We start from the raw sequence: 144,179 nt of genomic DNA on the forward strand, positions 1-144,179 counted from the left end.
GGAGCCCAAGTAACATGAAGGGGACCTTTTCCCCCCATTTTTTTCTTTTTATGATGAGAGCGGTGAGGCTCTGCCTCCCCTGCCTCCACTGACCGCACGTCACTGGCCCTGAGCTATTGCAAGATAGACCTCTGACTAATGTAAGGGTTTCTCTTTAAATGGCCACAATAAGCTGAAGGGTGGGGCAGAAGATTACACAGAAGTTGGTACTTTCTGAAGACATACTGTATATATTTTTCCTTTCTACATTATGGGAATCTTGGTTTTGAACTGAGACCACCCCAAACAGATTATATCTCAGGTTACTAGAGAAAATTTGTCATTTCTGAAGCAATAAAGCCAATCCTCAAAATACATTGGGCAGTCTTAGCATATTGGTAGCTTTTACTAACTGCTCTTCCTCTATAGGAATTCAAGAATTCATCACATATACCATGCTTTATCTGAGATTCTAACAATTCTGTAAAACAGGGGTCTTACCTTATATAGCATTTATGAACAAGTAGAACTTAAGATTGAAAAGAAAGTAAAATACTTTGGTATAACTATGACAAATACAAATTATAGGTTATTTCAAAATAACTATTTTAAAATATGGAATGAATTTTTTTTAAAAAAAGATGTCAAGATGGGACAAATTACAATTGTCGCCATTGGGCAGAATTTCTGTGATGAAGATGAATGTTTTACCTGGATTGTTATTTTTGTTTCAGACAATGCCTGTTTTGACAACTGACGTATCATTTAAACAATGGCAGAAGGATACATCTAAATTTTTATGGCAGAGGAAAAAAATATGAGTTAAATATATGGTACCATAAGCTGAAAAGGAAAGTGGAGGATTGGGTCTACCAGATTTGAAATTATATTCCGCTGTCTGCTGTTTAATTTGATGAAAGAATGGGTATTGTTGAGAAATAGATGGCTATTGGAAGTAAAAGGACATGAACTGAAATTTGGGTGACATGGATAGTTATGGCTGGCTAAAGCTATGTGTAAAGTAGATTTAAAAAATCAACATGTCCGGTGGGCTGTTCTTAGTGTATGGAATAAATATAAACATAGGTTTTGACTTAAAACCTATTTGTGTATTTCAACACAGTAAGCATTTTATAAACTAGAAATGATCAATGGCTAACTTACCATGGTATATTACATTTTTCTCAGGAAGAGAGAAGATTTGTCATAGAAAGATATATTTTATTTATATCCTGCCTTTATTATTTTTATACATAATTCAAGTTGGCAAACATGTCTAATACTCCTTCCCCCTCCTATTTTTGTCAAATCAACAATGAAGTGGGTTCATCTGTGAGAAAGAAAGTGGCCCAAAGTCACCCAGCTGGTTTTCTTGCCTAAGGCAATACTAGAACTCATAGTCTCCAAATTTTAGCTCAATGTCCTAACCACTAGACCAAACTATGAAATCTCAGCATTCTGATTGATCAGTGGTTTTCTTATCATAGAGGATAGGAGTATTTTTAAAAGTGAAGAGTTGGGATCAGCTTTAGATTAGACTGATATATTTGTAAATATATAAACATGCATATAAATGTATGTATAGACACTTAAGGTAAAGGATCCCCTGGTACATATGTGCTAGTCGTTCCCGACTCTAGGGGGTGGTGTTCATCTCTGCTTCAAAGCTGAAGACCCAATGCTGTCCAAAGATGTCTCTGTGGTCATGTGGCCGGAATGACTAAACGCTGAAGGTGCACGTAACATTGTTGCCTTCCCACCAAAGGTGGTTCCTATTTTTTCTACTTGCATTTTTTACATGCTTTCGAACTGGGGTGGGAAATATGAAAAACTGGCCATTCAAGGTATTGCCAGGTTGTTCACCACTATCCCCAAGAAATAGATGGAACCCTCCCTCCATACACCAGTTTTGATTGACCCACTGAAAATGTAGATGAGCAGTTGATGCTTTCTCCTGATAAGTAAGTCAGAATCCTAAAGGAGAAAACTGGACTCCCTCATACTTCATGTCCCAGCCCAATTTCCTGCACAAAATCCAAATATTAGAAAATTGTGGGAATTGCAATCCCAATGCAATTCTAAAAATCATCAATTTGGGCAGGCTACTGTGGAATTATAGCCCTTTTATATTTTAAAACACTTTTCTGAGAAAGGTTTGTTGAGGTTACATGATGCACACAATTTCTGTTTGATCAAGTATCTCTTTTACGTGCATGGTTATGAGAACCTACGGTAGTTTTTCCTCACAAGAATGTCTAAAGTAGTCCTGAGACTTAACTGTGCCAGAAAGTTTTGTTTTGCTTATTCTAACATGCTGTTCTTTGTTTTCCAAGCACAGCATGTTTTGCAAATTTTAAGTATGTAGCCTTGCTTATAGTATATATAACCTCACTGCTCTCTTGATTACTAGGCCGTTCTTTGAAAATGGAAGACAACTGGACTTATCCATCTCCAAGATAAAAGCTGTAGTAATTCTGTTGTTCTAGAGCAAAATATATTGTGCTACAATTTCTCTGTCTCTCTCTCTCTCTCTCTCTCTCTCTGTCTCTCAGCCTCTCTCTCTCTCTCCCTCCTCCCTCTCTGCTATAGTTTTTCGATGCCATAGTTTCTTGAATGAGCTAAAGAAATAAGTGAGTAAAAATCCTATCCGGAATAGCAAAAAATCACATCGAAAAGGAAAGATGATAATTTCATAAATTAAAATTTGAAACAAGTCCTACACAATTTTGTGTTCTGAACACTGTGTGTCGTGTGACACATTAAGGCATAAAATTGTTTATTTGGTTTTGTCTTAATGTGAATATTGTCACTGTGATTGTAAGTAAAGAGTTTGTGCAAATCCACTCTATGTTGGGTTATTTTATAAACCATGGCTTTTACTGCAATACACAAATCTAGATCAGGATATTTTAACCAAAGAGCAGAGTCAGTCAGTCAGTCAGTCAGTCAGTCACTCTCTCTCTCTCTCTCTCTCTCTCTCTCTCTCTCTCTCTCTCTCTCTCTCTCTCTCTCTCTCTCTCTCTCTCTCTCTCTCTCTCTCTCTCTGCTTTTGCTTTATAGCAGTGGTTCTCAACCTATGGGTCGGGACCCCTTTGGGGGTCCGAATGACCCTTTCATAGGGGTCCCCTAAGACCATTGGAAAACACATATTTTCAAAAAAATATGGAAAGCATAAAATAATTTTATGGTTGGGGGGTCACCACAACATGAGGAACTAAATTAAACGGTCACGGCATTAGGAAAGTTGAAACTCACTGCTCTTTAGGAATACAGAGCTCTATTGGAATACAGATTTATAAAAGTACGATACAGCTTTCACCCAAATAGAATTTTCAGAGATTTACTTACAGAAGAATGTAAAGTGAGATATTCCATTAGACTTGGGTTGAGATGGCGATGCAGAAGGTTGCGTGTGTATGAACTCCATCTGCTAATTTTAAATTTTTATTTTATAAATATTGAATACGCTTTTTAATTGGATTTTAATTGAAGCACACAGCATCAGGAACAGCTGTGGTTTGTCTGTGACAAGCTAAGTTTACTGCAAGAAGTATGGTATGTTGACAAGAATGTAAACTGAAGGTGGAATTCCAAACGTTTTATCTTCCAAATAATACAAAAGTTTTAAAAAAACAAAAAGACTAAATAACAACCCTCCCCCCCCCAAAAGGCCCCTAATCCTTAAAAATTAAAGAAAATATGTTTCATATATTGATGTGTTTCAGAGTTAGGTCCCGTCCAACTCCCCACAACATATATGTTATGTCTTTCTGATCATTCAAATACATTTAAATATAAATATAATTTATAAATAAATAAATGGAAAGCAAACTTCCTATGAAGCAAATCTCTAGTTTTAAGCATAATCTCTGCTTTGAAGTATGGCTAATGATCATTCTTGAACATAAAATGGTGGGTGGTGACAGCCCAGAAATTGAATGCAAAGCGGAGGAGTGGGTAAAAAAATGTATCAGTAGGTCTTCTTGGTAAGAAATGAGACTGGTTATTCCTAGTAGGGCAGCCATTTTATGAAAGTTATGCACAAGTCTGTATGGTGAGGTCCTTGGAGTTTTCTTAATTTGGCTGTTTCCTTGCAGACCTTTTGTTATCCAACTAGGTAACAAAATCAGTACAAGCATACTAACTCCACAGTTGAACCCTGAGCTACAGATATATTCTTCTATTAAAAGCCTATGGTATAGTAAGATTTCAAAATTCCAGCTATACCCACTGTTTTCCAAAAGTTGAAAAGTTTTGTCTTACATTTACTGTTAATCCCTAAATGCTTTGGAATGTGATTTTTTTTTCTTGCTTTTGAAAGAACTTTAGAATCATATGCCTTTCCAATACAAACCTATTTCTGATCTTTATTATATTCCGACGACATATTGTTTGTTATACTTGGAGCCCACTGCAGCTGCAGTTATCAAAGAAGGGATAAAATGCAGATGGAACAAATCTGGCTGTCAGAAAAGTTGAGAAAAGACAAAAGTGAAAAACCAGACAGCTATATTCTTCCGAAAAATCTTGCTAATAGCCACAAGCTAAAATCAAGTATTTGCTTATTTATTTGTATAATTGACTATTGATTATTAAAAGCAGGAGTGATAGTGGGAGTTCTAATTTTAACATATGGTGATACTCATTGGTTTTCCACCATACTACCGTGTTTTCCTGAAAGTAAGACAGGGTCTTATTTTCTTTTGATACCCCCCCCCCCAAAATAAGCACTTGGCTTTATTTTCATGGAGGTTTTATTATTTTTGAGGTGCAGGAGGCGGCGAGCATGGCTGCTGCTGTGTAGCAATATTTTCAGGGAGGGCTTATTTTCAGGGAGGGCTTATTTTTCAGGGGAGGGCTTATTTTCAGGGGAGGGCTTATTTTTAGCGCATGCACTCAAAAGCCCGATTGGACTTATTATCCGGGGAGGTCCTATTTTCAGGGAAACAGGGTACCTCCACAGTTCTTCATGTTAGGGCTCTTCTCCATAACGTGTCAGTTCTAAAAACTATCTTACTTATAAAAGGGCATGTTCAGACTGCAAGGTTGTTTCTGGCATCCCCTTGTTATTTATTTTAATTCCATGCACTGGTAATACATGATCTGGAACTACTCAGTCATCCAGTAGCTATGCTAGCAGTTTTTACAGCCTTGTAAAAGGAAGTCTTTTCCTTCTCATTGACTATTGTTCTTTTCCACTGGAGCAGAAGAAGAGAAACATTTGATGGCACAATTGTGATCAGTGCCACCTTGTTTACTTCTGGGAAGTCCTACTCATTTCTACCCCTTTACATCTCCCTGAGAAACTATAAAGGGATGGAATCATAGACAGCCACTAAATGCCTAGAGAATCTCTATTTTGTCCCCTCTAAGATGTTGTTTCAACTGTCTGAGATGGTGACATTAACTCTGAACATACCCCAGCTACTTAAATTAAATATAGTTTACTAAAGATTGACGGATGGGTCCATTGACTTACTTTTTATGTTCATATTATCTCTTCCCATTTTACAGTTATATGTCATACAGAAAGGCTAAAGGATCCAAAAAATGCCAGACCTACAAGAACAGAGAAATTTATTTATCATTAAAACAATGTACACAGTGAAGTGCGGGGGGAAGCAAACAAGCAATTCTTTTTCCTGTGTGCAATTAATTTAATATTAAAATTCGGCTTTATTAAGGTCTTTGTTTTACAAGGGTAAATGCTATATGAGCAACAAATCAGCTTACATATACACAGTGACCGTGGTGGATACAGATTATAGGACAAGGTAAGAAGACTGATTGATTTCACAACTTGTATTAAATTTTGATAGGGGTTGCTTGAAAAACTTGTTGTGTGATTCCCGCCAACTATTGCTTATTCAACCAACTATGTTTAAAACAATTTATGGTTTAGCAGGACCTACAGGATTAAAGGGACACGGTGGCTCAATGGCTAAGACACTGAATTTATCAATCAGGAAGGTCGGCAGTTTGGCAGTTCCAATCCCTAGCGCCGTGTAACGGAGTGAGCTCCCATTACTTGTCCCAGCTTCTGCCAACCAAGCAGTTCAAAAGCATGTAAAAATGCAAGTAGAAAAATAGGAACCATCTTTGGTGGGAAGGTAACAGCGTTCCATGCGCCTTCAGCATTTAGTTATGCCGGCCACATGACCACAGAGACATCTTCGGACAGTGCTGTCTCTTCAGCTTTGAAACAGAGATGAGCACTGACCCCTAGAGTCGGGAACAACTAGCACATATGTGCAAGTGAAATCTTTAACTTTACCTTACAGGATTAAAAAGGTCTTTGACTACCAACGTCTCTACCCCAAAATATTAGCATTTCTTGGTTCGCCCAGAAAGTCTGTCTGTCCAATTGCTGCCTGGATGAGTTATGGCCCACACAGAAATTGCTGAAGCTGAACAGCCAATCCTATTCCCAAAACTTTCACTTGATGCATGTAATATTTTATACTGCAAACAAAGCCAATGTTTAGAACTGTTAGAACAGAAAAGCCCCTCTGCTTGTTTCCTTTTCATCACAAGCATTTCTCCCATGTTTCGGTGTGCCTCTTGGCTCAGCTGGCTAAGTGGACTTTTGCTCTGGATTCCCCTTCCACTGGGTTCCTTTGCATTTGAAATCACATTTTAATCAGCGTTTATTTTCCGTTTGCATTTTTTTTTGCTTCTAGTTATCATTGCCTCAGAGGTCCTTCTCAGACCCATTTATCATTTTCCATTATCCTGTTGCAGCAATCTATAAGCTGTCTTGGTGTCGATTCACACTGAGAGCCTGACTGTCCTACAAATTGTTCAGGGCTCAAAGGCCACTGTAGTTTTTCTTGGTTGCTAGCATCACAATGGCTAGGGGAGGAGTCAGGGTTCTTTGTTGTTTCTATGGATTATAATCAATAAGGCCCATTAGTGAGACAACTACATACATCACTAAACTTTGACCTATGCTCCCTAGAGCAGTCTCAAGGTGCTCATTCAAACACTGGCGACATCCAGGCTGCAATATTGCAAACTCAATAGGAAAGAGATCACAGATTTGCATTAGAGTGCCTTTACCATCTGCACACTCACTCAGTCTAAATAGTGGATCCAGCTCTGGCTTGTGCGTTCCATAATTTAATGCTATGAATCCTTACAATGGAAATACTGGTTGAATCACGCCTAATTATTATCTACTTATTTATAGTATTAAAAGACAGCAATTAGCTCCCTGAATTAAGCCAACACCCATCCTCCACAATAATCTGTACTGAAGAATGGTAGCCTCTGCGCATGCAAAAGCTGCAATGACAGGGATGGTTTTTATCCTGCCTTAAGGCTACAGGATCCAAGTTGTTAAAATCAGGAGAGCTGTAGAGAAAAGCAAAGACATAGAAAATAATTCTTGCTGCTATCAAGTAGTTGTCCAAAGTTTGGCAACCCAGATAGTTTGACAATAAGGCATCCTATGCCTGGACACAAAATTCTTCTGGCTAATAACCCTTGAAAGATCCTTTCTCCATGAGCTTGAAAAATAATCTAACCTTCTACGTGTGAATGGGTTATTGTTCCCATGATATTTAACAACTGCATAAAACTGCCAGATGGATATTTGGAGTGGGTCAAGTGTGTTGAACTGGTTTAACAATGGAGAAGATGCTTAAGTGAGCTTTCTTCATCCTGGAGCTTTCTGAGTAGCAGCTGTCAGTATGTTCCCTGGGAACAGAGGTGGGATTTGGCTGAACTGGTAGTAACTTGGCAGCCTGGGTCGCTGGAATTGGCAGCAACCTGGGCCTGCCACAACCCCGAACCTGTTCTCCTCTGGCGGCGCCATTTTGATTTTTGGTTCTGCTCAAAAAAAATTGTGCGCCGAACCGGCAGTAATGCCCCTGCCTGTGAGGCTGCTAGCTGTAGTACCATTATTTTTGATTGGAGAAGTCTGACAAATATTGAGTGTCACACACTTTTAATAGCAACATTTAATTTCACTTAAATACAGACTGCAATGTGTATCCATAATTGCTTTTAGGTTAAATAAGACTGTAAGTGACATTGCTGAAGCATTGGTAAAGTTTTGTATTTAAAAGATATAATATTACTCTGTTGGTAAAACTAAATTAATGAATATGGATGAATGTCAACACACTCACAAATGCACTTCTAATGATTTAGATCTACCAAACCAGAGCAATAACACACTAAAAAGACAGTGTAGTTTATGGAAAAAATTATTTCAAAGTTACGTTAAAAATGTATATGAGTGTCATAAATACTGAGATATTGACATGTTTTAAAATCTTTTATAACTCAGCTGTTATTGTTTATAATAGTTTCCATTTCTGAAGATAGGAACAAAGCCTGGGATTTTAAAAAAAGGCTGCCAAGAAAAAAATTATTCTAGACAGTTAGAAAATGTTTTACATTCAATAAAATGGCCCTCTAAATAGATGGTTGAGTGATATGTAAATAGATATCTGAGTACATATTACTGGGCTACTGGACTGAATAAAGAGGAACACCCAAGCAATAAGGAAGTCATGAACTGTTCTGCAATTCCACAAATAATAGCTTATATTTCTTACTAATAAAGGAGAATATTTGTAGCTCAGGTTTGAAATGAAGGGTCCTTGTACTCTCTGAGCTTGCTTGTTTTCTTGCAAATGTTTTATTACCCAAACTAGGTAACATCATGAATCCTAGTCCTATGATGACTAACACTGATGATGTTACCTAGTTTTAGGATAATGAAACATTTGCAAGAAAACAAGCAAGCTCAGAGATCACCAGGGATCCCTATATTTCTTACTATTTGTGCAAACATGGTGGTTTATTTCTCCTTATTTCTAAGTTGGTTCTCTCCTTGATTAGCTTCCATCTGTTGCTTCTTGTCCTGCCTTCAGGTGCTTTGGGGAATAGCTTGACCCCATCTTTTTTGTGGCAGCCCCTTAGAAGTTGGAAGGCTGCTCTCAGGTCACCTCTAATCCTTCTTTTCATTAAACTGGACATACCCAATTCCTTCAACTGCTGTTTATATGTTTTAGCCACTAGTCCCCTAATGATCTCTGTTGCTTTTTTTTCCTGCACTCTGTCTAGAATCTCAAGACCTTTTTTTATATTGTGGTGACCAAAACTGGATGCAATGTTCCAAATGTGGTCTTACCAAGGCATTATTAAAGTGATATTAACACTCCACGTGATCCAGAGGTGGGTTCTGGCAGGCACTACTGCTGGTTTGCTTGTGTGCATGCTTTGCGCACTTGCACCATTGATGCGCACTGCGCACACACACGCACTGCAATTAAAATTGTTCTGCGCATGTGCAGAACTGAAAAACAATATGGCAGCGCTGCCGGCGCCACCTGAGGAACCGGTTCAGGGGCGTTGCAGACTTGGGTCACTGCCGGTTCGAGACCCAGGCCGCCAAACCACTATCAGTTTAGCTGAACCGGTCCGAACCTGTAGGAACCCACCACTGATGTGATAATGATTTTATCCTTCTATTAGAGCAGCCTGTGTTGGCTTTTTGGCAGCTGCAGCACACTGCTGGCTCACATGTATGTGATTGTCCACTAGGACTCCAAGATCCCTCTCACAGTTACTACTATTGAGCAAGGTGCCACCTGTTCTATACCTGTGCATTTGGTTTTTCTTGCCTAAATATAGAACTTTACTTTTCTCATTATTGGATTTCATTTTGTTAGATAGGGCCCAGTGTTCAGGTCTGTCACATTCCTGCTTTGTCTTAAGTCTATCTTCTGGAGTGTTGGTTATTCCTGGGGATGTATGGGGATTGTATTGGCTCTTCCTGGGGGTGGGTGAAGGAATGCATCCTGTTAGATCTCTCAGCAGTCTTCTGTACCAGCAACCATGGTATTCCTATGAAATGAGTGCAGTTGGGGATATCATTTTGTGGTAGTTCTGCTACTGCGTCTATGAGCACTTCTAGTCAGTGGTCATGATGAGTAGTGTTCAAACCCTTCGGAACTCCATCCAGGGTGGGTTCCTCAGAATTTTTAGGCATTCCCCTTTATTATTTAACATTTACATTAAACTGCTGGGAATGGTCATTTGCTGGTACAGGGTAAGATTCATTACATATTGATGACATCTAATTAAGCCTTGCCACTCCAATGACATTGATGCATTAAAGTCTGAACTAGTCTTTGTAAGAACCTGGATGTGACAAAACAAATTCAGATTAAATCCTGCTGAGACAGAACTACTTGTCTTCAACAGATATCATGGCAATCTTGTAACATCTGTAGTTATTCTGGATGGTGTAATATTCCCATCAAATTCATTTAAAATTTGGGAGTTCTCCTGGATTTATAGCTCCAGCAAGTAGAAGTATGGCCAGGGAATCCTTCGCTCAACTTTAACTAGTATACCACTGAATCTCTGTGGACCAAGACCTCTAGCAACAGTAACTCAGATTATGACCATCACCCTAATGTAAAGCTTGTTGAAGAATAAGAAGATAACATTAATAATCAACATACACAATAAGAACTATAAAGAGAAAATAAAGGAAAGCATAGCCCTGAGAAAGAGGAAGGCATGAGAAATAAGTTCAGAAATATTCTGCCTTATTGCCATTTGGCATACATCAGTAAAGTAGCATTCCTGAAATTTTTGCTCTGTCAGTTTTCCTAACTGGCCTGACTCTGGGGGCTGACATTTACTCTTGATGCATTAATCTTGTTTGAGAGGGTAACATTTTTTTTAAGTTGCTGAATTGGTTGCCATTAGGCTACTGGACCCAATTCAAAATGCTCACTATCACTTTTAAAGCCCTTTATAGTACAGCACCAGTATATATCAGATGAAATCTTGACAAACTCAGATCTTCCCATCCACCCTGGACATTTGGAGATGACCTGTTGTGGGTTTTCTCCTCATGAGGTTTGTGAGTTGAAGGGCAAGCAACAGGCCTTCACAGTGGTAATGCTACTTAATGAAACACTCTCCTCCCAGAGAAAAGATGGCCTCAACTTTACAACTATTTTTACAATAGGTGAAGGTGGGCTTTTGGCTCTTAGATTATTTACATGAGTTTTTAGTGCATGAGGCAGGAGGTTTTATAGTAACCAGCCCAGAAGCCATTAGCATTGGTGTCAGTGGTGGGTTCCGGATCCCGTTGCAACTAGTACAGTGCAACGGGGTCGGGCATCCACCCATGCATGTGTGCAGCATGCATGCAGGGCACGCATGCATACTTACTGCCTGTGATGCTCCAGCTGCTCAGCAGAGCATCACACAGGCGCTGTACACTCCGTGCACGTATGCAGAAGCCCCGATTGGCTCAAATACCTGTAAGGAGGAGGGGTGGGAGGGTGGGCCCTCCGGAGCACCATACTGGGACAGTACCCAGGGCGTACCGGTCGTATCACACCATTGATTGGGATGTGCTATAAACATTGAATGAATGATGAATGAGTAAACAAAAACATACCCTTTTCTTTAGAAAAGTTTAGTTTAATTCTGAAAAACTCTCTTCTCTTGAGGGACAGTGATTTCCAGAAATAAGGGGTGCAACCTGAAGAGCCATAGAATTTACACCAGATATCTCTGAGCATAAGGGTTATCACCAACAGGCTGTGTTTTCATGATGTTTACTCATAATTTATTGAATTATTACAGCTCTTGGGTTTGTACAACCTGTAGTACAGTAATCATGTCCTAGATCTGAGAGAGGTCAATTTGACTCACCTTGATGAAATGTGTTGCCTCTTCCAACTGTTTGAAGTACCAGAGGATACACTAGAAGAGGCAGCAGAAGAGATCAAAGCAGGACAAAGCAAGGTGATATGGGTGCTTTATTTCACTTTTTGGAGAAAGTAGGTCCTATTGCTTTATAAGAGGGTGCACAATATGTGGTCCAAGCGATGTTGTTTACACAAAAGTAATTCCTATTGTATATTATTCACATTTATTCTCAGATAGATATGCATATGATTCAACCTTAAAATCTATTTCTATTAATAGATCCAATCTTAACGTTTTCTCAGATGTAAATCCCTTTGAATGTATTGATAAACCTGCATGCCTGGATTTTATTATTAATTTCAATCAATTTCTGTTGGGTGGGCTAATATCTCATACACAACCATGTTTTGCTTTAAACCAAAATTGTTAAATAATCCATCAGATCTTAATCATCATTTACAAACCAAAATGGCTAGATTCAGATGTCCTACTAAGTCAGTTCCAAAGGGACCACAGTTAATAGCATTTAATAAATCAGATGTCTATCTTTTTCTATTCAGACAAGGCATAAAGAATGTTCACAACAAAATGGCTGAACATCTTGGATGAGTAAAAGTACTTTTGATTCCTAGAGACTACATGGACAAAGCTGTGCCATTTTCTTGGCAATGGAATGAAAAAAACCCTTACTATTAGCTGCTAACTAGTGGCTGCCTGGATTTTGCAGCCTGGGTATGGTAGCCATAGGCTAATGTGTGAGCTTTCTTGATTGATTGCAATTCAAGTATTAGTTAGTCCCTAGTTAGATCTAGCTGCTAAGCTCAGAGAAGGTCAGCCAGATGCTACTTACCATCTGTTTAAATTAAAGAAAGGGGGAAGGACGTAATCTTGTTCCAGAAGTAATGTATTGCACAGCCTGAAAGCTGTTTAGTCCTCCATATTTCAGATAAAGAAGTATTTGAAATAAGGAGGCATCTTCAGAGTGTTTCCTATTGTGGTTTTTAAATCAATCAAGTTCATTATCTTTCCTTTGAGAAGCTCAGTTAACACAAAATATTCTATCTCTCAATGTATCCTTACAAAAGCTCTATATGACAGACAACATTGAGAGACAAGTGTGTTAATACATATCCATGATATCCAGGCCTTTCAGGTTCAGTATTGCACCCATTGCTACTATAGCTGCTTACTTGTGGTCATATTCTTTCCCAGACTCAGAGCTTTCAGTAGAGTGTTGGGCTTTGCATAATGTGGCCACAGTAGGATAATTTGAGCCTGGTGATTTGTGCTGTTAAGTGAGAACTCTGAATTGGTTTATTTGATGATCCATTTTGTTTGTTTTCTTGGCTCCCTCTGGTATACTCAGGACTCTTCTTCTACACCAAAAGCCTCTATTGCTTCTTCAAAGTCAACTTTTCCTTCCATAGAATGTCACAGGGAAGATATTTATAGATACATTTGCCACGGACCTGCAAACATTTGGTAGGCTAGTTTGTGGTGCATTTTTTACTCAAGTGCCTTTTCAGTGACCAGTCCAAGGAGTTCCATAGTTTGTGTGTGGAACTGAACTTAGATTTCCTTGAATCAAGTCTGCTAGGCTGATCATTGAACTACTCTATGGTGGCTCTTCAGTGATAAAGAAAAACATGTTCTTTGTTATGTCCTCAAATTTCATTTATTTTTGAGAATATTCACTCATCAAATCACATTTCAACAGATAGATGGCATTTCTAAGAACCCAAACCAATTAAAGGCAAACTTCAAGACTGGACTAAGTACATTAAATATCCTACTGTGGCCATATTGGTTAGTGAAGTAATGAGTTAACATTTATAGTTAGTATTAATTTTATACAAAAATGCTGGCATAGATTTATAATATTTCATAGCAGTTTAAGAAACTTTGTTCTGGCAGTACTGGTTAATAAACCTGGGATCTCATCAGCTCTATGCTAGTGAGAATCCAGATATAACAGAAACAATCCGATTAGAGGTTGCTTTAATGGTGGTATACTTTGAAAGCAAGAAAAAAACCCTTGCCAGCTGAATTTGTATTTGTATTTGCATAAGGTAGACATGACACATCTACTTAGAAAAAGCAAAAGAAAATACATTAGCTACCCTTAATAAATGAATGAAAATGGAAACCACGTCCATTCAGGATTCAAAATTTACAGCTGTGGGAAGACATTTTTACCAATTCCTGTTCCTTTTGTCATCAAAAGGGTTATCTTCTATGGCAGGGATTGGTAATGTATGCCCTTGGACACTTTTTTAACAGATTAACAGAGTTGGAAATGTCCTTGTAGGTCATCTAGTCCAACCTGCCGTTTATATGTGACTATGGCAGATTATACTCGTACAAAAAAACCACCCCAATCTTGTAAGGTCACCAGTTAGCATCAATACACACTTAAACATGCCTTATTTCCAATCAATCCATTTGAATTTGTTTATCAAATTTATATAGCTGCCCAAACACATGAATGTGACTCTGGGTGGCATAACTGGCATATACTAAAAAAAAATACCGTAAATAAACACTTAAAATTCCCAAGGTATAGGTGTTGCTGTTCTCTCCAGGTAAAATTTTCCCTTCTGGGCTAAGCTGCTACCATATGTTCTTAAATACAGATGTGTCCTTCCTAGGAATCTGGATGACGCAGAATAGGAAATCCACAGGACTAGACATAATAAATTGTTCCAGTTTTATTTTTTAAGTAGGGGTTAGCAAGCCCAAGCAAGGGCCTCTGACACAAATTCAGCACTTTATTTTTTTTAAAAAAATAAAGGTAAGAAATAAGAATTTGAAAAATAGATTATCAGGCATTAGACTTAGATCTGCATACCAAAGTAAGCAATCATTAACTGACAACTAGCAAGCAAAACAAAGAAGGAGAGGGACAGAGAAAGGACACAATGATAAAGCTACCCAGCTAAGCAAAGCACCACTGAAAAAGGATAAAAGAACTCAGATGTTTCTATCCATACATATTTGCTAATTTTACCTTGCCAGATTCTCCAGGGGTTTGGGCAGAGGGTTTGAATCCCATATCCAATAGAGAAAAACTGTTTCAAAAATCCTTTGCTGATTTATTAATCTATACTTGATATTGATTGAAGACAATGAAATGCCCTGAATCCCAGCACCCATCTCTCACTGAAAGAGAACAAGGGCTTTACAGGTATAGAATACTTACAAGTACTAGTCCATAGACCCTTCTTTTAAAGCTCTCATAGACGGATCGCAAAAATTCAGGCAAACATTAGACAGCAGGAAAAGAAAAATCAACCAAAAAAGTCTAACGAACATCAGGAATTTTGCAACTCAGATATCATAGTCCCACTGTCACTCCACTATAGTGCTATGTGAAAAGTGAGTTACTATACACATTACATTAGCCCACACAATTATTGTATAAAGGTTTATTGAATAAAACATAATTGAATGAGAATACAGATGCGCTAAGCAAAACCCAAATAACTATGGTGAACCTAATCATCTTTCTCTCCTTTTGCAGACAAGATTACCCCTCAGCAGGTAAGGAAAAGCACTTGCGTGAACTTTGGCAGAATTGAGAGATGGATTTAAAATGTCAGCATAAATCAACAGGAATGGCAGCACTTTATACTATCCTATGAAAGCCATTGATGCAGAAGTATGACCTTTGATAATAGCCACATGAGATCACAGTCATTCCTACTTTATATTAATCTAAGAATTGTTCTCTGATCTCTGGAATCAAAACTGAAATCTCTTGACGGACTTAAAGTTGCACAATCAAGTTCTTAGATAAAAACACAACACTCAAAACTGGGTCCAAAAATTACATGTTAAGAGCGTATTTCATGAACAGAATAATTACCTTGTGTCACATATGTTATAAATCAATGAAATTACACTCTCGTAAGAAGGGCTGGCAGGCTTTCAGTGTCTAATGTTATAATATTTGCTAAGAAACAAAAAAGACTGAATAACTACATAATTAATCTTTTGCTATGAAAGCTCAATGTTGTAATGAAAAAGCCCACAACTTTTCAAATAATAAATTATTGTTCTTGTAGTCTGCCCAGGCATTCTAGTTCATCTCACAGTTATTCTGCATTTGTATGGAATGAAGTTTAACATAAAGGAGGGTATGAATTGGCATTTTTTGTTATTTGAATGGCCTTGTCTAAATCTCTTCCTGGACACAATTTCTCATTACTATAGTATTTCTTCAGAAGGTTTGTATCATGGGGAAAACAAATAATCTTATCAGTATTATCCAGAGTTCTAGTTTCTTTGTGAAATGTTTTATTTACAGTTTTACAAGATGCCATCTGCAAAGAAGAGCAAAATAAACTCTAAATTTAGAGTCCAAGGTCAGTTTCTTATAGTGACTGTTTGACCACCCAAACAACTCTGAAAGATTCACCAGCTGGACAACTGGGGAACTTGCCATTTGCCAAAAGCACATGAAAGCATTCCTCTTCTGAATGCACACTGAATCTTTCAAACAACTCTGCCATGCTTGAATTTATCTGATTTTAAAACATGTGGATCTTCACTATTTATTTCCGACAATTGCCGAAATTGCCATGAGTTCCTGTTTTTTCCTCTTCCAGATAACTAGTTATTGGTTCTTATATATAGCCTTTCATTTTATCTTTCAGGAAAGTACAAATGTGGTATATTTATCAAAGTTCAGCTTATCTATGCTATTTCTCTTTTTTTCGCTATCCCTTCATTTAAAAAGGGCGTTGGTACTTACCTGATACGCCTCTTCTCATAGTGGGGGAGGAGTATCCAGACTGGGTTAACCTTGACCTCTCATTGATTGGACTGAGTCAGATAAGCTCTTTGGGCAGTGATGGGTTCCTGCCGGATCGCACCGGATCGCACGCTCCCTTTCGGCGCTGAACCCGGAAGTACGTTCTTGCCCTGCCCCTGGCGATGGGACGACGCTTGCCTGCGCTCCACCAGCTCGGCTGGGACAGGAGACGTTTCCTCAGTGGAGCGGAGCGCCTGAAAGGGACGCAGGCTCAGCCTGCCAGGCTGCCACCGCTCCACTGCAGACATTGCTGAGCTGGTGGAGCGCAGGCAAGCGTCGTCCCGTCGCCAGGGGCGGGGCAAGAACGTACTTCCGGGTTCAGCGCCGAAAGGGAGCACGCGATCCGGTGCGATCTGGCAGGAACCCACCACTGTCTTTGGGACACGCCCCTGGTCACCTGGTACTACCCAGTTATCGGCGAAGAACTCTATCCGACTCGTTGCACCATTCACTCCAGACTCTTATTCCAGTTATTAGCTTTTATTGGTTTAAACACCAACATAACCTTCTTTAAACAACCAACATAACGCTTAGCAACTTAACACTGTCAGGAAGGGGCTGGATACTCTTCCCCCACTATGAGCAGAGGCGTATCAGGTAAGTACCAATGCCCTTTCTCCATAGTGTGGGGGAGGAGTATCCAGACTGAGACGTACCAAAGCCTACACGTCCCTAGGGAGGGAAACCCCTTGCAGTTCGGTCCGCAACCACCTGCCTATGGTGGTGGAAGTTACCTTGTTTCCCAGAGACCCTGGCTGGAAGGGGACAAACAGGGCTTCGGATTTCCTGTTTGGCCTGGTTCTCCTGAGGTAGATCAGGAGAACCAGGAGCTCTCCTTATGTCCAGAGTGTGCCACTTCTTCTCTAACGGGTGAGAAGGATCTGGACAGAAGTTGGGCAAGATGAGCCTGTGCTTGATAGAAGCAGGTGCACACCTTGGGGATGAAGGACGGATCCAACTGTAACACTACTCTGTCTTGGTGGAACACAGAGAGATCCTCCCTGGTGGACAGCGCTTGCTGTTCGGTCTGCAACCACCTGCATATGGTGGTGGAAGTTACCTTGTTTCCCAGAGACCCTGGCTGGAAGGAGACAAACAAGGCTTCAGATTTCCTGTTTGGCCTGGTTCTCCTGAGGTAGATCCTCAGAGCCCTCCTTATGTCCAGAGTGTGCCACTTCTTCTCTAATGGGTGAGAAGGGTCTGGACAGAAGTTGGGCAAGATCAGTTCCTGTGCTTGATGGAAGCAGGTGCACACCTTGAGGATGAAGGACGGATCCAACTGTATCACTACTCTGTCTTGGTGGACAGCGCTTGCAGTTTGGATATCCACCTGGCGGAGGTGATGGCCACTAGGAAAGCCACCTTAAGAGTCAGGAACTTAAGAGAAACCATTCGTAAAGGCTCAAACGGAGCACCTGTCAGAACATCCAATACCCTGTGCAAGTCCCAGGACAGGTATCTGTGAACCGTGGGCGGTTTGAGGAATTGCCTGACCATCAGGTGGTGGGTCAAACTCTGGTTCCTGCCACACAGGAGAACTGATGAGATGGCTGACACCTGTCTCCTAATCGTGTTGGGAGCCAATGTCCTGTCCAGGCCCGCCTGGAGAAAGTCCAGAACTTGAGGCATGGTGACCTGGATCGGATCGTGTTCCCGGGAGTTACACCATGTGGAAAACGCATGCCATGTAGTGCCGTAAATGCGCTCCGTGGAGGGTCTGTGTGTGGCCTGGATGGTCTGTATCATCTTGGGGAAGAAGAGGTCTTTCCTCAGGATGCTCCGCTCAAGCGCCAAGTGGTCAACTGGAGTCATTGAGGGTCTGGGTGCTCCAGCGACCCCTGGCTGAGGGATATCCTCTCCTAGGGGATTCTCCAGGGCCACTCCACCGAAAGTGACTGGAGATCTGCAAACCACGGCCTCCGGGCCCAGTGAGGAGCCAACAGAACCACTTCTTCCCCCTCCCGAAGGATTTTCCATATGACCCTGGGGATCAGGGGTAAGGGTGGGAAGGCATACAGAAGACTCCTGGGCCAGGGGCTTCGGAGAGTGTCTGCCCCTTCTGCCCCCCATGTCTGGTACCTGGAGAAGAACCTTGGGAGCTGAGTGTTGAGAGGAGTGGCAAATAGGTCGACCTCCAGGTGTCTGAAGCACTCCTCCACCTCCTTGGAGATCGCTGACTGCAGCCTCCACTCCGAGTTGTCCACCTCGGCCCGGCTGAGCCAGTCGGCTTTGGTGTTGTCTGCCCCCGCTATGTGCTCTGCCCTCAATGACAGGAGGTTGCTGTCTTGGCTGCTGTCTTGGCCTTGAAGAGCAGTGATTTGAATAAGGAGGGCTGGAACAACCCAGTAAATGTCAGTTTAGGAGGCAGCATTCCTTTGTCCTCAGACAGCTTGTTCTCTCTGATCTCCCTCTCCTCACTTTCCAGGTTGTTGTCCTCTTGGGATGAGGCTGAGGAGCTGGGAAGGTCTTCCTCCTGGGCTTCCAGGTATTCAGGAACTCTGGGGGGGGGGAGGCCCCTGTGTCTGTGGCTGTTGGAATGCCGCTTCCATGCATTGCTGGAAGGCCCTCATCATCAGTTCTTGAAAATTGGGTGCTCCTGTGGGGGGAAGCTGGCTGGAGCCCATGCTTCCCTGTGCAGGTGGAACGCCCAAGCATGGTAGTCCTGTGGGCAGGGCTGCTTCCACTGCAGAGTGGGGGGGATTACCCCCCCCCCGAGCAGAGCCCCAAGGGCCTGAGGTGTCTATAGGGATCCTAGCTTGCATGGCTGGGTTCTCCTCTATGGCTCCACAGGGAGAGGGGGTCCCTGGAGTCTTCCCCTCTGTGTCCAGGCCTGGGGTATTCTTTTTACTGCTTGCCTTCTTACAGAGCCTTTGACTCTCATACTTAGAAGGGGGCTTGGAAGGCTTGTGACCCTCCCATCTCTGGATCTGCCCTGGAGGAGAGGTGCTTCCTTTTGGATCTAGCCTCCCCCCCCCCTTCAGCAGTCTCTGGGAAGGCCACTGACCTGGGTGGGTGCTCCTCTGCCCCTCCGGTGGGGATGCATGCCGGATTTGCAGCTGCCTGGATCCTCTCTTCCTCGGAGCTGCTGGGTGCTGCCATCTTGGATCACGTGGATCCTCCCGGCTTCAAAATGGTGCCGCACGGCTAGAAAGAAAGGGCACGACTTTTAAAAGTGCTCACCAAGTGGCGTGTGCTCCAAGGATCTGCCGTGCACCCTTGATGCTGGATTCCTCGCCTCCTGCCTCCTTCTGACGCTGCTGTGGCCAGGGAATTCCTTTCTGGCTTCTCTGCGGTCTTCTGGCCACGTGGAGGCAGCGCGGGTGCTCCGCGACGCTTGGGGAAGCCGCGGTTCGCCCCTCAACCCCTGATGGGAGCAGCGGAGCGCTCCTGCGCCTGTAGAGCCTCCGCAGCAGGGCTTGCCTCCAGGAGGCTTGTGCCCTCTTTCCTGCTTGCCCGGCAAAGGTCCTCACTGAGTGACTTCGGTCTCACTCAGTGGCCAGGGCAGCATGCCGCTCCAGAGGGCTTGTGGCAGTCCTTTCCCAGTGAGAGGAAGCTGCAAGACGGTGCTGGGAGGTAAATTGCGCGGTCCAAGTCTCTTTTCTTTAATTTTGTGCAATTTGCTGGAGATTCAGAATGGTCAACTGTCCAGTGAGTGGACTGAGTCGATAACTGAGTAGTACCTGGTGACCAGGGGCGTGTCTCAAAGAGCTTATCTGACTCAGTCCAATCAATGAAAGGACAAGGTTAACCCAGTCTAGATACTCCTCCCCCGCACTATGGAGAAAAAAAGTTTTGAGTTTTTATTTATTTGTCGAATTCATATAGCCATCCATATCACAAAACAAGTAACTCTCGACATCATATAACAAAGCTCAAAACAATTAGGCAGATGATAAAAATCTCAAGTAATTAGTACTATTTGTTGTTACAAATATTTTTAAAACTATAAAAACAAACGGAGCGGCCTCACTAATTCACCAGTCCCCTGGGGTCCCTAGACCTGATAGAAAAACCAGGTTTAGTTAATAAAAAATAAAGCAGTTTCTGCTTTAGTTCTGCTCTTGCCTTCCATTCACCTGCTTTTCAATCTCTTCTCCTTCTCAAATTGCCTTTTTCTGTTATATTCATCATGGTTTGCAGGTAGTATATAGTCTAGTTGGTTATGCAGCTTGCAAGACTTTAATCCACATGCATGTCTCTTCTATACATAGGGCCGATATGATTGTACAGCATTTCTTTTTCCTTTGGACAGATGAATATGTAAGCAAGGCAGCAGGCACTGGTGCTCTTTATTTTCACTTTTTAGCTACCTGTCCGCCTCTTCTTTGCTGCCTGTCTGCTTGTTATGGAGAAGGTAATCACACAGAAGAACTGAATCAAGACAAACAGCATCCAGAATTTGCTCTCAAAATAAAATTAGAAGTTGTCAGCTGTTGTCCATATTTATTTAATTAATACTTGAATCGTATTTTTACAGAAACCAACAGGCACTATTATTATTAATTTTCACACAGTCAGCCAGATGCTCAGACTGGATTTGGCATTTTTGTCTATCTATCGAGGCTTACCAAGGACCCAGGGTAGGTTGATGTGGATTTTTGATGGTGTTACAGATATTGTCACAGGATGGAAGCAGTTCTCAGTAAAGCTGCCTTTTGCAATTGACCGATGCTGAATTTGTTAATGCTAATGGCGTTCAAGCAATGATCCAATTGTTGCTGTTATTGTTGTTGAAGTTATTAAATCTATATGCTACCCAGCTCACTGTCCAGTAACTCTAAATGTCTTACAAGTAATAAAAATAGCAATATAGAAACTAATTATAAATGAGAACAATTACAATTATAAAGTATTAAATATAGGCTAAAAACACATTCAAGTGGGAAGTGGGTGCTTCACCTATACCAACCACTTCCAGCCTAAAACTGAGTCTACATTGGGACTCAAATCTTAAGGCACTTGGGTCTTCCTTTTGATGGATCATATTACCAGAGGTTCCAGTGGGTCATGAAAAGATTCTTTTTCAAAAAAATCATTGAGATCATGCTAATTAAGAATCTTCACAAAATCCTTAGGTTCCAACCTATAAATGCCTATTTGAGATTAAGCCCTATTTTAGTTATGTATAGAACTGAGATACATGTAGACCTTTGAATATGTATAGTTCTATTACATTTTTGCATGCTTCATTAGTCATTTAAGTTTATGAAAATAATATTCTTTTTGGTAAGTAATAAACATTTGGTTTACACAAACATGTGATGGAGAATTACATATCAGTTGCACAGACCTGCAACTAAATTCTACTTGAAGTTTGTTTAGTTGTTCTTTTAACCATAGAAAAAGCAGACTGAAATCTGGATTAAGCATTAAAATTAAAAGGCTCTTCTGGTCTATTTTTATAATATACGCCACAAGTGGATGCATAAAAGTCACCTCTATTTGGCACCATGAGGTAGCATAATTATACTGGCACAAGAGTGTTTAGTTGTGGTTGATATTGGCAAATCTCTTAAACCTCTGAAACACATTAGAATCTGTCAATTTTTGGTACACTTGGTGGTGTAACTAGATTCTGTAAATGTCCATATGGCAAGTTTTAATTAATTTTTTCTTCCTTTTTTTTAATTGTAGATTTTGTGTCACACTTGGTCTTTTGAGTTTGTGACAGTGAATATTCAGAGAGTATACTACATATTTTATCTCCAGAATACTTTTCTTCTTCTAGAGAAGATTAATAAATCTGATTGATATTTGAGAATGAAAACAGTCCAAAGACACTGTTGAACTCAGAGGAGCATCACAGGATACTTCTGGAGACTACATTTTTCCTCTGCTGGTAAATCATGCTGGTTTTTTTTGAAGATGGAAATCTAGACAATGACTGATTTCTGCTAAAATCAGAATCATGTTACACATAAAGAAATCTCTAGCAGCAACAAATACTGTTTTATATTCCACTTTATTTCATAAAGTAAAAGCAAGAATAAAGAGAAATTTAAATTACCCGAGAATTATACATTTTAATGACAAAAAAGAAGACAACTTTTAAATTAGCTTTAATAATTGACCTGTTATGTGATAGTGAGATATTTCATTTTCAGGTAAATTTGGGGGATTTTCTGGAAGTTACACTCCAAAATTACATGTTACAAAATCTTACATCGAGAGGAAAAAATACTCATGGATGCTTCTCTCATCCTTTAGATATCAGACTGATAGGAAATAAACAATAAATAAATGTATGTATAACTTAGTTGGCAATAAACAGATATATGCAAGAGATACACTTTCTGAGGGAAACCGAGAAGCTCTTTGAGATTCTAGTTTGGTGGCATATTCTTTCTCCTCTGTGATTTGTGGATTCAGTCTTCATGGTCTTGATGACAAAGTTTTCAGACTTTGTTCACAAGCAAACATGGGATAAATGTATCTGCCATAAATCAGAAGGGTTTGCATTTTAATAATATGTGTAAGTCAAAAAAGGTGGCAAGTTAACCCCCCCCCCTGGGCTTTTTTCAGCTAGGCTGACATGGCCCTCCTGTTATGACCTCTTAATAGATCACTGACAATTTAATCCTGAGACAGCAGAAATTTAAAATTTTGCTGCATTTTAACCACCTGAATTGGTTAAAAGCTTTCCACGATTGACAATTTGAAATTCGACATGCGTGATGCAATTCCATGGCAGGCGTGCACCCAGTGTATCGAGGACTGCTTGCAGAGTAACCTTGAATAATGCAGGGGGGCAGGTAATGACACAGGAAGAGCAAATGTTGACACATTTCTCAATTCCCAGAAAACGCAACTGAAAAGAAACCTCTACAGCAGTGGTTCCCAACTTTTTTTGGGCCATGCTCCACCTAAGCATCCTTAAAATGCCCCCCCCCCCCACATAATTCTTACTTTACTCAAAAAGTGAACTGTACTCACGGGGAGGAAGCCTAAAAGGCCATTAACTTGGTTTAAACAAGGTTCAAATTGCGCCCATTAAAAATCAAATTGCCCCCCTGTGGGGCGTGGGTCCCCACGTTGGGAACCACTGTTGTAGAGGCTGTGGTACTTGTGGCTAAACCAAGTGTATGTGAGTGTTGGCACGCACTCCCCCACCCTTACTTTTTTTTTGGGGGGTGTGTGTAGTTTCCAGAGGAAGCCGAGTAATCACACAGTCCGGAGGATGAAGGTGTGGTGGGCACGTCTTCTCTCCAATTTATGTTCCAGCGGAGCTAAAGAGAGAGGGAGGGGGGAGGGGGGCTTGCTTCCTCCTTCTCTAACGTTAACCCGTCGGCCGGACCGCCCCCCCCCCCGCCTTTGCTTGGCGTCAGGGAGGGCAGCCGACACGGCGCGAGCCAGGTTGACACGCTTTAAAGGGAAAAATCCGGGGTTAGACGACGCGGGCGTTGACAGGCGGGCGACAGTTTGAAAGCCCCTTCGCGCGAAGGGGCCAGCAACTTCAGAGACGCGGTGGGCTCCTCCGCGTCCTCTTGCGACCGACTCCTCACACTTGCTTCTCTCCCTCCCCGCTCTCCTTTTGAGGCGCAGGCACACTAACAGAGGGGAAGGCGAAGCGAACGCCTCTCCCTTCCCCTCTCAGTACTCCACCCCCACCACTCACACTCCCTCCCCGCCCCACTTTCGCCAGGGGGACGGATCCGACCCGCACACCGGCCACCCTGTCGGCTCCCAGCGGCAGGCGGCTGAACCGAGGCGGGGTCACATGCTGGCCTTGTGGATGGCCAGGCGCCGCCCAAACGACGACGACGACGACGACACGCTCTTCTCGGTTCTCGCACGAAATCGGGGCGACCTCCGTTCGTCGCCGAGGGAGCCGTTGGCCCGCTGCCGCCGCCGCCGCGACTGACGGGCTTTGAAGGGGGTGCGCGTGTGTGAGGTGGAAGGGGGGGGGGTGCTGCACGTTCCCCTTCCCTCGCGCCAGCGGTAGCCGAAGGCCGAGCTGCCCGGATTGGCCGGGGAGGGCCGCGAGCTCCGCCCGCTGTAGCCGTGCTTGCCTAGCTTGGAGAGAGAGAGAGGGAGGGGAAGAAGAGCGGGGCTGCGCTCCCTGCGCTGCCTAGTCTGGAGCGGGAGCCTGGCAGCGGCAGGAGCGGCGGCGGCGGCGGCTGCTGAAGAGCCGCCGGAGCCTGCTGGTCGGAGGAGTCAGCCCCGTTGCCTTCCGCTCCGGGTGCGCGAGGAGGCGAGGAGAGGGGGCCCCGTCTCCACCGATCCATGACCATGGGCGACAAGAAGAGCCCGACCAGGTGAGAAAGAGGGAAAGAAGTCGGGGCGCTTTGGAGTAGCGGGCTTTAAAAAAAAGAGAGAAAGAGAGAGAGGGCTTCTCCTAAGATGGAGGGAGTGTGGAAAGGGAATAGAAAGGAGTATGCGCGGGTGCCAGCTAGAGCACCCACCTCCGCCTTATGCTCTGGGGAGGCGCTGCGTGTGGGGACTAGGCCACAGAGTGGTAGTAGTGGTGGTGGTGGTAGTAGTGGTGGTGGTAGTAGAGGAGGGGGCTTTTAAGATGGAGGAAGTGGGTAAGGAAGAGAGCCTTATTTGTTTGCTTGATTGCCTCCTTCCCAGCCAGGTACGGGAAAACTCCTTTTTTTTTCAATGGTGTTGGGTGGAGAGGAGGGGAAGCTGGAAGCTCCTTGTGTGGCAAGAGTAAGGGGGTGGGGGGAGGCTGCATTCGGTGCCCAGGGTGGCTCTTAAGATGGAGGGAGTGTAAAAGCAAAGCAGAGAGCAAATGTTTGTGTCCCTCTTGTGTGTGTGTATATGTGTGTGTGTATGTGTGTCGGTGCCAGAGCTAATCTGGTGTTAGAGCAGCTATGGCGGCTCCTCACTCTCTTTTCACACACATACATCTCCTCACACTGACTTCTTCCAGACAAAGGGAGATTTAACAAGGTAAAAGAGAGAGACAGACAGACAGACAGAGGGGGCGCATGGAGGGACACGCCTACAATCCTTTAAAGTACAATTAAGCTCCCCCTCCCCACCAAAAAAGAGGGAGGGTTTCAAGCCCTCTCAGATGCCTTTCACCATCCTTTCCCCTTCCCTTCTAGATTCACTGGTACTCCGTGTTGAGTGAAAATCGATTGTCTTGGGATTGAAGATTGAGAGGAAATGTTATCCTTTCCTCTCTCACTCAGGAATATAGTAATGGGGGAAAGCAGAATATGTATCTGGTGAGAGTGAGCACAGTGTGGTTCAGGTTTATAAATGTTTTGCATCTCTTCCTGCTCCTCCTCCCTTTTACCTCTTTCCAAAAAATGTGATTACTTTTTTAGCCAGAGGAAAAGAAAAACAGGCCAGCAGAATGTAACGTGAAATAGCCTTGTTTTATTATCCTGTTTCTAACACATTTTATTTCTTTTTTCCTTCTTTACCCTTCTTCATATATGCACTTCTCAAGACCCAAAAGGCAAGCTAAACCTGTAGCTGATGAAGGTTTTTGGGATTGTAGTGTCTGCACCTTTAGAAACAGCGCTGAAGCCTTCAAATGCAGCATATGTGATGTCAGGAAAGGCACCTCTACAAGGTACATAGTCATATTGAAATATCTCCATTCTTTATTGTAATAAAGTTGACTTGTTGGTTTACCATAGTGGTAGCAGCATAAAAAAACTGGAAGAGAAAGGTGTTTAAATTTGGTATTTTGTGTTGTGACCTTTTAATAAAATTGAATATTTGTAAAGATATAATATTTGATATTGTTAATAATATGGCCTATTTATAAGTCAAAAGTTACTGAGTATTTCTTGGGACATTTAGATATAATTGGAAGCTTGGTTTTTTATGTATCATTTTGGTTTCAGGAACACTGCTGAATAAAATTAGAGATGATAAGAGAAAGGGGCAGTAACATCTTCAATTTATCAATATATTTGGATGTGGAATTGTATGGTACAGTAAGAAGAATATAAACATACAGATTTGTGTTGTGTATTTTAAGGATAGTGGATGTTCTATGTGAAATACAGCTTAGTAGAAAGCCTGTGTTTTTCAGAATAGTATAAAGTATAAATACTAGATTTAAAAGTATATGATATTTACAGCAGTGCTGTAGAAATGATAGATTTATGAGAACTTGGGGTATCCTTTCTCTTTTTCTGATTGTTATCTAGATTGCTGGAAATTCTTTCAAAAGGCTAAAGTTGTTACTGATATTTCTTTCAGATAATTAAGTTAGAAGTTACCTATTCTGTATCCTCACAGGTTTTTTTTATGATGAAAGTATTGGCATATGTTGCTGCACACTTTTTATGTTAATTATTTCTATAGAAATAGTTATTTGTGTGAAATTTAAACTTTTAGGGAGCAGATTATTTGGGGAATTAAGTGACTTGGAACAGTTCAGAATGTGTTCACAATATTTGGATATTTATTTAATCATACAAAATCCTTCTACAAGAGTGAAAACTTTATGTGACGTGAAGCCTTTTTTGGCATCTGAATAATTTCTGTAGATAATGCCTTTATCTTTGCAAGTCTTATACTTTTGTAAACATAACTGATTTAACCTTGTGAAAGTAAGTATTGTAAAAAAGCAATACTTGTCTGAATCCACCTGTAGCTCTTGTTTTCAAACCTGTTGATATTCATTTGTTCCTTTAGTAAAATATTTTTAAGATTAGCATTTTAGTTTGCATTTATTGGGGATAGACAACCAGCTTTTGGATAGATATAGTATGTGTTTGTGTTTATACTGTGCATAATTGAGACCTCTCTTCCAATCAAGAAAATCACCTTTGTATGCTGGTACCACATGTCACAAGTTGTGTGGATCTATCTTTTAGTTTTAGCTGCTACAAAGGAGGCTGGAAGGCTATTACTTCCAATTATTTTCTTATTCTTTACTCCCACCCTGCTTTGGAGTATTGTTTCAGTTGTGATATGATATTACTTGGTTCTGCTTCATGGTAGACTATTATCTACCATCACCTTTTTCTGTCTCTTTCACACATTCCTTGCAGGGTTGTGTAAGAGCCCATTGAGGAGATGGACAGGAGTTTTCATAAGTTCTGTCTGGTTGGGTTTGTCTCAGGAATAAGAAAGATCAACTAATTGCCCAGTAATAGAGGGTTGCTGAGTTGTTGTTTTTTTTGATACACAAAACAATTGACTAGGGAATGAATATGTATTTTTTTAAAAAATAAATCTACCGTATATAACTGCCCATTTCACAACAGAGGATTCTGGATGACATACAACAATAAAATAAAACTATATAAAAGCAATCATTATTAAAATATGATTCTTAAAAATCATTCTTGAAAATGCAAACAATCATATATAGGAAATATTATAAATGAAGAAAAGAGCCATCTAAAAATATCCCCAGTCCCCTGGGACCTCCAGCCTAATGACAAAGGCTGGTCTTGACAGATTTAGGGAACATTAATTGGGTGAAACTAACCTCACTTTGGGAGGGGGGGCAGAAGATTTCAGAGGCAGACCCTACAACAGAGAGGACCCACCTCATGGGACCACCAAATGTAACTCCCTAGCAGATGGTATACAAAGTATGCCCTCTCTGCCAAACCTAGCGGCACATGCAGATATAATTGTGGAGAGTCAGTTCCTCAGGTAACCTGGGTAAATATAACTCAGATAAATATAGTCCATAATAAGATTGTGTCTGTTAGGGGCAATATCTAACACCCTTTGGGTTAGTTAAATGAGTCATTTGTACAGGTTAGAGAATTCATATGAAGTACTTACCCCCTCATTCCATGACCTATTTTCAGTGTGCTTCGCATATAGGACTGCTGTCTAAACTTTCTCATAGTTTTTTTTCTTTTTTTGGAATATTATAAGTACTGTCTTGTATTTGATTTATTTTATTTTGGTAATTAATTGTGATTTCTCTGTATATTAAATATACAGTGTTTGATATCAATAATTGTAAGCCCTTTCTATAGGGCTGGCAGACTATATTATGGAGATTTCATTCTCATAAACAATTACATTTATAAAATAAAACAAACTTCAAGCCCTCTCATATTACAGCTGTCGAAATGTTTCCTTGTGAGATACAGAAGCTGATCACCACATCTGTATAACTAAATTCCAAGACCTCTATGTGTCTTTATTGGTATAATGCATTTAATAAGTTTTTTTTGAAATAAAGCAATTTTGAGGTAACAATTATTTACAATGATACTCATGACGTTTTATATAATTTTAGCTATCATAGAGTGAAACTGAATATGGCAAACATTTTAAATAACAGTATGTATCTGAACTTTAGATATGAGTTTTTGGTTGTGGCTTGGAATTATGAGTTACTGTATATGACGCAAGTTGTTTTCTAGGGGAATTTTTAATTTTTTTTAAATAGATACTTAGAAGTACAAAAATGCCACACTAGTTGACTATTACTCAGAATATTTACATCTAATGCAACAGTTGGTTTGCATGTTTTCATACAGAAAAGTTGCCTGTTAAGATAATTTAAAATCTAATTCAGCCACTTTGTATTAATATAAATCTTTAACAAATTGAGTGATATTACTGAGAGGAGATTTAGAACTGTGAAATTGGATTGATGCAGATAGACTTTTCTATCCCTTTCCTCCAAATTATACAGAGAAGTTAATGTGACTATGTATTTGATTAGTGACCTGCCTTTCTTACAGGTGCCTCAAATAGTATGGATAGAATTCCATTCTTGCACCTGTGCCTCCCCCACCCCCACCTGTTGATTATGCTGGAATTTTAAAAATCCCTGAAGATTTTTGGGTAGTGATATTGTCCATTAATTGAGCTATTTAGAGAAGATGCCTTGTATAGTGTTGTGTAATCCATGTGTAGCATTTAGAAGAAGAGGGGTACAGGGATATGTTGTGAATAAGGGGTGCACAAATGATGTGTAAATCTGAATTGAAGTTAGACTTACTGTTTGTATTAGGTAATGACAGCAGCTACAGGATGTATGAATTAGAGCAATCTACTTCTTACCCAGTGTAATATTTTCTTGTGTTTTTCATACTCCTTTAACAATAAGGGAGAATTAATGCAAGCCACATATTGTAGACCAGATCAGTTAAGTATTGGTTTACTATAGTTTACTATAGTTTTGTATGTTTGTTTATAGATTTTGAACTGAGTTATGAGAGATGTTGTGTATTGATACTCTAACTTTAGCTTTCTCTAATATATTTTTGATATGCTGATGGGTTGGCATTTATGACTAAAAGTGAAAGCATTGCTTGTTTTCTTTAACTTAGGAAATTCTGCAGTGTTCTAATAAGCATAAAATAAGGATTAAAATAAGGATTTGTTGTATTGATATGAGAAGGAAATATAATCATACAAGAAATATCTCTATACAAATTTCTGATCATCTTACGCATTTAAAATATCAGAATCATATTTAAATACTTCCATTCAAATATGTAAACATGTTATTCAAATATGTAAACATATTGATCTAAAATCAAAGATAAATTTTACATTTATAAATTATTTTTAAAATATACAGTACAACAGTATAGGGTTTCCTGCCTAAGCAGGGGGTTGGACTAGAAGACCTCCAAGGTCCCTTCCAACTCTACTATTGTATTGTATTGTATTGTATAACAGTGATATATTAAAATGATAGTGATTGTCTTTATGAGAATAATTGCGAATGGAATTTCTATCACTAAGTGGTGCAGTGATAAAGCATGTCACATGACTGCATCACTTAGTGATGGCAATCCCAGACTCCCTCTTGTTGTTATTAAGCAAATTCTTTCAGTTGTTAGTTGAGGATCCACCTCAATATAAGCCATTTTGAGATTTGTTCCCCCCTAGTCCCAAGTCTTGATAGGTAAGGGGCTGCCTCCCCTTCAACTCCCCTACCCACCTATCAGCTCCCCATTTCTGTCTGGCCATCCTGCACTCTGCCTTGTGCCACAGCAAAGCCACACACTCTCCTGGAAGCCTCAGCTACCCTAGCCCACCCCAGCCACATGGCACGAAGCCCTAGCTGCCCCAACACTCCAGTGTAAAGCAATATCTTGGGAAGCTCCAGCAGTACAATACAAAGCCACTGCATCCTGGGAAGCTCCCACAGCACGGTGCAAACCTGCAACACCCTGGGATGCCCCAATAGCATAGTGCAAATGCCCTGGGAAACCCTAGCCCGGTACTAACTGCAGTTGCCCTTGCCACCCTGAACACCAAGGTCTCTACTGCCCTGGGCTTCACTGCCCCAACTGACCTTCAATATCTTCTTACTCCTTTAACTTGACCAGGCCTGCTTTCCCTGACCCTTTGCAAGGGCCATCTTCTCAGGGTCTTGCAAAGAAACCACCACGCTCAATCTTAAGAAAGCCTCATATGAAGAGGTACTTCTTTCATGCACCTTCCTTCTTTCATGCTAGCAACATGGGTCCTTCTTTTATGTACCTGCTTTTTTTAGGGAAGGTGCATGAAAGAAAGACCCTTACCTATGCCAGTGCCAAACAAAGATTCTTCTAGCCAGGCCCTTCTTTCGCAATGGGGCAGCTGGGGCCTTCTTTTGTGCACCTGCTTTCCAAAACCTCAGAAAAAGGTACATGCAATTTAAATACGGCCACTTGCAATTTAGAAAAGGGCGAGGCACAGTCTTGGGTGAAGGCCTGGGAAGCCAGCAGCTGGTTCACAAAGAGGCAGGCTGGGCATGTCTTGTCAGCAGTGACAGGAAGAAAATGGTAAAGGACAACTGGGAGCAGCAAGGGCTGCAGAGCCCATGAATGCAGAACATGCAGGCTTCCAGGATCAGCAAGCACAGGGCTGCCAATGGGGCATATATGTGGGGAGAGATAGGTAGGTGGGAAGAGCTGAAGTACCCTTGTCCCAAATTTTCAGCACATGATCTTAGGGGCCCTACAATAGCTATAACTTCAGGGACCTACTGCAAATTCCTCTTTTCAGAGCCACCATAACTTCAAATAGTCATTGAATGAATGGGCGTAAGTGGAGGATTACCTGTTAACAAGAGGAAAAAGGAAAGCAGCCTTGTTTCATAACTATTCTAAGTAATATTGCAATAGAAGTTACTTTATTAACATTGTAGTGTATTAGGTTTCACAATCAAGACTATAAAAAAAATCAGAGCAAGTTAGAAATTGAAAGAGGTAATGAAAACACAAGAGTTGAAAAGCATTGGAGACATGGTGCTTATCACTTTAGACTTTCATCTTGTTTTTTGGAGCTTGAAAATATAAGATTGTAAAAATACTTGAAATTTCTGAAGTTTCTGAAGTTAGCCATGTTTATAAGTTAGGAACTACATTGGATTTTGAAACTTTCAGCAACAATGGTTAAAGCTTTTTTTTATTTATTAAAAAACTCTAATACTGAATGATCTAGGTCAGCGATGGCGAACCTTTTTTGGCTCGCGTGCCACAAGTGGGGGGAGCGCGAGGGGGTTATGTGCGGGCGTGCTGCACCCATAATGCAACGCGTGATCCCCCAGTGTGCATGCGCGTACAACGCGCGCCCCCCATTTTTACATGCTTTTTTCGCCCTCCCCAGGCTCCAAAGGCTTTATAGGAGCCTGGGGAGGGCGAAAAGAGCCTCCCCCCCGGAGGCCCTCCGGAGGCTTCAGGGACCGTCCGGAGGCTTCCCTGAAGCCTTCGGAAAGCTTAAAACCACCCTCCGAGCAAACCGGAAGTGACTTCCGGGTTGCTCGGAGGGTCGTTTTAAGCGCTCCGAAGGCGTCAGGGAAGCCTCCGGACGGTCCCTGAAGCCTTCGGAACGCTTAAAACGACCCTCTGAGCAACCCGGAAGTCACTTCTGGTTTGCTCGGAGGGTGGTTTTAAGCGTTCCGAAGGCTTCAGGGAAGCCTCCGGACGGTCCCTGAAGCCTCCGGGGGGGGGGGGGAGGCTCTGGAGCCTGGGGAAGGCGAAAAATAGCTTTTAAAAACGTGAACTCAGCTGGCCAGCGCGTGCATGCGCGCTGGCCAGCTGATATGGCTATCGCCTCGCGTGCCCTGACAAATGGCTCCGCGTGCCACTTGTGGCACACGTGCCATAGGTTCGCCATCACTGATCTAGGTTCATATGTTTGAATGCTAGGAACAAAGAATGTGGTATGTGCAAGGAACAGCTTTTAGTTTTGACTTTTAGATAAATAGTACTTCTGCTCTTAATATTGTTTGGCACATGAATGGATAAGAGTAACATTTTTATTATGAAAACTGGTCTTTTGTTTATCTCTTTCAACAGTTTGTATCTTTCGGTGTTCTTAACTAATTTCAACTACATCTAGAGAGATAAGAGTGCTTGGAGGATGAGGAGAGCTGACTAACAATAAATAAGTGACCAGTCAGCTGGGAAAAATAGGAGGGAAACAAAGTTTGTATACATTTCCCCTATGACTTCATATACTTTCTGGATTCCTCTTCCATCTGGTGAACTATATTGTACTGCTAGACATTTATCCTTGAAAATTAACATTGAATTAACAATACTTGTATTTATGTTAGCTGGCTTTAGTTATTGTTTATAAATAATATTGGCTGCATGCTGCTACAACTAGGAAATATTTTTCTGTGTGCTTATGTATTTGTTTATACAGACGCACACAAAACTGAATAGCTGTTTTGAATAAATTGATTTAAAGTAGTATTTTTATACTTGTATTATGCTTTGAAAATGGTAACCTTGAGCATAAGCAGTATAATATAGTGAGGGAATTAAGATCATTATTAGCACTGATTATAGTATACCTAGAGATATGTGTGTAAAGTGTATAGTATTGAATAGTATTTTGACAAGTCCCATATGCTGGTTTCAAAGTACAAGATAAAATTAATAATCCTGCTCATTTAGATGGTTTTATCATTATGTAGTGTAAGAAACAATGTGGACGCTTCTCCAGAACCTTAGAGGACAAATTCATTAATTGAGATCAGGCTAGAAACAAAAGGAGACACTGAATGGCTATTTGTTAGTCATATACTTCCTTCTTGTTCTCTGAATCTTGAAGGCAGAGTGCTTCCCAACAGATGCTTTAACTTCAGGAGTTAAGAAACTATCCACATGAAGCCATGCAGCCAATCTCCACTGATAACTCAGAAAGCAGCAGCTGATGGCATTGTTCAAAATTGAAACATCAACTCAGTATGTGTCACAGAATTGCTGTATAATTATCTAAAATTTATTATAGAGGAGAACAATTTATTTTAAGGCAAGTTTATTTTACAGGTGGAGGATAAATTAAGTAGTGGTGTTTGTGTATAGGTAAAAAATAAAAGCTTGGGAAAGATGGAAGATATAATTTAGTAGTATATAAATAGGAGTTTTTCCATATTGGCACAATTCAGTTTTTTGATTTGGGGTCTTCAATTTATTATACAAAAATCTGTATGTCCTTGACCCCAAAGAAACTTTCATGTTCTTTATTTAAATGGACTTATTACTTTTGGATTTATTTATAGATAACTAAGTATCTATATTTAGTGTAGCAATCATGAAAATAAAAGTTCAGTGGAATTAAGATTAGCATAATGGAGAAGCATGTGAATTAAAATAAAAAGCTTTTGCATTTTTAAAGAAATAAACTTTAGTCAAGACTTTGTCAGGCACAAAGGATTATACAAGTCAAGTTGCAGTTCAAAATATTTATTGCTTAATCCTATACACAAGAATCTAGTCAAGTAAAGTTCAGTACTAAATTGGCTCCAGGTAAGGGCCAGTAGAATTCAAGAGGTTGAACATGGTCCATTTGCGGTAATATAACAATTCTAAACTGATGGTGTGCTTAATTCCTCCCCCAGCTCTGCCTGCTCTTCTACAAATTAAGTCTATTTATGTTGCATTCTTTGTAGATTTAATTTTTAATCTTTTTAAAAAACAACTAAACTAAAGTGTAAGCATATTTTCTTCATGTTTCTTTCACCTGAGAGCATGTTTCCACACCCTAAATAAAACAGACATGTATCCCCCATCTCCTGGATGCTATCTTTATGTCTTAATCATAAAGTGCTTTTTATATAAGAAATATTTTTCCCAACTATTTATCAGAGTTTGTTATTGGAATATTTTGGAAGAGGAAGAAAACATACAATTTTTTTTTCAAATGTTTATAACATCTAAAAGTACTGCACCGCTGTCCCCTAAAGATTAATAGGTTAGCTGAATTAAAAACTACACCTCTTAATAGTATAAAGTGTTTTGAAAATGACCCGTTTAGATAACACTAAAAGTATTTCAAAATGTTCCCTGGAGTTATTCTCTTCTATGTTTATATTTATTATGAATTTATGCATAGGTACATATCTATTACACCATTCCTTTTTCGAATAAGCAGTATTATATAAGATGGAGAAGAGTGATAACTAATGAGAAAAGCAAATTAAAGGCAGAAAATAACAGAAAAGGGAATACAATTAAATTTAGTTTATACTTCCCAATATCTTTTCATTCTTGCTTCTACCACATCATACCGAGTTGGTGTCTTTTATTCTTGAAACTTCTCTCTTTCTCTCTCTCTCTCTCTTTCTCCGTCCCTCCCTCTCCCTCTCCCCCCTCTCTCTCCCCGCCCTCTCTCTGAGGATGTAATTAATTTCATCCAACTATACCTTTTTCAATCTTCCCCTCTTTTTCTCAATCCACTCCCCCCCCCCCCCAGTTTTTGGTATATAAATGTTTATCTATACATTACTGTATCTTTGGAGAATGTAAATAGAATTTCAAGTGATTTCTTTATAGGAAGAAGAAACCAGCCGAGTGACCTGAAAGCAGTTGTCTTAAACTGGGTCATTTGATTGGCAAACTATTTGTTTTTATTTAGGCTTAGTTGTTGTAGATCTTTTTTTTCCAGTTTACAAATGAGGAACCTCAACAATCTACTTCATGAGCTTATATAGTGGCTCTATATGTCATTGGATCTCTTGAAAAATACAAGTCATTTGGAAAAGTGTCTATTTCTTCCATAACAAGGAACTTTTGATCTATGGTTGAATGTCATAGGTTAGGTATGCAGGTTCTACTCACCTACACTAGACAACAGTTTTGCAATATACAATAAATAAAAACCATTTCATTTTAAAAATAAGGTATATTTTAGAAAACAATTGGTCTGAATTTTTCTGAATAATAACCAAAATATCAATTTAATGTTTACCAGAATAACAGAGAAAAAATTGATGGGGCTGTAAGATTGTAATATAGAAACTTTATTATATGATTGTGTGCTTGCTATATCATCTCAAACCCATTTAGCAAATACATTCATATATAATCTGTGATATTTCAAAGCAGGTTTCTTAGAATAAAATCAAAAATTCTGATATGAATCAACAAAGTCTCCCTCCTAGAAAGTTGTTCAGAAAACATTCTTTTGAATATTACAAAACAGTTCATTAGTGCAAATATTTTTTCTTATATAAAGCACCTTGAGTTGTCTGGAGTTCAACATTTTAAACCAGGGGTGGGTTCTGACTGGATTTACTGCTGGTTTACTCACACACTTTACGTACACGCGCACTATGAATGCATGCTGGATGTGCATGCATGGTGCAATTAAAATTGTTCTGCGCATGCGCAGAACTAAAAAACAAGATGACAGTGGTGACGAGGGAACCAGTTTGGGGGCGTGGCAGGCCTGGGTCTCTGCCAGTTCCAGCGACCCAGGCCGCCATAACACTACCGATTCAGCCAAACCAGGCCGAACTGGTAGGAATCTACTACTGTTCTAAACCAATAAGGCCCTCACCTGCCTATCCAGCAATAACCATGAGTCCAGGAAGATATTTGCTGCCTCAGGAAAAATGCTAGCTACTCCTTCAAGAACCAACGAGACCTCAGTGTACAAATAACAATTTGATCTTGCTTGGGTTCAGTTTCAGCCTGTTTCTTTGCAACCATACCCCAAAAGTCTTCACACCTGGTACAAGGTTTTGACTGTATTTCTTGTGCCCTGGGGTCATAATGCAGCATTTTCACGATGCTGTACCCTGAACCTACAGATGTTTTAATATAGAGGGAAGAGAATTGGAATTATGGAGAAACATATTGGAGGCCATTGTACTACCTGTCCTGTCCTGTAATTATTTCCACCAACTGAAAGAGGAGTGAAACCTCTGAAGCACAGTGCCCCAATCCCCAACTTCTATAAGTGGCATAGAAGAATTCCATGTTTGGTAATAACAAAGACAACAAAGGGTTCTGAAAGAATAAAAGGGCATATTTCTCCCCTCCTCATCTTAACAAACACAGTATTATCATGATGCTGCATCTTGTGTTTTATGCACAAACCTGAACGCTGATTAAAAAGTATCCAGATAACCATCTTCTCTAGGATACTTTTTAATTGTCTTCCGTCCTCAGTACAGGTATCCTTGACTTACAATCACTCATTTAACAACGGTTTGAATGAAAATGTGCTTATCTGACCATTACAGTATGTTACACACACATCCCTAACAGTCATGTTATTGTGATCGAGGTGCTTGTTCATACTTTTGACCAATTGCCAAGTGTCCTTCAAGGTTCCAGGGTGCTTCCACTTGCTGAGGGGACTCCTCCTTAGTTCTGTTCCTGTTTGCATGGAACTGAACTCCTTCATGCCTAATTGCACAGAACTGGAATCCTTTGGCAGGGAGCTCTTTCAGCCAGCCTTCAGAGGCCAGAGTGATTCCCTCTTGGATTTTGTCAGGAAGAATTTTCAGCTCCTGAGAGTAGAGGCAGTATAGTAAGGCAAAGGATATGGAATGCCTTTGCAGGCAGCATGTGAGTATCACTTTGTTCAGTGGTTAAAAATCTGCAGGGAGGATTTTCAGCTCCTGAGGAGAAAGGTGATATCGTGCAGCTTGTGCCAGGCCTCCCAGGGTTTTCCATACCCCACTAAGGCACTCCATGCTATTTACCTGGGATTTTATCTGCTTAACAACCTGTAAGATCACTTACCAACCACAACTGCGAGTTCCAAAATTGCCATCATATGATGTCTTGCCAGTGACTGTTCCACTCACGACCAGAATTTGGGTCCCAACCTTGATTGTAAGTCAAGGAATATTTGTGTTTCTTAAAAAGGGAAGGTAGTTGACAGGATAATATTTGTCTAACACAGCAGGGTCCAGGAATGTCTTTTAAGGAGTAGACATAATACAACCTCTTTCAGAGTAGCACCCCCACTCACAATAACACATTGATTATTTCCTCAGTCCCGCTGACTGTACCACCCACAGTTTTCCACAAGTGAGAGGAACATAGATATTGTTCACGAGTGCTGGAAGACAGAGCAGCAAGCTCCCTATTGCTTCATGAGTCTGCTGGTCAGAAGGAATTGCATATGACATAACAAAACATAGCCCCATTTTCCTGTGGAGAGTCCAAGCAATGGGTTAATTCAGCCTGGTTGCCCTGGGACTGAGGAAATTTTTTCCTGACCACACCTCCTGGTGTGGCCACTCCCAGAATTTTTCCTCAGTCTGCCCAGTTTGGATTGTTTCTCTGTGAGCTCCAGCTGATTTTCTCCCTTTGGCTTGGACTCTCCTAATATTTCCTTCTTTTTTCCTATAATCTACTCCCTTCCTATTTCTCCTTGGTTTTCTTTACCTAGCTGTTTATTTCTCCAGCTGCTTTGTACCTATAGAAGGCCAGAAGGTAAGCTTGATGGTGGTGGTGGTGCTCCATAGCCGCGCCGTTTGGCCGGCTTTGGAGGCCTGCCGCTTGCTTTTTAAAGAGCGCGGCAACAGTGGCGAGGCTTCGGCTTCCAGCGTTTTCCCAGTCGGCCCGTTTGTTGTTTTGTGTCGAGTTTTTTTCGTTTCCCCAGCCAGTTCTCAACCTCAGCCGCCGCGGAGGAGCATGCGACCGCCGATTGCACATGCGGTCACCGCTTTTGTCACCTCCTACCCCACGCTGTTGCGGCAGCCATTTTTAGATGCGTATTTTTGCACCTTTTGGCAACAGCCATACCGCTCAGCCAAGCTTCGCCAGGAGGCCGCTGGGTGGTCAGGGGCCTTGTCCGGGACCACCCGGCTGGTCCTTGGCCACCTACATCACGTTCTAGGTGGTGCCAGTGCCTGGGTCACTTGTGGCCATTGCACCGGCACAGGGAGGACGTTCCTTGCCATGCAGGCCCCCCCTTTTTTCGATTCATGGCCTGGTCCTCCCTGCTCTCCTGCGGGCCTTGCAGCCTCGGCTGCAGGCCGCTTTTCCATCTCCTGAGAATATGACTGGTGACTACTGTTCATTCCCTTGTTATGTCAGTGTCAATTTGTCATTGCCTTTTGTTTTCAGCTTCCTTCCTAATGAACCGTTTTCTTCTGTGTTTTTTTCCTACCAGCATAGCCAGTCAGAGCCTCCGGCCTCCCAACCATCTGCCAGTGCCTTTTGCATTCAATCTTGTGCGGTCATTGGCCATGGAGCTGCCCGGCCCATCAGGTTCCTTAGATGCTAGGCCAGGTCCTTCCCAGACCCCTAGCAAGGGATCTCCCTCAACTAGGGATGGTGGGGCTGGCAGGGGCAGTGCGGGTGCCACAGGCAAACATCCTCCCAGGCCCCATCCGGGGCCGAGGTCAAGGACGCTGAGCAGCGCCAACATCATCCTACCCATGAAGAGTCGGATACTGATGAATCTCAGTGACTTTTTCATCAAAGGTCTGTTGAAAATGGTTGGAGCTGCCAGGGAGAAAATCTACCAATAACCCTGTCCCACATAAGCAGGTTATAACTCTAAGCAAGCTAATCAACAGCTTTCTGGTGCAATAAGGGAGAAAATGTAAGAGCACTTCACTTTTTTACTGGCACGAGGTAGGCTGAAATGTATGTTTATATACGTGCTAGTACCTGCTTGCTTCAAGTTTTCCTCTAGTAGTGATCCAGGCATCACTTTTGCCACCTCACAAAGTTCTCAGAGAATTAAGGGTTAAACTGGGATCGATGAACAGTGAAAGCCAGGATGTAGGACGACAAGGTGATTTGTAAAAAAAAAAGAAAGTTATTGTATATTCCAAGGGGCTAGACTTAAAATTTTTAGGATGCATACATTATCAGGACTGAGCTGTGCTTCTCTCTGAGTAATAGATTCCCAACTTGTTGGTGCTAGTTTGTTTTGTGCTCTGGCTGGTGTCAGCTTTGATGGTGTCCAGCCACTGTGTTCTTTAGTGGCCTGGTTTCCTTTTATCACTAACTCTTCCAAGCTTAATTGCTTTCTCCAGTGAATTCCCCTATAAGATATGGCCAAAGTAAGTGAGACTCAGTTTCATGATTTTGCCATTTAGTGACATGTCTGGTGTTATGTGCTCCAGTACTTGCTTTTTAGTCACTTTCACATCCAAGGAATACACAGGAGCCTTCTGTAGCACTACAGCTCAAATAAATTGATTTTTTTCCTGTCTTGCTTTTTAAAGATCCAACATTCACAATCATAGGTAGCTATGGGGAACTCTAAGACTGGACTAACCTACATTAGGTTGCCAGGCTGATGTCCTTGCTTTTCCATATTTGGTTCATGTTTATCATTGCTGTGCGACTCGGTACAATGTGACATTTTATTTCTGAGCTGCATTCACTGCTTTGAGGGATCTGCAATCCTAGGAAAGTCATTCTCTCTTCTTCTATTTTTTCCCCTCACATAAACTTATGAGATAGTTTTGAGTTGAAAGAGAGAGAAAACCATTGTATTAAGTCACGTAGTATTGAAGGTAGACTAGAACTTTTCTGCTATTAATTGGTTCTGCTATTAATCAATGCTTTACTACAGGGGTCCCCAACTCCCAGTCCATGCAAACTGGGCTCTATCCGCGGGATGCAGGCAGCATGTGAGACCTCTCCGGTCCATGGAAAAACCTCTCCATGAAACTGATCTCTGATGGCCAAAAGGTTGGGGGCCACTACTTTACTATAGTATACAAGAACTTTGTCTATTTTATTTGTAATCTTAGCATTTTGTGGGCAAGAAAACCAATTCTGTTCTTTCTGTTAAGGGCTAAACCTAGAACAGTTTGCCATTGAAGTTGAAGCCGTATGTCTCAAATAATAGTTTAAGGAAAGTTAGACAGTTATTCTTACTCAAGCTATTTATAATTTTTTAAAAAGTGTTTGAAATCTCTTAATTGGGCTTTAATAGCTTGTTACTTGTATCAATATTTGTAAGTCATTCAGAATGATAAAGGTAGGTGTCATGTATAATTTTAAATGAATAAATGACACAGCAAGAAAGCTTCAGGCTAGACGTGATCATGTTCCATATCTTAAAAGTCACTTTCCTGAATAGGTAAATACAAGATTTGGTCTGCCCAAAGCAATTTTTAACATAATTGTGTTCTGAGGCTATCAAGCTTAATGATTTTATTAAAATAATCTATTGCTTATTTTGAAGGGCATCTATATATGTCACAGTGCTTAATTTAACATGTAGCATTATGTAAACTGATTAATGTCTCTTGAATGTTGTGTAAATAGGGAGCCCAATACTGATGGAAGTATTGTCCCCAGGCCTTATTTGGAAATATGTTTGAATGTAGTGAGAATTTAATTTTCATGGCTTTGTCTTTAGAATAGGGATTTGATTCTTGTTAGATAGAAATGTCCAAAGTAGCTTGTAGTCTCGTATGAATATAAAGATCTAAGTGGCTACTTCAGCATTACAAATGCCATGTTTCAATCATTTATTTTGTGATTTCTTACTGTTGTTGCTGCTGTTTGTATGATTATACCCAGTTCAAATGTGTTTTTTGATTGTCTTCTTTCTGAATTATCCTTCTTCCTTGTTTGATCTCATTCCAATATCTGGAATGAACATTTAGATTGATTCTTTGGCAATGGGTATCTCATACTTTTCAAAGTTTAATTGGATACAAGAAGGCATATTGTACAGTTAGAATGAAATTGTCTTTTTGTTTTTTAAAAAAAGAATCCTATCAGTTCCCTTGAGTAAGGTATAACTGAAGTAAATATATGTAGGGTTTGCAGATTAATTAGCAATTGGAACATATACAGAATGTGTTGCTTTTTAGAAATGCCAAGAGAGCAACTACCTTTTTGTCAATTATTCCCAAAATGGCAAGGACTTAATTATATAAGTTTTATTGTTAAATGTAAACATATTGCTGTATAAATTAAGTTGTGTTCTAGTATTTCTAAAAAAAAAAAGGTACATTCCCAAGGGGAAAGATTTTGTTCTTAACTGAATGTGTGTGCTTTCTGCACATAGCTACCAAAGGCATGTATATTCTCTGTGATTATTTTGGTTGCTTAACTTGACTAGAGTGCAATGTAACACTTTTGAGAAACTGATCTCCATGTGAGTACTTTCTCTTCCAGAGGTTCCAGAGGTTTCAATAGAATAGGCAATACTTTGACATGCAGAAACCTGTGTTGGGAGTCCATCAACACATTCATTTGCCTTGATGGAATACTTAGAGCACATCACTAGCAGAAAAGGGAAACACTTTCCTCTGGAAATGCTAATCTGGTATATTAGCTTTCTTGTTCTTGTATTATTACTGAGCCATTTTAACTCACATTGGGAGAAACAGAGAAAAATATGTAAATATTTTTGTAGCACATATTATTTTGACAATACTGCTTTGTTGTACATTAACAACCCTAAAATAAATTGCTACTTCATCCTTGTAAAGCAGAATAAAATGAAAAAGACTTAATTCTAATAAGCCATGCTGAATCACCATGTCCACAATTCTCAATTAGATGCCAATGAGACATGATGATATTAATATTTACCACCAATTGATATAAAAAGATAAGCGCTTCAGTTATTTAAGGTAATATATAATTGTGATTATAGTAGTAGCCATTACTAGTCTTATCGTTAATGAATTTGTCTCACTCCTTTTTAAAGGTGCTTATAGCAATAGCACTTCATAGTGCTTTTACAGCCTTCTCTATTCTTCTAAGCAGTTTACAGAGTCAGCATATTGCCCCCAACAATCTGGATTCTCATTTTACCCAAGGATGAGTCAGTCTTGAGCCGGTGAGATTTGAACTGCTGAACTGCAGTTAACAGTCAGCTGAAGTAGCCTGCAGTACTGCACTCTAACCACTGCACCACCTCGGCTCTTATGTAGCAAACCTCACTACATCTTGTGATAGTTAATTCAACAATTGAAGTTTGAAGACCCGGACAACTCTTTGTTTATAAAATATGTCAAAATTTGTAATAATAATTAAAAAAAACAATTGACGTTTGTGTAATGTGAATAATTGTTTTCTTCCATACTCTCTTGAATATGCTACTATTTAGTTTTCCTGTAAATATGGTAGGAGGGGCTACAGCTGGGTTTAGTCACAGCCTGATTGGTCCAGAGACTGAGGGAATTTTCTTTAACCTTCCTTCCCTATTGGCTCCCAGTTTCCTTTCAGTCTCTTGGTCCAAGTACTACTTTTGCTCCTTGAGGTATTGAGTTTGTTCAATTATTGGAATTATCTATTGGATTCGGTTAATTGGATATTCTAAATTCTTTAAAATTCGGACTGTGGCATTGAGGTATTGAATTTGTTCAATTATTGGAATTATCTATTGGATTCAGTTAATTGGATATTCTAAATTCTTTAAAATTCAGACTGCTGGCCATAGAGTCTGCCTTGTCAGATCTCATAAAGGGGTAGGAGGGACCTGGCCTCCTACCTCTGGGCCTGGGGGTGCTCTGCCCAATCCCTGAGGGCACAGGGGTGACAGGCTCCCGTTCACAGCCGAAAGAGAGAGAGAGAGAATTGGAGGCTTCAGGTAGGCATTCGTTTTTCTTCAATGCCTACCTACAGAACGCCACAGCTTTAACAGCCTTGCTGCGGCTTCAAAAGCCTTGCCACAACTACTACGGCTTCACAGCTCCCCGCGGCTCCTAACAAGCTTGCCGCAACTTCAAAGTCTTGCTGTGGCCTCAAGAGTCTCGCCGCGGCCTCGAAATCCTCGCCATGGCTTCAAAGCTCTGCCGCGGCTTCAGAACTTTGCCGCAGTGACGGGAGTCACATAATTAATTGAGGCAGCAGCCGCAGCTCAGAGATAACACGCTGCGGCTTGAGAGGGCAGCTGTGGATTTAAAAAGACATAAAAACAGAGAGCAGGGAACTTGGCTCCCCGGGAGGCAATTGCCTCAGAGCCAACTTTCCAGGCAACATCTTCTTGCCACGAGGCGTGGTGGCCATTTTGGGGCAACCTCGTGGAAGTGGCCATTTTCTGCAGCAGAGGCCTGCATCACGGCATTAATCGAGACTGGCAGGCAGCTATCTGGTGCCTTGAGTCCGCAACACAGCCATTAATCGAGGCCAGCAGTCCACTGAACAGTCTACCACCAGGATTGAGGCACGTGAGTGAGGCATGGCCTCCACAATTCCGGGAGTCAGTGCAGTCCCCAGTGGGGACCCATAATGAGGTGGCAGAGGAAGGCCAGGGCAGAATGAGAACCAGGGCAGCGGCTATAAGACCATCTGCTGACCACCGCCCCTCTAGAGCTGCTGTGAGGGATGAGCTAAGACGACAGAGGGCCTTGGAGAAACAAGTGGCCAGGGCCGAAAGGCAAGCTCAGGCTACCAGGCCCGATTCCCCTGGCAGATCCAGATCCCCAGTAAGGCCCAGTTCTCTCCACTCTGCCTCACCTCCTGGAGGCTTCAGCCCTTCCTCTCCTTCTGTCTCCCATGCTAGGCCTCGCAGACAGATGACCTCGCCTCCCCCACATCTCTCCGAGAGCGTATAGGGAAGGGGGTAGGGATCCATTGGAAGGGAGGTCTAGAGATTATCTCCCAACCTTTCACCTGGCACCCCAAAGCCCTGCTGCCCTTGGGCCCTCGGAGGAGGATTTGGAAGATCTAGAGCTCCTGCCTGAAAGTATCAGGGGACTCATTTCCTCAGCAATCTTCAAGGGCATTGCCTCAGGCATTTCCCAGAGAGAGCGTTCTTCACAAGGGGTGGCAAGACCTCATTCTGATTCCAGGTGTCCTAGGTCTCCTTCCTCCGCCCATGGTCAGGGTCCACTGCCCCTTCTCCATCAGTGGTCAGCGAGGATTCAGTATTAGGGGAGGGGGCACATCCAGACTTGGGGTTTTCTGAGGACGAGGACACCGTCCCTCGTGATCCCCAGCCTTTCCTGGTCTCTTTGCGCCCCCGGCATTTAAGCCTCTTCTGCATAAGGCGAAGAAGACTACTCAGTTTGGTACTGGGGCTCCACCTGTTTCCCAACATAGGGATCCCAACCTGGCTATGTTTATCAATCCCAATACAGATAAGGAGGAGGTTCCAGTCCCTCCTCTCTTTCTGGAAGTGGTTAAGAACCAGTGGGCTCGACCTTCCTCTTTGCCCAATCCTGGAAGTCACGACTGCCGTTCCTATAATATGGAGCAGGCTATCTCCCGGGCTCTCCAATTGCCAACAGTGGACGCCCCCATTGCCCTTCTCGCTAACACTTCTACTGTGGTCTCAGGTGATGTGGCTGACAAATTAAAGCCTGAGGACAAGTGTGCAGAACTTACTTTATGTAAGAACTTCAACACCTCCGCCTGGGCTATTAAATCAGCCGCTGCAGCGTCCTATTTTAATCGCACCACGATTATGTGGCTGCATCAATTACAGGACTGCATCCCTATTCAGGATGAGCATCTCCACCAAGACCTCACCAAAATTATTTCAGCTACAGTTTTCAGCTGATGCCACTTTAGACTCTATCAAATTTGCTTCCTGGGCTTTGTCCACCTCAGTAATATCGCGGCACCTTTTATGGCTTCGCAACTGGCAAATGGACAAGAAGTCCAAATGGAATTTGGCAGCGGCCCCTTACTCTGGCTCCAATCTCTTCGGGGAATCGCTTGACCCGATTCTCGTGGAGAATAAAGACAAGAAAAAGATCCTACCCTCTAGCACCAAGAAGCAGGACTCCCGTCCGACTCCATACTGTAGGCCTTCTTCTTACCGTCCTCCTGAACCGGACTATCGACATCAGCGGTACACCCCTTATAGGTCTGACAGGCAGGGCCACAGGGGGAGGTACCAAGGTCAGTCCAAGCAGCCCTTTCGCAGAGGGAAATGACTCCAATCCGAGTCAGCCCATCAGCGGCCGCCTAGCATCCTTCGGGGATCAGTGGGACCAAATAATGTCCGATGCTTGGGTCAGATCCACCATCAGGGACGGCCTTCGGTTGGAATTTCTCTCCCTCCCCCGACTCTCTTCAGGATCTTTTCCCCATCTCGGGATCCAGATCGACGCCGTCTAATGAGTCTAGCCATCTATAGATATCCGGGCTGTGGAACCGGTCCCAGAGGAAGAGTACGGGCTGGGCCTATACTCTAACCTCTTCGTGGTCCCGAAGAGCTCGGGGGGATGGAGGGCAATCCTGGACCTGAAGCCCCTAAACTCTTACCTGATATATCGGCACTTCAAAATGTCCTCCCTCAGGTCCGTCCTCCTGGGGATCCGACAGGTGACTTTATGGCCTCAATAGACCTGACGGAAGGGTATCTGCATATCCCAATACTGTCAGCCCATCGCAGATTTCTTCGCTTTTCCCACAAGGGAATATCGGACCCTTCTCCAATATCAGGCCTTCCCATTCGGTCTAGCCTCTGCCCCTTGCACGTTCACAAAGGTCCTGGCTGCCTTGGCGGCTCACCTGCGATCTCACCCAGTGAGACTCCATTGCTACCTAGACGACATGCTCGTCCTGGCCCTGTCCCGCACTCAAGCAATTCACGACTTGAATCTAACCATCCAGACGTTACAGTCGCTGGGGTTTTCTATCAACTTCCCCAAGAGCCATTTCTCGCCCTCAACGGGAATCCTGCATCTGGGCACGGTGATAGACTCCATGGCGGGACTTGTTCAACTTTCCCCAGAATGTGCAACAAACGTTTGAGCCTTAGGATGACACGTCCGTGCAAGTCGGTCAGTTTCCATCCTGACCTTGGCCCGCTTGCTGGGCAAGATGGTCTCGTGCATAGAAATAGTACCCTGGGCCCGTCTACACTCCCGAACACTTCAGTGGACATTCATTCCTTACCAGCGCCAACACATGAGCAACTCCCTACGCCCGGTCTTCCTGTCCCCGGTCCTCTGTTGGTCCCTGAGGTGGTGGCTGTCTCCGGCCCTGAGTCGCGGATCCGAACTTTGGGAACCAGATCGCATCACAATAACCACGGACGCAAGCCTCTATGGCTGGGGGCCTTGATGGACTCCCGACTGGCGCAGGGTCGATGGACAGAGTCAGACCTGCGTCACGATATAAATTGGCTGGAGCTGAAGGCAGCTTGCCTGGCCCTCCCTCAATTTCGGGACTCGATAACCAATCACCATGTGCTCATTCTGATGGACAATGTGGCCACGAAGGCACACATAAATCATCAAGGGGGGACTCATTCCAAGTGTCTCTGGCTGGAAGCTCAGAAGCTCGGTCTCTAGGCGGAGAAGAACCTGGCCTCTATAACATCAGAACACATTTTGGGCATGCCAACCATCAGGCCGACTGGTTGAGTCGGGCGACAGTCAACCACAGCGAGTGGCAGCTCTTCCGCAGAATTTGCCACCGCTTCGGCAACCCGCTGGTGGACTTGTTCATGAGCCCGACCAATGCCCAGCTGAACCAGTTCTTTTCCCACTTCCCAGTGCGCAATGCCGAAGGGACAGACGTACACAGAAGTCCATGGCCCCCGGGCCTCCTTTATGCCTTCCCCCCTCTCCCTCTGATCCAGGGAACCCTGAGAAAGGTAGTGATAGAGAGGGCACACATCATCCTGGTAGCCCCATATTGGTCGAGATGGCCTTGGTTTGCAGACCTTGTCCAACTATCCCTATCTCCCCCGTGGAGGATTCCTCAGGAGAAGATTGCCTTGTGCCAGGGGGTATTCCTCCACCTGGAGCCCCAGTGGCTTCAGCTGACCGCCTGGCACTTGAGCGGCGCCTCCACAGGGACACTAATCTGTCAGCCAAGGTCATATCCACCATCGAATCTTCCAGGCGCCCGTCAACAACTTGAATCTATAACTCTATGTGGTTGACTTTCATTTCTTGGTGCGGAAGATTCAATCTATCTCCGGTCAGCGCCTTGGTGCTCAAGTCCTTGAGTTCCTTCAACATGGCCTAGACCAGGGACTTTCCCATAATACCTCAAGGAGACAAGTGGTGGCTCTCTCCTCAGTCCTGGCGGGGGACAGCCGTTTCCCCTTGTCTCAGGTTCCATTGGTCAAACAATTCCTTAAGAGGGCGGCAAACCTATGCACTCCTCCAGTCCATCAGTTCCCAACGTGGGATCTGGGCCTGGTTCTTAGAACTCTCACGGGGCCTCCCTTTGAACCGCTGAGGACAATTCACCTCAGATTTTTGTCCCTAAAAGTGATCTTTCTGGTCACCGTTCCCTTGGCTCGCCGTATCTCTGAGTTGGGGGCATTATCTTCCAAGGAGGACCTATGCCAGTTCCACCAGGATAGGGTCATCCTTAGACTAGATCCAATCTTTCTTCCGAAGGTCAATTCCCTCTTCCACAGGTCGCAGGAAGTCATCCTCCCTAACTTCTGTCCCTCTTGCTCACATGAGAGGGAACACCTTTGGCACCGTTTAGATGTCGGCCGCGCTCTGCGTATTTCTCTCAAATGAACACTGCCCTTTCGTAGGTCAGAGGCTCTCTTTCTATCCTTTCAGCCTAGTACCCTGGGGGCTAGGGTTTCTTCTGCTACTTTAGGCAGGTGGTTAAGACAGGCCATCACGGAAGCTTATGTAGTCTCAGGTTGGGATCCTCCTCAAGGGATCACGACCCATTCCACTTGAAGTGCCTTTACGATGGCCACGTGGGCCACGAGGGCTCCTCTAGAGGACATCTGTAGGGCGGCCACCTGGGCCTCCCCAACGCCCTTTATCCGACACTATCGACTGGATCGTTTCGCTTCGGCGGAAGCATCTGTTAGTCGTCGGATTCTCCAACAGGTGGCGACCTCCCCCCCCGGGGGTCTATTTCCCACCCTGGGACTTAGCTTGGGTATGTCCCAGCTGTAGCCACTCCTACCGTATCTACAGGAAAAAGAACGTTGGTCCTTACCTGAATGTTTCTTTTCTGTAGATGAGGCAGGAGGGGCTACATCCTGCACTAGTCATTATAGTTAGGCGGGTTGAGGGGCGGTAGGGGTGCTCGTTTGTTGTTGCCTGTATTATATTTTCCAAGCTTTTCCATTCGACCTCAAGGAAGCTGGGAGCCAATAGGGAAGGAAGGTTACCTTAAGAAAATTCCCTCAGTCTCTGGACCAATCAGGCTGTGACTAAACCCAGCTGTAGCCCCTCCCACTTCATCTACAGAAAAGAAACATTCAGGTAAGGACCAATGTTCTTTTCATTCAATAATTATGGGATCTAAAACTAAAACATAAAACTATCAACATTTTTGCCTAATTTTTACACTTGTATAATCACCTTTTCCACTTAGGTGTCCTAAACATCATTTTTTTCTTAGGTGAGTGTTATAGCTCTCTCACATTGTTTTGAATCTCTTTTTCATTTTTCATTTTTAAAATTATTATTATTATTATTATTGAAAAAACAGCATAACTGTTTTCATGGAGTTAATATACTCAGTCAGAGTATTCAACTTTTAAAGCTTACATGGTACAGAGCTAATTTATTTGTGGGACTACCTCTTCCAGATTATATCTACCATCCCACCAGATCACAGAAACACATATATTCTCCAAGATTGGTGGAGACAGCATCCATGCATGGGTAATATTCGTACACTAACCAATAGGACTGAGTGATATCTTTAAGACACGCCTTCTCCTGCAACTCTACCCAGCTTTGTGACTCAGGAAACACATTCATGATCCTTACCATTTACTCTTATAATCCAAGTTATAGTCTGACATATAATATGATTATAAATAGATGGGCCTATGGATATTAGTCTTACCAACCCTCATAGATTTGTCAACCAAGGATTTCAAAATCACTAATGCTTTTAGTAAGAGAAGAAAAAGAGCTGAATATTTTGCCTTCCTTGGTCACAGTAGTAGAGATCTTCATTCCCTCTAACAGTCAGTACGGAGTACAATACTGTTTTGGCACATGATACCCAGCATGACTCCAGAATACAGTGCAACTGAAATTCAACTTTGTTCAAGATCCCGTGCAGGAGTATCTATCATTCTTTTTTCTGTATTAAATATTAATATCCCATTAATATATGGTGTACAGATACACTCAAGATATGTTTAAAAACATTATGCTATATCCTGTAAAGTAGGTGTTTAAAAAAGCTTTTGTGATATACAGTAATGTTTTTGTCATCTGCGATCTATCTGGATATATTTATAACAAGGTAGTTCTAACAAGGGAGCAGCATTGTTTGAAATTCTTTATCTATAGAGTCTTAGACCCTTAGACCCCTTTGTTATACTGGTATGTGTTACTTTCAAGTTGCAAAGATGCTTCCTGTTCCAAGAAGAAGAAAAAAGAATTGTACACTCAACTTGAATGCAAACCTTTTTGTATTTTATGCTGAATAAATAAGCCAAGGGTCTACAAAATTCTTGCTATCCTAAATGTGAGAATTAGTGTTAATAATTTCAAAATAAATGTTAAGAGAGACAGGAAATCTACAGAAATTAGAGATTCAGGTCTTTAGGCCCTCTTTAAGAATGATTTCACCAGCTAGTCCACCCATGATACTCTTCAATAAAATTCTCTTTAGTTAGGAAAGCTTTCTTCTATAGAAGTTCTTTTAGCCATATACAACAAAGCCATCTGCCACCAGCAGTCATTCTCCCACAGTCTTGGAACAGGCTATTATTCGTTACTAAAATCAATAGAATTGATTTGTATGTAAGCATGACTTGCATCCACTGAAATATTTTTATTTTTATTTTAGACACAAACACAAAGATTGTTATAATGCAACTACATAAAAATTATGAATTAAAAAGGACTTAAAATAAAAAGAAAAAAGAAAAGATGTAATGTACTGTAATAACAATTATATTGTATTCATATGCATACAGTTATACATATAACTATATATGTATGCATGTGTTTGTGTGTGTGTATACACACACACACACAGTTAAATACCTAAGGTAAATATTCAAGTACATATTAATTTGTAAAACTATAATTCTTTTTATCTACTGTATTTTATGTAAATAAATGCATATTTCACTATACTTCTCCATATAAAACCAATGAATGAGGACTCAAGCCTCTGCTTGCAGCCTGACGCCGCTGACGATGGCCCAAAGGAGACTGATTAAATTATTACTGAGGCTGTCCCTGATGCATGGGCGATCCTCCCTCAACGTGGATTTTTGAGGGAAGTTCCCTCCAGCATGAGGCGGCTCCATCCGTCTCTACATGGCTGTTGGTGCTATTTGAGGCTTGTCGGAGTGGCACCACGGTGCTCCTGGGCTAGCAGATGGCCAGCAATGAATGTCCACCTCTTGTAGATGTAAAGATAGCCTTCCTAATCTGTTTGTTGGAGGGTCCAATAATGGAAATAGTCCTGAGCCAAGAAAAAAATGATCTCTCTTGGGTCAGACTGAGTCGAAACTGGAGCCAAGGAGAGAGTCAAGGAGACATGGCTACAATTTGAGACTCAATCTCTGGGCAGATAAGGACATGATAATCCAATTGTTGGACCCTCCCGTAACCCCATTGGAGAATTCTACAACATGGCCCTTATATATCTCGCTAAGGCACTCCAGGTGCCAGTGGTAGATCCTGTGGTGACCTTGGCATTCTTCTTTGTCATGGCTAATGAACTAGAGCAGTGATGTCAAACCTTTTTTGGCTGCCATGCCAAAAGTGGGGGAGCACAGGGGGATTGTGCACTGGCATGCCACACCCATAATGCTATGTGCGTGCGTGCGCGCGCGCGATCAGCAATAAACACCCCTCCCCTGCTTTTTCTGCGGTTTTTTCACCTCCCCCAGGCTCCAGAGCAAAACCGCCTCTATGAGCAAACTGGAAGTGACTTACGGGTTTCCTGTAGGGTCAATTTTCAACCTCCGGAGCCTTCAGGGGCCTTCTCTAAAGGCTCCGGAGGACAAAAAAACGGCCCTACAAGCAAACAGGAAGTGACTTCCGGTTTGTCCATAGGGCCAATTTTTGCCTTCGGGAGACTTCAGGAGGCTTCCCTGAAGGCTCCGGAGGGCAAAAAACGGTCCTATGAGCAAACCAGAAATGTGTTCCTGGACTTCCGGTTTGCCCATATGGCTGGTTTTTCGCACTTTGCAAGCTTCAGGGAAGCCTCCGGAGGGCGAAAAATGGTCTCAAAAGAAAGCTGAAGTAAGTCAGCATGCGGACTGGCCAGCTGACAGGGCATCAGCTCGCGTGTCCTGACAAATGGCTCTGCGTGCCACAGGTTCGCCATCACGGAACTAGAGGATGCCCTAAAGGCGGAAGACAAGGACAGAACAGACACTTTGGAAGACTCATCAGACGGCGGCCTGGGCTGTAAACGCATCTACAATTGCTGCCTCCTTTACCAGGACCTCCTTGCTCTGGCTTCAGCAGATGCAACAGAGGATTCCGGCTGGGGCTATCTGGACTCACCAGGATATCAACAAGCTTGTGGTGACAGCTGAATTCTCTGCTGATGCCACACTTACAATACAATACAATACAATACAATAGTAGAGTTGGAAGGGACCTTGGAGGTCTTCTAGTCCAACCCCCTGCCTAGGCAGGAAACCCTGTACCGTTTCAGACAAATAGCTATCCAACATCTTCTTAAAGACTTCCAGTGTTGGGGCATTCACAACTTCTGGAGGCAAGCTGTTCCACTGATTAATAATAATAATAATAATAATAATAATAATAATAATAATAATAATAATAATAATAATAATAATAATAATAATAATAATAATAATAATAATAATAATAATAATAATAATAATAATAATAATAATAATAATAATAATAATAATAATAATAATAATAATAATAAATTTAAATTTATTAGCCGCTCCCTTTCCAGACAGGACTCGGGGCGGCGTACAATGGAGCATATAAAACATATACAACACATAAACATACATATATACAGGACATACATGCACGGAGGAGGTAACAAATTACATCACATTGGACAATTAAAAATCACCATTAAAAATACCCCAATTGTAAAACACAATTTAAAATTTAAAATTTTTAAAATTTAAAAGAACTGTCAGGAGGAGTAAGAAAAATTTACGGTTGAGCCAGGCCAGATAATTGAAAGAGGTGGGTCTTCAGCTGTACACGGAAGGAGCGGAGATCGGAAGTAGTCCTGATGTCACGGGGGAGGTCATTCCACAGGGCTGGGCCCATCACAGAGAAGGCTCTGCTCCTGGGTGTCGCCCCCCGACACTGTTTGGTGGACGGCACCCGAAGAAGTCCCTCTCTGTGTGAGCGGATTGGTCGTAGGGATGTATGGGGCAGGATGCGATCCTGCATGTAACTAGGCCCTGTGCCATGAAGCGCTTTAAAGATCATAATCAAAACCTTGAAACGCACTCGGTAGACTACAGGAAGCCAGTGCAGCTCGCGCAGGAGAGGTGTTACAGGGGAGTATCTAGTCCTCCCCATAATCACCCGCGCGGCCGCGTTCTGGACCAACTGCAGTCTCCGAGTGCATCTCAAGGGAAGCCCCATGTAGAGAGCATTGCAGTAGTCCAGGCGAGACGTCACTAGCGCATGGGAGACTGTGCATAGGGCATCCCGGTCCAATAAGGGGCGCAATTGGCGCATCAGGCGAACCTGATGGAACGCCCCCCTTGCCACGGCTGTTACATGGTCATCCATGGACAGCCGGGCATCTAGGAGGACGCCCAAATTGCGCACCTGTTCCATGGGGGCCAGTTGCACGCCCCCGATGGCCAGAGATGGAAGCAACTGGTTGAACCGGGAGGCCGGAAGCCACAGCCACTCCGTCTTGGAAGGGTTGAGTTTTAGTCGGTTGTCATCCATCCAGACCCGTACGGCCTCCAAACACCGGGACATCATTTCGACGGCCTCATTGGGGTGGTTCGGGGTGGAAATGTATAGCTGAGTATCATCAGCATACAGATGATATCCCACCCCAAAGCCACGGATGATCTCGCCCAGCGGTTTCATGTATGTGTTGAACAGGAGAGGCGAGAGCACCGACCCCTGAGGCACCCCACATGTGAGTGACCTCCGGGTCGATCTCTGCTCCCCTGCCAACACACGTTGCGTCCGGTCAGAGAGGTAGGAGCCAAACCACCGTAAAACGGTGCCCCTGACTCCCAGCCCCTCTAGCCGGTGCAACAGGATACCATGGTCGATGGTATCAAACGCCGCCGAGAGATCTAATAGGACCAGGATAGAGGAACAGCCCCTATCTCTGGCCCTCCAGAGATCATCAAGCAATGCGACCAAGGCCGTCTCCGTGCTGTGCCCGGGTCGGAAGCCGGACTGGCACGGGTCTAGATAATCATTCTCCTCCAGGTGACATGGGAACTGTTGTGCTACCACACTCTCTACAACCTTCGCTAAAAAAGGAAGGTTGGAGACTGGACGATAATTGACTAGGTCCATTGGGTCCAGGGAAGGCTTCTTGAGCAGGGGCCTCACCACCGCCTCTTTCAAGGCGGTCGGTAGGAGCCCCTCACCCAACGAAGCGTTCACTAGGCCCAGGAGCCAGTCGCGTGTAACCTCCCAGGATGCCAGTACAAGCCAGGAGGGACACGGGTCCAATAAACATGTGGTAGGTCGCAGACGTCCACGCAACCTGTCCAAATCCTTGATGGCAACCGAGTCAAACTCCTCCCAAAGCGGTCCCTCAAGACTCGCCGCGGGCGTCTCAGATGGACCACTGAAAGGGGCCCATCCCATCCGGATTTGAGCGACTTTGTCCTGTAGATATTTCCCAAACTCCTCTGCTCTGCCCTGTAAAGGGGCTTCCCGCGGTCTCTCAAACAAGAGGGAGCGAGTCACCCGAAACAGGGCGGCAGGGCGGTTATCTGCGGACACAATAAGAGCGGCACAATATTGACGTTTGGCCGCTCTTAATGCCACAAGGTACGTCCTCAAATAGGCTCGTGCCTGTGCTCGGTCAAATTCGGAACGGGAGGATCTCCAATGACTCTCTAGGCGTCTCTTGTGGCGTTTCATCACCCTTAGCCCCTCGGTGAACCAAGGGGCCAGGGTGGTTCGTCGCCGCAGGAGAGGCCGCAAAGGCGCCACCCGGTCTAGGGCCCCGGTAGTCGCACTATTCCATGCATCTACCAGGTCCTCTACTCGGGGGCGGGTCAGGTCCACAGGAGGTGGCCCAAGCTCCGTCTGGAACCTATCTGGTTCCATCAGGCGCTTGGGGCGGAACCATCTAATACCTTCCGGCTCCGCCTCCCCGCAGCGGGGTGTAGCACCAGGGAAGTCAAGCCGGAGAAGTGAGTGATCTGACCATGACAGGGGAATAATAGTTGGATCCCCTATTCCCAGATCACTCGTCCACTGGCCAGAGACAAAGACAAGGTCCAACGTGTGGCCTCCCTCGTGAGTAGGGCCCTGAATTAACTGGGTCAGGTCCATGGCTGTCATGGAAGCCATGAACTCCCGAACCCCCTCAGATGCTTCTCCCATCGACGGCAGATTAAAATCCCCCATCACTACAAGTTTGGGGGTCTCAACCACCACCGATGAGATCAGCTCGAGGAGTTCAGGCAGGGCCGCTGATGTATAGCGAGGAGCCAGGTATACTATCAGCAGGCCCAACTGCCTCCCTGGGCCCCATCTCACGACGAGGGACTCACACCCGGATGTCTGTGGCACAGTGAACTGTTAATTGTTCTAACTGTCAGGAAGTTTCTCCTCAGTTCTAAGTTGCTTCTCTTCTTGATTAGTTTCCACCCATTGCTTCTTGTTCTACCCTCAGGTGCTTTTGAGAATAGTTTGACTCCCTCTTCTTTGTGGCAACCCCTGAGATATTGGAACAACACTTAATGCTGCCAGGTTTGCTTCCAGAGCCATTGCATCATCAGTGGCAGTCCGTTGCCTGCTCTGGCTTCGGCACTGTTAGGTGGACAAAATATTATTCTTTTCAGACCTAGAAAACAGACTGCTTTAAAAACAGGCTTACGTGTGTCATGAACAGAAGATGTGGTTTGCTAAGTTGCTACCTGTTTTATGAGAAAATAGGATGCTAGGAGGAGAAAAAAAAATCATTATTTCTACCTTCCATTACAGTAGCTTTTCCTAAACTCTTGATCTCATATTTTCTTCTGATTGATGGGAAGTATACATTGACTATTAAGGTACAGGATCCTGATTGAATCTGTATTGACGTGGGGGATAGTATTTTAAATGGTAGTCCATTAGTTGTCATTCATGCTGGTGATTATCAATATATCTAAGCCATTTTTGAGTCTGCCTCAATCTACCCCAGTTACTGCATATAAGCAAGCTGAATATCTGTGTATTGCCAAATCAGTTTGAATACAGTCTCCTTACAACAAGATGACATCAAATATAGTTAGGAAACATGAAATTCTTATCTCTGCATTCTGACAACCAACTATATTCTAACAATTTTAGGTACCTTTGTTATGGTGGGCCTTGTGTCAGTTCTCTGTTAAGTGGTATAGCTCTGAGCAGAACCCTTTATATAGGAGATGCATCAGGAGGATTCTAGCTCGCTTAAGGATTGTCTGACATACACTCTGTTTGAAATACACTGGACTGCTTCCATTTTTATAATGCAGTGCTTGTGGTTCCCTCTCTTCCAGGTCATATGGTTGTATACTTGAAGAGCCTTCCTCATGATTTCAGCAACTTTGGCCAATTCTGTGGCTCCAGTGCATAGGTTGGTAGGAAAGGCTAGATTGTTTTCAGTTCTTTTTCCAACAAAATAAAATTTGGGATAGTCTATGGCAGTGATGGCAAACCTTTTTTGGCTGCCGTGCCAAAAGCGGGGGAGCACAGGGGGATTGTGCACCGGCGTGCCATACCCATAATGCTATGTGCACGCGATCAGCAACAAACACCCCTTCCCTGCTTTTTCTGCAGTTTTTTCACCTTCCCCAGGCTCCAGAGGCTTGCTGGAGGACAACAACCGCCCTATGAGCAAACTGGAAGTGACTTACAGGTTCCCCATAGGGCCAATTTTCAACCTCCGGAGCCTTCAGGGGCCTTTTGGAGTTTTCCCTGAAGGCTCCGGAGGATAAAAACCGGCCATCCATAGGGCCGATTTTCGCCTTCAGGAGTCTTCGCGAGGCTTCCCTGAAGGCTCCGGAGGGCAAAAAACGGTCCTATGAGCAAACCAGAAATTTGTTCCTGAACGTCTGGTTTGCCCATAGGGCCGTTTTTTGTACTTTGCAAGCTCCAGGGAAGCCTCCGGAGGGCGAAAAACGGTCTCAACAGAAAGCTGAAGTCAGCATGCGGGCTGGCCAGCTGACAGGGCATCGGCTCGCGTGCCCTGACAAATGGCCCTGCGTGCCACAGTTCGCCATCACGGGTCTATGGAGTGATTTAGTAGATTTCCTCTAAATACTGTTGGTAGGGTAATATTTCATTATTATTTAACAAATTCATTTTTATATCAGAGTCTGTTGAGATGAGACAAGTTTTTGCCTTTGAGGAATATATCACTTTAATGCTTGACCTCTTGGCAGAAGGCAATAGCCTTAATCAATTGAAAAGAGTGAGGCTGAATCAAAGGCTGGTTCAGGATTCTTTAAAAATTCTAGAAGGAAAAGTCCCATATTTTTATCAGAGTTTTTTTTTCCATCCTAAAGCTTATGTGGCTTCTTGGGGGGGGGGGGGAGATTTCAAACCTTATATATCTAGGCAAAAAGTAATATGTATCCAAATCTTTATGTTTTGGATGATACTTTAGGATCTCATATAGCAGATTTATTACAGCTTTCTGATGTGTAAGATTGCTAGCACACAGTCTATTTAAAGGGATAGCAGAGCTTAGTTCTTTTGAAGCACTCTAGCTATAAACATACTGATTTCTAATAGAAGCCCTTGCTTTGTTAGATGTTGTGGGATGGCAACTTCTAATACCAAGGGTTGTTTGAGCTTGACTAAGCTTATCAAATTTAGACTAGATGCCATTTAGAAAAATAAAGATGGGCACATCATGGCATCTGGAAGTAGATAATTCTTTCCTAATGTTTTTATAATGATCTCAGAGGAGTAATTCTTCTTGGCCTTTCCTATCTAATTCTGTTCATTATTTTGTGGCTGAAGGAAACTAGAAGTACAACAAATGTTGTTGAATGGCAAGGAGGTTGGTAAGTGTTGTCTTTCCTGAACTTTAGGCAGTGGAATAGTTTGCCTCCTGGAGTTGTGGGTACCTTCATTTGAGTTTTTCAGGAAATAATTGGTGAACGATTTGAGATGGTATGAGGACTCCTGCTTTAATCAGGTGGTTGGACTAGAACGGGGGTGGGGAACTATGGTCCTATTATGACTTGTGGACTTCAACTCCCAAAATTCCTGACCCAGCCATGATGGACTAGAAGATTCAACCCTATGATTCTATGAACCTGCTTTGGAAAAGAAATAGAGTCTTCTTTCTTTAGGTAGCAAGCTTATTACTAAATAAAGGAATTGTTTGAGAATTGTAGTATGATATGAAAGACATTTTTTGTTGTTGTTTCCCTACCTTATTTTGTTGCCACATTTTCCCTCACAATTGAATACTGTCTAGGTTATTTCTCAGTCATTGCTAAAATACTCTATCTACCTCTTTGACTTGATGTAGCTTTTTCTTCCTTTACAGTGTGATATCACTACTGTTGGTAAGCGAAATAGGTACAGTATCACTATGGTAGCATAAAGATCAGAACTGACAGAATTCTGCATTTTTAAAACTTTCGATAAAAGTATTGTATTCTGTGAACACTCATTGCCTTTCAGATATGATATGAGTTTGACTTCCAAAATACTTAGTTTGAATGATTTTGGGAGTTGACTCGGTGTATTGAATAGCTGCAGTAACTTTTCCCAATTGTAATGCTTTCAAAGCAAACCACAGTTTCCCTCTTTCCAGTTATGAGCCTGTGTAGATTATTTGAGTTATACATACCTTACATGTCAGGAGTGTAGCAGGATAAGGAGGGCTACCTTTATTGTGCTATAAAAGCACAATGATGATTTTGGGATTTTTGCAGCCTTGCCAGTAAGTCCAGTAAGTCTGTGGCTTTGTTCACGCTTATTTCAGTACAAGTCTCAATGGAACTTTTGAATAAATCTGATGTATTTGCCACCTCCCCTTCACTCAAAAAAAAAAAAAAAAGCTTTTCAAGCTAATCACATATTGCCTGCCATGTGAGATTCTTTTGTAGACGTTCCCTGCTTTTCTCCAATGTGCTGAGCAGAGAATCCAAAAAATGGGTTAATTCCGCATTTCTTCCCAGAGACTGAGTCCTTTTAAACTTTGTAGCTATGCCTCTCTTGACTGTGCCCCAGATTTCGACTCAGTCTTAGCCCAATAAAGTCTTTTTTAAGAAGAGCTTCTCAGAGCCAAAATGAAGAGTTAAATTCTTTGGATTCTCAGCAGTGTTTTGGCAACAACAAGGTTTTTTGGAAAGCATGGTTTTTGAGTGAGCTACGGCAGATTCAGCAATCAGGAGAACAGTACTATTATCAGGCGAATGTTACAGCCGCTTAAGCAATCAGCTGTTTGGTGGGAGATTGGAACAACTTCCGTCAGCTGTTTTTCAGCGAATGGCTTGGTTTTCGAATGAGCGATACTGCCTCTGCAGCGATCAACTGCTTTTTTTGCAAAACAAACTACCCCAACGATTCAGCTGGCTACCCTGGTCTGATAGGCACTGCCGCTGCAACCTTCTGGCTGGCTTCCCTGTTTGATTGGCACAGTCACCGCAACAATTAAGCTCAAACCAGCATAGTCAATAGAGCAACATGGCTGGCATCTTTGTTCCGCCCAGCGCCATCATCATTTTGCAGCTCATTCAAAGAGAGCCTGACATTTGGCATGCTTTTCAGCAGCAGACGCCCTGGCACCTCCTCATCAGGGGACTAGAAAGTATCCAATACAGCAAGAGAAATAAAGGATGGAAGATACTCCGCCTCAGAGAACCATGAGGTAGCTCATGTTAGTGGAGAAGAGGGGGGGCAATATAGCCCCATATTAAAAAGAAAGATCCCTCTGCATTAAGAGTGGGAGGAAAGAGATGCCCAGAGACGTCAAAAAGCTCTGGAGAGAGAGATAGATCTCAAAGGCAGAGAGGCAAGCAGAACAACAGAGACAACTAGATCTTCCTGGGAGAAATTCCATCACCCCTCCCCCCCATTCATTGCCTGATCCAACCAGGAAATAGGAGACTCTGAGCTCCAATACTCAGTCACCAGAGAGCACCAGAGAATAATATCCACAGCTACTTTTTATAAAAGGCAGCAAGGAGGATCCCTTTGTGCCACAGTCAAACAGATTGCCAGCAGAGAACCATTGGGAGCCTAGCTTTAAAAAGAGGCAATCTATGTGGCCTCTACATTTAGCCCCACAGCGGTGGGGCTCCGCCCAGGGGATAATCAAGGACCAGAGATTTCTGAGCAAATAAAACTCCTAATCTCCATAACACGGGGGATCGCTGCAGTATTGCAGCAAGGAAACTAAGTTGATTTTGTGGCATCAGACTTATCCCTAGAGCAGAGACAACACCTGACATCTCGGGTTCATGCAGACTTGGCAAACCTTAGGGAACCTTACTTTCACACTTCATCCCTACAGAGAAAGGATTGGCTTTCAGGAGAGGAAGACCAGAGAGAGCTATACTGTCAGAGAATGAAGGATCTCCCCAGCTTTCACAGGGCTTTTTCGCCCAGCCCTCTTTAAATCCCTCCTGTTTAAAGCCAAAACCACGGCCCACATGAGAGGTGAGCCAAGTACATCAGAGCCTGCATTGGGATTACCAGACTTAAATGAGCTCCTTTTCACAGAGCCAACAACAGAGAGAGAGAGAGGAGATCCCTTCAACCCAACTGTTCAGGGACGTGGTCCGGAGGCAACGGGTTCATCCAGGAACTATGCCAGTCCAAGTGGGAATGACAAGAAATTTTACAATATAGCTTCAGAATTCGCTGAGGAGCTACAATTACCAACGGTAGACAGATTGATGGTAGCCTTAAAATCCTCTGCTTTCCTGTCTCAGTACACGGCAGATGCTCTGAAAACAGGATAGAAAGGCCAAACTGACCCTTGGCAGGTCTCATCAGGCGGCAGCCTGCGCAGTAAAAGCAACAAATACCGCTTCCTTCTTCAATAGAGTCTCTTTATTCTGGCCTTGTTAGATACAACAAGAGCTTCACCTGATGACCAATGCCTCCAACAGGACATCAACAAATTGATAGCAGCAATTGAATTTTCAGCTGATGCCACCTTGGATGCAGCCAAATTTGCTTCCAGGACCATTACATGGTCAGTAACACCCCGCCATCTGTTGTGGCTTCATCACTGGCAAGAGGACATAAAATACAAATGGAGGCTAGCCTCTGAACCTTTCAAGGGTGGTAAGCTGTTTGGAGAGGCCACGGAGCCCAACTTGGTGGAAATCAAGGACAGGAGAAAGATCCTGCCCTCCCTATACAGGCGAGCGGAATGATGCCCCTCACCTTATTTTTGCAGGCCTTCCTTTCGAACAACAGACACAGGATTGGGCTACTACCAGAGGACGTACCCCCCACATAGCTGATTGCCAGACGGAGAGAACCGGATTTTGAGATAGAAACAGACAACAATTCCAGACTATTTTGTGGCTCTGGAGGTAGACCCTTCCGTTACTACAAAGTGACCCCAGGTCCAACCCTCCCATTGGTGGCCACCTAGGACTATCTGCAAATCAATGGGAGGAAACCATGACAGACACCTGGGTCCTAAACACAGTGAGACTAGGTCTCATGCTTGAATTTATCTCCACACCCCTGAGATTCTTCATACGTTGTCCCATATCAAGAAACAAAACAAAAAGGGGTCTCATGGAGGCAGCAGCCCAACACCTATTGGACATTCAGGCTACTCAGCCAGACCAACAGGGGCAGGGATTCTACTCCATCCTATTTGTACACTCAAAGTCCTCAGGGGTGGGGGGTGGAGAGTGATTCTGGACCTAAAAAGGTTAAACTATCATCTGATCTACAAGAGATTCAAGATGCAGTCTCTCCATCCTGGAGAGCATCCAGGAAAGCAACCTCTTAACATCCATAAATCTAACGGAGGCATATCTCCATATGCCTATACTACCATCCCCACCGCTGGTTCCTCCGATTCTACTATGCAGGATGGCACTATCAGTACACAGCCCTCTCCATAAGGGGTGACCTGTGCGTATTCCATTCAAACAGGGTGGTTCTGCAGTTGGATCCCTCTCCAAGGCTAATTCCTTGTTCCACAGGCACAGGAAATCATTTTGCCAGACTTCTGTTCGGGCTCAACTCATGCCCTGGAAAAGAAGTGGCATACCTTGGATGTCAGGAGGACCCTCCGCATCTACATCAAAAGAACATCTCCTTTCAGGAAAATAGAGTCTCTATTCATGTCATTCCAACCTTCTACACTGGGTAACAAAGTCACAGCATCAACAGTGGATCGGTGGATAAGAGCTTCATGCTCTTCTGTTGCCCTGGCAAGTGACAGCCCACTCTACCAGGACCGTGGCCACTACGGCGGCATGAGCAACACAGGCCTCCCTTGAGGAAGTCTGTAGGACAGTGACTTAGTCCTCACCGTCCCCGTTCATTAGACATTACAAGATGGACACCTTTGCTTTGGCTGAAGTGGCGTTTGGCAGACGGGTTCTCCAAAAGGTACACTAGACCTGGAGACTCAGGACCACTCAGGACCGCAGCCCACCCTTAGGATAAGCCGGCTTTGTTTATTTTGTTTGTTTGTTTGTTTTATTGGATTTATATGCCGCCCTTCTCCCAAAGGACTCAGGGCGGCGTACAGCATTAAAAAGCACATATTACAAAAATTAAAAGGAAATTAGAAACAATCCAAAAAACAAACCCAATTAATATAACACTAACTTTTAAAAAAATAGATAAAATTAACAGGCCAGGCCGGCTTGCTGGAAAAGCCAGCTTTTTAGGGCGCGTCGGAAGGACTGGAGGTCAGGGATTATGCGAAGCTCCGGGGGCAGCTCATTCCAGAGGGAAGGCGCTCCCACAGAGAAGGCTCTCCCCCTGGGGGTTGCTAGCCAACACTGTTTGGCCGACGGCACCCTGAGGAGGCCAACTCTGTGGGATCGCACTGGACGGTGGGAGGCTACTGGTGGCAGTAGGTGGTCTCGCAGGTACCCTGGGCCTAAGCCATGGAGCGCTTTAAAGGTCATAATTAGTACCATGAATCGCACCCGGAAAACAACCGGCAACCAGTGCAGGGGTGTAACATGGGAGTCTAAAAGGGGTGTAACATGGGAGCACCTAGGTACCCCCATGATAACCCGCGCGGCTGCATTCTGGACCAGCTGAAGCCTCCGGGGGCTCTTCAAGGGCAGCCCCATGTAGAGAGCATTGCAGTAGTCCAGGCGAGAAAGGACGAGGACATGAGTGACTGTGCATAGAGCATCCCGATCCAGGAAGGGGCGCAACTGACGTAGCAGGTGAACCTGGTAAAAGCCCCCCCTGGTCACGGCCGTCAGGTGATCTTTGAAACTAAGTCGTGTGTCCAGGAGGACTCCCAGATTGCGGGCCCCCTCCGAGGGGGCTAAAATTTCTCCCCCTATCATCAAAGATGGAACAAGATGTACAAATCGGGATGACGGAAACCACAGCCACTCAGTCTTGGAGGGATTGAACTTGAGCCTGTTCCTCCCCACCCAGATCCGCACAGCCTCCAGGCATTGGGACATCACATCGAGGGCATCATTTGGATGGTTTGGGGTAGAGATGAAAAGTTGGGTATCATCAGCATATTGATGATACCGTATCCCACAACCACGGATGATCTCGCCCAGCGGTTTCATATATATGTTGAACAGGAGGGGTGAGAGAACCGACCCCTGGGGCACCCCACAAGTGACACGCCTCGGGGTCGATCCCTGCCCTCCAGTCAACATGAACTGCGACCGATCTGACAGGTGCGAGGAGAACCACCGTAAAACGGTGCCCCCACTCCCAACCCCCCGAGTTGTCGCAGTAAGATACCATGGTTGATGGTATCGAAAGCCGCTGAGAGGTCTAATAGGACCAGGACAGAGGAGCAGCCCCTGTCCTGGGCCCGCCAGTGATCATCGACCAACGCGACCAATGCTGTCTCCGTGCTGCACCCGGGCCTGAAACCCGACTGAAATGGATCCAGGTAGACAGCTTCATACAGGTCCTGGGGAAGCTGACGTGCTACCACACTCTCGACAACCTTTGCTACAAAGCGAAGATTGGAGATCGGACGATAGTTGGCTAAAGAAGCTGGGTCCAGAGAAGGCTTATTGAGGAGGGGCCTCTCCACCGCCTCCTTCAAGGTGGTGGGAAAGAACCCCTCTCTCAGTGAAGCGTTGGTAATCGCCTGGAGCTAGTCTCGTGTCACCTCCCCGGAAGCCGAAACTAACCAAGAGGGACACGGGTCCAGCACACAAGTGGCAGCACTGAGTCTCCCCATAATCCTGTCCATGCCCTTGGGGGTCACAGGGTCAAACTCATCCCAGATTGTCTCCACAACATTCATCCCCGTCGACTTGCCTGAATCTACCCAGTCAGAGTCCAAGCCTGTCCGGATCTGAGCGATTTTATCCTGCAGATACTGAACAAATTCTTCAGCCCTACCCTGCAAGGGGTCTTTCCCAGTTCCTTGGTTAAGTAAGGAACGGGTCACCCTAAACAGGGCGGCTGGGCAGTTATCTGCGGACGCGATAAGAGTGGGAAAATGTTGCCATTTTGCCTCTTTTATCGCCACTAGGTAGGATTTAATATGAATTCTTACTAGTGTTCGATCCGATTCGGACCGGCTGGCCCTCCAACCACTCTCTAGGCTTTGGTATGTCCCATTCTTTGGATTCTCTGCTCAGCACACTGGAGAAGGGGTGTTGGTCTTACCAGCTACACTCCTTAGTGTGCTGAGAGAGAATCTAACCCCACCCTGGTGACTGTCTGGTCCAGAGTCCAGGAGTGGATAACAGGATCAGTAATGCATCAAGTCAACACTAAGCCTTCATCAAAATCAGGGGCACAGTCAAGAGAGGCATGACTATAAAGTTTAAAAGGACTCAGTCTCTGGGCAGAAAGGCAGAATTTACCCATTCTTTGGATTCTCTGTCAGCACACTGAGAAGGAGCGTAAGACCAACATCCCTTTTGCTAGCAAGCGGTTTGATCAGATCTTTTAATTTCTTTAATCCTTTGAAGAGTAATGTAAGAAACCTGCCTGTTATCTATGTAAGATGGGCAGGCATAGAGTTGTTTGAGATTGAATATTGAAATGTGTTCTAGATGAATTTTTTTTTGGCAAGCTTAAAAGAAATTGCAATTCTTCCCTTCAGTGAAAGAAAAAAAAAGAGGAAAAATACAGAGGTCAAACGGCGTAAAAAGGGCAAAACTGTTATTCTATGGGTCACATACAGTGGGGCAAAAAAGTATTTAGTCAACTACTAATTGTGCAAGTTCTCCCACTTAAAAAGATGAGAGAGGCCTGTAATTGGCATCATAGGTAGACCTCAACTATGAGAGACAAAATGTAAAAAAAAGACCAAGCAATCACATTGGCTGATTTGGAAAGAATTTATTTGCAAATTATGGTGGAAAATAAGTATTTGGTCACCTACAAACAAGCAAGATTTCTGGCTCTCAGAGACCTGTACCTTCTTCTTTAGGAGGCTCCTCTGTCCTGCACTCATTACCTGTATCAATGGCACCTGTTTGAACTTGTTATCAGTATAAAAGACACCTGTCCACAACCTCAAACAGTCACACTCCAAACTCCACTATGGTGAAGACCAAAGAGCTGTCAAAGGACACCAGAAACAAAATTGTAGACCTGCACCAGGCTGGGAAGACTGAATCTGCAATAGGCAAGCAGCTTGGTGTGAACAAATCAACTGTGGGAGCAATAATTAGAAAATGGAAGGCATACAAGACCACTGATAATCTCCCTCGATCTGGGGCTCCACGCAAGATCTCACCCCGTGGGGTCAAAATGATCCCAAGAACGGTGAGCAAAAATCCCAGGATCACACGGGGGACCTAGTGAATGACCTGCAGAGAGCTGGGACCAACGTAACAAAGGCTACCATCAGTAACACACTACGCCACCAGGGACTCAGATCCTGCAGTGCCAGACGTGCCCCCCTGCTTAAGCCAGTACATGTCCAGGCGTATCTGAAGTTTGCTAGAGAGCATTTGGATGATCAGGAAGAGGATTGGGAGAATGTCATATGATCAGATGAAACCAAAATAGAACTGTTTGGTAGAAACACAACTTGTCGTGTTTGGAGGAGAGAGAATGCTGAGTTGCATCCAAAGAACACCATACCTACTGTGAAGCACAGGGGTGGCAACATCATGCTTTGGGGCTGTTTCTCTGCAAAGGGACTAGGACGACTGATCTGTGTACAGGACAGAATGAATGGGGCCATGTATCGTGAGATTTTGAGTGCAAACCTCCTTCCATCAGCAAGGGCATTGAAGATGAAACGTGGCTGGGTCTTTCAACATGACAATGATCCCAAACATACTGCCCAGGCAGCGAAGGAGTGGCTTCGTAAGAAGCATTTCAAGGTCCTGGAGTGGCCTAGCCAGTCTCCAGATCTCAACCCCATAGAAAACCTTTGGAGGGAGTTGAAAGTCCGTGTTGCCCAGCGACAACCCCAAAACATCACTGCTCTAGAGGAGATCTGCATGGAGGAATGGGCCAACATACCAGCAACAGTGTGTGCCAACCTTGTGAAGACTTACAGAAAATGTTTGACCTCTGTCATTGCCAACAAAGGATATATAACAAAGTATTGAAATGAACTTTTGATATTGACCAAATACTTATTTTCCACCATAATTTGCAAATAAATTATTTCCAAATCAGCCAATGTGATTGTTTGGTTTTTGTTTTTTTTTTACATTTTGTCTCTCATAGTTGAGGTCTACCTATGATGCCAATTACAGGCCTCTCTCATCTTTTTAAGTGGGAGAACTTGCACAATTGGTCGCTGACTAAATACTTTTTTGCCCCACTGTATAAGTGCTTTGTACAATTATTAATTTTTCATTAATTCATCAAATTATTGAGCTGTCCAGTTTCAGGATGACTCAAGATGCTTTCCAATTAAAAATAGGTAGAAAATGGTAGATAGAAACAGAGTAAAGAAGAGCAGTCTCCAAGAGACTGGAGACCAAAATTTTAGGACTTTGGAATCAACTCCCTATCCTCCATGGACACTGAATAGAACCAGCTGCAGAGAAAGAAGAAGCATATTTCCCAAGCCCTATTCCCTATAGTTCTCTAGGACAATGATGGCGAACCTTTTAGACACCAAGTGCCCAAACCGTGTGTGCACGCATGGCCAAACATGGACATGCGCACACACATATGTGGACTTGTGCATGTGCAGACATGCATGCATGCTCAGCAGATATCCGAAGAGCAGCTGGCCAGCGGGAGGCGGGGCATCCCAACATCGGCAGCACAGCAAGAGGTAAGATTTTTTGCTTTCATGAGCTTCTGTTTCATTGTTTGCAGGGAAACAGAAGCTCACAAAAGAAATGCCACAGAGATCTGACCTGGGGAGACGGTGTGTGTGCCAGCAGAGAGGGCTCTGCATGCCACCTCTGGCATGCATGCCATAGGTTCGCTATCATGGCTCTAGGAAGATTATCAGATTGAATCAAAAGCTGCTGAGAAATCAAGAAAAACTGAGACAATTGTACTACATCCATCCCAGCTCTACCATACAGTAGATCATCAGGCACAATCAATACAGTCTCAGTACTAATTTCTGTGCTTGTCCTCTGTTGAAGATAGACAAGCACTACAAGCTGTTAGATCTCTTCTAAAAATACAGTTTACAAGCTATACAATTTATAAGGGTAAATATGCTCAGAATGACTACAGATTACATTAGAGGAGTTGTAAGCTTTCTGTGTCTTTTTTAACAGTACCTGATCAGGTTACAAAAATGTTGCTCAAAGAAACCTTGAGTTAGAAGCTCAAAAAGATACTAATACTCTCAGCAAGACTGGTACCCTAAAATGGATGAATTACTATAAATGTAATTTAAAATTTTTAAAAACTATTTCATTACTAAAATTTCCAAGATTTTAGGGGGGAGGTTGTTTACTCATGGGATATATTAGCAATTAGGTAGTGTTAAAAAATAGTAGACGAACAGACATATATCTCTGGTGAACCAGAGATTGAGAACATAGAATGTATCATTTAAGTGCCAGTGATAGAGCACAGAAAGAGATCCTTATCTTGAACCATATAGAAGATGAATGGCTCATGGGGACCCACATCTCAGAACAATTTATGTGTGTCAAAACTCAAGCATCATATATAAAACAGCCTCATTTTTGAATAAAACATTACAGTTGAGAGCCACATAAATAGATCTAATTAGCGTAAATTGTAAGGCTGATAAGAATATACTTTGTAAGCTGAATATTTGCTTTGAGTTATTGTCTTGTGGTTGGTTTTGTTAACCTCTTGTATTATGACATGGGCTTATAACTAATCAATAAAACACTATTGCTACTGGTCAGTAGTGGAATGTAGTGGATGCAGTATGTAATGATTAAATCAGTTTGATACACACAACCTATACATATACATAGAGAGTAAAGCCATTCAACTAAATACAAATTTAGTTGAATGGCTTTAAACAATAAAACATTATTTTATCATTATATCCCTATAAAACTAGCAATAGTTAATGAATTGAATTTTGAAAGGACTTTCAAAGTTTAATCCAATGTGTTTCTAAAGCTGAAGGGAGATTATTGTTGTATATCATTATATTCATTTTTGAACAATAACTGATCAAATTTATTCTATTTATATGTTGCACCATTTTATTTAGCTCTTAGTAATAATATACTACCAGCTTTAAAATAATTTCACCCCACCTCCTTACTCTTAGTGAACGTGTGTGGGATTTTCTAACTTTTTTCTGATTTTTTTCTCCTTTTCCTCTTTCCTGCTTACTTTACTTGAAATGCTCCAGAGCAGCATCCAGACACTATTCTTATAACATTCAAGAGCTGCACTTCTATTTATTCCATTGTATCATCTGTTACATGCATGTGATTACAAGTATGCACAAATCAGATTTTTGAATGTATTATATTGTGGCACACCTTTCAGCTGGTCTGACATGCATCCATTTCCCACTTTTCCCCAGTGACTTAGTTTTGGCTTTATATCAGCAGGAAGAGCTTCACTTGATGTTATAGGACAGAAGTTTCTTTTTGACCAGCCAATAACATTTTGTGTTCAACATTTTTCCTTAAATGTTTCATTTAAGTCCCATAAAATTACCTCAGGTGCTTAAATTGCACATTTCTAAATTTGTTTAGAGTACAGTGGTTGAAGATGGCAAGGGAGAAATTCAAAACTACACTGGGGGTTGCTTTTTTATTTTCAACCATATGTAAGATGAATGGCTATGATTGATCCAGCTATGTTTATATAGGAAACATATCCTGTTTCTTTATCTAGAAACTTATTAATTTTACCAAATTATCAGTTTATTAAATATTTTACTGAAAAATAACTACTGTGTATCCCCGAAAATAAGACAGGGTTTTATTTTCTTTTGACCCCCTGAAATAAACACTTGGCCTTATTTTCAGGGAGGCCTTATTATTTTTGAGGTGCAGGAGGTGGTGAGTGTGATCACCTCATTGCTGCTGCTGTGTTACAATATTTTTAGGGAGGGCTTATTTTACCACATGCGCTCAAAAGCCTGATTGGGCTTATTATCTGGTGAGGTCTTATTTTCAGGGAAACAGGGTACACAAGAATTTAATTATTAAATCCCTTTTTAAAAAAGAAGTAAACAAAGATTCAGCTTCAGTCTGCTTTACTTCGGCTTTTTAAAGATGGGAAAAGAAACAATGACTGTTAAAAATTTGAAAGCAGACCAAGAAATGGATGATGGAAGAAAGAGAGGAATATCAGCGTCTTCTCTTATTTTCTTTCCAACTACAATATAACAACATGCAGGTAAAATAATGGATATTTGTTCCAGGGAAACGTAAGTTCATTCTACACAGTTTCTGAAAAAATGACACTAAAAAGAAGAAAAGAGTTTGGGAGAATTAACATATTTCAGAAGAATAGTGGGCATTGTAGATAGTAGATTGGTTCTGAAAAATTAAATTTCCAGGTGGAGCCAGGAACAATGACTTCTTATACTTTCAACATTCTCTTTAAGAAGATGCAATACTGTTAAGTCTTTTGTTAGAAATGTTTAAAAAATTTTTAACATATACGGAGCTTAGGATATCCCATGTTTTCTGAATAGGTAGCAGTGGTGGGTTTTTACCGGTCTACACTGGTCCGCCCGTACTGTTAGCAGAAATCAGGCGTACGTTTGAGGACCGAGCTGGAGGGCCCGTACCGATACAGTCTCTCCCCTGGCCTGCCCCTGCTCGCTCCACCCAGTCGCCTCTCTCTCTCTCCCCCTCCCTCCCTCCCTCTCTCCCCGCCTGTCCGTACCATGCTTCCCTCGCCCACCCACTTGCCGGCGTGGAGGACTTGGCGATTGGAAGAAGCCTGCGCTTCCTTCTCTTTGTTAGCCGCCTCATTTGCAATGGGGTGGTGGGAGAAATACATGCATTAGAGGGAGGAAAGGCCATCCCTAGCAGAAGCTCGGCCTTCTCCCCCGTCTAACCCATGGATTTCTCCCCACCCCATTGCAAACGAGACGACTGTCAAAGAGAAGTGTGGGCTTCTTCCAACAACCGAGGAACGAATAGGAGCGGAGGACTCGGTGGTTGGAAGAAGCCTGTGCTTCCTTCTCTTTGACAAGTGGCTTGCAAAACGGGGTGCTTCTCAAAGAGAAGGAAGCGGGGGGTTACTTCTTCAGACAAGCCCAGGCTGGATCGGGCTTCAATGCTGCTTCGGCCTGGGCTCCTCTGAAGAAGGCCTCCCCCGCCGCTTCGTTCTCTTTGAAAAGCGGCTTGCAAAACAGGGACTTTGCAAACTGCTTGTCAAAGGGAAGGAAGCTGGGGTGGGGGGAGGAGAGACTTATTCTGATGAGCCCAGGCTGGATCAGGCTTCAATGCTGCTCTGGCCTAGGCTATTTTATTCTATGGTGTTATCTTATTTTATTTATTATTATATCCCACTTTTATTCTTTTTACAAATAACTAGGTAGTGATATACCTGACATATCCAATATACTTCCTCCTTCTAATTTCCAGACACAAAAAACAACAAGCTTGAACCAGTCACTCTCTCTCAGCCAATTGGGTTGAGAGAGAGTGACTGGTTCAAGCTCACCAAGATGGCTTTCATGGCTTTTTAAACGGAAAACTACAATTTATAGGATAATTAACATGATTTACAGTTGTTGTTGTAGCATGGCAGAAGAACTATATAGGGACACTTCAACTTGGTTTCTTTCCCCCAAATTGGGTTTGCTTTAGAGTGTACATATTATTGGGAAGATGAAAATCAAACTATGTTACAGGAACTTCAGTAAATGTTGGCAAATGAATAATAGTAGGTAAATATGTAAAGTTCTTTAGCTTTGTAATTAGAAGATAAACAGAAATGGAGAACAACTTTGTGCTGCTTGTTATAATGAAATGAAGGATTTTCGTTTTTATATGGGTTATGTTATACATTATGCTTTAAAAAAACATGTAATATAACAGAAAAAAGTAAAAAAAATCCAATGTCTGAAGCACAAGCATTTATTTGGATATCAGTTTGTTAGGCCTTGTCATAATTTGCAAACAGTAGAAAAAAACTTTGCTATATTTAGAGAGAGAGATGGACTTTTAGCAGAGTGTAAACATTTTAAATAAAATAACTTTGAGCATTCAGAAATCATTCTTCATAACAGGAATATAAGGGAGAGATTAAATAGTCATAAAGAGTTGACCATAAAGAGGAAGATGTAGAATTTCTATGGTTGCCCTCCATGACTGATGTTGGAAGGGCATTTAAACACCTTTATGTAATAGGGCAGATAGGTGGAGGCATTAAAGGAAGTATAGGGTCCTTGACTAAGGATGGTTGATCCTGGCCTAATGACAGCAACCAGGACTACCAAAACTGCCCTAAACAGTGAGGTCATGTTAGGTTTTGCCTGACAATTATTTTGCTTAATGACAGAAATTCCAGTGTCAATTAGGATTGTTAAGCAAACTAAAATTAGGGTCATTAAGCAAACTTCTTTACTAAAAGATAAAATGGATGTCATACTTTACTTCAGTGGTTCTCAAATAGTGGGGCGCGCCCCCCAGGGGGGGCGCAAGGCTCCGTAAAGGGGGGCGCAAAGGCTCCCTTTCCATCTGGGTGCAGCGGCGGCGGCTGCAGCGGCGGCGGCAACGGCGGCTGCAGCGGCGGCGGCAACGGCGGCGGACTGGAGTTTCCCACCAAGGTTGCCTGTCCGACCAGCCCCCGCTGGCTCCTGGCTGAGGGAGGAGCTGCCGCTCCGCCTTCTCCGAGCGGGATCCACGTCCTGCAACTGGCCGCAAGGGGAAGCGGAAGCAAAAGCCCCAGGAGGCACAAAAAATGGGCCCCTTTTCACCCCCCCCCCACCTTCAGAAGATGATAGAGAAAGAGAGAGCTAGTGAGGGGGGGGAGGGAGAAGTGAGACAGAAAGAGATAGACAGAGAGAGAGAGAGACAGAAGGAGAAAGAGAGTGAGACACAGAGAGACAGAAAGAGACAGAGAGAGTGAGAGAGAGACAGAGAAAGAGAGAGGGAAACAGAAAGACAGACAGAAATAGAAGGAGAGACAGAAAGAGAAAGGCAGAGAGAGAGAGAGAGAGAGGGAGAGAGATGAGGGAGAGAGAGAGAGACAGAGGGAGAGACCACTTGGACAGTCTTCGCATCTGGGATGCGTGGGTCTTTCCCACTGAGACGAGCAGGTGTTGTTTCTAGAAATCACTGCGTGCAGGAAATATGTGTGTGTTTGTGTGTGTATACATGCACATACAAGTGTCATTTCTTCAGTGTTATCACAGAAGTGAGTACACCCCTTAACATTTTGTAAATATTTAAGTATACTTAAATATTTACAAAATGTTAAGGGGTGTACTCACTTCTGTGATACTCTATATATAAATATATGTATGTATATGTTCTAGCTGTGCTCCTTTAAATCTTTTCTGCTACAGTTAATAAAGCTATTCTTTGTTGTAAATTGATCCACATTTTTCTTTTTTTATTCTCTTATAAGTTAATAAGGATACAGTGTTATGCAGAGGTGTACTTATAACAATTTTATAGACAAATGATACTATTTACAGTCGCGCGGGGGGCGCGAAATGTTTTCTTCTTCCTAAGGGGGGCATGACAGAAAATAATTGAGAAGCACTGCTTTACTTGGAGAAAATGGGCCTTAGGGCCAGGTGTGTAAGAATAGAAATGGCAATATGACCCTGGTGGAAAAAGTTCAAATGTATACATGGAAATGTTTGGGGGTGGGTAGCAACCAGTGCACTTTTAAAGTATATGTGACTGACTCTGAATATAACATTAAGCTTAAAGCAGTCATTTTGAACCTTAAATTTTTCTTATAAAAATGAAGAATGAATCTGATTAGTTAGTTGTTTAGAAGACATGATCACATATATTCCAGGTACATGTTTTAAAAGGGATAAGTTATAAAAGGAAGGCAGTTTAGGATATGGATTCATGAAGATTTTGTCCAAGTTATGGTTTTTGCTTAAACAGTTAGACTAATAAAGGCTAAGACTGGTCCATATGCATTCTGGGCCATTCTTTCCCCTGCTCACCTAACCTTTGGCAACACTGAAATAAAATATTTTTATTGCAGTTCAAATTAAGAGTATGTACCAATTGAACCATAATCCCTTACTGCCTTCTTAATATAGACCTTCAAAAGTTACTTGTGCAGGGTTCTCTTATGTTCCTATTATTTATTTATTAAGTGAGTTTGGTATAGTGATTTAAGGCACAAGCTCTAAAAAGTGGAAAACATCTGCCTTAGGTTCAAATCGAGCTGGGTGACTTTGGGCCAGTTACTCCAGGAAGAAAGCAGTGGCAAACCACTGAAAATCTTGCCAAGAAAACTGCAAGCATTAGTCTAGGCAGATACTAATTGTCAAGACTGACTTGAAGCTTCTGACAACTCCGCCATCAGTAAGCATTTCTATGAGAAAGACATTCAAAGTACTGTTCGTCAGAATAATGAATTTGAGGAACAAAAAGTTAAGTAAGAGAAGTGCCTTCTTTAACAGATATCATCTTGTTACGTCTTGTTCTAGATGGCAATATTCTGGTTTTTTCTTTTCTTTCTTGTTTTTTATGCTTATACTGCCCTAGATCTCAAACAGTCACTTCCTGTACTGTTGCAGAGAACTGGCAGTGTTTGTGTCGGTGGTAGTTTGGGCAGGGTTGCCTGTGTTGTGATGACTGTGATGAATGCTGAGGGAGCAGAGGGAAGAAGCTTGGCAGGCTGCTGTCAGAGCCTGCTGTGCACATGCAAGATTGGCTGTATTAAAGCAGCTGTGAATTCATGGAGAGAAGCCAGACGGCTCAGAAACAGCTATTCACCACTTAACCCATAGCCATGGGAGTTAATTTAGAGAAATGATAAATAAGACAAGATGCTACTATCCCTGAACCCACACCCCTCCTTCCTGCTTCAAACTTTCTTCCTGGCCACTCTAGGTCCTTCATAGCCTCTTAGAATACAGGGTCATACTGTTGAAGAAACTGTAGGTACCATATTCTAATTTGTAAATGGGAATTCTTTGGCTAAAGATTTTTTAAACAAAACTCCAGAACCTGTAAGATCATGAATACACAATCCTGTAGCTCTTATAACTCTTTATCTTTTAAGTTGAATTTTTAAGCTTGAAACAGAGCAGTTCCAGAAAGTATTCTAATATCATGTACAGAAATAATTTCAGAAAAAATGATTTTGGAACAAAAATGTTAAGGAACTTATAAGCATGCATATAAGATGATTTACACCAGAATTATGTAACTTTTATAAGGGCTAAAGAGAAGCTCCCAACACGACTGCAATAGTAGTAGTAAAAGTTTAAATAAGTTGGAAAAATGACACCAAGGAAACTTTTTTTATTTTGGGGTGGAAATATATCAACTTTTTCAGATAAAAATTAACATAAACTGATATTTAAAAATCCTATCAGCTTTACGAGGAAAAGTAAATATTAAAATGAATATCATTTCCAGATTGATGTATTGACTTAAAGGATTCATATGATAATATCTGTAAGTTATTTTTAGCAGCTTGCTATTTTTTTAAAAATGTGATAAAGTACACTCTAGGCTTTCTTCTTCCAAATTCTGTAACTTTCTCACTTTCAGTTTTCAATCAATCAATCAAATCAAACTTTTATTTATAAACCGCGCCCTTTCCTAAACAGGACTCGGGGCGGTGTACAGTCATTATTAAAAACCATATAAATATCAAAATAGAATACATATACATAAACATAGACATAGATGGAGGAGGTAGAAAATATACTGTACCATATTTAATTAAAATACAAAAGATTAAAATTCCCTTAAAAATTCCACAATAAGATGTTTGCCAGGAGGTGAAAGATGGAGCTATAAATCGGCTAAGCCAGCTAATTGGAACAGGTGGGTCTTAAGCTTCTGTCGGAAGGAGCGGAGGTCGTTAATAGTTCTAATATCGGGGGGGAGGTCATTCCAGAGGGTTGGGCCCATCACAGAGAAGGCTCTACTCCTAGGCGCCACTCGTTGGCACTGCTTGGCGGATGGCACCTTTTATCACTAACGTGTATTTTGACTTCAATTCTTTATTGAACACAAGAAACCAAGTAATAAATCACTAGGAGAAGAATTACAATAATACAATAGCAGAGTTGGAAGGGACCTTGGAGGTCTTCTAGTCCAACCCCCTGCCTAGGCAGGAAACCCTATACCGTTTCAGACAAATGGCTATCCAACATCTTCTTAAAAACTTACAGTGTTGGGGCATTCACAACTTCTGGATGCAAGCTGTTCCACTGATTAATTGTTCTGTCAGGAAATTTCTGCTCAGTTCTAAGTTGCTTCTGTCCTTGATTAGTTTCCACCCATTGCTTCTTGTTCTACCCTCAGGTGCCTTGGAGAATAGTTTGACTCCCTCTTCTTTATGGCAACCCCTGAGATATTGGAACATTGCTATCATATCTCCCCTAGTCCTTCTTTCTATTAAACTAGACATACCCAGTTCCTGCAACCATTCTTCATATGTTTTAGCCTCCAGTCCCCTAATCATCTTTGTTGTTCTTCTCTGCACTCTTTCTAGCGTTTCCACATCTTTAATTACTGCTTAAGACATAATGGTAGGAGCATGGTTTCAGTTTTACTAGTAGTTCTCTTGAATTTACTTCAAAAAAGGCTGCATATGATATTTGGAGCTATTAGGATGAAAGTATAATTTCATTTATTATTAATATGAGTTACACCTTGGGATAATTTCATATTTGAAAATTGCAGTAAACCTTTCTGATTGATTGTAGTCAAAGGCAGATTGACATATTAAAATATTAGATCAGTCTAATTGCCAAGCATTTAGTTATTACAAGAGGAATTTAGATTGCCTAAAATTGCAATAGGGCAGTGTATTCATTAAAATATATCTTGGTTTTACAGTTTGGGCCAGGTGTCTAAATTATTTTAGTTTTAAAATGAGATTTGAATTTTTCCAACTATAGTGTATTTTTAATAAAGCAAAGTATTATTTATTTACTAAACCTATAAGCCGCCCATGTCACCTACAGGTGATTTGACTCGTAAGTGGCTTATATTTGTTAAGATATATATTAGTTATTTGCAAAACCTGTGAATTAAAAAATTACAATATCCCACATTGAATAGCATAAGAGCAGCATCATGATACGAGCCCCCCCATCCCTCTTATGTATGACATGCATTCATATCCTTCTAGGTATTCATATAACATTCTGCAGATGCCTACATTGTATGATTTTTTTATGAAGATGAAGCTTGCTCAACTAAAAGTGTCCCCCCCCCCCAATTTATTGGGCATACAAGAGAATATTTAAAAAAGAGTTTGTAGTCATTTTTTCTTTGTTGGAAATTTAAAATAGGTAACATATAGACTTCTAAAGATCATCTCACACACTTGTCACTTTATCAAGGCATCTACAGTGAAAAACACAAGCTATAGAATAGCATGCATGACTAAGACAACCACCCATTTCATATCTGTGCAATGTATGTGACGTGTTAAAAGGGATGGGCTTATTGCCTAGTTGCACAATCCATGTTGATGCCACTACTTTAGATGCACCTTTACCTGTTTTTTCATTTTTCATTTCATGTTTGCTGTTTGATTGTTTGTCTGAGCAAACCCCAACTTCCTTCTAGCATTAGTGATGTTACCTAATTGGGCAATAAAGTTCTGCAACAACCAAAATCCCCATGGTTTAATTATGTATTAAAAAGTGTTCTATATTTTTTAAAACACAGAAATATAAAGAGGTTTTCATTTTTTCTGTTTCAAATTTCTGTTACTTTTTCTTTTGTATATTGAAGCAATAAAAGTTTTTAAAAATCTTGTACTTTCATGCTTATGATATTATGTCATGTACATTTTCTTTCTTTTAATTCAGATAGCATTCTTAATTGTATTCGTTCAGTTAAAACTGTGACTGATATTTTGAATATAAATACAACAATACTGCAATATATATCTAATTCTTAGCCTATAATTGCACAAATTGTGAAGTTCTGTTGAAGACATCTGTATTTTATTGACTTGAAGTATGAAGTCTTTGGTAATAATTGATGAGTAGCATAAAAGCACAAAATGTTTATTTGCTCAGCATATGAAACAATTAGCAGTTTAGCTTTTCTGAAGGAAAATAAAGTTGTTACTTTGTTCTACCAATGTGATTTAATTCAAGACAAAGATCCTGATTGTTCTAAAATAATGGGATAAAAAGCCCATTTAATTGAGGGAAATTAAATGAAATGTGGAATAGGCAATAGATTGAAGAAGGTATTTGGAAGCATCAGAAGAGAACAAATGTGTTTTCTCAACAATACCTCATCAATTTAAGGCAAAGTAAGAATTTAAAAAAGTACCTTAAAAAGTGAAAAGTGTCATTTCCTCTGCTTAGTTAGGAATTCAATTTAAAACAATAACTATATTTATTTAAATTTATGATTAGTCAGGTGCCATCAGCATAACATCAATGTGGAGTGGGCAACACCTGGGCTCTGCTTGGGAAGTTAATAGATAACCCATAGACTAAGCCTGAGTTTTTGAATTACTGCTCTCACATACACAGTTCTTTATTGTAATTAATTATTTGTTGTAGTTAACCTCACAACCATGAGGTTGCTGTGGACACTGCTATCAGTATGAAGTAGTTTGAAAGTAAAAGCAAAGATTATACTACAGTGATTTATATCAGGCTCCTGAAGTAGATTGTATCTGTTCCCCACATTGCTTTCAATCCCTTAGGAAAAGTACTTTCGCTCGAAAGACATCTTCTCCATGAAACAGATCCGCCAGGCATCTGCTGTTACTAACTTTTTACTCTTAAAACTTTTATCCTTGAAATGACTGTTGGCGGTACAGTTTATATAACAGGTAGAAAATGTGAAGAAAACATTTTGAATATTGGTTGATTTTTATCCCCCAGTTAATAATTGCAAATACCTGTCTGTACAGTTATAAATAGCCTTTGAGTTCCCACTGTAATGGAGTCTCTCCATCATGGTCATAAAGTGGATTGGTCATATGTCTAACCCAGTTTTATGACCTTTTTGTGGCACTCATTAAGCAAACTGATAGTTTGCTATTGGTGCAGTTTTGCCAAAAACTGGAAGCAAATGCAATTTTTTAAGAAAACCATCATAAAACATGATCATATGGCTACGGGGTGCTAAAAATGGCCATAAATGCTGCCTGGTTGCTGAGTGCTCAAAGTGTGATCATATCATAAGCAACAATCATTGGAAGTTTGCTTCCAGGTTGTAAGTACTACTCCATGTAGCCCTGTCATAACTTCAAATGTTCACTAAGTGATTGGTTGTATGTTGAAGACTATCTGTAGTTGGTTAATAAATCTTTGCTTCATTTTACAAAAACCTGTCCGTGTAAGGAATTCTTTTGAATATGAATCGGGATTTCTGTTAGCAATCAGCTAGCTCTTCTACAAGATATATTCTGGTTTGATAGTAAACATGAGTTCTGTGCACCTCAGTGTATAGTCATGCTGGCCACATGACCACGGAAATGTCTTTAGACAATGCTGTTTCCCCAGGCTAAGAAACAGGAGATGAGCACCGCCCCCCTCCCCAGGTCTGACACAACTGGACAGGGGAACCTTAATCTTTATGAAAAGTATATGAGTACCCTTGTAAGCCACAAATTAAACAAGTCAGTAGTCTAATGCAGTTGTTAAAGGGCAAATATTATTTTGGGATGCAACAAGATAATAGCAATAGGGCATAAGGTCCAGATCACAGAAAGTAATTGTTCCATTGTACCCTGTCCTGGTTAGATTCTGTTTGAAATAGTGTGTTCAATTGTGGTCACCACACAATAACATTGAGCAAATTCAGAGCAGTACTAATGTAGACACTAAGAAGGATAATGTTGCAGAGATAAGCTGACTGTTGGCAAGGCAGTGGGGCTATTTTTAGTCCAGAATTTCCAGATAATATTTGGAAGCAGCTCAGACAGATATTTCTCTAATTCATTGAATTATAAAAAGAAAATGCTGAAAGTATAGCAAAATTAAACTTGCAAGACTCTGTTATAGCCAATCTCAAATAAAAGTTGCTGTAGACATCCTGTGGGGTTGATTTCATGGTCTGGTATATCTAGTGGAACTGAAAACTAATAAGATAGTGAAAGGTTTGAAACCTAGTTCTTTGAGGAATGATGAAAAGATCTAGTATTTTTAGCCCACAGAAGTGAAAGTTGATACTCTTAAAATATCTGAAGAGCTGTCACAGAGGAGAGGAAATTAACTTATTCCCTATTGTTCCAGAGGGCAATGGATTGGGTTAAAACTAAAGGAAGGAACTTCTGGGTTGATATCAGGAGAAGCGTCCTGTACAAACTGCCAACCAGGGGAACAAGCTGTTACATGATTTGGCAAGTTCTCCTTCACTACAAGTCTTCAAGAAGTCATGTGTGATTGTATATACTTCAGTAATATCTGCTGTCAAATCTTTTCCCAAACTAAAAATTTCCAAACAGTATTTTCATGAAAGAAAGATTTTTGAGCCCAGTTATTTTAATAGAACACTTCTTAACATTTCCAGTTCTGTTATATCCTTAAAAATCTGGTGATCAGAATGTAGACAAGAAAGAAACCATGACCTGAATCAAAGACTTTATGAATTTCATTTTCTTACTCTTGAATTATAGGTATTTATCTGCCACATAGCAGCTTACTTCTTATAGTGATGATGACTGGCCAATGTTATGTCTTTTGTTTGCAGAAATTCTTTAAAAGCTTTCCAAATTGTAGTTTTCTAGTTGCTCTCAGCTTTAAGTGTCATTATATTATAATAATTATAGAAAATTACAGAAAGTAGCATTCAGAATCAGTACCAGTTGGAGGCTGGTAGAGACATGACTTCTAATTATGACACTCTGAATGTATTGTTTGTCTTAACTTTGCTCTGATTGACAGACTCTCAGCTTTTAAATTTAAGGAAGAAGGATTTATTCTGATTGATTATAGTTAAATGAGACATTACTAATCTATTCTTGGTTGTTCAACAAAATAGCTGTGTCCATGTAATGAAATAATGAAATAACTGAAAACATCATGGTGTACAGAGTTTGAATTAGCCCACAGAGTACATCTTCATATCTCCGTATTTTAAATGAAATTATTCCATTCATATATTTTTGAGAAATGTATGAGTGTTCTTCAAAACAAGCATGGGCTAGAATTCTATTTTAAATATGAGGGATGTTCAATATTTTGGTGAATATAGTGTTTAAAATTTTTAGACATTACATTTTTGCTAATTAAAATTAAGCATTGCTTACTTTGATAAAACACTTCTTTTATTGATATTTTTTTCACCAGTTGCCCATTTGTTTTAATTAAGCCACTGACAATTAATATTCCTTTTCTATTTCCTCCCATCCTATAGGAAACCTAGGATAAATTCTCAGCTTGTAGCACAACAAGTTGCTCAGCAATATGCTACTCCACCACCTCCTAAAAAGGAGAAGAAAGAAAAGGTGGAAAAGCAAGAAGAGAAAAAAACAGACAAAGAAAAAGAAGTTAGTCAAAGTGTTATAAAGAAGAATACCAACAAGAAGACTAAGTATGTTTCTGGATCACCCATTAAAAGTTATGCTGACAAACTAATTTGTAACTGTAACTCTTATGCATGTGCATATCTGTTTTCCCAGTCTTGAAATTCCAGACAGCTTGATATTTTTTGAAGAATTCTTAATCCTAATTTGCAATGGTTTCTAAATTGTGATCCCACAGTAATTCTCTCCTTCCCTATGTCAACTCTATTACTTAATTACAAATTTACCTGCTTTTTTTCCTGGATGCTGCCCTCATAGTTACATGCCATGTTAAATTTTCCCACAATAGAAAGAAATACAGTTCTTGTTAAAAACATTAGCATGACTTTATTTTATTTTCTTCTCCACATGACTTTATTGAACTACTCTCATTGATTTCATAGATGAATAAGGCATAAAACCTGCATTAATTATATAATGATGTATCTGTTTTTGTGTGTATGTATACACACACGCATACATATGTATATATGTATGTATATATGTAGATGTATATGTGTGTTTATGTGTATATACAGAGATACACACACACATACATACATACATATGAAGATTTACCTTTAGGTTACCAATTATCCCAGTTTCAGGAATGATATTCTCAGAATACCAGTATATTTATAATGTATTGTTAACTTTTCTTCTTCAGGCCAAAGTCAGATATCGTGAAAGATCCTCCTAGTGAAGCAAACAGTATACAATCTGGAAATACAACAAAGACCAGTGACTCAAATCACACCTCAAGGTAACTTTTTAATATAAAGAATTGCCTGATTTTAAGGTTATGGAAGTACAGGAACTTTTCTTTAGTTTTTTTCCCCTGCAGCCCATCCTTTAATTTACCATTTTGAGGCTTGTGATAATTTGTGATAATACTTCAAATCTTATTTGAAGTGTTTCTGTTTCATTCTATTTCTTTCATTCATTCACACTTAGAATATATAATAAATTAAAATGTGAAATATTAACTTGTGCTAAATAATAAGTGAGCATTTTGTAAATATTGCATAATCATCAGGGATGACCTGAACTTTCAATTGCAATAAACCAGATTACCTTTTAGAGCGTTAATTGGATAACCTGTCCAAGTCTACATTGTTGATCCACATCAAAGTCTAAGTTAATACCTAATTTGTAGTTCCTGGGATTTAGAGATTGCTAGCCAGATTAATAATGATTTTGTTATTACAAGATCAACCATCCTATAAATTTTGATGAGTTCTTTGATACATATCCCATTGGATATTATTGGTTTCTTAGCATAATGAGAAAAGGTAGTCCCAATTTTTTAAATGTGGGTTGAATGCCTATGTATAAACATGGTATGTAAAGTTCATATATTTATTTGATTCCATTCCTTCTTTAGTAACTTAGAGTAGAAGCTAATCCACTGTAGGCTGAGGTGGCTAAAGACTCTTAGTCTAGTATTACATCCTTGATAAGGAAACAAAATCCATTATTCACTGTAATACCGGTAGTCCTCAATTTACAGCAGTTCATTTAGTGATTGTTCAAAGTTATAACAGCACTGAAAACTGTTTTTCACACTTATGGCATTGCAGCATCCCACATTGCAGCATCCCCATAGTCACATGATCAAAATTCAGATACTTGGCAACTGACACTTATTTATGATGGTTGCGCTTGGTCATGTGATCACCTTTTCTGAGTTTCTGACAAGCAAAAATAGGGAAGCCAAATTCACTTAACAACCATGTTATTAATTTAACAATTGCAATATTCACTTTAACAACTGTGTCAAGAAAGGTGAGGAAAACTCACTTAACAAATAGCTCGCTTAACAACAGATTTTTTTTTCAATTGTAAGTCGATATATATATATATATAAAACATTACTTTTGCTTACTACAAAAAAGAATAGTGCAATCATTTTCTTATTTGTTCTTATTTGGAAACTAGAGAAAGAAAATAAAGGCAATTGTATCATAATTTAATTTGGAAGAGAAGCTACAAACTACGTGTTACAAAGATTTTGTATAAAATAGCTATTAGTGTCATTTAAATATCTAAATTCATTATGAAACAAGTATATAGTATGCTGATCAAAATGGTAACATCTTACGTAATTTAAAGGCTTATTTCAGTTGATAAACTAAATTTCCAGTACCTAATCTCTTCAGAAGGAACTGCCATTGCAGTTTGCCTTTAGGGAAAACCCTGTGCTAACAATTGTACAGTCACAGAATGAAAATATTTTAGCATTATGCAGGACTGGATGTTCCTTTTGTTTATAATCTTTTAATTCAGTTCTGTGCAACTCATCAAGTACTGCAAATCTTTATTCAATTTAAGGAGAGGTGGAATAGTCTTTGCATTCTTTCTCTGTCATTTTTTTGCCTTTGTGACACAATTTTTAGATATTCTATCTACTTAAGATATAACAGGCCTGCAGTAAATGCACCCCTCCTTTAGCTCTCCCTGTTGGCTTAAGGATTGCTGCTAAACTACCTAGTCAGTTTAGAGGCTGATACTGAGCTATTCAAGCCCTGGCTTGAAATTCTATCTCACCCATAAAATGAAAGCAGACTTTCTTCAGCCAGCATTTCCATCAGGTCTAAATTTCTCAAAATCAGAACAAATAAGGTACAGCTATTTGGATTTTCTGAAGCATCACAACTAGATTGAAACTGTCTGTTGTAAAGACTCTGAAAACAAAGATGGATGATAGAAGATTTGAGAATACAAAATCCATAAGTGTTTTGGCAAGAATAAGAGAAATAGGCAAGCAAGGTTTAGAACAATACAAGCAGAATTGTTTTCTTTGCTGCCATTTTGTTACCTTTAAAAGTTACTAGCCAACCTCCTTGTGGAAATCTGATAGGGAGTAGATTTTAGGGAAGTTTAGGGAAGGGAACGAGAAAGTGCAAGAGTGGCTGGAAAACTATCCCAGAATGTTGCAAATGAAGATCAGGTGACCACAAGTGCAGTTAGTGGTGTATTAACCATTAAGCAGACTAAGTATGTGCTTAGGGCACCAGGACCAAGGGGGCACCACAAAGTTGAGAAAGAAAAAAACCAATGAAGATTTGTACAGTGTGTACAAAGGATGGGGGCACCACGATTTGTCGGCGGCAGCAGCGGTGGCAAATGTATGAATGCCAGTAAAATTTGGCATCTTTCCCAACTGCTGGAATGCATAGGAGAAAAACCCCACATGACCTTCTAAAAATGGCTTATAGAGTCTTTTCTGAATGCACTGCTGAATACAAGCTACGGAATACAAACATTGCCCAACAGAACTGCATAATTTTTTAAAAAAGGCATTAGAATAGTGTAAGTCTTACTATAATCTTAGATTTGTGCTGGGATGTAAAGCAGCAGCGGCGCTCCGACTATTGCCGCCGCTGCTGCCGCCGAACGCTGGCAACAGGCGCGCACAGGCTGCCCACCAGGCGGGTGAAGCTCCCCCCGCTTCTTTTGGTGCCTTTTCGGGCTTTTCCTTTCCGCCTCCTTGCAAGGCTCTCCTCGGCATCAGGGCTGCCTTTTTCATCGCGACGAGCCCCGCTGCTTTCTGGGGGGTGAGGGGAGCTGTTGCCTTCCTTACTCCGAGGAAGCCTGCAGAGCCTCGCAAGGATCTCTTTCGGCTTCACTTCTATGCTGGACCTTCTGTAGGTAGAACAAGCGACGATTCCTTGGTTTAAACGGCGGCAGCAGCAGCGGGGAGACAAAGGAGGGGAAAGGCGGCAGGCAGTTGAGTTGCGGCTATTGAGCACGGCGCGGCGCCGCCTGAGGCCGGGATTGAGGCTGCAGTTCGGAAATTTACAATTTACAATTCGCCACTGCCACCCCAGCCCAGCCCTCGTTTATAACGCGCACCCAAACTTTGACTTCTTTTTTGGGTATAAAATTTTGCGCGTTATACTCGAATAAATACGGTAATCTCCTTTTCAGTGTCCATGTATTCCCTGAGAAATCATATTTCTCTAGTTTGTTGAAATTAGCTGTCTGAAATCTACATTGCACAAACAGCTGTCTCCCATTTTCTCTTTCTATAGTATCTTAAACCTTAAGATGTTGCCATGACTTCTTCTCAAACTGCTTTTATCTCTTCAACCAGCTCTTCCCTATTGATTACAAACAGGAGTAGAGAATCTAGGATTACAAACAGGACTAGGAAAACAGGCAGCAAGATACAGAGTAATTTCAAGATCTTCCTCTTCTTGGCACAGTTGTTTTTCTAACATATTATTTGATAGTTGAAATTTCCCATTATTATTGTATGTCTCCTTTTGAGATTCTGTAACTCGTCCATGTTTGCATAATCCTGATGTTCCTCCTTGATAGTCTGTAGCACACCATCACAACAATACCTTTTGTTTCCCTTTCCTTCGGTTCTTACCCAAATGCTTTTGTCAGGAACCTTGTGCTACAATTTCTGGCTCTCAGTATATGTGTGCATTTCTTTCGTATGCAATGTCACTCCTAGTCTGCTTTTGTTTGGCCCATTCCTGTTGAGTTAGTTTTATTTCTACTTATGAGTATTATCCCAGTTTCATAATTCTTGTTTCCCCCTGAATTATGCTACTAGATTATTGCTTCATCTTCCTAGACAGTTTATCACAGTGCCTTGGAGGTGCTCTTGATCTTTGCAAATAGTTTGGAATAGGCACTTAACAGGAGAGAGTTTATTCAGTGGGTTCAGAAAGGCATAGACTCATTAAACATCATGTTAATAGACCTCTGCTTAAGTGGTGAATGCCTCCCTATACTGTCTTAGTAATATTTCTAAATTATAATATCCCTTGTGCATTAATATTGAAATTGACTACTATGAATTTGTGTTTGGGTCTCTTCTTTTGCTATAAGAATGGAACTGCATTAGTTCACAGTGGCCTCTGAATCACACTTTGTTTTTAAGCACTTTTCTTTCTGGTGAGATTCAGGTTATATGACAGAATATAGATTGAAGGCTGATTTTTAACAATGAAACAGCCTGTTTAACGTCTGTCAAGAGCGGCACTGTAGGACTTTGATTTCTTTGATTATCTTTGCTTTCAGCAGCATGGAGAATTCTCAGAATTAATTTTCATTAAATCATTGGTGAATGTTTTGCCATGGGTTGGGTTAAGCTTGCCCTGAAATAAATGCCTCATGGTTCTGTGTGCTCCCTAGATTTACCTTTGTTGCTTTATTGATTTTGGCTGTATTGGACTAATACTCAATATAGACCCTGCACCAAGTTTTTTGAACCGCAATTTGAAATGTTACCATGCATATTTGATGACAGCAGCATATAAATTGTATATCAAAATGCACTCAGCAGTTTATTATATAATTATATAACTTAATTGTTCAACTGGTTGCCAGTTTCTTTTAAACATGTGTTTACTTGTTTAACTCGTAACCTTTGAATATTTCTAAGTACAGTAACATTTTCTCTGGAAAAAAAAATAAAACATGGTGATTGGCCTGTGCAACTAACATGCGGTGGACTCAGTATAGAAAAACAACTTTTCTTCTAAGTTTTCCATTCATCCCATTTGTTATGTTATAAACTAGCAGAAATATCAAAGTTCATCTGATAGTTGACGGTGCTAATTTCAGTGCCACCAAATTATTTCAGGTGGTACTTCATTAATGTGGATAATGAGAACTAATGTCCACATTCCTTACTTCCTGGCAAAAGAATATTGAGCTTGACCTTTTGCTAGCTCAAGTGGTTCATGAGTTGTATCTCATTCTGTCAACTCTGTAAAACTATCTGAATAAATAATAGTTGCTTTGAGCATTTTAATTTTTAAAGCTTTGTTTCTGAAATAAGCCTTTACTGTCTCTTATTTTGGTTGTTAAAAGAAGCCATTCATATTTGCTCAAAACCTTCCTTGTTTTTTTCCCCTTTCTGACATGATAATGGAGAGTTTGTTTAATTTCCCAAATAATGAACAATATCACTTAGTATTTTTATTAAAGTTGTGAACTGAATATTTTACCATATGTGAATGTGAGCCAATGCTTTATTAATTGGTTTAATTGCTTTACATCCCAGCACAAATCTAAGATTATAGTAAGACTTACACTATTCTAATGCCTTTTTAAAAAAAATGTGCAGTTCTGTTGGGCAATATTTGTATTCCGTAGCTTGTATTCAGCAGTGCATTCAGAAAAGACTCTATAAGCCATTTTTAGAAGGTCATGTGGGGTTTTTCTCCTATGCATTCCAGCAGTTGGGAAAATGCCAAATTTTACTAGCATTCATACATTTGCAACAATTTAGATCCTGACCCTTTACATTGCCATGTGCAGATGCTTTTTTTGTCCTACAAAATTGCACTTTCAGGGGCGTAAGAGGTTGAAGAATTGCAAGCACAGAATTTTTTGTATTCCAAAAGGGACTCTCAAAAGCTTCCTTGATACCTTTGTATCTTTAGCATATTACTATACTTCTGGCTGAATGCAACAGAGAATAATTTCCTACTACTCCAGAGCTCAAAAATTGATTCCCAAAGTACATTTACCCATTGGAAATTGAAAATGCTGCTATTATAGACTTTTTAGACTAAGCGTTTAAAGACAGCAAAAGATCAGATGTTGCAGGGACTGGGAGGGGTAAACAGTGTTTCTTTTTTTAATGTAGAACATCTGCAGTTTTTAGAATTCTTACGTATAAGCTGAATAAAAGTGTCTTGGCAGAAGGCTCATCTATTATTTATATTCCAAGTTGCTTCTATTGTTATCATTGTTGCTGCTGCTATTACTACTCTTTTGTTGTTGTTGTTGTAGACCCAGACTGAAAAATGTGGACAGAAGTACCGCTCAGCAGCTGGCAGTCACAGTAGGGAATGTCACAGTAATTATCACAGACTTTAAAGAAAAGACTCGTTCTTCCTCCACATCTTCATCCACAGTGACCTCCAGTGCTGGATCTGAACAGCAAAATCAGAGTAGTTCAGGCTCCGAGAGCACAGACAAGGGCTCATCCCGCTCTTCAACGCCAAAAGGCGACATTTCGGCAGTCAACGATGAATCTTTCTAAGAATTGCACATGGAATTGTGGGAAACTTATGAAATCAGGGTATGAAATTCAAATATTCCACCTGTCCACCAGGACAACCTGAGAAAGCTGCCAGTGCCACCTCCTCTTTCTTTTCTCCTTGTGCTTCAACATGCTTTTTGGATATCCTTCCCTTAATTGATGACACCTGGACGCTTTGGTCTGACTGTGGGCATTTGGCTACCAAGGAATTTCGCACCCTGAGAATTACTTTCTGATGTTTATGTATTCCATTGTTTTATATGATTTTCCTAACAATCATTTATAATTGGATGTGCTCCTGACTCTACTTTTTTATAACTCTGCTGTGCACAGTTTTTCCATGAATCTTACCACCAATTTTATTTTTGTCTTGGGTGAGGGAATGTGATGTATGCGTAAGGGCGGGCTTATAGGAGGGTTTTTATTTATTGTATTCACAAACTTCATTCTCTCTTGTTTTTTCAGCATATTTTTTGAGTTCAAATCTCCCTCTTCCAGTTATACTGTGTACTATCAGTTTTGATATAAATTATATATATATATATAAATATATAAATATATATATAAATAAAGTATATATAGGGTTATTTGAAACCAATACATGGAAACGCTGGTGCTTGAAACACTGTGAAGCTAAGCAATTTAAGATCTGGGACAGCGAGTGCCGTTTGGCAAGTGCTGAAACCCAACCGGAACCAGTCTTAGATCAACAAAGTGTTCCCAGAGGTCCTAACAGAAACAGGACTTGGTTTTTCTCTTGTGCTTTGGCTGAAGAGTACTGGACAAAAATAGATATCTATTTTCTTATTTTCTGTTCTTTTTGAAATCCAAAAGGTGCTCCAAGTCATTGCATTTCCAGTTAAAGTATCGGAAAACAATAAATTTCTAGCCCTTTCCTACCACAGTGTACAACTTTTAAAAACAATGAACAACTCCAATTTCAAAATGCTTAGTATTAATGTCCCTGATGACTGCACATTAACACTGCCTATTTTGAATAACAAATCTCATTCTCTTCTTGTCCAGATTTATATTGGTGATGGGAAAAGATTTTTGAATATCAGTGGGGAAATGTCAGACAGCTTTTATAATAGAAGGCAGTCCAAGGCCTTAATAATAAGTGCTCCCCTTATAATAACATGAACCGAGATCTATTGTCATATGAATTGTTTTCAGTTCAAATCTTCTATATGTGACTCTGCTTTTTTGTTAGTAATTTAATTCATTTAATTCCATTTCCTTAGGATTATCAGTGCTTAGACATGTCTCTCTACCATGACTTGGTCTGAGAGCAAAAGATGTAAAGACATTTTTATACTAATAAGGGAGCATCAGAATGGCAAATAACTTCAATTTTTGCTTCGAAAACTATTCTGAGATTGTTTACTTACAGATCCAAACTCTATTGCAGTTTTATCTAGCCGGTATGTTTTTCTGCTTAAAACACTAGAAAGAAGATGGAACACTTAAAAAAAAAAATCTTCAAACTCTTATTGTGTGCTTTTTAGGTGACCCAGAGTGCTTTGCTATAATTTCAGAAACCATTTTTTTAGTTTTATCACAATGATTTCCATCTAGGTTTTCTCAAGGGCCACTCAGCAGAACTTGGTGCTAGACAATTACTGTACTCATTTCTTGTTTGAATAATATAAATTATTTCTGTTCTAGAAAGGCATGAAATGGTTGTGTTTTATCAGTTTAAAGCCACAAACACAAACTTCTTTTATATCAGTCTGAAAATTTTGACCTATGCTTAACTGAATAAAGTAATTCTGCTCAAACAGGTAGAGTAGCAGAGCAGTGCCTTTGCAGCTGCATCTATTTTGATGGGTTTCTCATTCAGTTGTTCTTATATCTATTCTTTTTTTTTGAAAACTTATTTTTAAAGTATTTATTGAAAAATAAAAAAGAACCAAAGGAAAAACAGATGTTTCTTAAGCTCTGATAATACAATATTATCGTAGTTTTTAATAGTCCACATCAATTCACATTTTAACATTGGTAAACATTCCTTTTACAAGTTTGACTATTCCTTTAAAGGATCTCAGGGAGGGTAAATTGGTCAGCCATAATTTATTTTTGGAGAAAAAAAATAATTTTTAGAGATGTTTTCAACTTAGTCCCAGATGTGTGTGATTTGCACAGATTTTTTAAAAAAGAAACTTACATCTAAATTAATTAGGCTTGTATGCATTTAGCTCCTTCCCAGCAAAGACCCAATCTCTGAGCGTGTCTGCTGGAAGTTCACCAGTATATACAAATGTGTATTCCCTCTGTGGCTTGCTAGAATACGGCCTTGGTTGAAGTTGGGGGAAGAGCAGTGTGCGTGTTTAAGAAAACCACTTACAGCAGATACCACCCTCCAATCATTGCTGCTCCATTCATTTCCAAGGTGGCTTCTTGTGGGCTGTCATTCCAGTGGGTAAGCAGCAGGGGTTAATGGGTTCTTCCTTATGAAACCTGTCCCTTAGGTTAGGGAATAAAAGCTTTAACCGTAATGAGCTGCTCATTGGCTTACCAATTCAATGAAATCCTCTTTGGGTTTTCTTTTTCCTTTTTTCCCCTATGTGTGCCTCTGTGCTATATTATCTTGTTAGAATAAAGTATGCAAATCCATCTTTGGCGCAAGTGGAGTGATTGAAACTGCATTTGGCTGAAATTGTCAGCTAAGCATTCAAACTTTCTTGGGCCGCATTTTTTACCATTGTGTTGTAACTAAAAAAAAAACACACCTTTTTTTTTAAAAAAAAAGCATGACATTTAAAAATTGGATTATCTTAACTTCCTGCATTTCATTTAACTATTCAGTAGTTGGAGAGCATGCTTTAAAATATTAGTGTATAAGAAGGGCCAGAAACGCTTCGTAGCCAGTGGCACAGAAAGCAGGTAAGGAAAAAGCACAGTGTTACATTTTCAAAGTTAAATTTTTACACACACATGCACACCAATTACACATCCATACACACAACAGGTTGCTTGACTTCCTCTGTTTGAATACTTTAAATATGTCATGCAAAGAGAACAATGAAAAGCAAAAATGTTTAAGATGGGCAGTTTTAATTGAAAGCATTTTGCTTCTTCAAAATCAGTTTCTATTTTAAAACTGGGCAGTGGCTATATTCATAGAAATACATCTGCCTTACCAGTACCATTTCGTCTACTTTTTAAAAACTGTTACCATAAATTATTGAAGTTATTACTTGCTGACTATATAACCTTTGCTTGTATGTAACTGAAAAAAATGATTTGAGAGCCAACATTTACAATACGACAATGGAGCTGAACAGTTTTTAATGCGCAAGCAGTTCTGTTCTTGAGTATGACTTGTAACCTTAATTTACTGTGTAAAGATGGTTACATTATTTCTTTAGCTTTGTTTGTTTGGAGACAAATAGAGAATGCTTGTTTAAGTATGTCAAAACATAATTTTATCTTGTGAATTTTTATGTTAATGTATTATACGAGCTATATTTTTCATTTGCCCAGAAAGACAGCTTGTATAACGCTTTGGAAGTTTTCTGCTCTGTAAAGTCTTTAGAGCTGACAGTCCTGTTAGGTTTGTTTTTAATCTTCATGCTAAAAGTGTCAATGGTGATTTTGTGAACTGGTCAGAAAAATTCACAGGTCTTAAATGTTTTCGGGAAATTTATATTGGACACTGCTCTTTGTCTAGCAAATAAAAGATGTTAATATATTCCTGTTACCGGCATGTGCACGACTGTTATTAGAAGCCACTTTATCATTTTCTTGCTTTAAATAGAAATGTCTATTTATGAATTCTGCTTGTAGTTTTTTCACAAATAAAATAGTAACATTTAATTAAATCTGATTTTCTATTCTTTGATGTTGAGGAAAGGGCCAAGTCAGTTTGCTGTGCTAGTATCTTTCTAGGTAAACTTTTGGTTTTATTTTACATGTTTAACATGACATTTATATATCAACAGTATGCATGTTTTAGGGTACTGATGATCCAGATAAGCCATTTATATTAATACTTTTTTTTTCTTGCACTTGATCATATCCATGAAGTGCCAAGCTTGGAAATGTGTACTTTTTCATTCTTTCCAGCAAAATAATATCTTTTATACTAATATGTTGGGACATGTATTAACCGAACATGTTCCTTGTTGAATCTAATATTCTAGCAGATTATTAATAACCACAAGTTTCTATTGAGGTGCATATCCTTCTCAAGTTGTATAGGAAAAAAAATCATTACTGTAAAAGATTTGTGAAACCCTGTACCTAGAATGAAAAAGTCATGAGGCACTTACATGTTCAATTGTTTAAATATATGTGGGAAACACTGATAAATTTAAATTTTTGTTCTTTGAAACACTGTATCTAGTTAGTTCAAACAGTAGAGACTCTAAGAATGAAGCTACAGACAATCTAGATCAGGGGTGTTAAACTGGCGGCCTAAGGGCCAGATGCGTCACACACAGGCCACATCCACCCCAGCTCCGCCAAGGGGGAAAACGTCATGATATGTCACTTGAAGGCAATGTGACACTGCGAGTTTGACACCCTTGGTCTAGATTGATTTGTTTCTACTGTATATCCTGTCAAAACTGCCAATTCAGACTTCGAACTCTATTACTCTCTTTACAGGGGCAGAATGTATAAAGTATAAATCATTAAACACGATGAGCTTGTCCTGTAGAAACATCATTGGGGATCTGTAATTTGTTTCTGCTGAATTGTTCCAATGTACATGACGGTTTTCATCTATTAAAGTAATTTGTGGAAATTTATGTAATTTTGAGCTTGGTTGTTTGCTTGCAGAAATTTTGTTACCTGACATCTTGCGTGGCAGAAAGGAGTGGGATTTGCTTTCGGCTTATATATAGTATCTTGCCCTGACGTTGGTGGCGGTATTGCTTCCTCGCTGGTTTCTTGATTAGGCTGCTGCTGTTTACTGCTTGGTTGAGTTGGTTGTTCCTCGATTAGAATATTGTTTACTGCTTGTTTACTGCTTGTTATGGTGTTAATCCCTATTTATCTTGGTGTTGATGACTAGAGAGGAGGCAATCTGGTTGTTTTGGGGTTTTTTTAAGTTTCTCTTTTTGTGCGTATGAGACTCTTAAATGATGGATAAAGGTGGTTTATCCCTATTTGCCTATTGATAGCTGATTTGTCTCAGTTCTAAGCTTTCGGGAATTTCCTAGTATGTTTTGCTTAGTCTAGGATGCTTATAGTTTCCTAGTTGAAATTATGGTTAGGTCTTCGTATGTGTTGCAAAATTAAAGTGTTTCCATTGGGTCTTCTCGCTAGTTGGTGTTCCTGGATTCAGTCTTCCTGTCCTACATATACTGCATGTTGTAGATGACTCCTGGTTTTTTTTCTTCTTGGTCTTTTGGTTTACTTAAGACATTCTAGAGGTTTTTAGCTGGTTTATCTACTGAGCCAATGCTATATATGGTTTATGTACTACCATGATGCTGTGTGGTTGTAATTGTCTATTGGTTGTTTCTGAGATGTTTTTGATGGATGGAATTTTTATTTACGTATCAGATTGATATGCCATCCATCTCTTTGATAAGGTAACTCTGGGTGGCTTACAAAGAGTAAAAAGAATAAAATATAAAACCAATTAAAATTTTAAAACCTATATAAAAACTAGAACCAAGGAAATAGTGTGGGAATGAAATCCTCTTATCCAGTTAGCCGCCTCCAACAGTGAGCACCACCCTCGGGGCTCCAATGTTGTTTTTTATAACATACGTTGATTGTGCCACAGTGGTTGATTTGTCACACTTTTTTTTAAATATATAAAGTTGTGCAGGTATTCACTTTGTGGACATTGTATAGGCGGTTTGTTTCTTGGGTTACTGCAGTGCATTTATGCACTGTCCATGTGTTATGTACGGTAACTTCATAACACATGGACAGATTTAATCATAATTTTAACTGAGAAATGTGAGCATCCTAGACCAAGCTCAATCAAAAAATGCTAGGGAAATCCTGGAAGCTTGGCACGCAGGTATATCAACCATCATGAGACACATAGATTCAAAGATACAATAAAAAAGTTAGAAAGAAAAAAGGCAGAGTATCTCCTTGCAAGCATTCAGGTGAGCATGGTTTAATACCACAATTTACACCAGTCTAGTAGTAAACAACCTAATCAAGGAACTACCAAGGAAAAAACAATACCCCCACCAACACTGACAGGGCAGGTCACCATATATAAACAAATCCATTCCTTTCTAGCGAGAGCACTGAAGGTATTATCATAATTCTGCCAGCAAACAACCAGGCTCCAAGAGCACCAAGAACTCCACAGTCCAATCCTGAGCTACAGATTTTCTCTTCTGTGTAGCCTCCCTCCCCTTCCCAAGAACAATCTTTTCCAAATCAATATTTTTACACCATACAATGCTTGATTGCTCTTTCACAATCCATAGTTTACATTAATATCGGTGTCAACTATATTTATAAATGGATGTTATTTGATGAAGCAAGAAATCTGGGAACAGTGTGAGCTGAAGCAAAATCCACCAGATTTTCAATGATCACATTAAGCAGAGTTGTGCATTTCTTTTTTCTTTTTGGGATGCTCACAGTTCAAGACCTTCAAATTTGATGAATACTTTTTAATGCATAGGAACTTGATACATAATGGGAGGCTGTTTTAGCCCTAGTGCTAGTTTTCTCAGATATAAATTTTATAGAGAGGAAGCTTGCAAATAATTTAGATGAGATGGGTAGCACACAAATCTAGTAAAGAAATAAATGCCCAATTTAAAAGTTTATAATGATGTCTGGCAGATGAATTATAAAATATGGATAGAGCTGACAAAGTCAAATTCACTAGCTGTGTTTTCAGATAAATTAGTGAACAAAGCTAAGTTGAAATTAAATAAGTGTAGAAAAAAAGGATGAATCTGAAGTGTAAGTAACTCAAGTGTAAGTAGAAAGAATGAAAAAGGAATGGAAATGTACTTTTAAAACTTTAAAATATTCACTATTCACTAAGGCTAGTGTGAAAAAGTGCATGAAAAAAAATCAAGGTGAAACAAGCATGGGGGAGGAAAACATAAGTTGTGTATATCTAAAGTGCCATTTAATAAATGATACCAAATATATTTTATCAGAGACTACTGAATATAAATTTTCTGCTGTAGTCATTTCCCTTCAGCAACCACTAGTAAAGAAAAGATGGTAAAGTAGTTAATGAGACTCATACAAGTGTTATATGTTTTAACCCTGAATGAATAGCATGTGATTTAAGTGATTAGAATGCAGTATTGCAGGCTAATTCTGCTGATTGCTGACTGCCAGCAGTTCGGCAGTTTGAGTCTTCCCGGGTCAAGTTGACGCAATCTTCCATCCTTATAAGGTCGGTAAAATGATGACCCAGATTATTGGGGGCAATATGTTAACTCTGTAATCTGTTTAGAGAGAGCTGTAAAGCACTATGAAGCGGTATGTAAGTCTACATGCCAATTGCTGTGTTCCTTATAGGGCAACAAGAGAATCCTTGGTTAAAAAGAGCAGCAAACTCATAATGCTGATCATAAAAAGTTATGAAATGGGTCTTCCGGAGAAGGAATGGCAAACTGAAGATGGCTCTTTTCCAGAGCTGATGGTAGTGGTGGAAAAAAAGAGCCAGTGAATGCATGGACTCCTCTCCAGATCAAGGAGACGACTAAGATTACCCAAAGGTTTGCTCAATACAGAAGCTACTCATGAAGGGATCATAAATTTCCCAACTGCTTTGACAGCTCTGGATACAGAGGAATTTCATCCCAATTGGTGATTCAGGGCCTTTATTTGGACACTGCTTCACCCGCTTCACTTAGGAATTGCTTGTTTTTGAATCTTTGGATGTTGAGAACCTCCTGAAAAGCAAATTTCACCTCACTTGGACAGTTTCCTTGTACCCTAGATGAAAAAAGTTTCATGTAACCTTTAATGATAAAAAAAGAGAGAGCTTTATCTTTGGAAATTAAAAAAGGAGAATAGAATGTTGATTTTGGAAAGCTAAGAAGTGCAATTGAAAGGATAATTACTGTGGTTTGTTTAAAAATTTTATAAAAGCATATATGAAAATTTTGAAATTATAAGAAATTTTTCCTTGGAAAAGTTTTACTGATTGAAAAATAAATATAGGATAAAAAGGTGCTTTGAAGGTTGACTAGAGGGGGGAAACCAAAGACAACCAAAGGAGAAGACACCTGTGAACATAATGGGGCAATATTTGGCTACAGTGGCACTTAAGGCTGTTTGGGAACAATGAACTCAAAAATTAATTTCAAGAATCTCTGACATCATAAGAATGTATTTAAAAAGAGGCTATAGAAGAGGAACAGATTTTACTGGATAAAATAGAGACAAGCACATGTGGATTTAAAAATGGATTTTGAAAACATGCCAGACTACAAGAGTGACACAAAAAAAGGTGTCGTGGATTTGAAAATGGATTTGAAAATGCTAGACTACCAAAGTGACATTGAAAAAAATGCCACAATGGATTTACAGCTAACACCGGATGATGCATTCATAACTAAAGAGGACATACAAATAATAAATCACAAGAGTGACTTGGAAAGTTTTCTTATCTTGGATTTACAAAAGGGATGTGTTAAACAACTGAAGCTGTCTTTAGAGGAAGCAAAAAGAAAATATTAAGAAACCAACTTGTGGGACATTTTTGACTGGATTAAAGATTAAGTTGTGTAAAAGTAAAGGGAAGGAATATAAAATCGATTTATTCAACCAAGGTTAAAATAAAACTATTGTGCTTTCTGATAGGTATTAACATTTTTTAAAAAACCAGGACTAAAGATTTGTTTACCCATGGGAAAGATCTCCTTTGCTTTATTTTTCAAAGAAAGTGGTAAATTTGAATACAAAATTACTTAAAATTAAAATACATATGTTACTCACAAATAAAGGCAAATATACATGTACCAGAATAATGTTGCAGGATTCAGTCTGGGTTTGTCATTGGGATCAGAGGTTTAACTAAACCTCTAGCCCCAATGACCAACCCAGATTGGACCTGCAACATATGTTACTATTTCTAATAATGAATTTGTGCTGATTAAAACTGAATGATGAATTTTTGCAATATGTTTATTGATAAAGAAATGAGATGGGATTTCTTTTTACTTTTAATATTAGAGATAGTGTTACGTTACTGAAGTTTCCCTTGTCCGAAGGGAAGGTGAAGTCATATATATATTGGCTTTTTTCTTTTCTTTCATTTTGCATTTTCCTCTTTTTCTTAATTGATATTAGTACAGTTGCATTTAATATAGCATCAAAGTAGAATATTATTTGTCTTACGTAAAGTGTAAAATATGATTATATATATCAAGGCTGATATGCATTAACATTCTTTTATGAAGTTAATATTGGTTGCTAATAACTTTGGTATTTAAATTTATTCATTCATAGTCATTCAGACTACCCCTTAACATGATAAAATTAGTCCATTTGGGGCTTATGCTATATAAGCATAATCCAACAGCCAGATAGCATATACTTATATAAATTCAACATGGACTCTGTGAATGGAAGGTGAGAGGAAGATCATCATCAGCTGGCCTAAAAAGAGAGTGGGGAAGTATGCTGTGTCATCTTCATGGAAAACTCATGGAAACCACCTCCCTTCCAAAATAAGGACTTTGATAATGAGTTCCTGACAGAGGATCTCAATATATGATTGGAAGAATATCTTAGGTTGCCTTTCAAAATGAATGAATTTCTGAAAAGCCCCTAATATCATCATCATTTTCTTCACCACCACCACCTCCTCCTCCTCTTTCTTCTTATAGAGCAAACAAATGTCAAACTGAAGATAGATTCACTGAAAGTAGAGTGAATGATTGGTGGAATGAAGAGCTGGCAAACAGACTGGCTCTTCATATTTCCTCTATGGGTAAGGAGGAGGCTTGAGAGAGCCCACAAGTGCACTCTGCAATTCATCCTCATAAAGAAACCATCAGAAAGCAGTATCTGGTGGTCTTAGAGCTCTGAGAGATGACAAAATAACCATCTTTTTTCTCAAACTCTGAGCAGCACCTTCAAAAGGACACTGGGTTTGCATACTTCCTTTTTCTAATCACTTTGGGAAATTGCTTGTTAACTGCTTTTCACCTGTTAAGAACCTTTGGATACATACATTTTACAGCACCACATGTAAAACTTTACAGCACCTTCAACCATTAGAGAAAATTTTAAATACAAGCTTAAGACTTAATTTTGTTTTGTTTTTTTTAGAATAAAAATGAAAAGGGTTATCAGAACTTTGATTTTGGAAAGTTACAAGCAGACTAAGGGTGTAGATTGATTTGAAATGTGATTTTGGAATTAATTCTAAGAATTCTCATGGAAAAATGCTTTCTTTTAAAATATATATAATAGGGTAAGACTGAAGGTTTAAAGAGAACAAGAGGGAACTAAAGATTTTATTTTAAAAAAAGAACACTTAAATTTAACTTAGTAGTACAGAATGGAGCAAAATATTTTAACATTGGACATATTGAAGAATATTTTTGAACAATGGAGCCAGAAGTTAATTTTAAGAGGCTCTGTCACTATAGATCAATTGTGTTTAAAAGATGTTATGGAAGAGGAACAGGTTTTACTGGACAAGACTGACTGATCCGAAAGTGGATTTTAAAACAACAGGCTACAAGAAGGATACAAGAGAGGAAAAATGCTGTCCTGGGCATACAAATGAATCTGGCTGATATCCTAATAATTAAAATGGATATACAAATAACAAACCAAAAGAGTGACCTGGATAATGTCCCTATATTAGATTTACAAAACAGGCTAGTTAAGTTTTGAAGACGGGACAAGGAAAAAAATGACAAGAAATTAATTTCTGGGACAATATTTGAAGAGACTAAGGATCAAAATAGTTAAAAGTTATGAATATAAAGTTGGTTTATTTATCAAGGTTAAAATAGATCTGTTATTGTCTCTGATAACCCTTAATGGACTTTTGCTGATTAGGATTGAACACAGAAACTTTAAGGATTTGTTTATAAGATAAGAAATGAGATATGGGCAGACGAGACCATGTAATGTATTTTAAAAGAAAGTGATAAGTTGGTAAAATTCTTTATACATGATGGGTGGGGATCATTTCTTAATTTTCTTTTCTTGACTTTTTTCTATTTCTATTTTTCCCCTGCACTTTCTATTCTTTTTTATTTTTTTAGTTTGTATTAGTTTACTTCGTCATTTTTAATAAATGCTTGGTCAGACTAGTAGAGTATATGTCAACGTTCCAAGTAATAGCCCCATAGAAAGCAGAAGTCCGAGACAGACAGGTTCCTCAAAGAACAGTTTTATTGAAGATATCATATTGGCACAAGTTAGTGAAAGCCTATTCTGAAAGTTCCCGCAGTTTTCACTTGATTAAAAGTGAAAGTTTCCCCCTTTTCCCAAACCATCAGTCACATTGTCCAGTCAAGGTGCTGGCTGGTTGCCTTGTTACTTCACCCCTCGTTTCTCCATCCATCTTTTGGAATGTCCTTGGTTCCCACTGGAAACTTTTGTTTTGACTACAACCCCCCCCCCATCTAAGTATGTTTCCCCTCTTTATCCTCTCCGCATTGTGGCAACCCTGAAGCCTCCAAAATGGGCCCAGCCAGGTTCGCTTCAGAGTTGACAGTATATTGAAGAAATAATGGACAGGGGAAATATGGTGGAACAGTGACATCCAGCCATTACATGGAGGGGACAATGGGCCTATAACTATCCTCTCAAATTGCATCTAAAGAAGCCAAAGAGACTATTAGCCGTGATGCAGTGGGACTACCTTGTAAATCATCTACTGGGAATTTAGTGGGCTTCCTTGTGAAGTGGGATGGCCATTGCGAGAGTAGACTACTGGACTAGATGGGTCAGGATCTGATCCAGCAGGGTGCTGGTTATGTTCCTACCAGACACCGATAGTGGTCCTCCAACCTTAAGGTCCCATTTTTCACTGTTAGTCTGGTTGCTGACAAAGCATCTGTTATCTAGGATTGAATCTTGGATGAAAATGCTGACCTGACCAACAGAAAAGAACTGTATTGTCCACCACCACCAGCCTATGCTTCACCTGGCTCCTTCATGTTATAGTAGCCTAGGATTGGAGAGCAGGAGATCAATTATTAGTTGTAGGAATTTTATTTTATTGATCATTTGGAAATCTGCCATTTTTAAATTCTCTTTTTTTTGAAATTTTTTATTGTTTTAATTAAAAATACAAAAAAACATTCTTCATTACATCTTGTAGAAAGCATGTCGATTGGTTGCAAATGAATTTTGTGCGTTTATACATCCTTCATATTTTTAATTTACATTTTAAAATCGAAGATCTTTATGTATTTTACCATCAATATACCATCATTCTCATTTAGTTGTAATTATTTAAATATGCTTTTATCTAGAATCATTTGCACTTGAAGACACAACCATCTACTGGCATTCATTAGCTATTCCTATAAAACTCCAATAATTACCTTTTTATAGCATATTCCCCTTTTTTTTCCAACTCACTATCTAAGGCTTATATCTAATTGCTTTTACCAACGTCAAGACATATAAAAATCATTAAACATTATCCATTAACATTTTCTTATTGTTACTATAGTTATCCAAAGAAGAAAAAAACAAAAAAAGATTTTTTTTGTCATTTATATCACATCTCCTCCCCGCCGACCCAAGAAAAATTACATCTTTATAATAAAGTCTAACCAAAAGTTTGTTAGTAGAGTTTATAAGTGCCCAAGAAAAATTACATCTTTATAATAAAATCTAAACAAAAATATATTAGTGGAATTGATAAATCTTTTCCCCAGGTCGCAATTTACAGTTTATATCCAAATTATTTTTACTAATTGAGATTATTACTTCATTATTATTATTATTATCATAATGAATTATTAATTAACAAAAAACTTTTTAAAGAAAACATTCTAAAAGTGTCTAAGAAATCCTACTTATTAATCACCAAAAGATAACTAAGTTTTGAGTTATCAACTTTCATCATCAGCCTGTGTCTTTCCAGGAACAAAACTGTCTTATCTCTTTAGCCAGTTGTTGTGTCAATTCTCTTATAAACTTCTTTATAAAGTTTTTAAAAACTTCTCTCGGCACTTTTTTGCTTGAAAGATCTCTCATATAGTCTTGTTCCCCTGAATTAGTATTAAAATTGGCATGTCTTTAATTATCCAATGTCTTTCTAAAGCTGTTTCTCTTCTTAATTCCATCATCAAATCCATATCTTGACAGGAGGTTAGAGCTCCAGATCTTCATGTCAGAGGGAAGTTTCACCGTGAATTAACGAAGCGTGGACCATGGCTTTTCCTAGCAGCATACTTCTGAAGACAAGCAAAAATAAAAACCGAAGCATATTCTAATAAAAACATTTTAATATAAAAGAAAATAAAAATACAAAAGTGCTAACTCAATTAATTATATTTTGGCAAAGATATATGCCTGTCTCCTTCGGCAGGCGAACGGAAGATCAGAAGAGAAAGTAAAGGAAGGAATGTGTGACGTATTATGTGACATGTGCAGTAAATCATTTGTCAGATAACGAGCATGCACAATAAATCTCAACACAGCTAAGCAAACCAATTAACGCAGTGACATTTCAAGTATGTAATAATAATCAAATTCACTTTTCCATGTTCCCTCCTTTCCACTTTCACTCTTAGGTGGTCCATTATTAGGTTCATCTATTATCTTGTCTTTATCTTCTATATCTTCACTCTCTTCTTTAATTTTTGAGGCTCCAGTCCCTTCATCTTTTGTTGAGCCAGACAATAATCAATCTAGCTTCTTATCAAACCTCTCAAATCCTTCCAATATCTTTAAAATTCCATCAAAAAAATCCTGGTAGCTTAGGGTTTCTTCATCTGTATATGAATGCATATTTCCCAGAAGAAAAGAAAAAGTTTGAAATCCACTGCCACTCTCGCCTTCAATATCTCTTTTATGTATAAATTTTTTTAAAAAAATATTGCTTAAACATAAGATCCTTCTAATTTTTTCAAGAAGAAAAAAGAAATGAGGGTTCTATCTTTTCTTTTTTTCCCCTTCCATTGTCCAAAATATTCCACAAGGACACCTGCAAGAAAAATAGTTTGTGTCCTTGAGCCAGTATCAGTCTCTACAAACAAGCTGCAAACCCTCTAGTTACAATGTTGTCAAACTCAGAGAAAATAAAGCAAAGGATACTTTGTTTCAAAAGGAGAAAAAAACCAAGTTCTGGCTTCCAAATGGCAGATTCAACTTTCTCTTATTCGTATCAAGCTTAAGGAGAACTAAGATCTCTAAGTGTCTTTAATAAAATTTCATCATCAGAAAGAGGAAGGATTATTAAAGTGAAAAAAGTTTTAAATCAACCAAAAAATAAAGGTAGCACAAATTAGAAAAAAAAATCAATTCATTCACTTAAGAGGAGATACAGGAAGCTTTACAATCACTTCAATCCATAAAACGCTGTTACATAAAAGAGGGAAAAAAAACTTTCTAAGGCAGTCCAATAAAGATAAATTTCGCCGCTTTATTCTTTTGCTCAAAGGAGTAATTTATCTTTTTTAAAAATTTTCTTTGGGCAATCTTTCTCAAAGAAAAAAAAAATCTCACCAGCTGGACTCACTTTCATTGCCTTCTTTCCGGAGCCGTCTTCGACTTTGTCAGCCTGGGGGCTGTCTGTTTACCGCCGGCTTGGAGAACTTCCCTTGGGTCAATCAGGGACTTTGCGGTGTCCCTGAGACCAGCAAGGATTTGTCTCCCTGTCACCGTCTCTCCGGGATGGTTTAGGTCCCTATGGACCGTGCAGCAGGTAAAAGAATCAACGGCGGTCTCGGACTATCGAGACCGCACATTGTGTCGTCGCAACATCTGGCTCGTTCTCCATTTTTAAATTCTTTCTGTTGCATTCGGAACCAGGGTCTTATGTGGACACTGTAAAGTACTATCTACATAACCATTCTGCTTCTTGAGCAAGCCATGGAATCTCGGGCTTGGTGTTATATTGTCTTGGGTTCCTTGTCTTGAAGGATTTCTTGTGCATAGTGGGATTGCTCATTCATAAAGTGTTCAGGATTTTATATTCTTCTGATGTCTATGGAGAAAAGGTCCTTACCTGTCCCAGTTGGTGTTTTCCTTCAGATATGCAAGACATCATTTTTATAGGGGTAGAGCTGTTGATTTGAAAATGGAGGACTCCTCTGTGATATAGACAGATAATTAGAACTTACCGTGTTTCCCCAAAAATATGACAGGGCCTTATTTTCTTTTTACCTACAAAATATGACTTGGGCTTTATTATGGGGGAAGGGTTTATTGTTTTGGGGTTGCCGGGTGCCTGCTCTCTTGCGAGTGGGCTCCCAAAGAGCCGGGCACATCCTCATGGGCGAATGGCTGTGTTGCACTGTCGCAGCAGTGCAACACAACAGCCATGAAGCAACCATGCTCACGAGCAGCCACCCGGCAAATCCCCTTTGCAGCCGGGCACTGCGCCATTCACTGAACTAGGGGTATCGCCAAGCTGCGTGAGCGCCTGATTGCTGCCGTCCTGCTCCCGCAACTTGGCACCTTCCAAATGCCAGTAAATGACGCTCTGCATGGCTGGAGAGGGGGGGTTGTGCGAGGGGATATTCCGCTCTTGCTCACCTGCCTCCCAGTCTCAGGATGCATGGCCCAGCTCTCATTACGGAGCCAGGGCATCTCCCCCGCCACCGCCATCCCAGCCTGGCTTTTTCTGTGGCTTCCAACCCGAGTCTTTCGGCAGTGGCTACTCTGGGCTCCTGCTCTATGGTTGTGGGCCAGCTGCCTGCAGAGCGTACAACCATAGAGTGTGCACCCAGAACGGCCACTGCCGAAAGACTCGGGTTGGAAGCCGTGGAAAAAGCCAGGCTGGGATGGCGGCAGCGGTGGAGGTGCCCTGGGTCCATAATGAGAGCTGGACCATGCATTTGGAGGTGGGTGAGCGAGAGTGGAACAGCCGCTTGCGCAACCCCCCTCTCCAGCCGTACAGAGCGCCATTCACTGGCATTTGGAAGGCACCAAGCCGCAGAAGCCAAGCGGCGGCAAACAGGCGCTCATGCGGCTTGGCGATACCCCTAGGTCAGTGAATGGCACTGTGCCTGGCTGCAAAGGGGGTTTGCTGGGTGGCTGCTAGTGAGCGTGGTCGCTTCATGGCTGTTCTGTTGCGCTCCTGCAACAGCGCAACACAGCCATTCGCGCATGAGGCTGTGCCCAGCTCTTTGGGAGCCCACTCGCAAGAGAGCAGCTGCCCGGCAACCTCTTCAGCTGGGCACAGCGCTGCTCACCAACCTAGTGGTATCCCGAAGGCACCAAGCAACGTGATCACCTTTCTCTCCCCCGGATTCCCGCAGCTTGGCACCTTCTGGATACTGCTAGGTTGGTGAGCGGCGCTCTGCCTGGCCAGAGGTGGGAGGTTGTCCAGGGGGCTTATATGCAGGGGGGGGTTATATTTTTGCCCACCAGAAAAATGTGGCATGGCTGTATTATGAGGACATGTTGTATTTTCGGGGAAACACGGTAGAATAACTTTATTGTCACTTTGAATGTACACTAATCGGCATATATTAAAATTAAATTCCGTTGCATACAGTTCTCAAAGGGTCACCACCCTACACTACATAAACATGACAAAACAAACAAATAAACAAATAAATACAAAATTATGCATATACCCACATCAGAGGTGGGTTGCTGCCGGTTTGGCCCAGATCGGGCGAACTGGTAGTGGTGCCAGTGAGAGGCTCCGCCCACCCACCCGGACGCTTTTGTGCATGCGCATAAGCAAACTGGTAGTAAAGAAAATGGAAACCCACCACTGACCCACATATGTTGTATGACCTACAGAAACAACAGAGTCTAGTTCGGATGTCTACATGAAGAAGGCGAGAAAAATTAATCTTGCGTGTTTACCAGATGAATGGCATAGGGAACAAAGCTGTTACAGAATCTGTTAAATAAATAAATAAATAATAAATAAATATTTATTTCTTAGCCGCACCCTCTCCCGAAGGACTCGGGGCGGCGTACAATGAAACATATGAGTGTTAGTTTTGCTAGAAATACTTTGAAACCTCCTCCCAAAGGGGAGAACAAAAAAAGACCATGAAACGGGTGTGTGGGGTCTCTAACAATGCTTTGAGCTCTAAGCGCATACTGCAGTACTCATAAGCAGTATCCTGAATAACAGGAAGGTAATTCTTCACTCAGTTTCAAAGTGATAGTAGGCATAAACCTCTGCAGAGGCGAAGGACCATTAAAATAATCCCCATCCAGTACTGGATAGATTTAAGATAGATAGTCTTCCTGAAAGTGCTTGAGAAATCACTCCAATATCTTTCAATAGTTCTGTCAATGCCCTAGTGGAGAGTTGACTACAAAGTGACTTTACAAGGGTGACATTATCTCTCCAAGTACCTTCTTTCCATAACATAACTATAGGACCATAGCAACCCCTTAATTTGCTAAGAAATCGAGAAAGGCTGGGATGCTTGCCATAATACAAATAGAAGAATTGTCAGCACAGATCAGATCTAGGATGAAATGAAATCCCTCTGAAGACCATTTGAACTATTACTCTGCTACACTGGAGACAGTACAGAGAGTTTCCTTTCCCGCTTGCACTGCATCTGCACAAATTAGTGACAGGTAGTGCAGCCCAGGATTAAGGTATTGGACTCGGATTACACAGATCAAGTTCTTCTACTCCACATTCAGTCACAGGAACTCACTCGGAAATGTGAGGTTTCACTGGTGCTCGGGGTCCTTACCATCTGCAAGGACCGGGGGGAGGCTTGCTTCTCCGGGGACCCTCGTGAGGGTGCGTGCGTAGCACGGGGGCACCTGACTCAAAAACAACTCGACACCATGAAGTCCTCGAGGTGGGGTGCGCATAGATTGCTCCGTCCGACCCCTTTTATTAGGAAGCTTACACAAAGAAGTAACATTCTATTGGTCAAAGAGCCAAGCATAAGCATAGATAACTACTGCCACATATACAGAAACATGATACTGCACATAGCTTCTTCATGGTCACCTGATTTACAGGAAATCTTGTAAATATTCAGGAACAGAAACTTATGGAAAAACGAAACTTATCTTGTACTAGGGCCTAGCTTCAATCCAGGCCAGTGATCGCTACATATCCACTGTTTTTATTTTCTTAAAGCAATTCAAAACCAGGGGCTTTCGATGCCTCCAGAGTGCAGGTCTGAGGTAGCAGGCTGAGACCCTTCGGTTCCAACCTACTACTCTCACCAAACACCTCTTTGGCATCTAGTTCCCCCTCTAAGTCGCTCTCATTATCAAGGAAATTTAAAAGCGGTTGTTTGACATCATCACCTGAATGTTTAACCACATGACTAAGAAATTGAACCGTTTTACGTGTTTCAGCAACATTATCATCCAAATTTTGTAAGCGATTCTTTAAGAATTTAAGCAATCTTCCCAGCACACATGGTCCTATTGTACAAACAAGAAGGAGGAATATTACGGGGCCTATGATGGCAGAAAGCAAAGTAGTCAACCAAGGGGAAAGAGTAAACAGACCTTGATACCAACTATGTGTTGCTTGCCTTTCCCTTTCTCGTTCTTTAAGGCGTTTGCTCAATTCTGCCATGGAGTCAAGTACAATACCTGAGCTGTCTGCATAAAAGCAACACTCTTCTTTTAGGGCAACACATAATCCCCCGCTTTTCAAAAACAAAAGATCTAACCCACGTCTGTTTTGCAAGACAACTTCAGAAAGAGAGGTCAAAGAGTCTTGGAGGGCCACAATGGATGTTTCTATGCGCTGGAGGTCAGCATCAACGTCAGTGCTAAGGTGGCGAATTTGCTGATCGTTAACCACGAGACCAGCAATTCCAGTGGCAGCTCCTGCTGCCCCCAGGCCCAAAAGGACCGACAGAGTGAGTGCTGTAACGATCTCTCGTTTGGCTTTCAAAAAATAGTGAGAGGGGGCCATGACATCAATAAATTGAGAGTTAGAAAAAACAGATATCTTAGGCAACAAGTGGACCTGGATACAAAAGGAGCGTTGTTGTTGAAGAATATCTCCTTGGACACAGGCAGTGGCTCCTGTAGAGCAAGCCCAAATGGAGCCATTGGTGGGGATAAAAAAGTATCCTGTAAAATAATTGGAAAAATCAACAGTGGGGAGGGAAGAAAACAAAGTCACCCAACCCCCATGAATACCAGATGACTGGACAGAAGAAGACATCCGAGATTTAGGCAAATAAATCATACATTGATGATATAAATCTGTAGAGGCATTAATACAATATTGTAAATAATTAGAGGGAACATAGCCTATGCAACAACCCTGACCAATAATAGAAGAAATAGTAATAGAAGAATTACTCCAACGACATGTGGTATCTGAAGTAGCATTTACAAAGGGGAAGGGTGAGCCAACGGCCTCATAAAATGGTGGTTGGGAAGAAAGGCACATCCAACACTCCGGATCAGCATTAGGAAAGGCATGACTGTTATTAAGAGCAAAATAGGAGGAAGAAATAAGAGACAATAAAGGGTTTCCTGGCTTCCCTGATGGCTGCAAAAAGGAAGAAACGACATCCTTGTTGGGTCCTACTGGGGGAGACTTGACAGGAGTGATCGTAACCTGAAGGGTAAAAACATTACCATAATCCCCTTCACTACTCCATTCCCTTCCTCCCCATTGTAACCCCCTCATCCACGTAGTCAGTGGTAAAGTCTGTCCATTTTGTGTAAAAGAAATGTTAAAAGGATTGTGTTTTTGAAAACAACAGTGCCAGTCATTACAGGAGGGCAGGGTAGGTTTGCCCTTCGAACGTACAATAGAAACATAGTCATTCTTTTCAGGGGGGTCCCAATAAATGTCCCCAGTTGATACGCAGGACCAACTTCCGCAATAAGACTCAGCTATTCCGCCACATCGGTCAGAGGTGGATATCGACCGTGGTTTGGGGCAAAAGTAAACATAAAGGTGGGATAGTTCTTTCGGGCTAACTCGGCAAGAGGTTTTGTTCCGAAAAGCTGTAGCTCCCATGGCCATTTCGGCAAAGTCAAATTGTAGGATTGGAAACCATGGCCAATTAGTACGATTGGAAATTGTGAAAAGTACGTGTCCTTGGAAGTCCTTTATAGTCCATGTATAATTTTGTGGTCGGTGGTGGTTTTGAAAGTCTTTAAGTTCTCGCCGATAGCGGGATTGGAAAGGAGCAGGAAACAAGGTACGATTGGGTTCTTTTGCCTGTCTGAAAAGCAATGACAACCTAGAGGATGTGGCAAAGCCCTTAGCCGTTTTTGTAATCTCACATTGATAGATACCAAAGTCCAGTGTTTGAACTGAGTTTATAGCTAAATGAGTTGCTCTAAAAATTAAAATGATGGAATATTTGGAAGAGTCCAATAGGTTTTGAGTGTTGTTAAAAAACCACCTCCATATAGTGCCTCGCTTTGTCTTTGGAGACCTTTGAAAGCAAGTAAAAACCTGCGAAGTTAGTCCTGGAAATGCATAGTTGTGGTATCTCCAGGTTCTAATAAAAACAATAGTCTTGACAGGAGGAGGCAATAAAAAGAGGGATTCTCTCCGTACTCTAGCAAAAAAGGGTGATAAAAGTCTGGCTGGCCGCTGGTTATATAAAGCCGTGCGGGGGTCTCGCAAACAGAAAACAGGAAAATGCAAACCATGACAGCGGCCAATTATATGGACAAAAAACGATAAATGTCGTGTAGCATAATTATGAAAAAAAACATACCATTTAAAAAAAACAGGTGGTAAAGAAGAGGTATATAGTGAACAAATAAAATAAAAAGAAACAGTGTGGTTAAAATATTGCTCTTTATAGGATCCCGAACAGGAATAAGAGCCTATTGTTAGTGGAAATAAAGAAAAAATTAGGTGAGAATGTTGCAAAAATATATCATTATGTTGCAAGTGATAATTATATACAAAAGGAGAATCGTCAAAAGAGGAAAAATAAACAGAAACACCAGGGGGGGGGGTGCAAAATGACATAAGGATAGGCTTGAAGATCAGCCAGAGAATAGGACGTCCAAGTGAAGATCATCAGGATTAGCAGGATCATTCTTTTTGATATCAAGATGACAAGGCCGGACACAACGAGCGGGCACCCACAAGGTTCGATCCGATAATTGTATGGCAGCGTATCCTTTGCCCCACGTGATGAGCTTCGCAGGTCCTTTCCACGCCGGGTCCAGAAGTTGCCTATAATAAACAAGTGGCCTAGAATCGGGAATAGGAGGTTTAGAAAAGTGACGGGAAGCAGCGGTTGAAGGGGGGGTGCCCGTCAAATTAAGAAAGTTTAAAGTATATATACACAAATTAAGAATGTTTTGTAACGCAGGGAGAGTTGGGGGGCTTGCGCCTTTGGACCCCAAATATCGGTCTAAAGCATTTTTCAATGTTTTATTGTGTCGTTCAACAATCGCCTGACCTTTACTGTTGAACGGAATTCCAAATTTGTGTACAATAGACCACCTGTGGCAAAATTCTCGAAAAGCAGAGCTGCTATAGGCAGGACCATTGTCTGTTTTTAAAGTTTTAGGACACCCCAGCGTTACGAAAGACCGAATAGAGTGATTAATAATATGCTTGGTATTCTCCCTCCTTTGCAAGGTGGCCATAAGGAATCCTGAGTATGTGTCCACGGAAACGTGGATATACTTCCAGGGGGCAAAGGGGAAATACTGAGTTACATCCATTTGCCACGTGTCACAGGCTTGAGTACCTCTTGGGTTGACACCCTGAGGAATAGATGGAGATTGAAGGCTACAAGTAGGGCATTGTTGTAAAATAGCTATGGCTTCTTGTATTGAAATGCCAAATTCTCTTCCCGGGGCGCGACACTGATTTTTAAAATGACCAGGTTTTCAGCAATTGAAAAAGTTACCCCGCGAGGTGGTGATAGGAAAGGCATCAGAAACAGTAGCGGGGGTAGAAAAAGCAGAAAGTTGAGTAGCTAAAGCAGACATCTTATGGGAAGTCGTTCCAACAATACGACATGCCTGAAGAAACTCAGGGAGAGTTACATTGGGTTTATGAGCAAGGGGTTGAAGAACAGCCTGACAGTCAGAGTTAGCATTTTCAAAAGCTAAGCGAAGACAGATCTCATTACGGGCAGCTACATTGTCAATTTGCCGCTCAAGAGCGGTTTGCAAGCGAGAAATAAAAGAAGCATAGGACTCTCTTGGTTCCTGTACAATCTTTGTAAAGGCGGCCGTAGCCGAGGAACCTTCCTCATCTACTTTAGCAAGAGCAGCTAAAACATGAGTCCTAATGAAAGGAAAGGCAGCTCTATCAGACAGGGTCTGTTGTTGGATGGTAAAACGGGTGTTTTCTCCCAATACATCGTCAGCAAGAACATTAACAGGGAGGGTGGCGGCTTGAATAGCAGCACGAACAGAGGTTCTATAAGAGGAATCCCAAACCATATATTGAGACGGGGTCAAAATCATTTGAAAAAGGGACTGCCAATTGGCAAGAAGGAGATCAGCACTACCGCCGGGAGGAATAGACCCCAAGATGCCCCTAACATAGCGAGATTGCAAGCCATATTGTGTTACAGCTTCTTTAAGACCTTTTAAAAGTTTGAGGGACAGAGGAGCATATTGGGGAGGAACGGGGGGGCACCGGCAGGAGTGACGGCGACGGCGGCAGGACGCTGCCAAAAAACAGGAAAAGGAGAAATATCATCCAAGGAAAGAGACTCCGAAGGAACTTGTGAAAGGGCAGCTGCGACAAGGGGGGCGCGATGAGGGGTGGGGGGAGGAGAAGGCTGGGAAACGGGATGCGGTGCGGACGGAGGAGAGGAAGGATTGATATAAGGAGGCGGAGAGGATTGGGGGGGGGGATCCTTAGAAGAAAAAGGAAAAGCCTCATCAGGGGCGGTGGAATTAGGATACAGTGTAGTAAGAGCGGCCATTATAGCACGCCATGTAATTAAAATATCCGGAGGGGCACGGGGATAATCATGAAGATACTTTCCGAGGCGTTCCCAAGACGAACGTCGGAGGGTGCCTTTTGCCGGATAAGTCGGGCACTGTTTTTCTAAATACTGAAAGAATTTTTTTAAGGAAGTTTTGGAAAGAGGGTAGATAGTAGTGCCGTTGGTTTTTTGCAAGCAATTTGCCTTCTCCACCAAGGTAAAAAGCTCGTCCCTATGCACTGACGAAGCTTTTGAAAGTGAGATCCCCATACTTACGATGATCAAGCCTTTGCCAGGTGCGTAAGACGGGGGGGTGGAGGCGACGCAAACCTGGACAGGAATCACGTCGGGGTCACCAGTTGTGAGGTTTCACTGGTGCTCGGGGTCCTTACCATCTGCAAGGACCGGGGGGAGGCTTGCTTCTCCGGGGACCCTCGCGAGGGTGCGTGCGTAGTACGGGGGCACCTGACTCAAAAACAACTCGACACCATGAAGTCCTCGAGGTGGGGTGCGCACAGATTGCTCCGTCCGACCCCTTTTATTAGGAAGCTTACACAAAGAAGTAACATTCTATTGGTCAAAGAGCCAAGCATAAGCATAGATAACTACTGCCACATATACAGAAACATGATACTGCACATAGCTTCTTCATGGTCACCTGATTTACAGGAAATCTTGTAAATATTCAGGAACAGAAACTTATGGAAAAACGAAACTTATCTTGTACTAGGGCCTAGCTTCAATCCAGGCCAGTGATCGCTACACGGAAACTTTGAGCCAATAATGATCCCTTGGCCCAATCTACCCCATCAGATTGTTGTTCTTAAAAAAAAGATATTGTATTTCTAAGCAGAGACAAAAGAAATTTATTTAAGAAATGTAGGTTGGTGTTGTTATCCACATTACGAGTCATTTTTACCAAGATATCAAGAAAAGGGAGTCTGAACATTTCATTAATAAAAAAACACCTGAAACTGAAGAGCAGGAGTAGACAATCCCAACCTTATTATCATTAAGTGAATTGAAAAATACTATGTACTGTATAAATGTGAAATTTTAAGGAAATACTGAGGTTCAAGTGTGGATTATTATTAGGCTCATATCCCCAATTTCTAATGGCACCTAGAGCTGAAAGTAAATTAAAATTAAATACTTTGGGGGAAGAAATAAAATTGAACTTAACTGATTTTATATCCTAAAAACATCCCAAATCTCTTGGACCATATTTTTCTTTAAAGCAGATAAAGATAAAGGTTTTTCCCCTGTGCAGTTGTATCCAACTCTAGGGGAAGGTGCTCATCTCCATTTCTTAGCCGAAGAATCAGCATTGTCAGAAGACACTTCCGTGTTCATGTGGCCAGCAGGTCTATACACCAAGGCGCATGGAACGCCGTTGCCTTCCACCAAAGTGGTACCTGTTTATTTGCACTTGCATGCTTTTGAACTGCTAGGTAGGCGAGTTGGGGCAAGAAACGGGAGCTCACTTGGTCATAGGATGTTCATGTATCAAACCCAGGCTGTCAGCTTTCCAGCTGACAAGTTCAGCATCTTTAACCATCGAGCCATTGTGCCCGACTCCTTTAAAGTGATTCCAAAACTTTTTCCTTTGTTACCCCCAAACCATTTTTATTTTGTTTTGTTTTATTTTTAATATTGTGCTCTTTGGGAAGGTTAGAAAAATCCTACTTCATGCATTTAGATGGTTGGAAACGGCAATAATCGCATCATGGTTTCCCAGATATCATTGTGGATTATCATTGTGAATTGTTAACCAGAAGCACTTCAAATAGTCTGTCTTTTCTTTTAGTAGCATTTTGCTCTGACTGCTTGACAAAAGCTCAATCATTTATCCTGCAAAGCGATTAATGGATTCCTGTGTTGTTATCCAAAGGGGGGGGGGAACACTTTTATCCAATTTGGGGTATTTTACCCAGATTTGGGAAGCACTGATTTAGAAATAGCAAATATTGCTACATCCCATTTGGATTTCAAAGGCCATTTCTGTTGCCTGTTTTAAATGAAGCTCTCCTGAGATTTAATAAAACTGTCTGTTCAACATTGCTCTTTAGAACAGAAAATTCTCATCACTGCTTCTTGGCCTTCGAGTAAGCTGGTGACTTGGAAGTATCTGAAGCATGTAATGCTGACAGATTTCACTTAAGTACTGTGAAATTCCCTGCGTAATACACATGAATGAGAAGAGTGAATGAATGAGAACCTCCATAGACACTCCCTGCGTAATACACATTTCTGTGCTGCAGAGCCAATAGCGTTAAGAAAGTATTAAGCAGCCCTAATTAGTAAGATTGACTGAATTTTAGAAATAGGAAAGGTGCACATTTGTGGAATTAAAATCTATATCGAGAGATGAGAGAAATGCTTCGGATATGAAGAAATAAGCACCATAATAGTTCAAAGGAACCCACATGGAAGAAGTGCAACAGCTTATAGCCATTTAAAGAGGCAATTATTCAAAATAGTTCCTTTTTTAGGTTTGTATTTTTCACTATAATCATTCATTATATTCATTCAGTTCTTCGTATCTTCTCATGGATGTTCCAGAGTTTCACTGAAAATGGCTAGTAGAAAAATGTATGCTTAAATATGCTTTTGATATCTATCGTTTATTAACGCTGTCAGTCCTCTTTTCTTCATTTAAGTCTAAATAAAAACGCCATGGATTTAGGAAGATAGTAAAGTTGGAGTAACTTTTCAGTTTCATGACAGAAGCAGCTTCTTTAACAAACAGCAGAGAAGTGTGATGTTTCTAGGTGTTTTTTTTTTAAAGGAAGGCTGAAACTATTCCTTCTGAATTATTGTCAAAAGCTATCAGCCACTGAAGTTAGAATGTTACTTCTTGTTAAGAAATTCACTACATTTTTGTTTGATTGTAAAACTCCAGGGCAAAGAAGAAGAATGCAGCAGTCATGTAACTTTGATGTTACCTGCATAGCTCCTGTAAATCATGTCATTTTTCAACTAGTATGAACAGAAAAATGCACAGTTGTGCGATGGTGGGAAATATCGTCCCTAGGGGTGGACCACAGCTCAACATTTCACAGTCAACAGCCAGCTGCTCCTTCCAACCTTTTCAGCAGAGCAATCGATTTTGACTGTGATTTTCCATCTCCTTGTTTGGGAACAAGCCCTGCTGAACTCAAGGGGATTTATTTCCGTGAGCTGGTACACACAGGATTGCACTACTCTGTATGATTACTTTTTATGCAGCGTCACAACCACCAACTTTTTTTTTAGCCTTTTGCCTGTGAATGATTCTGAACTTTCTGGGATTCAGGAGAACCAAGGAACAGCCTTTTCTCCTAGCAAAATATGTGGATAATACCTTAAAAAGACAGCATTTTTCAAAAACTACTAAGAAAGAAATATGTCAAGTGAATGGTTTGTTTCCTTTAAAAGATAGTTCTGAAAACAATCAGCGAATTAGTGAATGAAATCTTTGAGAAGTCTTGGAGCAAAGGGAAACTGCCAAAGGATTGGACCAGAATAGAGTTCATGTGATTCTGATCTTTAAAAAAAAAAAGAAGGGGGGGGAGTGTATCCAATCAACTACACATCAATACTGGGAAATACTGGAAAAAGTAATCAAGCAGTGGGTTTGTGAGCACCTAGAAATAAACAAGTTATTACTAAAAGCCAACATGAGTTTATTAAGGACAGGTTATCCCAAACAAATTTCTCTTATAAAATGACTAATTCCCTGGATCAAGGAAAAGCTGTGGATATAGCATACTTAGATTTCAGTAAGACATTTGATAAAGACCAGGCCACCTTCTTGGTAAAATAGAACAATGTGAGATACACAGTGACACCATCACATATATTTTCACACTCAGCGTATGGTCTTTAGTTAACTATATCTACGTTTGTGTAGGGAAATATGCAGTGGGGTTTCTTCAGGTTCTGTCTGCTCTTCAATATCTTCATCAATCACCTACATGAGGGATGGGAAATACAAAGTAAAGTCCTGTAGATAGGCAGGAAAAACCAAATGCACAGGTACAGGATAGGCAGTACAGCCTATGAGAGGGATGTACAGTAGGTGTCCTGGCTGGACACTTACACTTACTGTAAGTATGAATCAGCAATGTGCTGCAGCTGCACTCCTGGGCTGCATCAATGGATGGAGCAATATCAAAAGAAGCAACAGGACGATTCTACATCACACTGGTGAAGCCATATTTGGAACACTGCATCAGTTCTGATTATCACGATCCAAAAAATATACTGCAACCTTAAAAAGAGTGCAATTCAAAAACGATATGGGGCCTGAAGGCTAAAGAAATCAGTTGTGTTCAGCTTAAGATTGCGGGGAGATGCTTGAAGTTTGCCACAAAAAAGAGGTGGTCTATTTAATTGCAATGCCATAGCATCTGAGGCTAGGTCAAGAAGCAACAGGGGGAAGCTTGTCTGAGGGAGATCCAATGCCTAGAAATATGGAGACATTTCCTGACCAAGAGAACTGTTAAGCAGATACAGATACCATCTGTACGCTGATGACACTTAGCTGTACATTTCCACCCCAAACCACCCCAACGAGGCTGTTGAAGTGATGTCCCGGTGTCTGGAAGCCGTAGGGGTCTGGATGGATGACAACAGGCTCAGGCTCAACCCCTCCAAGACAGAGTGGCTGTGGCTTCCGGCTTCCCGGTTCAACCAGCATATGCCATCGCTGGCCATCGGGGACGATCAATTAGCCCCGGTAGAAGGGGCGCGCAATTTGGGCGTCCTCCTTGATGCCCGGCTGTCTATGGAAGATCACGTGGCAGCCGTGGTGAGGGGGGCGTTCCACCAGGTTCGCCTGGTGCGCCAATTGCGGCCCCTTTTGGACCGGGAGGCCTTGCGCACAGTCACTCACGGGCTGGTGACGTCTCGCCTGGACTACTGTAACGCTCTCTACATGGGGCTCCCCTTGAGGTGCACCCAGAGACTGCAGTTGGTCCAGAATGCAGCCGCGCGGGTAATTATGGGGAGATCGAGGTTCTCCCATATAACACCCATCCTGCGCGAGCTGCACTGGCTTCCTGTGGCCTACCGGGTGCGCTTCAAGGTGCTGGTTACCACCTTCAAAGCGCTCCATGGCACAGGGCCTAGTTACCTGCGGGATCGCGTCCTGCCCCATACATCCCTGCGACCCGTCCGCTCACACAGAGAGGCACTACTCCGGGTGCCGTCCTCCAGAGAGTGCCAGAGGGCGACGCCCAGGAGTAGGGCCTTCTCTGTAGTGGGCCCCACCCTTTGGAATGACCTCCCCCCAGACATCAGGACAACAACCGACCTTCGCTCCTTCCGTATGAAGCTGAAAACCTACCTGTTTCGACTAGCTGACCTGGCATAATACTACAACCTCTCCAGCCCAGGGCATTTTTAATTGGTAATTTTAGTTTTTAAGGGTTAATTTCACTGGGGTTTTAACTTTTTTAGGTATTGTAACTTATTTATTTATTCTTACCTCCTCTGTACGCTATATAATACTTTTGTACGTCGCCCTGAGTCCCTGTGGGGAGAGGGGGCGACTAATAAGTTCAAGTAATAAATAAATAATAATAAATAAATAAATAAATAAATAAGCAGTGGAACAGATTGCTTCCTAGAGTTGTGGGTGCTCCATGGCTGGAGGTTCTCAAGAAAAGATTGGACAACCATTTATATGAGATGGTTTGAGGAGCCCTGCCTTTGGCAGGAAGATGGGCTTTCAAGGTCTCTTCCTACCCTATGATTTTATGATATGCTTAGATATGCTGATGAGAGAAGCAGTGCCGTGAGTGATTCCACTTTTATTGCATCCTCCCCTCTAGATGAGAGGTGGGTTCACACCAGTTCACACCGGTTTAGCCAAACTGGTAGTGGTTTGGCGGCCTGGATTGCTGGAACTGGCAGCGACCCAGGCCTGCCATTCCCCTGAACTGGTTCTCCTGGTGGCACTGCCATCTTGTTTTTTGCTTCTGCGCATGCGCAGAGCAATTTTTATTGAACCATGCATGGGCGCGCAGTACACCTCAAGTGCACACATGCGTGGAGCAGCTATGAGCGAACCGGCAGTAGTGACTGCCGGAACCCATCCCTGCTGTAGATGTGTTGGACTATAACTTCCAAAATTCCCAGCTAGCACGACTGATGGACTATTAGTCAAGCTAAGAGTATTTATAGATATTTGAAACTTTATATTTTATATGGGCAGGAGAGTTTAATGAATTATACTACAGCTCCTTAACACAACCTAAGAGCTGTATCTGTATCATCTCCTTGTTGCAATATATTTCATCAACCCACTTTCCTCAAGTATCTGGTCCTGTACTTTCACTGGGTGGGTCCACCCTGAAACTCTGCTGCAACAACAACAATAATAATAATAAAAGCATGTTTTGGAAGTTCCCTGAAAATTCATTTTGTTCTTCAGGTGCTTCAGGTTCAGACCTTCCAATTTTAGAAGGCAACATTTCAATTACTATTTGCTTTATTATATAGCCTAACTAAGCCCGTTGATTTTGACTACATGCACTGATATAACTGTACTTAATCTCAAACTGGACTGTAGATTTTTACTTTTTCACTAAAATTTGAAGCAAACCTCTATATTAAAAAGCAGAGCAGAATTAAACACGAACTTATGTGTCTGATATTGCTCTCTTTAATCTAGCTAATACTTCTAGGCAATGGTGGGATTCAAATTTTTTTACTACCAGTTCTGTGGGGTGGCTTGGTGGGTGTGGCATGGCTTGGTGGGCGTGGCAGGGGAAGGATACCATAAAATCCCCATTTCTTCCCAATCAGCTGGACTCAGGAGGCAGAGAATAGATGGGGGCAGGGCCAGTCAGAGGTGGTGTTTACTGGTTCTCTGAATTACTCAAAGTTTCCGCTACCGGTTCTCCAGAACTGGTCAGAAACTGCTGAATATCACCTCTGCTTCTAGGTATACATCAGGGGTGTCAAACCTGATTTCATTGGGGGCTGCATCAGGGTTGTGTTTGACCTTGGGGAGCCGTGATGGGCATGGCCATCTTTTTTTATTAAAAGTTTTTTTTATTTTAAGTTTTCAAAACAAACACAACACAAAGAATCCTCCTTCTTTACATACTGTAGAAAGTGTATCAGTTGGCAGAGTCACCATGGGCCGCTGTTTCCAGGGCAGCCCTGAAGGCAAGATCTAAGCACCTCACAAGCCAGATCCAGCCCATGGACCTTGAGTTTGACATCCCTGGAATACATGAATGAAATGAAATTAATCAGGATTAGATATCGAGCTAGAGCATATATATTTCAAGTCTGCAACATCCAGCTTGAAACCCCTTGCCTAGGCAGGAAACCCTCAACCCCCTGCCTAGGCAGGAAACCCTCTAGTCCAGGGGTGGGGAACTGTGGCTCTTTTGCGACTTGTGGACTTCAACTCCCAGAATTCCAGAACCAACATAGCTGCCTCAGGAATTCTGGGAGTTGAAGTCCACAAGTCGCAAAAGAGCCACAGTTCCCCACCCCTGCTCTAGTCCAACCCCCTGCCTAGGCAGGAAAAAATATATTTTTTCAGCTCCAAATAAAAATCAGAATTGCATCCATACTGCTTGAAACTCTAATCCCAACACAGACTGGCAGTAGACAAGGGAAGAGTGGATGGGAGAGAAGATAAGTCAGTTGAACACATTCTCATTGAGGACAATTTTGGAGTAAGAAAAAGATTGCCACCTTCTAATAAAAAGATTTATTTCTGCTTTTAAAGCCTTCCCATGGGAAAGTTAGAGTTGTTATATAGAATTGTGGTTCTTGTCTGTTCAATGTCTGTTGTTTGGTATATTTTTTTAGGATCTTTGCCAGACACAAAGGTTTGCACTGTGCATGGATTAGAAGAAGAATTAATCCAAGAATCAGAACAATATATCTGAATTGTTACTTTGTTCATGGGTTGTGTTGAGGTAAATCCACCTACATATCCATGGAATCCAGTTGTTATTGCTTGTGGGAGTTCCGTTCTCTAGCTATTTGTATAGAAAGGCTAGGCTGCAAGAAGCATATTCATTGTGTTGTTCTTGCTTTTTAAAAAATGAATTTTAAAAAATGCTGTTAGCCACTTTTCTGTAGGCTAACTGTAGGTAGCAGTCTCCTCTAAATAAGCAGTTCTCAACACAAAGCAGGTCTTATCCCTTTGGGACAACTATAACCTGGATGGCTGAGAATCTCCATAGACATCAAGCAATTATATTATTTATTTTTATATGGGTATGTGTTTATATGTTAAATTTATATGCTGCTCATTATCCAGTAACTTCTCCGATCCTGTCCATCTACATTATCCATTGTCCACTTGTGCACAGTTCAGATTTATGTATTCTATTTTACATATAGTACTATTCTGCTGCTCCATGATGATGATGATGATGAAAACTGTTGCATGGCTACTAGTCCACAGCTTTTGATATATGTTTTGTCTGTAGGAGATACTTACATGGAAATGGGAATATTTTTTACATTTTTTGATTGAATGATCCAGCAGAGTTTTCTGAGGGCAGTTTCTTTTTCTTTTTCTTTTTTTGTCTAAAGAAGAAAGTCAACTAATGGACAACGAAGAATGCAAGAGCTTATTTTCTTTTATGAAAGGAGTGATTATAAACAGAGATAAAGGTGGGGGAAAGCATCATTACTTATTTCTCCCTGCTCTGCTTATGCATAAATAAGGCAGCATAAGTCTCCTGTGTGTCAGGGGAAGCAAATTAAACCTAGTCGTGTAGCCCATGGGATTTTCTCATTGCTTGAAAATTGTATGTGGATGTAAGAAGATGAACAAAACCGATTATATAATGTGAAGCAATCAGGCATCAGCAAGAGCCTGAGAGTTCTGCCAAAATATATGATGAATAACTTAATAAGAATAAACTAGATTACCAGAATGGATGGTTGAGAAACCAAATCATCTGGATGTTTTTCAGACAAAGGCAAAGTATGAGACCCAAGACTTTGATCATAACATGAGGGCACCCGTACACATTCAGAACAACAATAGCGTAGAGCTTCTAATTTAATTCCATTTATGGATCTAGGATTAGGTACTCTACTGGATTAAAAAAAAATTACTCAGAAAACAAAAAGGGCCATTAGAAGAAGGTCAATCCAGAACTATTTTTGTAATGTATACTAATTGTTTTTTTTTCACGTGTAGGGATGTCATCTTTTAATGTGAGGCAACTATTTAACTATGTGATTATGGTGAAATTCCTCCAAAATACATTCTTTAGGCTTACAAATCTTGTTAAACAATAATGTAATTTGTTTCTTGTTGGCTTGCGCAATGCACCAAGTTATGAGGTTTATAAATGATGATTTTTGAAATAGTGAAAGCATGGTATTGTAGTGTGTGTTTCGATACTACTTGTTATGTTTTATTGTAAACCAGCCAGAGAGTCAATTAGGCAGGATGGGTTGTATAAACATGGTAGGAAGATAGGGATTTGGGAAGGAAGGAAGGAAGGAAGGAAGGAAGGAAGGAAGGAAGGAAGGAAGGAAGGATCCATCCAACTATTGCTTTTCTGCCCCCTATAGCTCCTGCAGTTGTAAAAAAAATGAAGCATAAGCTCAAAATTAGATTTGCTATATTTTATAAAATCAAAATAAACCTCAAAATTTCTACCCCACAGAAAAAAAAGAAAAAGAAAATCCTGTCCCTGTCTAAAGAAAAAGTATTGTCCTATCTTAGCCCTTGTCTTTTACCAGAGTTAAAGGTGATTCTTGAGAACCAAAAGATGCTTAGTACAGACGGTGCCATCTCCATCCATTCAGAGTCCCCAGATGGATCAGGAATCCATCACTATGGTAAGTGAAAAAGAATAGTGTGTCAGGCCTGTAGTTATATTCTTTTTAGGATCTTTGGCCTGCCACACTTTCTTATAATTTTCTATGCTGTTTCAATAGTGTAGTAGTTGGGAGGGGGGAATTGAAAGGAGTAGGATTGTAGAATGGATTGTTGACATTCTTTTGTAGAAGCCAAGGTCATCTTTTGTCTTCGCATCTCGACACCTGGCCGGAAGAAGATGGGTGTACATGCCAGCGTGGAAGATGATGATTGGAACATGTGATGGATTTGTGGGTGTGGGGAGAGATCATGAACTTTCTACTGGGTGAACTTACAGGATGTAATTCAGAGTTGAAATTTTCCATAGCCGTGCTAACATGCCTGCGGAATAAATTGGACCTTAAAGGATGTTTTGCCTTGGACAATGATTTATTTCTGCATGGTATTTAGAACCCTAACATTATTTCAACTCTCTACTTTAAAATAATTCACTAGCTCCCTCCCCCTATCAAGGGGGAAGGGCTGGTGATGGAAGATCTGGTGATGGGGTCTCGGCATTCCCAATGCTGACCGGGACAGCGTAAATATCAGCAAAGAATAAATGAGAAGCTTTTGGTGATAAGAAGCTGAGCGCGGAACTTCAAAGGCAATGGAATGCTGCTTCCAGTTTAATTGCATCAGGAGGAATGCAGGAGGAGACACGACAAGACGAAGGAAGGTGGCAGAAATATTTCTTCAGCAAATTGTGAGTGCATGCTCCCCCTCCTTCTCCCCAGCTTGGAAACAAGGCTTGGGAAAAAAAAAACCTAGAACAGAGGTTTGGGCTCCTTCCAGACGGCAATAAATGAAATGGCTTGTCACCCTGCAATTAGCTGGGAGAAGGATTCCCTTTCAAAATGGGAATTTCAAAGGAGGCAGGAAGAAGGAATTTTTCCAGCATCTGTCACTTGCAAGCCACCACAAATGGGGCTGCAACCAGTAAATGAAGCAAATTGGGCAGTAAATTGGGCTTTCCTCCCAGGACTTGGATGGAAGAGATGCTACTTACCAACTCCTTTGCCATCAGCATGGGGAAATGCTCCAAGCCAGCAGAGGGCACCTACTTGGCCCATGACTCCTCCAAGCCAGCAGGAGGGTCCTTGGCACGTAAAACCCCTTAGCCAGCCATCATTGGTTGAGCTGCAACCTGTGAAGCAGGCAACCCCGGGATGGGTCTTAACCCCAGGTCATGGATGGGAGGGATGCCAGTGGGCACCTGCCCTCCCTCAGCAGATGGCACCATGGCAGAAAGCTGGGCAGTGGCCAACCGAGGGATTGACATCCCCACCGGTTCCAGTCTCCCCTGCAAGGCCCAAAAAGGTTCTTACCAGACCTTCCTACAGAGAAGAAATCTCCATGGAAGAAGGGATTACCAAACAGAGGCCTGCATTGTGGATGGCGGGAAAATGTGCGCCTGCAAGGCCCCAAGTGGTTCTTACCCCACCTTCCTACAGAGTAGCAATCACCAACATGGAAGAAGGGATTACCAAAGCCAGGCCTGCAAGATGGGAAGCGGAACAAGGTGCATCTGCAATGCCCCAAAAGGTTCTTACTCCTCCTTCCTACAGGGAAGCAATCTCCACCATGGAAGAAGGGTTTACCAAGGGGGCAGCTGCAAGTCGGAGAGCAAGGCAGTGTGATGAAACGGTTCCTGAGTTTAGAGATGTAACTAGGTTCCATTCCTCGTGGGGCCCAATTAAATGCCACCATTGTTGTCAACTTGGTCACAGAGCGTCAGAGTGCTTGGCTCCAGCCCCAATGCCACAAACGTGTGCACCAACCACAAAGGCGGTAAAGAGAGGGTCCCAGATGCCACCACAGAAGAGTCATCTGGGCCAACAACCTCTGGAAGAGGATCCCCAACTTAAGGTGAGGAAGTGTCCTACCAAGGGGGAGGCCTCGGAAGAGGAAAAGGGCAGGCATTCTCCAGAGGAGGATCCCCAACTGAAGGTGACAAAGAGTCCAACTAAGGGGGAGGCCTCGGAGGGGGAAATGCCCAACCGACCTCTGGAAGAGGACCCTCAACTTCAGGTGACGAAGAGTCCTACCAAGGGGGAGGCCTCGGAGGAGGGAATTGCTGAAGAACAAATGTGTGTACCAATTGCCACGGTGGTTAAGAGAGGGCTCCAGAGGCCCACACAGAAAAGTCATCTGGGCCAACAGCCTCTGGAAGAGGATCTCCAACTTAAAGTGACGAAGTGTCCTACCAAGGGGGAGGCCTCAGAAGAGGAAAAGGGCAAACAATCTCCAGAGGAGGATCCCCAACTGAAGGTGACAAAGAGTCCAACTAAGGGGGAGGCCTCGGAGGGGGAAATGCCCAACCGACCTCTGGAAGAGGACCCCCAACTTCAGGTGACGAAGAGTCCTACCAAGGGGGAGGCCTTGGAGGAGGAACAAGGCCAGCCATGGATGATTGAATCCAAGAGCCCAGAACCTACAGCACCTGCAGCAGAGAGCCCTAAACGGCCATGGGAAGAGGTCGCAATAGACTTCATCCTGGAACTCCCAGACAGCAGTGGGCATAAAGTAATTTGGACTGTGATTGATTTGTTTTCTAAGCAGGCACACTTCATTGCTTGCTCAGGATTGCCATCCGCAAACGAATTAGCGAAAATGTTTGTGAAACACATTTATCACCTGCACGGAGTACCCAAGAGGATCATTTCAGACCGCAGAGTCCAGTTCACAGCCAAGTTCTGGAGAGAGGTCCTGAGATCTATTGGGTCCACACAAGAACTGAGCTCAGAGGTTCATCCCAGCATGAATGACGCAGCAGAGGGAGCCAATGCGGTGGTGGAACAATACATCAGGTGTTTTGTGGACTATCAGCACGACAACTGGTCGGACTTGCTACCCTTCGCCGAAGTGGCGTACAACGATGCGGTCCACAGCAGCAGAGGATTAGCGGGTTTCCAGATTACCAGTGGCATGGAAGTTGTTGCCATGCCTGAGTTGCCTAGAGAACCTCCTTCCTTCATGTCTTTGAGTGAATGGATGGACATGCTAAAGAAAGGATGGGAGAATACGAAGAAGGCTCTAGCAGTTGCGGCAGAAGCCTACCAGAAGCAAGATGATCAACGTCGCTCACTCCTAAACCCCTACCGTGTGGGGGACAATGTTTTTGTATCTATCAAATACATAAGATTAGAAATGCTTAGCAAGGAATTGGGTCCAAAATTTCTAGGTCCATTCCCAATAGTGAAGATAGTTAACTCAGTTACAGTTCAACTCAGTCTACCCAGAAGTCTAGGGGAAATTGACCCAGAATTTCATTGTAGTTTGTTGAAACCAGTAATTGAGTCTAACAGAAGAGCATCCACCCAAGCTCAATCTCCTCCTTTAGTGATGGAAGGGGAAACACAATCTGAGGTGGAAAAAATTGTAGATTTCAGGCTGAATAGGGGTTGCTTACAGTACTTAGTGCATTGGAAGGGTTACCCTTGGTCTGAAGCTAATTGGGTGAACAGTGGGAACCTAAAAGTGGAGAAGTTAGTAAAGCAAGTCAATGGGAAATTTCCCAAGAAGTCAAGGGGTTCCCCTGGGTGGAGAAAAGGTGGTTAAATTTGTTATGTTAACTTTTATGTTATTCTCTTTGCAGGAAACGTTTTTCTTTTGAGGAGAGGCCGCCTGTCAGGCCTGTAGTTATATTCTTTTTAGGATCTTTGGCCTGCCACACTTTCTTATAATTTTCTATGCTGTTTCAATAGTGTAGTAGTTGGGAGGGGGGAATTGAAAGGAGTAGGATTGTAGAATGGATTGTTGACATTCTTTTGTAGAAGCCAAGGTCATCTTTTGTCTTCGCATCTCGACACCTGGCCGGAAGAAGATGGGTGTACATGCCAGCGTGGAAGATGATGATTGGAACATGTGATGGATTTGTGGGTGTGGGGAGAGATCATGAACTTTCTACTGGGTGAACTTACAGGATGTAATTCAGAGTTGAAATTTTCCATAGCCGTGCTAACATGCCTGCGGAATAAATTGGACCTTAAAGGATGTTTTGCCTTGGACAATGATTTATTTCTGCATGGTATTTAGAACCCTAACATAGTGTTTTCTTTGTACTAACTTGGTCCTTTATATCATCAGTGCTGAGCATTTGGAGAGCCCGGTTTTTTTTTTAATTTTAATTGCAAATTATTATGAAGTAATATTGCTTATGCAAGTCATTTTTTCATACATTGTGAGCCAGATTGGATCCTTAACAGCTATTGAAGTTTTCCTGAGTAGGGATGATGAACTCAAGTTGTAAGTGATCACAACTGCTAATGCTCACAATTGGCTAGGAAAGTACTTTGAGCAATATCTTGCTACCCTCTAGATCAGTGGGTCTCAACCTTCCTAATGCCACGACCCTTTAATACAGTTCCTCGTGTTGTGGTGACCCCCAACCATAAAATTATTTTATGTTTTCCATATTTTTTTTCAAAATATGTGTTTTCCTATGGTCTTAGGCGACCCTTGTGAAAGGGTCATTCGGACCCCCAAAGGGGTCCCGACCCACAGGTTGAGAACGACTGCTCTAGATGCATGAGCTTCAACTCTTAAAATTTTCAACAATGCCACACTAGCTGGGGAATTCTGGGAGTTGTGGTTCTCTCAACTGGAGGGTGCCATTATCTCTTCCTTTCTCTTGACTTAATCTCTTTACTTTTCCTTTCCATTTAACATACCTTTTTCATTAGTTTTTTTCCTGTATGTTTTTCTGCATACAGGAACATACATACAGTAAAGAGACACAGGGTAGAAAACATCCTGTAACTATGAAGGCTCCACACACATTTGCACTACTTAGGTGACCCTGAGGATACAGACAAACCTGCAAGTGGCCTCAATGACTCTCTAAAAGAATGCAAATGACCAGCTGTCTGCAAGGACTATAAATTATCCCATTCCCCACCATCCAGTCAGATCTGAAGAAGCTTCTCGGATGAGAAGCAAAACATTTTCAAAGAAAAACAAGAAAGTCCCGTTGCCTTCTGAAAAAAAGCACATTTGGGACTACATGTAGTTTTTTTCACTCATCCCATGGAAATGTTATTTATTAATATGGGATTTGATGGCAGGAATCATGATTGGATCTAAAATGCCCTCTGTATATGTAACAATGATGGGTTTTTAAAATAATCATCTGCACGTATCTATCCAGTAGGGAGTTTCTAAGTAACAGAGATGTCAAGTGTGATGGGTCCATGATAAGCATGTTATGACAATAACACAATTTGCAGCTATTTAGAGCATAAAAATATAGGAGGGCGCTGCAAAACATTTTTGATAGCAAATAATTTGAAATGTTTGAAACATATCTTTGGGGGCAAGACAGATTGATGACATGACTATACATACTTACCTCACATCGTGAATATTTTAATTTGTATGTTTTATTATCGTCTTTTACAGTGACAATTTGACTGCTGCATTGAGAGTCTCACAGAAAGAAATCCATGCATAAACCTCTACCAATTGTTTCTACCTAGAACAAATGCATTCTGCTCACAAACTGATCCTGTTTTGTTGATTTGTTTCTAAACTACAAATTTGCCTCATATGCCACAATGCTCTCTCAAAAGATCCTGAGCTAATGCCTGTATGCATGTTAAATCAATTAATGAAAAAGAGTGATCAAGAGCCTTTTAAAAAAAAGATAACATCTCCTACATCTGCAAATGTGATGAGGATCCTTCAAATAGTAAAATACTGTACATACAGTATGCAGTTAAAAATTGTTTCTTTTTCTACCCTACTGCAATGAAAACTTGAACCTTACTGGGGTACAACAGCAGATCAGTCCCTTAAGGAGTTAGTCGTTCTGTGAGTTATTGTCACAGAATAACTGTTTGACAAAAAGGGTATCAAACTCAAGGCCCGTGGGCCAGGCGTCCAGAGTCCATTTAACCTACTGCTTCAGTGACTTTATCCAGACACCTCATTCTCTGCTGTCCCCTTCTTCTTTTGCCCTCAATCAATCCCAGCATTAGGCTCTTCTCTAGTGAGACCTTCCTTTCTTTAGGTGGCCAAGGTATTTGAGTTTCATCTTCAGGATCTGGCCTTCTAAAGAGGAGTCAGAGTTGATCTCCTCTAGGACTGACCGGTTTGATCGCCTTGCAGTTCAAGGAACCTGCAGGAGTTTTCTCCAGTACCATAATTCAAAGGCCTCCAACCACATTAATATTATTCTGGCATTAGTTGGGAAGCTAAGTCTTCCAAGTGTGGTTTTTCCAGGAAATTCCTGCCCTGCTAACCACTTTCTCCCTCAGAACTTGGAGAAAGGGGCAACATATCTTGATTGCAGACTTAGTTGACCCAGAAAAGTAGTGAGAATTGTAGACGAACAGAACAATGTAAAGCAGGAAAATCTGATATTAAGAGATGCTATGATTGAGTGCAATTAAGGACACATCGGACTTCAATAACACCAATTTTAATAAATTCAGAGAAATGCTAAAAGTAGGACGCCAAACCACAGATGGATTTCTAGATCAAAACCAGCACCTTCAATTGTACCTGGAAATAAACTGACAGGGTCCACATAATTGATGTTATGTGTCTCAATAGTAATAGACAATAAACAAATGAGTTGCTGCATTCTGAATCAAGTGTAGTTTCTGAGTAGACTTTAAAGAGCACTCCAATGTAGAACTCATTAGTGCAGTATGGTAGCAATGCAGTTGGCACACTAGATGAAGATAGGCATAAGCCCTTCGGGCCACGGCTTCTATTGCAACTGAAGCAGAAGTACAAAGGACTTCCAAATTACAGACCTGCTCTTTCATAGAAGATGCTCCAGACTCATTTGCACATAGTCAAATCCCCCAAGTGGCTTCAATGAATTTCTAAAAGAATGCAAATGACCAGCTGTCTCAAAGGAATCCTTCCATTCCCCATTATCCAGTCAGACTGAAGAAGCTTCTTGGATGAAATGTAATTATGTCTTCAAAGAAAAACAAGAAAGTCCAGCTGACTAATGAAAAAGCACCTTTGGAAGAAGGTGCTTACCTGTCAAGAAACAACCCTGGTGGCAGGAAAGAAGTAGTAGTTTAAAGTACAAGCAGCTAATTCAACCTGTTCTCTCCCATCCAGACCTTTAGTGAGAAGGATATCAATAGCAACTCCCTTGCAGCTTTGAGTAGCAATGTACAGTTAGCTATCTTCTGCATATTGGCAATACCATACTCCACACTCTTAAATGTCATGTCAGGTTAATAAAAAAGCCTTTATTTTTATATTCATAGAATGTTTTATTCCCATGGACCTAGTGAACGCTTCGCTGAGCGAGGGGTCTCTCCCGGCCGCCTTGAAAGAGGTGGTGGTGAGACCCTTGCTCAAGAAGCCTTCCCTGGATCCTTTGGAGCTGGCCAATTATCGTCCTGGCTCCAACCTTCCCTTTTTGGCGAAGGTTGTAGAGAGTGTGGTGGCCTACCAGTTTCCACGGCATCTGGAGGAAAATGATTATCTAGACCCGCACCAGTCCGGCTTCCGCCCCGGTCACAGCACGGAGACGGCCTTGGTCGCGTTGGTGGATGATCTCTGGAGGGCCAGAGATAGAGGTTGTTCCTCTATCCTGGTCCTATTAGACCTCTCTGCGGCTTTTGATACCATCGACCATGGTATCCTGCGCCAGCTGGAGGGGTTGGGGGTCCGGGGCACCGTTTTGCGGTGGTTCGGCTCCTACCTTTCTGGCCGGACGCAGCGTGTGTTGGCAGGGGAGGAGAGGTCGACCCTACGCCCCCTTACTTGTGGGGTGCCACAGGGGTCGGTCCTCTCGCCACTCCTGTTCAACACATATATGAAGCCGCTGGGTGAGATCATCTGTGGTTTCGGGGTGGGATATCATCTGTACGCTGATGATACTCAGCTGTACTTTTCCACCCCGAACCACCCCAAAGAGGCCATCGAAGTGATGTCCCGGTGTGTGGAAGCCGTACGGATCTGGATGGATGACAACCGACTCAAACTCAACCCCTCCAAGACGGAGTGGCTGTGGGTACCGGCTCCCCGGTTCAGCTAATTAATTCCATCATTGGCCATCGGGGGCATTCAACTTGCCCCCGTGGAGCGGGCGCGCAATTTGGGCGTCCTCCTGGATGCCCGGCTGTCCATGGATGACCATGTGACAGCCGTGGCAAGGGGGGCGTTCCACCAGGTTCGCCTGGTGCGCCAATTGCACCCCCTACTGGACCGGGACGCCTTACGCACAGTCACTCATGCGCTGGTGACGTCTCGCTTGGACTACTGTAATGCTCTCTACATGGGGCTTCCCTTGAAATGCACCCGGAGGCTACAGTTGGTCCAGAACGCAGCCGCGCGGGTAATTATGGGGAGTACTAGGTACTCCCATGTGACACCGTTCCTGCGCGAGCTGCACTGGCTTCCTGTGGTCTATCGGGTGCGTTTCAAGGTTTTGATAACAATCTTTAAAGCGCTCCATGGCTCAGGACCTAGTTACTTGCGGGATCGTATTCTGCCCCATACATCCCTGCGACCAATCCGCTCGCACAGAGAGGGCCTCCTCCAGGTGCCGTCCACCAGACAGTGTCGAGGGGCGGCGCCTAGGAGTAGAGCCTTCTCTGTGGCGGGCCCAGCCCTGTGGAATGACCTCCCACCGGATATTAGGAATTCCTCTGACCTCCGCTCCTATCGTGTAAAGCTCAAGACCCACCTTTTTCAAGTTGCTGGCCTGGCTCAACTTTGATCCAACTATATCGCTCCTGACGGTTTTTTTTATTTGGGGTATTTTAATTGCATTCAATTTATTTAGGGGTTTTTAAACATTGTGTTTTTACTTGTTTTTATCTATCAGTTCACCTCCTCCTTGTATATGTCGTGTATATGTCTTGGTATATGTTTTGTTATATGTATGTCGATATATTTATTTCCTATGTTTTGTTGTACGCCGCCCCGAGTCCTTCGGGAGAGGGTGCGGCTAAGAAATAAATATTATTATTATTATTATTATTATTATTATTATTATTATTATTATTATTATTATTATTATTATTATTATTATTATTATTATTATTATTATGAACATCCTATACTGGTCAGCTTCCATTTCAATTACTGTGTCTACTTCTGGTCAGTGCCCTATAGTAAAGATACAAAGATAGGTGACAAGGTTGATGAGTGCATTAGGAACTAAGTATTATGAAAAAAAATAAGAGAAATTCTCAAAGCTCAGCTTTGAGAAAAAGGCAGCTGAAGAGTGAGAAAAGAGCCCTTTCAAAAAACCCAACCTATTCTTTGTCTTTCGGAGTGCAGGGTATATAGAATACTGAACTTACAGGGAAACATATTTTAGCTGAATGTTAGAAAACCCTTTCTAATGATAGGAGCTGTTAGGGGAGGCAATTACCAAGGGGACATATCCAGAGATGGTATTCAGCCGGTTTAGACCAGTTTGGGCAAACTGGTAGTAGCAACCTGCAGGTGGCACCACCCCGGCACTACGCCATCCTATTTAGGCATGTTTTGAAGCCTCATGCATGTGTTCAAAATGCCCATGTGAGCAAAGCGCATGCATGGAGAGCCATGCACATGCGTGGAGGTGGCGCATGTGCTCACATTTCGAACTGGTAGGGAAAGTAAGTGAATACCACCCCTGGACATATCAAGCATTTTTTTACAGGATGAGTTCAAGCAGAGGCTGAATAGCCACTGTCAGTGATGCTTTCATTTCAATTACTATACTGGGCAGAAACTTAAACTTGATGGCCTCAGTGGCTTTCTAAATCTAGGACTTGGAAAACATAAAGCTTTTGGACAGTGTCCTAATTCTCAGTAGCATTGTGAAAAGCATAGGAAAAAGGTAGTTTATCCAGCACTGCTCCTTGAAGATGTAAAGTGGCATTCTTCTGTATCCATTTTGAAGGCTGCTGCACTTGTGCATATAATTTGTCTTCCACACAGTCCCATGTTGTCTATGCATGAGGACACCAGGGACAACCTGCAGAGCAGTGAATGAGCTTTCCAACTAGCTCATCTAGCATTTTAAAGTGCGTTGGACATTCACTTCCATTGGCCCTAGTCAGCACAATCATATGGCTGATTATTATAATTTAAAATATGTGGAGGGAGTTAAAGAAAACTGATTTATTATTGGATGGATGTGCTAGATACATGTCTGAATAGCTATTCTTTGTACAGTGCATAATTTTAAAAAAAAGATTTTTCAGCAATGCAAATATTTTAAAAGTATGAATCCCATTTGAAACTATCCTGACAAATGGAAAATAATAGAATGGCCAAAAAGGAAATTGTACAAATAACCAGAACAACAGTTAAAAGTGTATCTCAGGTTCCATAAAAAGCAGTGTGATTGTTTTGGATTATGTTATTAGATTGCTTGCTTGAATGAGTATGAATTACCTAAAATTAATTATGTCCAAGTCCATTTGAAAGTACGAGTAACAAAAGAAATAAGAAAAAAAGAATACTACCATTTATCTTTTTTGAAATGGTTCAGGAACTGAGCCTGAAAGATGTATGGAGAGAAAGGAACATAGGAAACAAACAATTTACATATTATTCAAATCCCCACAAATCATGGTCCAGGATAGATATGATTTGGTCAACCCAAGAATTGAGAAGAGATACAGAAGAGAGTTAAATAATGATAAATACCTGGGCAGATCACAACCCAATAAAAATAACATGGAAAGGACCAAAAAAGAAAAACAGATCGACAATGAATCAAAGAATATTGAAAGATAAAGAATATATAAAAATGATAGAAAGGGAATTAAAACTTTTCTACAAAGTAAAGAAGAAAGAAGAAACATCATTACAAAACCTATGGGACACTACAAAAGCCTTTACTAGAGTAATTTACTATACTGACAATAGCATATTTGGCAAGGAAAAACAAGGAAAAGAGACAAAAAGAAAAACATTAGAGAAAAAACTATGCTATTATACATCTTGGCACAAATGATCTGTCCCAGAAAGATGTACTTTCTGTGAAGAATGATTTCCAGAGCTTGGGGTATGAACTTAATAGTATAGGTTGTAGGCTTATCTTTTCAGAGGTCTTACCAGTATATAAGGAACAAAAAGGGAAGGGCCAGCGTGTAGCAGAGTTTAGTGTGTGGCTAAAGGAGTGATGTAAAAGGGAAGGCTTTGGTTTTATTAGTCATGATGCAGTGAAATTTTTGAAAATTTTTTTCAAAAATTTTTGGAACCTACTCTGTGGGTGTGGCCTGCTTTCTGGGAATGGCTTGCCGGCCATGTGACCGGGTGGGAGTGGCTTGCCGGCCATGTGACTGGGTGGGAGTGGCCAAGACGATGTCACTGAATTCTTTGCCCCAATGGATGATCTACAAAAAGAAGATACAAAAAAGGAAATTTATTACTTTGTGCACTTACTACTTAAATAAGATTAAAATAAGTACACAAAACAATAAAAGAGCTACTTACAGAAGGTAAGTAGCTACTACTTACTACTTGTATTTCAAAGGGAATACAATATATATTTTATTTTACATATGTTAGCAGCTGCTGGAATTGTGTTTGCACAACAGTGGAAAAACAAAGATATGAAAATGAATAAATATTAGAATGTGCAGGAATGAATAAATTGACAATTTAAATCAAGAAGGCTTCGAATACTTTTTCACGTGGGATTTGTTTTATCAATTGCTAACTAACAGAAACAGCAATTAGAAATCTAAAAGTATGAAAGAAAACACCAATTATGTAAGGAAAGGTCACTAAAATGTATACGGAAATATTATTAGTACTTGATCATTATTAATGTGTAGATAACTGCAGGACATTACACACCCACACCCACAAACTATGACAGTGCCAGGAAAACACCAAAAATCAACAATTTCCCCCCAAAAAACTACAGATGAAACCAGTTTTTTTCCCCTAACCCGAAGGACAGGAAAGATAAAGCCACTGGAATAAAAACCATCAAGGCATTGTGGGAAATTATAAAGGACAGTGCCAGGAAGCTCACAGAACCAGCAACCACCTCACAATTACCTAAACAACCAGGTATCACACAGAAACACACAAAATCTGGCAAAGCTGCCTTGCACCAACCTGGCCTGCCCATAGAAAAGAAGCCACTTTGAAACACATAAACCATGCACCAACCTGTACACTTAAAAGCAACATATTGCATCACAAATAAAACATTTGCAAAAAGGAATAACATTTCTTGTAATAAACATTCTATAAACAATAAATAAATAAAAAATTCCTAAAATAATTTTTAAAAAAGATATTCTACACATAAAAAATTGAAATAAAACCATTAACAATATTCTATAGATAATAAATTAAAATAAAACCATTAAAATATTCTATACACAATAAATTAAAATAAAACCATTAAAAATATTCTATTCACAATAAATAAAATTTGAGATTGTGGAGATGTAATTCTAAGGCTGGTCATTGTGGAAGGTCCTGATGAGGAGATCATGATGACCACGAGGCAGGAGGCATATAAATTTAATAAATGAAGAAATAAATTCCCTGTGGTCTCGATGGCTTGCTTGCAGATATTTTATTGTCATTGGTGTAATATACCTAGCTGGGTCATGAAATGTCTGAAAGAAAACCACGAAGCTCAGGGACGACCCACTGTCGTCTCCCTCCTCCTCCCCACTCATCTTCCTCCTCTCAATATATCCCACTCTTTCTAGCACTGATGATGCTACCTAGTTTGGTAATGAAATGTCTGTAAGAAAACCAACAAGCTCAGAAAGCAGCAAGGTTCCCACTTTCCCCCACCTCCTCTTTCTCCCTCTCTTTCTCCTTTTTGTCCTTTCTCCTCCTCCCCCCCCCATTCTAGCACTGATGTTACCTAGGTTGGGGTTACTGGGCAACTTGTGTGTGTGAGAGAGAGGCTGGAGTTATGCCTCCCCTGCACCCTCCCTTCCGGGGGTCAAAGCACCTCAAAGGGAAAGGCAGGCTGCCACAGTTCCACTGAGAAGATATTTTTGAGAAGAAAAACTTCTCCAGTCAGGCTGCACCGGAACTGGTGGAGTGCCGACAACAGCCTGCCTATCCCTTTCAGGAGCTCTACTGAGAAGACATTTCTGAGAAGAGAAACTTCTCCGGTCGGGCTGTGGCCGCGCGATCGAAGCAACCACGTGCTCACCTCACTGACTGTTTCCCTGGCGACGGGCCAGCTCCACCAGGTCGGGTGTGACCGGAGAAGTTTCTCTTCTCAGAAATGTCTTCTCAGTGGAGCTCCTGAAAGGGACAGGCAGGCTGCCACAGCTCCACTGAAAAGACATTTCTGAGAAGAGAAACTTCCCTGGTCAGGCTGCGGCCGTGAGATCGAAGCAACCACACGCTCACCTCACTGACTGTCTCCCTGGCAATGGGCCGGCGATTGCCGGTGCTCCACCAGGTCGGGCGCGACCATAGAAGTTTCTCATCTCAGAAATGTCTTCTCAGTGGAGCTGTGGCAGCCTGCCTGTCCCTTTGAGGTGCTTCGACCCCCAGGAGGGAGGGTGCGGGAGGGCGTAACTCCAGCCTCACTCACACACACACACGTTGCCTAACCTTCATGCTCTTATCCATGCTCTCCTCGGCTCCTCACAACTGAAATAGATGTCCAGAATCGGCTTTTGGGGCTAGAGTTTCCGACCCCCGCCACTTCTGGATGTCTATTGCCGTCATGAGGAGCCGAGGAGAGCAGGGAGAACAGTGTGAAGGTTCTTGGCACTCCAGGAAGCCGCAAAAGTGGCTGGGACAGGCGCACAGCTTGGTTTAGCCTCCCTGGACATCGCACCAGCAGCCCCAAGTGCGCCAATCTCGCAATTTTTTGCATTGGGCCGTGCTGCAAGAGAGGGGGAGTGAAGACTTTTTCCAGCTGGCGCAAAGGACTTCCCCGGACTTGCTGTAACGAGCACGGGCCCACACCTCCACCACCAACAATCCGGAAAAGATCTTTACTCCCTCTCTCTTGCAGCACGCCCCAATGCAAAAAATGCCAAGGCCTTGCAAGGTCCCCAAACTTGGGCCAGCCGCACCACATAAGCTCCTGCTGCCGTCCCCACCCCTGCACTTTCTGGCAGCCCTGCAGCCCTGTGCTGTAAGCGAGCTCGAGATCCTTGCAAGGCCGCAAAAGGTCACCGGACTTGCTTATAGTACAAGGCCACGGCAGCCCCCCACCCCCACCCCACGCTTAGTTGCAGCTTACTTACCTCCTTGGAGTCGGCAGGCAGCAATAGAGCGCCAAACAGGAAAAAAAGGTAAGTGGGTTTAGATAGAGTTCTTAGAGGTGGGTGAGGCGATTGGTGAGGTAGCCAATCAGTGAGCAGTGGGCGGGGCTAGGATAGTACAGATCGGCGGGGGGAGCAAGCAATGGAGCGGCTTCTGGATGGGCGGGGGTGAGCGAGTGAGCAAGTGAGTGAGTGACAGGGGCAGGGCAGGAACTTACTTCCGGGTCCATTGACCAACCGGTTCACCTGAACCGGTGCGGACCAGCAGAAATCCACCACTGTCATGATGTCTGCAGCTGGTCCAATGAAAAACTGTACAAAAGAGATGGTTTGCACCCATGCAAGAAAGTGACTGAGTTACTTGGCATTAAACTTACAGATTTTCTGGATAAACATTTAAACTGAACAGCGGGGACAGAGAATTAATTGATACAGAACATTTCTGTCCCCAGCAATCTAAAATTCATAGGGTTATCAGTGCATGTAACACAGATGTTTGTGTGGGTAAGATTATCATTCCCGCTGTCAAGCAAAACCAAGCATTTAATAGTGAGTGCCATACCATGTGCAGGAATCACACAAGTAGCAAGAAAATAGGGGCAGTCAGGCATAACACAGGTTATGTAGACACTAAACACAGGGTCAATCAAAATGGACTCAAATGTCTATACACCAATGCACAGAGTATGAGGAATAAACAGGGCGAATTAGAAATTCAAGTAAAAGAGGGCAGATACGATATTGTTGCCATTACAGAAACTTGGTGGGATGAAACCGACAAATGGAACATACAGCTAGAAGGATTTAAATTATTTAAAAGAAATAGACCAAATAAAAGAGGAGGTGGATTTGCACTATATATAAGAAATAACTACCTTTCTACAGAAATAGAGCACAATGATGAGAACTATCTTGAGTGCATTTGGGTCTATATTAAAGGTTGGGGGGGGAATGACATTGCCATAGGTCTATACTACAGGCCACCCAACCAAGCAGAGGAAGTAGATGAACTTTTTGCTAGTCAGCTAACTAAGGTATGTAGGAAGCACACCACAATAGTAGTAGGGGATTTTAACTACCCTGACATCAACTGGGAAACAAACTCTGCACCAAGTGGAAGATTCAACAGGTTCCTAACAAACCTAGCAGACAACTTTGTTTCCCAAAAAGTAGAGAAGGGAACAAGGGGATCATCCATATTAGACTTAATTCTCACTAACAGAGAGGAAATGATAGAAGGTGTTGAAGCCATAGGAACCCTGGGGGCAAGTGACCATGCAATATTGGAATTCAACATTATCCAAACACAAGTAGTAGAACAAAGTGAAACTAGAGTCTTGGACTTTAAGAGAGCTAATTTCAATAAACTTAGAGAGAGCTTGGGAAGAATTCCATGGATGAGAATCTTCGAGGGGAAAACAACTCAAGAAGCTTGGGAAATTTTGAAAAATGAGATTACAAAAGCCCAGTCTAGCACAATACCAATGAAGAAGAAAAATAACAGCTCCCAAAAGAAACCAGCATGGCTGCATAAAGAACTCTCTGACAAATTGAAAGACAAAAAAGGTAAGTATAAAAAGTGGAAGGAGGGGGACATAACTAAGGCAGAATATCAGAAAATAGCCTGAGCCTGTAAAGATGAAGTGAGGAAAGCTAAGGCTCACAATGAAGAAAGGCTTGCCACAAAAGTAAAAATTAACAAAAAAAGCTTCTTCCAACATGTTAAAAACAAGAAAAAAGTTAAGGAAACAATTGGTCCATTGCTAGGAGAAAGTGGCAAGAAGGTAACAAGCAACAGGGAGAAAGCAGAACTATTTAACTCATGTTTTGCATCTGTCTTTACACAAAGGGATAAAACAGTCCAACCTATCAAAAACAGTACCACAAAAATCAGATTAGGAACACAAGTTGAAATAGGGAAGAAAATGGTAAGTGAGCACCTGTCTACCCTAGACGAGTTCAAATCACCAGGACCGGATGGATTACACCCCAGGGTTCTGAAGGAACTGGCAGACAAGATCTCAGAATCACTGAACTATATCTTTCAGACATCCTGGAGCACCGGGGAACTACCAGAGGACTGGAAAAGAGCTGATGTGGTTCCCATCTTCAAAGAAGGGGAAAAAACAGATCCAGGAAACTACAGACCTATTAGCCTGACCTCAATACCAGGAAAGATTCTGGAAAAGATAATCAAGCAACGAATTAGCGAACATCTAGAAGCAAACAAAGTAATAGCCAAAAGCCAACATGGGTTTGTGAAAAACAGATCATATCAGACTAATCTTATTGCATTCTTTGATAATGTGAAAAAATTAGTGGACCAGAGGAATGCCGTTGATATAGTTTATTGGACTACTACTAGATAATGTAGAAGAATGTGGGTTAGACAGCATCACCACCGGATGGATTCGTAATTGGCTGACCAACCGCACTCAACGTGTAGTCTTCAATGGAACTGCATCTTTATGGAGGGAAATATGCAGTGGAGTACCTCAAGGCTCTACATACTGTGGAAAATCCCAAATCTGAAGAACTTCCTGGGATTCCACCAAGTTGAAAGTTCATGATCTATCCCCACACCCATAAATCCATCATATGGTCCAATCTTCTTCGGCCACGCTGGAATCTCCACCCAGCTGGTCTGGTCAGGTGTTGAGGTGCGGAGACAAAAGATGACCTTGGGCTTCTAGAAAAGAATGACAACAACACGTTCCACAAATCTACTTTTTTCTATTCCCTCCTCCCAACTACTATACTAATGAAACAGCATAATGAAATAATAGAAAGTGTGGCAGGCCAAAAATCCTAAAAAGGAATATAACTGCAGGCCTGACATCCGAACGTATTGGACATAAACAAGATAAATAAGATATAAAAACATATTAGACAACCAAGAAAGACTAAAAACAAGGCAAGAATTGAAAGACGAGGGAATAGATACAGGCTGGTAGCCCTACTTACAAATACAGGCAAGCCATAAAAAAGACGGGGAAAGAGATTTAAAAAAAATTAAAATGGAAGAAGAAACTGTGAAAGAAACAATGATAACATGGGCGATAAATTTTGGGTATAGCATAGAATTGGCGGAATGGGAAAAATTTGGGAAATAAATTACGAACTAATGATGGCATAGAGAGAACATGTGCAAGATGTTCTACAGATGGCACCTTTCACCAGCAAGAATTGCAAAAATGTTCCCAGAGTGCTCACCTATCTGTTGGAAATGCAACCAACAACATAGAACATACTACCATATGGGGCGGACATGCACAACTGCAAAAAATATTGGAAAAGAATAAAAGATTGGCTACAGAAGATTACTACACACCAAATTACACTAAAACCTGAATTATCTTTGTTAGGAATTATAAAAGGAAATTATGAAAAAAAAAATTAGATACTTAATTCTACACATAATTACGGCAGCAAGAATTACATTCACACAAATTTGGAAAAATAATTATACACGAACAGAAGAAAATGTAATAAAAAAAATATTGGAATGTGCAGAGAGGTATAGGCTCACAAAAGAACTAAAAGAGAAAGAAGAATCTGACTATTACTCTGTATGGGATTTATTGTATAATTGACTGGAGGAAAGGGGGGGGCAGGAAAGCAAAAAAGAAAGAAAGAAAGATCAACAAATCAATAGACAACTACAAAATCGGAAAATGATTAAAAGATAGAAATATGAGATAGATTGTAACAAATAAATATTCAACAAAATGACTTAAATGCAGTAAAACCTGTTATATATATATGTTACAGTGAAAGACAGAAATCTGTAGAATGTCGACATTCATCGGTGAATGTCAACATTCACATGGTCGCTTGGTGTATGTCTGAAATATTTGCTAAATACCCTTATTTATGACTTACACTAAATAACTAACCCTAACCCTAACCCTAACCCTAACCCTACGTATTTGTTATGTGTTGACATTCACCGGTGAAAGTCGACATTCACCAATTTCTGTCTTTCACGGTAACATATATATGATATTATATATAGAATGAAAAAAAATGAAAAAATGTATGAAATAATATAAATGCACAAATATATAAAGTTATAGTTACAAAAGATTGATTTGTATAGATAAAAGAATCACAACAGATATTTAAAAAAATGTAAAGTGTTGTAAAGATGTGAAGTTTGTCCAAACAAAATAAATTTAAAAAAAAGAAAGTAAGAAAGCTATTGTGCTGATCCTACTATTATACAGAATACTATAGTACTACTACTACTACTACTACTGTACTATTGTTGTACAAAATGCAGCAGAGGCCTAAGGCACAGGTTATTTTTTTCACTAAATATCATAAAAGGCACTCGTGGGACTTTCTGCCTTAGGGTCCATTGTTCAAAAATATTGTTCAATATATCCAGTGTTAAAGCATTTTGCTCCATTATGTATTGGGTATGTCAAATTTAAGTGTTCTTCTCTTTAATTGTAATCTTTAGTTCTAACCCTCAAAGTGCCATACTACAACAGCATTTTCTCACTAGAAGGATTATTATAATTAATTTCAATTTTTTATTTCAAATCCATCTGGTTCCTTAGTCCATTGGTAACTTTCCAAAAATTTACATTTTAATCACCTTGATAGTTCTTCCAAAAAAGATTTTTATAAATTATTTAAACTTGTATTTTAAACAAGGAAATTTACTCAGTGCTATAAAATATGTGTAGCCAAGGTTTCTAATAGCTGGAAATCAGTTAACAAAAAATTCCCAAAAGCGATTAGGAAAGGAAATATGCAAACCAGGTATTCATCAAGGTATTGGCTGTGGCTTGTGCAGAGACAACTTTTCCTCAACTACACCTGCTGGAGACCCCTGTCTTGCAGACTCCTCATGAGGAACAACTGCCTGGAGCACTTGTGGGCAATCTCAAATCATCTATTTGTATAGAGGGAAATTATGAAGAATTAGCCTGCATGCCAGCTCTTCATTCTGCCCTAGTTGACAGCTCTTCTTTTAATAAACCATTTTTAGTGTGCAATGGGATAACTCACCAGGGCCAACTCTCCATGGCCATCTCACCAACAATTCAGCAAATACAAAAGTTGAATTAATTTTGATGGCACTGTGGCCAATAATAATAAAATAAAGTCAATCCAGAAATACAATGTTTACAACTTCAAAGAAAACATGGTCACCAATAATAAAAGTAACTGAATGAAACAATTAATACAGCGTTGAATTGACACTGTGACAAATTGCCCTATGCTGAGTTGTCATTAGCTATTTGGCTGCAGCAAGTTGTCACAGACTAGGGGTGTCAAACCCATTGTCATCGTGTGACGTATCATGACTTTTTCCCCCTTTCACTAACCCGGGGGTGGGTGTGGCCAGCACATGACGCATCTGGCCCACGGACAGCAAGTTTGACATCCCTTTCCTAGACCCTTCCTTTCCCAGATGTTTGTCCCCCAACGCCTTTATAACTAGCAAAGGATTTTTTTTCAGCTGGTTTAGTACTAAATGTGCTCAAATTTGAAGCTAGATATGTGGCAGCTAACTCTGTTGAATGTTGACTGGGGGTTAAAAGCATAGTTAGCATTGACTTCCTGCTGGGGCAAGACTCTAACAAGAAAATAAACTCCCAAAGAATCTCAGGGAAGTTTCAGCTATGGCAAGAAAGAGCACAATTTCCAAACCCTTCATATTTTCCAATATTCAACAAGTGTCAAAAAAATTAAAAGAATACCTGGGCTGCATTTTCACGGTTTTGCTCATGTTTGCTCTTAAACCACCATAGATGAGTAGGTATGAGATGTTGTCTCTTGAGGATATGGTCTGGGATTTGCTTGGAGACCACAGGGTAAAGTTTTGCAATCTTTGTCTTGACGTTAGATATTAAATACAAGAATTTCCAGGAGGAGACATAACCCCAAGGGGAATGTACCCTCGGAGAGATTCAGAAAACAAGCTCATTTTCTGGTGTTGCAGACCCAATCTCAGTATAAATCAGAGCGCTTGAAAAGCAAAAGTAACAGGTCCTGCTTGCTGCAGTAATGAAAGTTCCCTTAGATTTTCTTCTCTGTGGGACTGGGAAACTCAGGTACCCATTAGGGTAAAAGCCAAGAAAAGTGGCAGGCATCTGATTTGAATTACAGAAGTTGATAGCAATCAGGCAAAAGCTCCAGCTGGAGTGCTGAGCATCATTCATCCACTTTTTTATTTATTTAGCTTGGCTTGATTTATGGCATTTCAATTGCTTAGGTGGGGGCTAGTGCAATCACTCACTTCTCCTTTCTGATTTACATCTTGCATTAGAATAAAGACAGGGAGGACTGGAGCTAAAAGGAGACAATTGGAAAATGGCTGAGGAGAAAGGACTTAGATGTGCCTGTCAGATGTTCTGATTCTGCAAAGTGTTTTTCTCAGGATTGCATATGCTTGGTTTAAGAAGTTGCTGACAGAGACTATTCATGCCCCAGTCTGTCTTAAGCACCTTTTTGCCTTTGAATGCAAAGGTTGCACATTTCTACATTTTAATAGTGTCTCTGGATTCTCAACCTAGCCCTTGAAAGCATCAATATGTTCTGTAGCCTCTTCCTGCCCAAATTAGTTGAATTTTATGAAGATTATTTTAATTGGTAAAAATAAGCAACTGGGAAACTGACATACGAAGAAACCAAACATCACCTTAATCCGTCTTCCCAACAATACAAGGGCACCATATATAGACCTTAGAGGCTTTTTAGGTACTAACGTGATAGATTTGTAAATGTGGCTATCTGCCCCCACTCTCCCCTCCAAGGAAAAGTAAGATGAAAGTATTTTTGGAAGGTAGAGGAGTTGATATGCGTTGCCTTTTGGAAATAGTGTCAATAGAAGAAAATAATTGCAGTTCAGGGTTGAATTGTGGAGTCCTTGTTCCTCTCTGAGCTGGGTTGTTTTCTTGTAGATGTTTCATTACCCAACATCAGTGCTAGAAGGGAGTGGAGTTTGCTCTCTATTTATATACAAGTGGCGCACCCTTTCAGTGTTGGTGCAAGTATTATGGGTAGTTCCTTGACTAGAATGTTGTTTACTGTTGCATTGCTTGTCTGAGGTAGTAGTTCCTTGATTGGGGATATTGTTCATTGCTTAATTGTTTGTCTAGCATTAATCTTGATGTTAATCTCTGCTTATCTGGGTGTTCATTGCTGTTTAATTGATTAATCAATATTCTTTATTGGCCAAATGTGATTGGACACACAAAGAATTTGTCTCTGGTGCATAAGCTCACAGTTAAGCTTTTCAACTGTCTCATTTGAATGGCATATAGATGTTGTGTATTTCTTTGATGGCTGATTTCTCTGAGTTCCAGGCTTCTAGGAATTATCAGGCATTTTTTAGACTTGGCTTGATCAAGGCTACTCACCGTTTCCAAGTTGAGACTATGGTGAAGTCTGTCCATGTATTCTGCAATTAAGGAGTTTTAAGCATGTCTTTTGACTGCTAGTTGGTGTTCATGGACTCTGCTAGTCTTTTTGCCTGTTTGTCCTAAATTATGACTTTTATAGACCTTACACTGAATGTTGTACATGACTAATTTTTTCTTCTTCTGGGGCTGCTGGGTCTTTTGGTTTACTTAAGAGGTTTTGGGGGCTTTTAGTTGGTTTGTGTGCTACAGTGATACCATGTGATTGTAACAATCTGCTGGTTCTTTCTGAAATGTTTTTTTGATGTATGGCAGTGTTATCCATTTAACAGTTGTGTTGATTGTGCTGTAGTGAATGGAGTTGTTAGGCATTTTGGATAAAATTGCAGGGGTATCAATTTTATTGAAAGATGTATAGATGATCTGTTTCGTTTTCTTGACATTTGGGGTTGCTGCAACATGTTTATGTTCATCTAAATGGGTGTTTTATGATTGGTTTGGGCCACTATGTTGGTCGGTTTTGTGGGAGTTATCATAGCATGTTCTCAAAAGTTCTAGATGTGTCTGCCTGTCCCAAAAATTATCCACATCTGAAAAGCATCTTCATGCCAGAGCTTGGGGTATCACTGTAAAACTTCCTTTAAAAACTTTTTAGGAGCATCCATGGCAGAGCTTTAGGGACAATCCAGTGGCATAAAAATGTCTTAGATTTGCCTTTGGGACTGCCATTGTTGTTGTATATTTCTCTATCAAGCACCTTAAAGCTCCAGGGGACAGTTGGGATGAAAGGGAAAGTGCTAGTGATCCTCCTGTGTCTTCCTTCTAAAATAAGAACTGGGTCATATTTCAATTATCTTTCCTTCCCTTGTCTACTCTCATACTGTTTTTGAAAAGTGTATTTCTTGCAGTGCTGAATTCATGTTGTTCTCATCAAACCACCTAGCATCAAAAATAAGCTTAAGGGGGGAAAATGGTTGAATGGCCAAAGCAGAAAACAATTATAAAATAAAACATCATCTTGGTCCCATTATAAATCCTGCCAGCTGGCATCTCAATCTTCTTCCAAAACATGTTTAATCATCACAATCATTCTTTAAAGTTGGTTCCTTCCCAAAGTTTTTGGGTTAAATTGGCAGCATGGGGGTCGTAGTTCAAATTTATATTCAGTCTTCTATTCAGGGTTCTGATTTTCTTTGCAGGCCAGCCAAATACACCCTCCTGCCAAATACACCCCCCCCCAAACTTTGAAGGAGAAAAAAAGTACTCAGAATATTATAAAACAACACAGAAAACAGCTGCCTCAATAGGAAGACAAGTTTGTCTTCCAGCTCCTTGGGCTTTGGTATGAAGGAACAAGATAGATATACTACTACAAGGCTGTTGATTCTGATTAGAGCTACATGACTATGAAAAAAAAATATTTAACCCTTTCCATATGGCCCTAATAGTTAAGAATGAGTTCATTTTCAGCCCTTCTTTCTTCCCTGGGCATCTTTCTCAGCATAAAACTTATCAATCCTCCTCTCAGTAGAAATCTGTAGCCCAGTAAATGGGAATGTATGGGAAAATTCAAACAGTTCTGTTTCAGTAGTTTAGTGTTATCATTGTAAGATTAAAGGTATCCATCCAACTGATCCTTTGAGAGTCATACATTAGAGGAGTCCTTTTTCCATGAGTAAGCCGAGACAACTGATACCGTCAAAGTATTGGAAAATGAGTGGTACTAGCATATTAAGGGAAATAATGATTTTTAGAGAGGATCTGAAATATTGCTTGACGGATCTGTCTTTTGATTTCTTGAAAGGGGTTTCCCCTTGAAAAATACTTTTTTTTAAAGATACATATGATATTCTTTCCATTTTCTTGTGTGGTTTTTCAGTGGTGGGTTGCAGGCGGTACGCTCCGGTACAGGTGTACCGGTGCCTTCTGGGAGCAGCAGGCACCGTTCTGGTATGGTGCTTCGGAGGGCCCGCCCGCCCGTGTTCCTCAGCTGTATTTGACCCAACCGGGCCATTTGCGCACACAGCGTACGGTGCCTGCACGACACTCCGCTGAGCAGCTGGCGCATTGCAGGTGGTGGGTGCAC

At 41.2% G+C, this 144,179-nt stretch overlaps 1 protein-coding gene across 1 annotated transcript; it reads left to right on the forward strand.

The window, feature by feature from the left end:
- The first annotated feature begins 24,095 nt into the window (after positions 1 to 24,095).
- On the forward strand, positions 24,096 to 91,586 carry RYBP (RING1 and YY1 binding protein). The gene is made up of 5 exons (XM_081944809.1): positions 24,096 to 24,735; positions 25,884 to 26,009; positions 80,603 to 80,779; positions 81,418 to 81,513; positions 87,510 to 91,586. Exons 1-5 carry the CDS (start codon positions 24,704 to 24,706, stop codon positions 87,760 to 87,762), a joined length of 684 nt encoding a protein of 227 aa, XP_081800935.1. The 5' UTR covers positions 24,096 to 24,703; the 3' UTR covers positions 87,763 to 91,586.
- The last annotated feature ends 52,593 nt before the right edge of the window (positions 91,587 to 144,179 follow it).

This window comes from Natrix helvetica (assembly GCF_964273705.1).
Source record: "Natrix helvetica genome assembly, chromosome: 1".
Taxonomy (NCBI): Eukaryota; Metazoa; Chordata; class Lepidosauria; order Squamata; family Natricidae; genus Natrix; species Natrix helvetica.

Bases quoted from the DNA above. Each gene is read 5' to 3' on its own strand.
- RYBP (XM_081944809.1), top strand. From the start codon at position 24,704: ATGACCATGGGCGACAAGAAGAGCCCGACCAG. The intron at 24,736-25,883 runs GTGAGAAAGAGG...GCACTTCTCAAG, and splicing joins GACAAGAAGAGCCCGACCAG to ACCCAAAAGGCAAGCTAAAC. The intron at 81,514-87,509 runs GTAACTTTTTAA...TTGTTGTTGTAG, and splicing joins GACTCAAATCACACCTCAAG to ACCCAGACTGAAAAATGTGG.